Below are 144,179 nucleotides of genomic sequence, written 5' to 3'. Positions count from 1 at the left end.
ATGACAAGTGTTTGTGTGATATTTGGTGTTGGTTACAAAAGGCCTTCGGGGTTTAGACGTCAAAGGCCTCTGCACCATCATACAGTGAATATGACATGTCTAGATGCGAATACGAATTTCATTCCAAAACAATTGTCTAGTTTCTCCATTTTGGGCATATGTGTCGGTCGGTTTGTTTCTGCCTCTACTGTTCCTTGGAGATGTTTGGTGTCAGTGGTAGCGTTGGTGATGACGATGCCGATGATGATGGTGGTGGTTGTGACGTTGCTACTGTTGCCGATTCCACAACACACCATCATTAATTTGTTGTACGGAGATTATCTATTTTTATTGTTATTAATGGCCAACAATTTATTAATGCAATAAATGTTCAAATTCATAAAAATGCTCGTTAGGTAAATAAAATCCTGTGGACTGCAAGGGGGGAAGGAAATGTCTATTATTATTTTTTTATATTGCTACTTGTATAGGTGTTGGCGTTGACAGGTTGTATGAGTGTTAGTTGAAATTATAATGATAGGTATATATTTTATATATCGAAATATAAAACATTATTTTATGCATTATTTTGTATTTTTTATTTATTTTATGTTTTATTCTGGTTCTGACTCCTCTGTTTCCAGGTTCAAGAAGGTTGCAATCTAGATCAAATTTGAGGCGGCTGCACCATCCAGATCTAAATGGTGCCAAAACCACACTTGTTTGTCCAGGAAGCTGTCGTTCTTCTGATGCTATAGGTGGTGGGTGGACTCCAAGAACTTCATTCATGTGGTGTTGGACCATTGCCTGTCACTGCTTCTGTGTGAATACTGGTAATTCCTGCTCAATAAGCATGTTGATCTAGGTACTGTATCGACAACATCCTTTTGTGACGATGTACGGACAAGATCATTGCCTCCTCGTATTAATGGTCCACTGGCGCCGCAGAGCCACCAACCGACCAATTGCTTTGTAGTAGGTCAACAAGGTATCTTTATCAGCACCCCAAGAGCTGTCGGTGAGCGACTTGAGTACCCTGTTCCTGCTTCTCACCTTAATGACTTATATAGGCTATCGAACGTAACTTCCAATATGAGCCCTCCTTGTGAAACTCTTTGTTTCACTCTACGGGTTTTGGACTTCTTGTTTCTGAATTCCACATATGACTGGCGACCACACATATAATTGCATATCTAACGGTTGGTCTTCTCCATGTCCTCGAACAGCTTTACTTCCGGGCCCAAGTCTTGGGATGTCATATTGTTTCGAATAACATCGACTCTCTTCACGGAGGGCCGAGCACACTCCTTTTCGCCTTATCACTATCGTGGTCTTCTATGAACTGCCAGATAAAAAATCGCTCGCCTCACCAAAACTTACTTCCTTCCGAGATAACCGTTTACTCTGATGTTTCAAAGCATCAGGTGGTCTAGCCAATTTTCGGTTTATGCTCGATTACTAATCTGTTGACCTGAAGGGTGAGTTCTTTCACTTTATTGTATTCAAGTGTTGTACGACGAAGCATTAGGTCGTATTTGGTCTTAATTTGGATACACGACAAGCAGATATATGGCGGGCGGCTGCAGCAATGATGATGTCTTGGAATTTCTTCTCAGCGATCGGAGGATCTGAAGGAATGAAAAACACTCGATTAGTAAAATCTCCGAAACCTTGCCAATCAGCTTTACCATGGTTCAGGAAAATTCGGCGAGGTAATGAAATCGAGTATGGTATGAATCAAGAGAAATCACGTGTTGCCAGACTATGTTCTTTCTCAGACCCGGTGCCACAATGGTGATGTCTTGCGAATTGTGGCCGTGACAACGTGGAGCTGTCAGTTTGCTCTGCCAGGGCTGTACACCTTGGGTCATTGCTTAGGACGGTATGCCAAAAGTCTGTACTGAACAGAATGGTGTAACGAGAACGCAAGTCTCCCACCCCCACTTCGAGTGCGATCCTTTCGCAATACATTGTAACTATCACAACGGTACAAGCTACAGGTATCGATCACCTTGGTTTCATGGGTGTCCGGTTCTGCGTCTGCTGTAGTGGAGACTGTGAGGTATCTCGTATTCCGACGACAATGATGACGTTGACGACAAAAATTAGGAACCCACACTGAGAAATATGCTGATATAGCATGCATCAAAATAACTCCTATCACAATAGACCTTTATTCAGCTTAGACCTGAACAGCTGCGGGAATGCACTTATCCCTTGGATCTCACCGACGTTAATTTGTGGTGGAAGCGGTTCGAACAAACGGAACAAATCCAAATTCCGAACAAACACAATTGGGACCTTCTTTGGCCAGAACCGAACTACTTATTCCTAAACATTCTAGCGATAATCACAAATTCGTAAATATTCTCTATAAAATCAGTTAATGCTTATTATGCGAACTATGTCCAGTGTTTGTACTGGAACATGTGCCTGCACACAATAACATGTTGCTATGTATTTGAATCAGATACTCTGCTTCCGGCAATAATACATAATTTTTATTAAAATTATTTACTATATATGTTAGCAATAATAAAAACAATAAACAAATCTAAAATCACAAATTCAAATCACTTGAAGCTATTCAACCAGGCAACGAAAATGTTGTGACTCAAGTTTATTTCGAAAAAAATGCGTCGTTTCATTGTTGAGAGCTGGTACAAATAAATTCATTATTAAGTGAGCGGAACATAATAAATTTTATTTTTAATAAATCCAATTAGTCTCGGACAAATTATTGACAGAATATAAATAATAATCGGCGCATAAAAAGGCAATTCCAATTCTCATACCCATACACACATACGACAGGCGTAAATTTGAATATGTTTATTTGTTTGTGAAGTTACTCATATACATACACGCATATGTATGTATGTATATTGAAATGGAGTTGAAGACAATTTTGCCGTTATTTATTAGTCATATAAGTACCAGAACAAGATAACCCCATAAACGACAACATTTGGGAGGAGTCTGTGAAAAGAAATAAAGCATCTCTACCAACGACTTGTATGACTTGTTTATTCCTCTTTTTTTTAGATTTGCTGGAATTGAAATGATAAGACTGCAAAACAAACTGAATACGGATGAATGCATTTGATCGACTACAGAGAGTATTTAATAATGTTTTATTTAATTGATCCTACAATTAAAAATAGAATATATTTATTTTGCAAAAAATTATCAAATATTTAATAGAAAGGAAATAAAATTTGGATATGAGTTGGGAATATAAACTTAAAAATATATTTTTAGTTTATACGTCCTTCGATACAAAAGTATATGTTATGTTTCATAACAACTCTTAATATGTATTATGAATTACGTCCTTACATATATGTATGTAATTGTCAACCAAATGGAAAATTTACTCTGCTACACCTCCTACTTGCACCGAAACCGTTTCCATGAATGCCCTGTGATTGTTCCGATTTTTGAGATTGTTTTTTTGTGTTTGATTGAAACTACACTCCAGAGACCAACCAATCATCCAACAAAAATATACTGGCTGATATGGTCGGTCATTCAATGTCGCATCCATCCATTGAAGTGGAAATCAAATAATTTGTGTTGGAGTATGTCCGTCCATACAAATCATGTGATTTTGGATTTTTTTTTTTTTTGTCATTCGGTTTGGTGCTGGGGGCCACAGACTTTTCGTATGTCGCCGCAATACAGTTTATTTTATTGATTTGATCCATGAAGGGATCATATTTATGAAATGAATTAACAGTAACCAGAGATTATTTTAATCAACGACAAATGAGATAATTGGAACAACGATTTATGTGGTGGAGAAACCACGAAAAGAACAATCGTTCGACATGCGAACACAACAAGAAAGAATTATGAGTTGAAACATTACACAATGACCTCTCCAACAAGACTCGGGGGATTTTTGGATGACATTTTTGAAGTGAGAGACAGTAGGAGTAGCCAAACAAGTGTCTACATAGCAATGTGTGATGAAGTAAAAGAGTATGAAGATGAGGAGTTCCCCATAATACACAACATAAATGACACATTTGAAAAAGATAATATTCTGTAACGATCACTTATGGGATAGTTAAGAACTATAAAAAAAGAATGTGTTATGAAGTAGATTATTTTGAAAAATATAATATTGTTATACCTTCCATCATAAAATGAAGTGTAAATAAAATTTGGCAGTCAGTTGGCAACACCTCGAAATATTCTTCGGAGCGCCTTAAAGTGTATATATTCTTGATCAGGATAAAATTCTATGTCGATTTAGCCATGCCCGTTCGTCTATTTGCCTGTGGAAGCCATGATAAAGATCGCAATATTTAAGAAAGAATATTGAATATTGAAGCACAATGGCAAATTATTGCCCACTCCCTACAAACAGTAACAAAAGTAACAATTGGGTATCAAAGACCACCATCACCAAACCTATGGTACAATCGGGAGTGTCGTATTGCTTCTGATGTGAAAAAACGCAGCGTATAGGGCAACACTGAAGACAGTAGCAACACGTAATGTGACGAAGAATTATCTGGAGAAAAGGAGAAACGTATTTAAGACAAATGAAAAACGTGATCGTGAGCAAATCGAGATGTACAGGAGTCATAATGAAGTCTGGAAATTTTACCAACAAGTAAAACACCAAACCGAAGGCCTTGTAGCAGACAAATCCTACTGTAGAGATGCAGAAGAAAACCTGGTGACATATACAGATAGCGTTTTCAAGATCTGTAAAGAGCATTTTGCAAAGCTTCTGGTATTAAATAGTGGCGGTGAAGAACCATAGACGGCATAGACTGTGTACCATCTGGCCAAGGTGATAAAGCAGCAGGTGCCAATGGGTTACCAGCCGAACTATTCAAGACCGGTGGTCAGATGCTGGCCAGGAGCATGCACCAACTGATTAGTACAATTTGGCAAGAAGAATGCATGCCCAATTGGATTGGAACCTCAGCATCCTTTGTCTCGTGCCAAGTATAGAGGATAAGGCTCCTTCCCATCGCATATAAAGTGCTATCCAGCGTGCTGTGTGAACGACTGATGCCAATGGTCAATGACATTATTGGACCATACCAATGCGGCTTCAGACCTAGCAGATCCACCATTGGCCAGATTTTCACTCTGCGCCAAATCCAGGAAAAGCTCATGCCTGCGCACGAAAAACTCATGTCTGCGTTCGGTATTTCTGCAAAATTAATACGGCTCTGCAGGATTACGTAGACGAATTTTCCTCACATTCCTAATGCACACTTAACCGACAAACCGGAAAACCGTACTTCTTCCAAGGAACAATTATACACAATCTATACTTTTGCACTTTCCTCTGTACAGCCCAGCAAATCTACGTTTTTAAGATATTTTATACATCATTACGTATAAGACATAAGCCAAAATATACAGTCACTCTTAAAATACCAAATTTATTGACCATCAGTCACTCAAAAACAAGTACGGACATGGACAGTAAAATGGCCAAGCAGGAATATTTGAATTGTTCTCCACCATCACTTGTTCGCCTATCCAATAATATAACGGCCATAAATGACAAACGATAAGCCATTCCCGGGAAGCAGCTGGCCAGGCAAACTAATGGTGGCCATGTAGTGCATATGCTCGTTCACACATATACACACACGACACATCAATTCTTGCATTCCTAGTGCATAAACTTGTAATATTTTGGAACAGGATACCGAATTCACTATAACTGCACCATTCATTGGAATGCCAGTCAGTCAGTCAAATAGAGGCTGGCAGTCCGGCAATGCAATGGCACCCCTACCAAAAATTGCCACCACTCCCTGTCATGCAATGGAGAATCCTCGCTGGGGGAAGAGCAGTAGTGGAGAGGCATTCGATCGTTTGGCCAATGTGGCCGTAATGGTGCAATATTATTAATACGTTCGCTCGTTATCAAATGGGCTCTTCATGCAAAATGGACACCACGTTACTCTGGCATTTACATTCGCATTTGTTGCACATTTTTTTGTTTGGTGCATTCGGAATTTCTGCCATTTCTTTGATGGACACATCTGCCAGACTGCAAATTGTATTCGTATCTCAAGCTCAATGGCAGTGCATACACATATACATAGCTATGTGTGTGTGAGTGCTGCTATCCAGTTGGCCGAATCATGTCTCCCGAAAAAGAATACCAAATACATCGTAATCCAATCGAATCTGTTTGGCAATTGTAAATATATCCAATAAAATTGTAATGTCCGAAAGACATATGAATTATGATTTTAGATTTACCCGGTATTGGATGATAGCATCATGAACCTCATACCGCCGCCATTGCCATGGCTGCATTATTCCGGCTGTGGTTCATCACAAAGCGGTGCAGGAGCTGCAAAATATAGTTGCACTCGCATACAAATGACGTTTCTATATGTCAGCAGAATATATACATTAAAAGGGTTCGTAAGAAAATACCAACAGATAGGAGTAGAGTTATTGATTTTTTAAGATAAAACTCAATATAGAAACGATGGACCTTTCGGATAAATTACAAATTCATACATTTATATTTTCTGACATATTATAAACATAATTTTTTCGATTCTTTTTCAAAACCTAACAATAAATAATAGCGACCATCTCTATTATACACCTGTACCATGTAGGTAGAAATACATCGATAAATGTTATGTTGTTTGGGTGTCGTTTATTCCAATATGATTTGATGACGATGATGACCGTCATTGTAACACAAAATATCGGATGAATAAATGCAGTGCAATGATACATTTTGTTAATAGGGTTTTCAAAACAAACCAACCAAAATAAAAAAAGAACGAACGAACGAAACCATTTATGACTGATCATTGTCAAGGGAAACATTGCGGCACATTTGGAACTATGAATCATAAAAATGCTGATATGAAATCTAATGGAATACAATTATATAGCAAATGGACATATCTAAAAAATATGAAGATATTTAATATTATATGTACATACATATATATTTCTTTATATTGTGACAATGAAAACATTTGTATGAGTGTTGTTTGAAAATGGCATGGATTTTCAAAAGTTTAAAGGTGCAAACATACCAATGCGTTAACAACCATTCCAATATGTAATGTTTGGACAGGTCGCACTATAGGGTTACTAACATGGAACATACTATAGCGAATAATGTTGGAAAGGTTTTAACTACCGATATAATGAACGGGATATGCTTGTCCGCCTGTCTCTAAAAATTATTAAAATTTACCCAAGTACAAGAGTACCCCACATCTTCGTTTCAAACTAACCAAAACATCGTAAATTTTTTAAAAAATATTTTTTGAACCACCAAAACTTCGTAAATTTTGAACTAACAATAAAGCATGGATTAAAAAAATATTTTGTTTCAAACTACCAGCAAGGCGTAATTTTTTTAAAAATATTTTTCAAACATCCAAAACTTTGTAAATTGTTTAAATTATTTAAAAATATTTTTTCAAACTACAAACATTTCGTAAAATTTTTAAAAATATATTTTTTGAAAATACCAAGCGGCGTAGATTTAAAAAAAATAGCAATAAAATGTTAAATTAAAAAAAAAATATTTTTTGAACTACCAACAATTCAAAAAATGAAATAAAAAAAATCGAACCAGCAAAAATTTTAACAAATATTATTTCATTCTACTATAAATTTGTAAATTTTGTAAAAAAATATTTTTTTCGAATTACTAATATTTTTTAATTTCGTAAAAAAATATTTTTATGAAACTACCAAAATTTCGTAATTTTTTTTTTTTGGAACTAAAACATTGTATTTCTTTTAGATTAAAAATATTTTTCAAACTACCGATAATGCATGGATTTTTAAAAAGTATTTTTTCGAACTATTGAAAAATTCGTAAATTTTAAAACAATATTTTTTTGAACTACCAAAATGTGTTAAGGTTTAAAAAATATTAAAAAATATATAAAAAATAATTTAAGAAAAAAATATTATTTTCTATGAAATTCATATTAAAAAAATTTTCCATATTTAAAAAAAATATTATTTCAAAAATTTTAAGAATTATTTTTCAGTTTTTTCACTATTTTAGAAAAATATTTTTTCTATATTAAACAATTTTAGTACAACAATATTGAAAAATCTTAAAAAACCAATTTTCTACATTTATTTTTTTCCACATTAAAAAATAGTTCAATATTTAAAAGAAATTTCTTCAATATTTTTAATAAATATCATTTCAATACAATTTCAATATTTCAATTTCAATATTTTTAAAAAATATTGTCAAAAAATTCCTAAATTTGTCAAAAAAAATAATATAGGGGAGAGGGGGGCACCTTTGAAGAATTTTTGCTTTCAAGCCTTATAAAATTTTTTATTTTATAATTTTTGGTTTCTTATAAATTTTAACTAATAGGTATGACATACTATAAGCTTGATAAATATATTTTATTACTGTTTTGATGGACGAACTCAAAGTGTTCAAAACTGCCCCCCCCAGGGGGGCAGCTTTGAACAGGGGTTGGCATTTTTGAACGACATGGTTTTTTACAGTGTTTATGTTCAAATATGTATGTATTTTATTCATACATATCAGAAATGCATTAATTCATTAATATATATATATATATATATATAAAATGTTCAAAATTTAAAAAATTTAGATCAAAAGTTATTAAACATAAAATGACTTAAAAACAAAAATTAATATGGTGAAAAATACAGTTAATTTCGTAATCTTATTTGCCCATTTGAAATTTTGATAAATCGAAGCGAAAAGTTAAAAAAATCCTTTTTTTACCCGAGTTTAATGGACATGTTCCCATGGCATTTTACGGAAATTTAAAATAACTTTTTTTGTAATAAATATATATGAAAGAAATTACATTAGTTATGTTTGAAATGATTGTTGGAATGCAAAAAATTTGCTTGGCGAAGGAAAACAATCACAGAATTCTTCCTGCGCCCTTACAACCAAATGAATAAAAGTTTACAATGACACCGAGAAAACATGGTCACCCATGCACAATTTTTCGACAACTGAAAAATCAAGTCAAAGGGGTTTACGCATATAGAGAACAAGATTGCCATATACAAAAATGTGGTTGCGGGTCGGAAAAATATTAAACCAAGATTTTATGAGCGCTGTTCAAAGGTGCCCCACGTTCAAAGGTGTCCCCCTCTCCCCTATATATATATATATATATTTTTAGAAATTATAAAATGTTCAATATTTTTAAAATTTGTTTTTCCAATATTTAAAGAAATATTTTTCAATATTAAAAAAATATTTTTTTATTTTTTTTAATACTTTTTTAATATTTTTTAATATTTTTACAAAACCCACGGCTAAGAATAGTTTCCTGCAATAAATTTAAAATTATTTAAAAAATCCACTCCAAAGGATAGGTCCCTACAAAATATTTTTTTAAATTCAGTTTAAAGGACAACATTCTGAAAAAATATTTAAAAAAATCGACGGCTTCTGAAAAAATTCTTAAAAACAATCACGGCTTTTGAAAAATCAACGCCTGAGGATAGGATTCGAAAAAAAAATATTTTTAAAAAATCCACGCCTAAGGATAGACCCTTGAATGTTTTTAAGACCACGAGTTGGAATTTTGGCACGTATGTTTTCTTATTGGATATCAAATCTGACTAATATTGATCCCCGTTTTGGTATTACCCCTTATAACGGTAGCCCCACTTTTTTATACCATAATATACCCTCCACCATAGTATGGAAGGTATATTAGTTTTGTTTTTTTTTCGTTTCTAACGCATCGATATAATCATTTCCGACCCTATAAAGTATATATTCTTGATCAGCGTAAAATTCTATGGCGATCTAAACGAATTGAGATAGATCGCCAAAATTTAGCTTAGAGTCGTCTTTTGTCTGCAGGCAGGTCAACGTTTAGGCATAGCTCCCATATAAGGATACCCCCCAATTTTCGCGTTTTTCAACTAAATTCGCTGAAATTTGGTACTTTGACTTCTTATTGGGCAGCAAATCTCTCCACAAAAATTATAAATATGGGCCCATTTTTTTGAATAGCACCCATATAAGGTTACCCCGAATTTTGCGGTATTTTTGGGTGTTTTGACCGTATTTTTCGAGCAATGCGCTGAAATTTGGTACTTTGAAATTTGGTATTGGGTTCCCTACTAAAAATTATAAACATAGGTCAATTTTTTCGGAAATTGGTTCCCCAATTTTCGGTATTTTGTGGTTCTTGGACGCGTTTTATAACTGAATTCGCTGAAATTTCGTACATTCGTTTATTATTGGGTACTAAATATCTCCGCAAAAAAATAATAATATTGATCAACTTTTTCTGGTAGTCCCCATATAACGGTACACCCAAATTTTCGGTATTTTGGGGGTTCTGATTGTATTTTCCCACCGAATTGGCTGTAATTGAGTACTTCGAGTTCTTATTGGGTAGCAAAACGTTCCACTAAAAATTATAAATATAGGTCAATTTTTTCGGGTAGCCCCCATATAAGGGTACCCCCCAATTTTCGGTATTTTGGAGTTCTTGAATGCGTTTTTTAACCAATTTTTTTGTAGTCGTATATGATAACAAACCTCCCTCCCAAAAATTATTAATATTCACCCCCTTTTATGACCCCCTTTTTTATTTATATTAAAATAGTTATCTGATTTGTTCCGCGTTTTGGTTTGGGTTCTAAGACTATGTTGTAATCATTCTACCTGCGGAGGATATCGAGATAAAAAATTAGAACGTGAGGTTCGTGAAGGATCCTTTGGCCCGCTCTAAAGGCCACAACTATGACCTGAACATCACGACATGACTATAATTTTCGAAGATGGTCAGATGATATTCGAAATGTTTATTTTTAGTGTGTTTTTTCAAGCCATAATATGTGTATGTGTGTGTATATGAAGCTGTCCTAAACTGTGGAATAATATTGGTAATGCTTGGCAAAACAACATGTATAAATCGGCATAGAATCTTATTTGATCAAGAATATAAATACTTTATTTAGTCTCCTGTCAAAATTTCGAAATGTTGAAATGGCAACACCGCACTATAGGTCAAATGACCGGTTTTTCTGCAAAATTGAAAAAAAATCAAAGTGCCGTTCTAAAATAGTGACACGTGATATTTATTAGTGCTAAATATAAAGTACCGTTACACAGCTGGCCGTGCAAGTCGCTCAATACAATTTATTGTATAAATATGCTTATATTTCAGTGGGGCTTAGTCAACTTTGAGTGCGTACTATTTCGATTGTGTTTACAATAATTAATTAGTGTAAAATGGAAAATGTAGATACAAGTGAGCATATTTATATTAAATCAAAACATTTTTATGTTTGCGACACTATACTTGAAAATAACCCTTTAGTCTATGAAGACTTTAAAAAGTTAAAGTAATTTGATAGATTGACTTTCTGAAAGCTTTTAAAAAGAAATGACCCAATATGACCTCTTTGAAATTTTGCACACAAATTAAGCGATAAGTTATGAGTTAATTTAAATTTATTTCATGTTGCGATTTTTTGCGTTTTGAGAGTAATGCCTCTTTTATCTTGGCAACCTCCGTATAAAAAAATCGAACTTTTTGAAATATGGCGAAAAGAAGGTAACAAAAAGAAAAAAACCTGTTGCTGTTTTCAAACATGTAGTGAGCAAAATTGATGACAATATTTCGGATGAAAGAGAGCAATTTTTAAAGCAAATAGTACATTTATTTTGCTTAAAATTAGCACAAAATTTGGAAAAATGTCACAGAAAGTTTAATGTTTTCAAAGACACCCAGTAAGGAAAGATAAAAAGTCAGACTGGGCCGACTGATAATGTGTACAATATCCTGTTGATAGAAGAGATATACCATCTTCGGATGACAATTAACATAGAATCGGGTAAAAAGCAAATGTGATCTACATAGATACTTGAGCCAATAAAAACCATACACATGATATTCTGAAATCTATAAGAAAATTACATGCCAATCGCATAAATATTGAATGTTTGGTGCACCATTTACCTAAAATCTCAACATGGACCGATTTCAAGGAAAACTTCATAGATGCCAAACTGGACTGAATTCAGTACGCTGTGCAAAATTTCGTTTAAATCGGACCATTATTGGGAGTTTGGTGCACCATTTACATAAAATCGGACGAAACTATATATGTGTGCTGTATATAAATCTGGACCGATTTCAACGAAACTTCACAGATGTCAAACTCGACTAAATTCCGTACGCTGTGCAAAAATTTGTCCCAATCGGGCAAACATTTTCAGTTTGGTGCACCATTTACCTAAAATCGGACGAAACTATATATGGGAGCTATATCTTAATCAGAACCGATTCCAACAAAACTTCGCATACATCAATCTGGACATAATTCAATACTCTGTATACAATTTTGTCTCAATCGGACCAATATTGCCAGTATGGTGCTCTATTTAAATGAAATCGGACGAAACTATATATGGGAGCTATATCTAAAACTGAACCGATTTCAACAAAACTTGGCACATATCAATCTAGACCTAATTCAGTTCTCTGTGGAAAATGTTGTCTCAATCGGACCAATATTGGCAGTATGGTTCTCTGTTTACATAAAATCGGACGAAACTATATATGGGAGCTATATCTAAATCTGAACCGATTTCAACAAAACTTGACACATATCATTCTAGACCTAATTCAATACTGTGTGCAAAATTTTGTCTACATAAAATCGGACGAAAATATATATGGGAGCTATATCCAAATCTGAACCGATTTCTTCCAAATGCAACGATAACGATTCAAGTAAAAAAAAACAGTTGGGCCAAATTTCATGACGAATACTATGATTTTGTTGCCGCTATTAATTTTGCACAGAAAAAGTGGTAATTTGACCTATAGTGCACCGTAAGGTGGAGGGTATAAAAACATGATTTTAATTTCGATTTACGACCCAATCGCCTGCATAGATCGTAAAATAATTCACATACTACCGCTATGAAGTTCTTTTGGCCCAATACAATTTGTACTAGGAAGCATAGTCTTTCATAATCGAAAATAATTTCTTACCTTCAAAAATAACACTCCAAAATGCAGATCAAAATATATATTGTCAAATCAAGTCATATGAATTCTGCATCGTTAGCTAATATCAATACCTAAATATTTCAAAATAACCCCTAATTTGAAGTGGTGCAAAAACAATATTGTCGATTCGTTTACAAATAATGAACGTTTGTGTTGTTTTACTTTATGTTTCGAATAAAAACATGTCCTTGCTTACAAACGAAATCCCGCACCAGGGAGTTCAAATACAATTCGCAATTGAGTAAAACCATAAATTTGTGCGGTTATGTGGCCACACATTCACCCACACCCCCTCCTCCACACACACACACACATATTATTGACGGCACTTCGATTAGGGTTTATTGAAATGTAAATTTTGTGCTGATTTGATGTTTTCTTTTAACCAGCCAATTTGACGCCTTTTTGCCCTCACAAAATGTTTTTTTTTTTTTTTGTATTTTATGTGACTTGAATGGTTAAAAAGGTTCAGAGTCTCATGATTATGAGTTTATGAAATGGAAAAGCAGAAAGAAGCCTCAAAGGTGTGATTTTGTCTTTGCACACTTGAATGCCAGTAGTTTGGAATGCCTTACTTCATTCAATTGGTTTCGATTTGATTTGGTTACGACCCAGGGAATAATGAAAGGTATTCGAATAATTCGATGATTTCTTTTATTGTAGCAAATTGTTGAATGGTGTTGTGTGTAGATGTGTGCGGGTATTTTATTTTATATGGGAAGGGTTAAATTGGAATTGTTAATAAAAAAGTGCAAATTATGTTTTTGTCTGCTAACCAACATATTTCCCAAATGGATTGTAGCATTTGGAAAATATGCTGTTGTAAGCAGTCTCAATATTGTGGCGTGTCGTACTAAATAGGATTTCCAATTATACCATCCATATATTAAATTTCTCATTCCTTTTGAAACATCTCGAAATATTCTCTGAAGGCTACATAAATATTCTTGATCAGAGTAAAATTCTAAGCTCGATTTAAATTTTTCCGCCTGTTTGTAGAAATTACGATATAGATCGCAATATTTAATACATATTGGAAATCACACTTTCCAAATTCATCCGCTGAAGTATGGAAGTTTGAATTCTAAGTGGGGGTACAAATAAATGTCAGTATCCCTGTGGTTGAAGGTATACAAATTTGTATCCATCGGAACTCGAAACTTTTTACACCCGTTCGGTTAAAAATGTACAGAGTTGTGGAATATGATCCACATAAAAATAAGCATTTTTGATTGAACACAAAAATATGTATTTTTGGATATAGTGAGTACAGGGTTACCCAAAATCGTCACTGTTGGACGGGCTAAATTGCTTATATATTTGTACAGTTTTCCAATATGTTTACTTCGAAATTCTTAACGAATTTTTATACTATTTTTAGTTATTGCATACAAAACTTTTTCTTTGGAAACCCCGAACTTTCTTTATGTGTATTTGTTGATATTATACATGTATGTATGTAAATAACGGGTATATTTGTTTCATTATTTTTTGTTTTTTTCTGGGTCTTTTCTGTGTCAAGGGCCCTGAACTTTAATTTCATTTTTATTTGTTTGGTTTTATTTTTTATTGCTGTTAGATTTCCCCAAAACATCGTTGTCGTTGACTCTTTTCTTTTTTTTTTCTTTTTTTTGGTGTCAGTTACTTTTGTAATGATATTATGCTGACATTGGCAATATTTAATTTTATGACCCCAAACATCCTGTCGATACGACAGGACGTTGGAGTTGGATTTGTTAAAATATTCACACATATTTACCTCTAAACACTTGTAAATGTTTTGTTATTGTGTGAGTGGTGGTGGTGGTGGTTGTTTTTGATTTTATGACGACGAGTTTGGAATCCTTTTAGGATTCAATCGCATTTGACATGGTTAAATTTGCATAAAAATAAACATAAAATGTATCCTTTTTTCGTTGTAACTTTTACTTTTATATAAAAACAAAAAAAACAAAACAGTTTTACGATGGAATCATTTGTATGATAAACAATTTATGGGTTATTTGTTTGCTTTATTTTTTTCTTCTTTTACACTTTTCAAGTAGAAAGGCTTATTGTTAATTTGGTGTCAATTTTATAATGACCATTTTGCAATAAAAATTTACGAATAACTTTGGGAGAATAAATTTAAAATTGTATTGTGTAAACAAATATTATGTTCACATATTTGATTAAATGTTAATATAACTCAGTATTGCCTGTAAAACAGTTAATAAAATTTAATAGAATTTGTGATATAGCAATTATCATTGATCTACGCGGAGACTTGAAAAAATAAAAAATACTAGATAATATCGATAATATCGGTCGTATAAGGTGTTAACGTGTTAAAAATTACATGAAATAAACTGGATTAGCATTTATCTACTAAAATAAAAAATACTTAACAAATTTTAATGCAATATTTGTGCTTTTATATTTTGCTTATCATTTGAATTTTGTAGCATTTACGTAATTTTGTCCCCACAATATGCTTAGAACGAATGTTAAAATATCCTGTTATTTGTATACCCTTCACCATAAGGTGGAGTAAATATACATTCCGGTGATTTTTCGAACGTAAAATAACAAAAATAGTTATTGGAGACCCTTTTAGTGCTAGATTTAGCACTTTTTGAACTCGTTTAGCATCAAAAAATTGATCTAGCACCTAGCACTTTTTTAGCATTTTTACAAAATGTTGGTTTCAATGCAAAAAATCCCGTTTTTTGATTTCATATTGAATTTTCGCTATGTTTCACGCGATGAATTTGATTGATGTGCCGTGCATTCCATTCTATGATATTGTCTGTTGGTAGATTGTTTATTTGGGAAAATGAAAAACCAAATTAAGTTGTACATTTTATGAGAGCGATGTAAAAATAATGAACATGAATTATGTTGGAACTTTCTGAAAACAAGTTTTTTATTCAGCGGGAATCCCGAATACCAAGTTATAACCACTTTAGATTACCGAAAAGTCGAGCGTACCCATTTATATTGGGATAGTACCAGAATAAGGACCAAAATAGAAAAATTCCGGCAAACATATTTTTTTATATTAAAGTCGCTGTTGGGAATGAGATTATAAACCCTTAAAAGTACACAAATGGGACGAAAATTGATAATTGTCTTCGTATTTGTACGCAATGTGAAATTACAGTTATTTACCTTAACCAAATTTGGACATTATTAGTATTTATATTTTAGTAGGAAGATTTCAAACCCCATCAAAACAAAAAATAGAAAAAATTTAGTAAATTCGGTTGCGTGTCCGACGTCCCCAAAATGTCGAATATGGGGAGGGTACCGCTCTGTGGGGGGTACCCCTACATATGGACCCATATTAATAATTTTTCATAAGGAGATTTTTTACTCAACAAAATTTAAACAATCAAATTAAAATCAATGCAATTGAAGAGTGCTACCCTTAAAAGTAGCCCAATATTGATAAGTTCTAGTAAGAAGACTATATAATCAGGTAGAACACAATATACAAATATACAGCAATTTAGATTGAACATGTGAAAAATCGTTAAGTTCGACCCGGCCGAACTTTGGATACCCTCCACCATAGATATACTGACAGGTACTATAAATAAACTATACCGACATTTGATAACTATTTTAATATAAACAAGTGAAAAGGCGTTAAGTTCGGCCGGGCCGGTTACCCCTAAAAAAGGGTGAATATTAATAATTTTTGGTGGGGAGATTTGTAACCATATACGACTACAAAATACCAAATTGCAGCGAATTCGGTTGAAAAACGCGCTAAAGAACCTCAAAATATCGAAAATTGGGGATACCGTTATATGGGGGCTAACCGAAAAAATTGACCCATATTTATAATTTTTTTTGTGGGAAGATTTGCTACCCAATAAGAACTCAAATTACTAAATTACAGCCAATTCGGTCAAAACCACCCAAAACCTGGAAATTGGGATGTACCCTTATATGGGGGCAACCAGAAAAAGTGGACCTATATTTATAATTTTAAGTGAGGAAATTTGGTACCCAATAGGAACTCAATGTACCAAATTTCAGCGAATTCGGTTGAAAACCGCACTCATGAACCCTAAAATACCTACAATAAAAATGTGCCTAAAAGCTAAATTTAGCTAAGCTAAATTCGGAAATATATCATTTTATAATGTAACTGAAATTTCATCTTTGGTATAGGTACATTTTAATGTTTATAGTAAAACACAGGACATGACTATATTTAGTTTCTTTTTTTCCCATTTAAAAAATTTCAAATTTTTTACTAAACCCGACGTAGAAAATTCTGTTAGAGAAACAGGAAATGACACAAAAAAATAGTAAATATACCTTCAAGTTGATGTGCAAATTATAAAAATCCACCTTTCCATTCCGACAAAAAATAAAATGCATTCAAACTACTTTTTTAAGTTCATTTTCACAATGGACAGACCACATTTTTAACACGACACAGACCACAGTTATGGACCAATCTTTACGAAATTTTGCATGTAGGATGAAATTTTGCATGTAGGATGGGTTCTGGCCACTGAAGATCCCTGTTGCTTTTAGTAATGAAGGTTAATATTTAGGGGATGAAATAGACCAAATACTTAATTTTTGTCAGTTTTTCTGGTCTGGGCCCTGACTTTTGTATTCTATAGCGTATATACTTACCCTTGAAGGACATAGACAGGTGCTTACGTATTCAAATATTATTTAGTAACCCATTAGCACACTAGAGGGCGAAAATATAGCGCTAATCGCTTTCTAAATATTAGTAATATTTGTTGACCTCTAGTCGGTCAAAATATATCGCGAAATATTGTCCAAGTTCACAGGAAGATAGATTTTGGTAGTTGGGTAGGGTATTATATGGTCGGCACCGTCCGACTATACTGCTCCGCTCACTTGTTAAATTTAAATATTTCTTTTTAAAGTTCGAAAATCTAATACATTACAAAAATTAAAATAGTGACAGTTGGTGTTGCTAACAGATGTTTACCATCAGCCTATGGTTTGCGTAGTTTCGATGGAGTAGGATACCTCGTTCGCTTCAAGTGAGATTTACAACTCTTCAACATTTTGACCCTTTGTGGTGGAGCTACTAAAAGGAGTAAGTCTTCAAACATTAGTCATATTTGGCTAAAGAATTAGGTCTTCACATAAATTTTGCCAACCAATTTGTGGGAGAGAAACCAGAAAAAGGAAACGATTTTATCTAACTTGAAATTTCCATGTAAAAATAACATGAGAAGTACAAAAACCCTACATAACATTATTGGCACCCGCAAATTAAACTGTCTCGTATGTGATCTCCGTCAAAAAATTTGTTTCGTCTTTCTTGAGACTAATAATTATAATCTGTGACAAAATGAAAACAAAAAGCGGAGTTCTTCTGAGTTAACAGAAGTTTCATTGCAGGGCGAAAACAACCAAGACCACGTGGTGTCACCTGGGGTAGCTACTTTCATCAATCCGTTGAAATAGTGAGCTGATATGTGCCGCAAGTTTGAGAAGTATAAAAACTGGTTTGAGGCGTCGGGTTAGTTGCCCATACTCGGAAAATCCCTCCTACTATGAAAATACAATGCAAAAGAAAACCAAACCCCCTAATTATGACGACCCCTTCGAATCTGCACTTGGAATGTGCGAACATTGTACAGAGATTTTAATGCAAAAATCGGAAAATTCAGCCTACATAAAGAAACATCCGACAACGGCATGAGATTAATTGATTTCGCGGCAGCAATAAACATGGTAGTTAGCAGCATCAGATACAAGCATATCGATATACACAACGCCACCGATATCGATATACAACGCATATCGATATACACAACGTCTCCTGATCAAGCAAGGAGAAATCAAATGATCATGTTGTGATAGGCGGAAGGCATTTATCCAGTGTTTTAGACGTTCGATCGATCCGAAAAGCGAATATCGATTTGGATCATTAACTTGTTGCTGCCAAGGTTCGCACCCGTCTAAATGTAGCAGCGAAGGTGTGATCTAATGTATCCGCTCAACTTACCCACCTGCTTGACGTAGGACTCCTTGTCCCGATAATAATATAGAAGCACAATTCCAAATAATTTCCACCTACCTACAAACTGCAGTAAAAGCAACACTTGGATACCAAAGACCACCATCAAGAAACCCGTGGTACGATCAGGAGTGGAGTAGGGCAACCCTGCAGAGTGGAGAAACGTATTTTAAGAACAAAGAAGAAAGATCAAGAAAAACGTGATCGTGAGTAAATCGAGATGTGCAGGAGTCAGAATGAAGTCCGGCAATTTTACCAAGGAGTAAAACACCAAATCGAAGGCTTTTGTGCAGGCACATCCTCCTGTAGATATGAAGAGGGAAACCTGGTGACATATACATGCAACGTGTTGAGGATTTAGAAGTAGCATTTTGCAAAGCTTCTTGTATCAGATAGTAACGGATACCCTAGAGCCAATAAGAGATGACGGCATAGATTGGTCAGAATAGCATTTAATCCACTGAAGTATAATAAAGCAGCATGTGTCGATGGATTACCAGCCGAGCTATTCAAGGCCGGTGGTCAGACGCTTATACGATAGCCAAACCCACTCAGAGGTGTTAAAGTCATATCTGCATTTGACATTCCTGCAAAATTATTACGGCTATGTAGGATAAACTTAAGTGGCACAAGGTCTGGTAGATTCAAAAAAGGTGACAGTTTGTCGTGTGACCTGTTTAACATCCAGCTGAAAAATGTCATACGCAAATGTGGACAGAAATGACACTCTGTAACCAAAAACCACATGTTACTCTCCTACGCGGACGACATCGACATAATGGGTCAAACATTGCGAGCGGTAACCATATTTGAACGAATTGAGAAGGAGTCTGCCAAAGTGGGACTGCCAGTAAATTGCGAGATGACTAAGCTAATGATATCAACGCGCAAGACGTCTAGTAGACTCGGACCAACTGTGGAACTTGAAAACTACAGCTTCGAGGTATTGAACGATTTTATATATCTCGGTACCGCCATAAATAAAACTAATAACATCTGCTTTGAAGTCCGGAGGAGAATAGTGTTGGCCAACAGATGCTACTATGGTCTGAGTAAGCAACTCAAAAACAAGGCCACCGGACATCGACATAGTCAGACGGATCGAGCTGGATGAGGATTCCCCGACTAAAAAGGCATATAAAAGCGAGCTAAGTGATGTTTCACGAAGAAGGGGAAGGCCACGAATCCGATGGAAAGATGAAGTAGAAGACAACATCTTGGAACATAGTCTTTTAAAGTGGATGAGGTGCGCACAATACAGAGGCGATTGGAAATCATTTTTAAGCTCGACTTATGGAACAACAAGGACCGTATTTAAGAGTGGTTTACATCTACGATTTTCTCAATTTTAAACTTTTTGTATCAATTATATGGCAAAGACTGGGGTAGCTTCGGCTACGGGCACATTCTGCAATGGCGTTTTAGATATATCTTGTTTTCTTTTGTCTGTTACAAACATATGTTCACACACCACAAGACCAATAACCTGTACCACAAGGTGATGTAGTATTTAAAAAATAATAGTCTCTTTTTGTCATCATCCAATGTTGATTAGACAAAAGTGATAATCGTACTGAGTTCCAACATTGATTTAAGCATCATGCTAATACCACGCCCAGTACTACCTAATTTAAATATTTTTTTAATTAAATAGTTTTTCTTTTGCATTTTCTGATTTTGTGGGTAAGAAATCCAATATTATTGAAATAGTTTCTCATCCATCTCTATATTTATGTCCTCACGCAACGTGCCAAATTATGCCATTATCGATTTCTTTAACAATATTTTAATCAATGAATTAATAACTAATTAAGTTAATGGCGTGTTGTTTATTCAACAAACAAAAAAAAACAATACAAAACACACGATAGGCGATTTTGGTTTTTATTACTGGTATTTGTTTACATACATGTCTGATGAGAAAGAAATCTATCAGAGTATTACATGACGACGCGACGTGCGACAGACACACCAACGTATATAATTTAAGTATATAAATAAACCCATCATCACCAAATCTCATTTTGCTGTCTTCACATTCACATATTTTTTGACTAAATGAGTACTCGAAGCCATAAACCATCAAATCAAAAGTGATCGATGATGAGTGAAATCTAATTAAACCCACGCCAGTGTGTTTTGTATAGGGACTGGGCCATTACCAACAACAACAGCATCAACCAGTCATCCACCTAAGTGTGCTAACAGCCAATGAACAAACTACCGAAGAGGTTTCAAGTTACAAAGTCAAGATAAATATCAACACATCACATCACACGGTACGTGAGCGTGGTTGCCCACAACAACAACAATAACGAAATGAAACGCCAGCAAACAAAAGTAACCACAAAGTTGTAGTTTTTGTCCACAACAATTGCTGATGTTCTGCGTGCAAACATTAAAATGATATAAATATGGTGACAGTGGTTCCAGAAGAGATTTTTGCAGGGCGGTGATTTTTTTACAATTATTATTTTCTTACAGTTATGGTTATATCTCGACTTTGAAATTTAGATTTTTTATCAAAATTTAGAATACGGGTAAGGAAGTATCCTAAACCAGTGCATTGAAAATTTTATAAGTTTCTTATTCTTGGGTAACATATAGCGCAGCAAATTCTTTAAAACACTGTGCAATAATTTCCCCCCTCAATAATAGTGGCTTTGCAACATGTTTTGCAGCTATTGAGCGTAGATTGTGGTTGATTTACCAGCTCCGTGTACCACGACGACGACGATGAGTCTCTGCAAGCGTGCGTCTATTTGCATTTCTATTGATGTTGTTATTGCTATGGGTTTACAAACAATGCAACACCATGCATCAAATGTGCCTCCATCCTACTCAAGTGTCAAAAAGATGAATGCGTGTATGTTGAGGTTACATCCATCCAACCTCTCCCCAACTGAAAATGTGTGTGTGTGTGTGTGTGTGTGTGCGTGTCTTTTCAACAAGGGTGTTAATTTATCTCATTTAAATCTTAAAATTGTTGTTAGTGAAATTTCAGATTTTAGAACAAGCAATGAAACAGTTTGAAAAGATTTCAGAATTGTGTGACAAGATTGAAAAGATAACTAATAATGATGATTTACAATGTTTGATTAATTATGGTAAATAAAAGTAATTTAAGAGCAGCGTGTTTTAATTATTTCGAAAAGATCACCCTTGATATGCTATGATGTGGATTGTGAATGAAGGGTTATACACATTTAAAAGGAACCAGTAAGGAAAGTATTAAAGTCGGACGGAGCCGACTATATGATACCCTTTACCACTTTGGATATATTCAAGAGATGTATCCTAAAAGGCTTCGCATTTTTTGAATAACCATTGACATAAAATTGGACTAAATTAAATGTGTATAGATGTGAACCGACGTTATCCATCGTAGGGTTACTGCGATCAATAACCAGATACATTTGTACCTTTTTATACCCTCCACCATAGTATGGAGGGTATATTAAGTTTGTGTTTCCGTTTATAACTCATCGAAATAATCATTTCCGACCATATAAAGGATATATATTGCCGATCAGCGCAAAAGGGACAACATTGTGTAAACTGATTTAAATCAAATCAAGTGGACACTAGTTCATTATTTGGAGGACAATTAACATGAAGTCAGTCGAAAATATATATAGGAACGATCTTTGCCTCAGAACCAATTTCTACGAAACGTAATATTCTAAGCTCAATTTAATACCTTAACTTAACTCATATTAGGCTATACTATCTTAAGAATGTAGTGTAAAATTCTGTGTCAATCGAAAAAGCATGGGGAGTTTGGTGCAAGATTCACGTAAAATCGGACAAAAATATATTGAGAGCTATATCTAAATCTGAACCAATTTCATCCAAACTTACTTATCAGGCGTTACTGTAGACCCATTTCGGTATGTTACGCATGGAAGCTATATCAAACTTTGAACCAATTTCAATAAAACTTGGCACACGTTAGGCTATCCTAACTTCGGTATGTTGTGAAAAATTTCGTGTCATTCGGCCTAAATTTGACTCTTTGGTGCACAATTCACTAAAAATGGGACTAGAATATATATGGAAGCTATATCTAAATCTGAATGGATTCCAAAAAAACTTGGCACATTTTAAATTGTCCTAACTTCAGTACGTTGTGCCAAATTTCGTGTCATTCGGCCTAAATTTGACTCTTTGATGCAGTAGTTGCTAAAAATCGGACGAAAATATATATGGGAACCGATTCCAATGAAACTTAGCACAACTTAGGCTATCCCAATTTTAATCCGTTGTGAAACATTTCGTGCCAATCGGCCTAAATTTTGCACTTTGGTGCACCATTTTCCAAAAATCGGACGAAAATATATATGGGAGCTATATCTAAATCTGAACCGATTTCAATAAAATTTGGCACACGTTAGACTGTCCTAAGTTCAGTACGTTGTGCAAAATTTGAATTTTTGGTGCACTATTTGCTAAAAATCGGACGAAAATATATATCTATATCTAAATCTGAACCGATTTCAATGAAACTTGGCACATCTTAGGCTGTCCAAATTTCAGTCCTTCGTGCCAATCGGCCTAAGTTTGATCTTTGATGCACCATTTTCTAAAAATCGGACGAAATTATATATGGGACCGAATCCTTGGACCGAATAAGTGACCTATGCCAAATTTCATCCAATTCGGATCATTAATGCGACCTGTATTTTGTTTACAATTTAACATGGACAGACAGACGGACGGACATGCATAAATCGACTCAGAAAGTGATTCCATACATATTCTCAAAAGGAACCAAAGGTCTATCTCGTTTCCTTTTGCCTGTTACAAACATATGCACAAAGACATAATACCCTGTACCACAGTGTGGTAAAGGGTATAAAAAATATTATTATAGTCGTGCCGGTCAACTTTGATAATTTCTCCGATTTTATCGACATTCTCGGCCCATAAAATAATGATTTTATTTTTTCCCAACCTAATATATTAAATATTCTGACCTAACCCCGTTTTAATTGAACAAGCTACCTGTTGATCAAAAATATATACACTTTATGGGGCTCCGAAGAATTTTTCGAGGTATTGCAAACGGAATGGCAAATTTAAAATACACCCCATTTTATGATGGAATGTATAACAATACAATGTTTTTCAAAATAGTGTACTTCATATTACATTATTTGTTTAATAGTTCCTAACTACCACATACGAGATCGTTACAGCATATTATCATGTTCAAATGTGTCATTAAGGTTTTGTATTTTGAACAATTCCTTTTCTCCTCTAATTTTTCTTCACCATACATTATTAGATAGACACTTGTTTGGCTACTCCTACTGTCTGACATTTCAAACATGTCATCCACAAATCCCCCGAGTCTAGTTGAAGAGGTCATTGTGTAATGTTTCAACTTAGAATTCCTTCATGTTCTGTTCGCATGTCGAACGATTGTTCTTTTCGTGGCTTCCGCCACATAAATCGTTGTTCCAATTATCTTATTTGTCTCTGATTAAAATAATCTCTGGTTACTGTTAATTTATTTATTTCATAAATTTGATCCCTTCATGGATCAAATCAATAAAATAAACGGTATTGCGGCGACATACGACAAGTCTATGGTCCCAGCACCAAACTGACTGTGGGGGTATTACCACAATGACAAAAAATTTTCAAAACCTCATGATTTGTATGGACGGATATACTCCAACACAAATGATTTGAGTTCCACTTTAATGGATGGATGCGACATTGAATGACCGACCATATCAGCCAGTATATTTGTTGGATGATTGGTTGGTCTCTGGAGTGTAGTTTCAATCAAACATAAAAAAACAATCTCAACAACCCGGAACAATCACAGGGCATTCATGAAAACGATTTTGGTGCAAGTAGCAGGTGCAGTTGAGTAAATATTTCATTCGGCTGGCAATTACATACATGTAAGGACATAATTTATATAACATTCTTATATGCTATGTTCGTAGATAGCATATAATTTTATGTCGAAGAAATACAATATTAAGATTATTTCTGTTTAAAATATCACTTCAACTCAAAATATATTCCCAAATCATTTTCAAATTTTATCTCCTTACTATTACAGTTTTTTTTTTCGGCAAAACAAATTGATACTATTTTTTTTTAATTATAGGATCAATTAAATTAAACCATATTATGTTGTGTCTTTTGTAGATCAAATGCATGCGTCCGTATACAGTTTGTTATGTAGTCTTATGATTTCAATTCCAGTAATTTTGAACATACATTGTGCATCCTATGGTGTTTGATATTGAAAAGGGAACATATCGATCCACTTTTTGGAATAGCCCCATATAACAGTATTCCCAAATATTCGTCATTTTGATTAGATGAAGACTGTATTATGCATTTTAGCTGCCATGAAACGAGACATGAATTTGGCTGCGGATTTATGATTAACAGAAGAATAAAAGACCTCGACTCCATATTCACTCCAGTAGATAAGCGCATTGTTATAGAAACATTACGCAATGCGAGAAAGAATTATCAAAAGAAAGAACAAGAAAAATATGAGCGTGAGCAAATCGAGATGTACAGAAGTCAGAATGTAGTCCGAAAATTTTACCAACGAGTAAAACGCATCCTCCTGTAAGGATGAAGAAGGAAACATGGTGACAGATACAAACAGCATGTTGAGGATCTGGAAGGAGCATTTTGAAAAGCTTCTGTTTTTAAATAGTAACGGTGAAGAAGATACCCCAAATCCAAATAGAGATGATAATATAGATTGAATACCACCTAACCAAAATGAGCTCAGAATAGCAATTAGTTTATTGAAGAATAATAAAGCAACAGGTGCCGATGGATTTCCAGCCGAACTATTCAAGACCGGTGGTCAGACTTCGATCAGGAGCATGCATCAACTGATTAGTAAAATTTGGCTAAAGGAATGCATGTCCAATAATTGGAATTGTAGCATCCTGTGTCCCGCACACAAAAAGGGAGACAAGACGAAAAGTGCCAACTATAGAGGAATATGTCTCCTTCCCATCGCATACAAAGTGCTATTCAGCGTACTGTGTGAACGACTGAAGCTAATGGTCAATGACTTTTTTGAAAATTATCTATGCCGCTTCAGACCTCGCAAATAAAACATAGACAAGATTTTCATACTGCGCCAAATCCCGAAAAATACATCGACACATTACACCTTTTTGTCGACTGCAAAGTCGTGTTCGATAGCTCAATCCGCTCAGAGGTGTTTAATGCCATGTCTGCGTTCGGCATTCCTGCAAAATTAATACGGTTATACAGGATAACTTTAACTGCAGCAGCAGTTAAAGTCGGAAAGCACTTCTCGGAGCCCTTCAATACCGAACGAGGATTCAGACAAGGTTACAGTTTGTCGTGACACCTTTTTAACATTATCATATGCAAATGTGAACAGAAATGGCACCCTGTAAACCAAACAGCATATGTTACTGGCTTACGCCGATGACATCGACATAATGTCGAACGATGCGCCACCTTTGAACAAATTGAGAAGGAGTCTATCAAAGTGGGACTGGCAGTATATGAAAAAAGGACCAAGCTGATTGTATCAACGCGCAAGACGTCCAGTAGGCTCGAACCAACTGTGGGACTTGAAAACTACGACTTCGAAGTAGTGAACGACTTTAAATACGTCGGTATCGCCATAAATAAAACTAATGACATCAATTTTGAAATTCGGATGAGAATAATGTTGGACAACAAGTGCTGCTATGGTCTAAGTAAGCAATTCACTCTACAAGCCGCTGCGCAAGCAGTTGGGGCAGCTCTTGGATGTGTTTGAGAGAAAAATTCTCCGAAAAATCTATGAGCCAATCTACGTAGACGGTGAATATCGCCGTCGAATGAACCATGTGTTGTACCTTTTATTCTGGGACATAGACATAGTCAGACGTATCGAGCAGCAACGACTACGTTGGCTAGGTCATGTTGTGAGAATGGATTAGGATGCCCCAGCACAAAAGGCATATAAAAGAGCTGCGCAAAATAACGAGGCGCCCTGGAAAATCTTCTTTAAGCTCGGCTTATGGAACAAATGTTCTGCCACAAGTCAGTTAAGTAAGTATGTAAAAACCGACCTACCAAGAATGGTCGATAGTTGGAACAGTAGGTGAAGATATTTTAATTTGTTTCGGTGGATTTGTTAAAAGCACACATGGAGTAATCAAATGTCCGTAGTAAATTGAACAAATTAAAAATGAATTAGTTTATCATTGATATGGCGTCTAACTGTGGAGAAGTTGCATTTGAACAGACGATATATTATTAGGAAGTTGTCTCGCTTAGGTTCCGAATTCGATATTTATTACATTTGCAATATAGCTCCAGTTATCCAGATATGAGGACTTTGGATTTGTATATCGAGATTCATTACGTTATAAACTTTTTGGACATAGTACCAAGAGATGGTCATACCTCAGATGTCTCCGTTTAAAGCCAGATCATATTAAGTGTGTGGTTTATACCTGCAAAATACCAATCTTAACGATTTTTTTACTTGTTATTCGAAGCGGCGAAAATATGTAAGAATTTCATTTCACCTTCTTATAATCAGCATTCTCATATTTTCCTCAATTTCAAGCTTTTTGGTATATCGATCACAAATCTCCTTGCAAAGTAGCTGTTGTTTCACCGGTCGCGTGCCAGTTAACCTAACCTTGCCATCAAAAATATCAACTTACATATTTTGAATACAATATTTCTTGAAACCAAAACAAAAATAAGCCATATTACTTTAACACTCATAGTTCAATATAATACCCATTACTCCCTCCCACTACCAAACAATTCCCACATGGAAGAACAATTCGTTACAGTTGACTTCCTTGTTGGGTTTTCACAAAACACATTCCTGGATTGCTCACTTAACACATCTATTACTTACGTCTATTTATTTATTGTGTGTGTTTGAGTTTATAATCACGGCCAAGTAATACGATAATTAAATGAAGATTTGGCAACCGAACGACACACCAAACGACGACCCATCATTTCGTAGATATGCACAAATCATTGTGAGGGGTATACAGAGGGCAGAATGATGCGTTCGCCGAGTGACAGAATGAGCAGTGCTCTCTTACGCCCCTTCAAACCCGCGTTGGCAAGGACACGTGTACGACAAGCGTCATTGGTATTAAGACTCAATTTGGCTCTTATCAAAGCAAACAAATCAAAATCTGGTTTCGCTCAACGTTGCCATAGAAATTGTGGGCAGTTTGAAGCGCGACAAAATCTGCTTCCCAATACTGGCAAGCCAACCAGCCAGTCAGCCAACCAGCGGTATATGACACTTGAAACATTCAGATTTTCATAGATTCCGATATGGCTAAGGGTAGGGTGGGATAGGACTGACATCCAATGTATGAATGATGTATGGATGTTTTGGTTGTTGTTGTTGCTGGTGCTCGTGTGTGTTTGCTTAATATGACATTTCCAAAAAGATACAAAGATAGTAGAAACACAAACGCACACACTCACCATAACATGAGTTGAGGATTTTGAATACAGTGTGCAGCCAGCCAGTCAGCCCTTTATTCACGCTCTCGTTATCAAAAATAAATCAGATTTATTTTGCCCTTTTTGTTCTAGTTGATGGTTTTAGTCGGGGGAGGACAGTAGGGCTGAATCTAAACAACAACATCGAAATTTGATTATGCACCGACAAAACGATGGGAATTCATTCCGTTGAGTGTTATCTCTAAAAGGATGAAATTAAATAAGTTTTCAAAATAAAATTACACATAGAGAAAATTTCATGTAAATAGAAGTTCTTTGTGGTTATTGAAAGGGTTGTAAGGTTCACAGTGAATTTAAATGTTCTGTTCCCATATTGCAATAATCTACAATTTTTTCCATATCATATATGAATAGTACACACATTATTCGTTATTCGCTCCGATCTGATTTATAAAATTCAAATGTGTTTGCACAAACTCCCATAGAACGGTACCATACGATTTTTGGTATTGTGAAGACGTTAGCCGCATTTTTTTTAAACGGTGGGTTTGTAATTTGGTATAAAGGATTCAGGGGTGTATATATAGGCCCATGTTTTTATAAAAACACCACATAAAAGTTCCGCTTCTTTTATCATATATGAAACATTGTTATCCTAATAAATAGACAGTTTAACAGTCTGTTTCTATTGGATTTGAAGCGAACGAATTTCAGCGGCTTACGATCAACCATCTTTGATTTGAAAACCCTATTGAAATTAATTCCTACGTTCTCAACATAACCTCATTTAATGAAATATATGATTTTCCCCATTTGCGATCACGTATGCAGAGAAATGAGGTGCATTTCATAATTTTCATAACTTCCACTTTTTCTCAGTGTCTGCAAAACATATTCATATTGATATGTGTGTGTGTGTGTGTGTGTGCATGTATGTCATTGGAGTATAAACATCGATGTCAAATTGGAATGGAATTGTTTTGTTTCATTTTATTTAATGTCATATTCATTTGATTTGATGTGATTTTATCATAAAATACCGTACAGACGTACAGACCCACACACATACACACAACTCCAAAATATATTTTTGATGAGAATAACTTTGGCTTGCGTTGTTCGTTTTGTTTGTTTTTGTTTTGCTATTCACTTTTGACAATGTCATACAACGATTATCACCAGCAATAGGGCCGCAAATCAATATGAATGTCGGTGACATTATGACAAATCAATCATTTAAATGTAATCAAGTCCAATGCGAATTACAATTAATGGTCTATATGGAAATGTTTCCCCGAAACTAGAGAGAAGGGATGGGGGGCAGATAGTTGGACCTGCAGGTGGAGATATTTTAATTTGTTTCGGTGGATTTATTAAAAGCACACATGGAGTAATCAAATCAAATGTCGGTAGTAAATTGAACAAATTAAAAATGAATTAGTTTATCAGTGATATGACGTCCAACTGTGGAGCAGTGGGCATGTGAATAGGTGATCCGAATCCGATATTTAAGTAGACTTGCTATATAACTGCAGTTATCTAGATATGGAGACTTTCGTTTTGTATACTCTCGAGTAGTGGTGTACCCCAGGGGTCTGTACTTGGGCCTCTATTGTTTGTTATGTATGTTAATGATTTGCTAAGTTGTATTAGTAGTAGGAGCTGTATGTCATTTGCATTTGCTGATGACTTGCAGATTTTGTTTAAAGGAGAATATGTGTTTTTAGATGTTTTGCAGTCCTCTATACATTTTAATATCAATGTGTTAGTAACGTGGTTATCTGCAAACGGACTCTCAATTAATACACGAAAGAGTAAAGCTATGTTTTTTGGGAATTTGCAAGAGAATTCAGTAAATGTTTCCATTTATAATAATTCTATAAATGTTGTAAGCTCTATGAAATGTCTTGGTTTGTTTCTTGATAGTAGTTTGGTGTTTGATGTGCATGTTAATTCTTTGGTGTCCAAGGTAAACTTTATTTTAAGAAGTTGTACTCTTTGGATATGGCTCCACCTAAGAGCATTAGAATTCAATTGGCCCATGCATTGATTATGCCAAATTTTTTGTATTGTATTGAGATTTTTGGGGGTTGTTGTGGATATGTATTACGTAAAATTAAACTCTTGTTCCATAGGGTTATGCGATATGTATATTGTGTTAAACGTCGTGATCACATTTCTCCTTACGTTAAAGAGTTCCTCGGTTATACCTTTGAAAGTTTTGTGAGTTTAAGGTCAATGTTGTTGTTCTATAAGGTATTTAAGTTGCAGACTCCTTCCTCTGTAGTTGATTTGTTTATGTTTTCTAGATCTGTTAGAAACATACAAATAATTGTTCCGCGTTTGTGTCCTTTATTGGAAAAAGCCTTTTTTGTACGAATTGCTAGAATTTTTAACACCTTACCGCCTTCTCTTAAAACTTTTAACTCTTCCTTAAAATGTTATCGAACTCATTTATACGATTACTTCAACCTCAATTCATCTTAAATTCATGGGTTTTGCTTATTTGTTTGTGTTTTTATTGCATAACTGATTTCAACATTTAAATAAATATAACTATAATAAATTATATTTTTTTTATTGATAATTGTGATATAATAATAAGATATTTGAACCTGTAAATTGAATTTAGTGGTTGAGAGTAGATATAATATTGAAGTCCTTTGCCCTATGTGATAGGTCGCTACATCAAATAATGGAATAATAATAATAAAAATGTTTTTGAAGTACAATGGTTCTGAACCCCTCCAACTGAATAGACGTTAAGTTATCATTAAGCTAATACACTGTTAGTTTTAAGCTTTTGGAGTAGTTTATTTTTTGTTGTTTTTTGAATCGCTTTTGGCCCTTTGGGCTAGATTCTCGTTTATAAAATAAATTGAAATTGAAATGATATCATAACTCATTATGATAAAGTACCACACAATTGAGCTATCAAATCGTATAGTTATATTGAAAACAATTTTCCGGATATAGTGACTGGGAGGATAATTATAGTGAATGTTTCTGCAATAATGTTATTTACACTAGGATCCTGTTATAGTGTATCACATCCAATCTAAAACCTTTTAATAGCCGAAAATAGGCTATAAAGTATATAGTTATAAAGTCGATATACCTCAGATGTTTTCGATGTTGTTTCCTACTGGGAGCGACAATTTATTGCCAATTCTCATGAGATTTGTGGTTAAAACCTCCAAAATACCGAACATCGGTGGGGAACTTTAAATGGGGACTATCTCATTTTAAATTAAACTCTGAGAAAATTAAACAACAAATGACAGACGAACATATTAGAATAATATCCTTACTATAGTGTGACGAAGGGTATAAAAATGGGCTAGGAACTTCGACATACTTGAAATTAATATATGGCGGACCCTTTATATAAGAAAATATTTTAAAATATATACCTATATCAAAATTTTTCTGCAAATTATATTTTCAAACTTCATTTAATTTATTTAACACAAGAAAGACTGGGATTTTGTATATACCTATAAATATAACTATAATATAAATTCAATAAATGGTTACTTTTTGTCGATTATATAGGCTCCCAAGCCAGATGAACACTACTAAAAAAGATTAGAGTTATAAAGGTCCTATGGCAGTTAGCTAAAATAAATATCGAAAAATTTATTTTAAATAGGAATACCATTAATTGGCTTAATATCATTGTTCTGAACGAATTATATGACTATATAAAGGGCTTAATTCAAGAACCCTGAATGCAAAATAACAGTTACTTCGATGGAAAATGTGGCAAAAATATGTTTTTCCGTCTCAAAAAAAACAGAATCAAAATTACAAACAATTCAATGGAGAAGTGCGATTAAAAACCCTAAAAGTACCCAAAGTGGCGAGGGACCTTTATATGGGAACTATGTCAAAATAAAAACCTATATTGCAATTATGTTTATCACCATCCAAAAATTTGGGAGGCTTTTTTTTGAGAATATGCATAGAATCACTTTCTGAGTCGATTTACGCATGTCCGTCTGTCTGTCCGTCCATGTATTTTTGTGAACAAAGTATAGGTCGCATTTATGATCCGATTTGGATGAAATTTAGCATAGGTCACTTGTTTGGCCCAAGGACGAACCCTATTGAAATTGGGAAAAATCGATTCAGATTTAGATATAGCTCCCATATATTTTCGTCCGATTTAATGTAAAAGGTGCAATAAAGTCCCTTTATATCCTCGATTTGCACGAAATTTGGCACAGCGTAATGAGTTAGGTCTAGAATGATGTGTGCTAAGTTTCCTGAAAATCGGTCCAGATTTAGATATAGCTTCCATATATATTTTCGTCCGATTTAATGTAAATGGTGCACCAAAGTCCCCATATATCTTTCGATTTGGCACAGCGTATTGAATTGAGTCTAGAATGATGTGTGCTAAGTTTCGTGAAAATCGGTTCAGATTTAGATATAGCTCCCTTATATATTTTCCTCCGATTTTATGCTATATATTTTGTCCGATATAAGGTAATTGGTGGGAACGGGTGTGACATTGTTACTGACTATTTTCAATATTTTGGGATATTTAATTTATAATATCAATTCGCAAAGGGTGATTTAAGTAGATATATTTAGTTGTTACAATCCGACATAAAAGGAAATTTAATAATATTTTATGTAAAAAAGATATGGCTCGAATATCAACGTAACGGGTGTGACTTTAAGTTTTCATTAAATCTTGAACAGCAGCTTTGTGTATTGCATACTGTAAAATTTTTGTATGGTCCGTTAACAAAATATTTTTTTCGTGGATTGTGGATAGTATACTGTTTATTATAAACTTTATTCCAAATCATTTCCATTATTATTTAGTTTGATATAAATATATTAATAAGTAACGGGTGTGACATGCAAATGTAACGGGTGTGACACAGTCTCAATCTTGATGTGTAATAAGTAAAACCATATAGCTTCCTTATATTATAGATTGATTTTAAGTAATTGACGCACCAAGGAACCAATATATGGCTGATAGGAACAATACGTACTGAAATTAGTATAACCTAAACTGTGACAAGTTTTGTTGAAATATTTAGTTTTGGAAATAGCTTCCATATATATATTCGTCCGATTTTAAGTAAATTGTGCATCAAACTCCTCATGTTTGTCAAATTGACATCAAATTTTGCACTTGAGCATAGAATAACGTAGTTGCGTTTTCTAGAAGTGCAGACATAGCCCAACGGATGATCTATTGATATTTGTTTGAAGTCGATTTCCATACTTTTGTCGCATTGTAATAAACGAATGACATGTTTATGGATAAATCTAGGTCGTTTCACATTTAGATAAATTTCACATATTTTATTTCATCCAATTTCATGATAATAGTCCTGTTTAATATACCCATAGTGGAGAATGGTATCATAAAGTCGGTCCAGTCCGACTTTACTACTTTTCTTACTGATTTTCTATTTAGTTCGATCTTTTTTCAACTCAAACCGAAATTTTTGCATTCTATTTTTGAATTCCAAAGCTGAAATAATGATATTGATATTTTGAAATTAATTAAAAGTTGTCCTCGATTTTTGTGTAACGGGTGTGACAGATCTTATGATGCAACTACTAGCTTAAATATTAAAATGAAACTGAAACTTTTTTATCCATTTTATACAGTACAACTGTGACCTAACATGCGCAAAATATATTATATAAATATCCACATAAAATGCATAAAATTATACTTTTTATATATTTACCGTAACGGGTGTGACAAACGGGACCTTCGTGATACAAAGACGTTTACAGGCAATATATATTTCCAATAAGTTACGAGTTTGCACTAAACAATACTTAAATATGTTTACTTTAATGTGGCCAAAAGTCAAATGTCGTAAAAGGAAAAAATATGCCGAAAAATACTGTTGCCAGTTTGTCAATAAATTAGTGCAGCCAACAATTTCATGATACACCATGGAAAAGTATTCTTACGAAAAAAAACTGGTCCTAAATTTTATCAACTCTTCATTGATATTAAAAATTATATTGTTCGTGATATCAGTTATGGTATTATTTTTGCTAAAATCTATTATTAATTTTTATCTGAGCTGGGGTCAGTTTACGTGGAATCACCCTAATCTTTCAATTCACTTGGCCTGCATATCAAAACTCGAACGAAAAACAGAGCTAAATTCTTAATAAAAATACTACAAATAGCTTCCAATTTAAATTGCTCATCATTTAATTTTGCTCCACTCCTCCGACTCTCACGGAGACTCTCAGTTTCATTTGTAACATCAGTGATTTTTGTCTTTGTCATGATAGAGCCACAACTGTCATATTTTTTGCCCGAGAATCCGGTCCTTCCGTTTCAATAGTATTTCGCCTCACATTATCACGAATATGCATCCTGTACATTTTGCTACTGCAACTGCTTCTGGTGTCCTGGTGCTCGCGTCTCCTCTCCCATCCGCGCTGCATCTCTCATACGTCCGTCCTGTTCCGTTCATCGTTCGTTCGTTCATTTGCCTGGAGTTTTCACTTTATTGACGTCTGTTTGCTTACTTTACATTGTATCAATATTCTGCAGCCATTTTTTGCTGTTAATTAATCTTCATTTGTGTTTATTGTAATAATTCTTTCTACGAGCGTTTCTTTCATTAATAGACCACATCATAATTTATGACGAATGTTTATTTTTTTCTGTTGATTATTTTTTTCTGTTAGCTTTGTGGCGAGAGACAGAGACAGAGAAAACGAACACCGAATATGAGAGAGGTGGGGGGGAAAGGATTCCCGCAATCACACACACTCACACAAACATCGGTACAGAAAAAAATGCTGTTTGTTGGTCATTACACAGACAGAGGACTTTAGTTTCCATCCTCCCGCTAATTGTTGCCGCTAAATGAATTAAAAACCGTATTAAAAAACAATTAAAGTACAAATTTTCAATTAAAGCGCAAGAATAGCGCGCGATGAGTGGGAGAATGGAAAGCAGTGCGCTATGGTCGGTTGACCGTGAAAATGTTTAAACCAAAAGTTAAATGAAGAAAATATTGCCATGCAATTATTTAAATCGATGTCCAAACATAAATTTGCAAATAATTGAACTGCAATCATTTATATTTAAGATTATAGACAGTCATTGATTTCATCTATCTATAATACATTAGAAAAGAAATATGGGGAGTTTTATTGATTTTTTTGAAGGGCTGAAGGTTTCTTGAAGCGTATCGCGGTGAACATTATAATACAATGATTTTGATTTAGATGCCTTGTACATAGCTGCACGTTGGTTTTGGCTGTCCAAAATTCACTTCTTTGGTACTTTTTCTCCGATCCCCTCTCAAATATTTCGTTTAAGCGCACGTCGGAAACCACACACAAGGACTTCAGTTTTTAATGCTCTAAATATATGGAACAAAAACATTGAGGCAGGTAAGAGATTAAAGATATTTGCACTTTTGACTTTCCTGCACGAAAATAATTTCAAGTGTGGTTTGTGCAGGTAAATCAAATTTACTGTAGTTAATTGTTAACATTTAGGTATTTGCTCTTTTATACCAAATACCTACATTTAGACCAAAACTCATTCCTCGAATACCAATGAACTGTTCTCTTTCGTTTCTCGTCTCAAAGTGGAAATTGACCCGAGCCATACAAAAAACAGAGTAGGGTGTCCTTTTTTCCGGAAATAATAAATTATATTTCTTTTTAATAAATTTGTTTTTTTTTTAATTTTAATTTTACTCTAACATATAATTCGAACATTACAAGTAGCCGATCACATTTGTATTATACCCAATCGTAATAACCCAAAACAAAAATCAAAATAAAATCACAGTCACTTGGGAAATATGCCACAAAAAATCCTGATTGACATTGGATGGATGCATCCATGCTCGCGAAGCGCGTTAATTGCCATCACAATTCGTGGCAAAAATGACTTTGTGCGGTTTACATTTCTTTGTGGCATTGTAATTGAAATGGCAGGAGGTCAATGCGACTGGCGATTGCCCATGAAAAATATATAGAAATGCCCATATTCAGTAACAATGACTACTGTGTGGCCAAAGGATGTATGACACATGTTCGTTCGTATGTACGAATGTATGTATGTATTGACTCATCGACGTTGTTCAATCAACAGCCAACGGATATTATAATAATATTTACGGTCGAAAGCGTCAATGTTGCCCACTAGAAAAGCATTTTAAAACAAAGTAAAATAATAACAAAAAACAATCAAAGCTCGGTACGCACATACATACACACCTTTTTTCGATATGTAACTGGGTGGACGGGCGTATGTGTCCCTCTGTATGTCTGAGTACGTTAGTATATGGTGAAAAAATTAACATAACAATGTTGACTCATTAACATAAATTGATGCAATCCAACATATAAACAATTACACATAAAGACCAACACTATGTACCACAGTAGCAACACCAGCAGCAGCACATTCCAACCAACATACCAGCGAGTGCCCACTTCATACCTTATCTTACCCTGCGATGCTTCCTTTTATCTATCTATTTATTCATGGGGCAGAATCGATCGAATCGAACGCGATGGAATCTGCAGCTAAAAAAAGGAAAAAAACAAAATCAAACCTTCAAGGAATTCGCATTCTGTGGAAATAATTTCCACACATGTATGCGGTTGTAAAAGCCATTGAACACAACAACAACAACACCACCAATAATAATGAATGCCATGCCATGTCGCAACTATAAAAATATTTCGTTAAAAAATGAAATTTGAAAACCCAGAAACAGTAACAGCAACAACAACACAACGAAACCAGAGCAAGTAAAACAATTGCCACCTCGGCTCATTGTAAACCGCTGAGGAGGAGGACGAGGACGAGGAGGAGCAGCGGCAGAAAAGACAATTAAAGTTTAATAATAACATGATTACCTCTAAGGCCGCAACCCGCATTCCATTATATGGAATGCCCAAAAGAATAACCAGCCGAATGGCCCAGGTCAACAGAGTCCTGTGGCCTCGACAACTAGCCGCATACTTGATAGCTCCAAGAAAAGGATGTGTCGTTGTGTTCTTTTCAGTGTGTGTGTGTGTGCGTCCCAGCTCCTTTTTGACTTTTGTCATTATGTTGTCTGTTGAGAATTACTGTCACCTTAACCAAGAATCCGTTTCGGGAATATGAATGCACACACACACACTCACTCGTGCCTGCCAACACTTCGATCCAGACACGGACATCATCGTCAAGCATGATCCTTGAAGCAAAGGAGTTCCTATGACAGTTGACTGTCGGTATGTTTGGTATCTTTCGGCATTTCCGTTGAAACAATACTTAAGGAGTTTATGTGCTGTAAGCTCAGCTTTGCTGGCGTTGGAAAATCGGGTTATGGCTTCTCGCTCATCAGTACGAACGAACGAACCAATAGCAGTGGCAACAGGACAGCCAACGACATCATCGTTGCCATTCTCTGTGTGTCCATTTCCCATTTTTTGGGGGAAACATAATTACAATAACAAAGGCACTCCTTACATTCACTTAAGTTCAAAATTAATAAAAGTCGAAAGGAGAAGATGAATAATCGTTCTTTTGGTCATTCCGTCCCGCATTCTCCACAGCTACGTCAAGAAGCTCATTAAAGATGTCGCTGCATGCCAGGCAGCCGGTTTCTTTTTTGTTTTTTGTTCAAACAAATTAATCATTAAAGGACATTATGTCTGGCGAAAATTGTCGCCACTTGAAGTCAATTTAATTTCAGCTAACTACGCTGACAAAGTATTCTGAAGCACTGCAATTCAGAATATTGTCTCTTTTCAGTTTGAAGTAATATTGCTAGCTGGGAGAGAAAATCCAAAAAAAAAAAAAACGAAAAAAGACAACAACAAAATCCTACTTCTAAAAATTCATTTTATCAGTGAATCCCGCGTTTATGAAATTTATATAGATTATGAAATTTGTGTTAACATTGAACTTGAAAAGATGCCTTAAGGGAAATGCAAAAACTTTTTAAATGTGGTGTTAGTTATATTAAACCCTAATTAATTAATGAAATTAAAAAAACTCGGTAACAAGGCCTATTAATAAGGTCATCCAGGGAGACCAGCTGTATATCAGCTGCCTCTCAAGTTTGCTGTCAAATTCCATTATTGTGAATTGATTTCCATTATGAAAACGTAAGCAACATCCAAATATTTGGCATTAGACTTGAGACAGCTGCCTTTCGCTTGCTGGGTGACCTGATTACTAGAAATTGATCTGCAATAAACATAACAATATCGAGTTATTTGGAATCAATATATCGAACTACGCGGGAAATATTTTCATCACTTCTATACATAACTTGTAAGATATGTTTTTTCCTTTTTCTAAGGGAATTAAGATCCCGCTCGGTCGCAAGATGAACCTTTATAACGTTCTTAATGTATTTGGGTTCGACATTTGTGGGTGAATATACTCATAAAGGGATTTTAATGATTTCTTTTTTATTTACCAATCGTGATAGTCATAAAATTGAAATCGAAAAAATACTTGAATGTGCGCGTCAAGATAACACAGTGGTTGCATTTCTAAAGCTTGTTTTACAAAAAGAAATTGGAACGCATTTGACATTTTAAAGACTTGGACTTTGTGGGATATGTTTTACTTTTGTTTTACCATATGAAACTTATCATCATTTGCGACCCTTGATCCGCGTAAAATTCTATATAATCTGTTGTAATCACTCTAGCCTAGATTGAGATAGATCGACAACATTTTGGCCAGAGTTGTCTTTTGTCTGCAGGCTGTTCAAGTTCGAAAATGAGCTATTTCCAACCACGTCTAGACATAGCCCCCATATAAGGGCACCCCGCAATTTTCGATATTTTGGGATTCATGAGTTCGCTTTTCAAACGAATTCACTTAAATTTGGTACTATTGTTTCTTATTGGGTACCAAGTTTCCCCACTAAAGATTATAAATATCAGTCCACTTTTTCTGGTAGCCCCCATATAACGGTACCCCAAAATTCAAGATTATAGAAGTATTTATTAAAATATTTTGTACATACAATACATTTTAAAATTGTTTTTGGCACATTATGTACCGAATTTAAACTTACGTCATTTTTATTATTTTCTGTATCCACTGTGCAAAGGGGGTGCTTAGAAATATATGTTACAGTATTATTTAAAATGTAATTTTGTTTATGTTCCGACAATAAACTATTTTCATTGTTTTTGTACGTTATAACACACATATGTATGTGCCTATGTAAGTAGACACCTCTAATGTAAGTAAGGTATGTCATTCAGCTGCCAACAAGTCTGCCTTTCTAAACAGTTGATATTCCCTGTGCGGTTTTAGCCCAAAATTTGCATGCTAAGTGTTTGCCAATGTAGAAGTACTTTTTTCATTCTCCCTAAACGTTGAGCAGAGACAACACAGTCGCACAAACATATTTACACCTGAAGATATACATACATACATAATGTAATTACTCAGCTATTATCTATGTACTTCTCCACGCATAGTTTCCTTGGTTTCTCTCTAATAAAAGTCGTGCATAACTTTACTCTCTCTCTCTCTTTTGAAGAATTTCATTTGGACTCTCTTTTTTTCGGTCTTCGATCAAGTTGACTGTGAATGTTTTACAGCTATTACTATAACACCTACATTTTTACGTCCCACAAGCCACAGTAAATATTCCCTGTTGTTATTGTACAACACGAATAGTTTGAAGTGCGTGCTAATTTCTGCTGGCCTCCCCGATGCCACCCCCATGCCTAAAAAAATTAACATAATTCTGGAACCTTGTCGACTATTGATTTAGTAATTTTACCGTTAAATCGTATTTCCCATAAATTGCTGATCACGAGATCACAATCGAATTATTCGTAAAATTAAAGGTACACATTTCTTTTATTACAATTGAGTTTTGACATTTTCGAGACTTGTTAATATATAAATTATACAGACGAATCTGTCTTTATGGAAATTACAACAATTCAATTTTATTATGAGACATTTTCAATGTTTTTTCGGCGGTGGGAAAATTATTGAAAATATTTAAAATATCTGATAAAACAAAAATTAATTCAATATTGTATTTATATACAGTTCTTCAAGCCAAATTGAACACTGCTTAGTTCTCTACATTACATCACTTACGCAGTATCCATCAACGTAGTATACCTATATACATTTTTTCCACTTTTATATTTTTTTGAATTTGGGATTATTTTAAATTAAATAATATTTACAAAACAATAAATTATAAGAAAATCTATATATATAAAAGAGCTTAGTGTTAAGTGAGTGAGTGAGTGAGTGAGTGAGTGACTGACAGATCATCGCCCAGACGAAACGGCTAAAGCTAGAAGCTTGAAATTTTGAGTGTGGGTTGGTGTTGGTGTGTAGGCGTGAGATAAGGCTGGGTTTTTGGAAATTCGAACTAGAAGGGTACGAAAAGTACTAAAATGTACCAAATATGGTACCCTTTGTATTAGGCGAACGGGAAGAGCTAGAATTCTGAAATTTGGAATGTGGGTCACTGATGAAAAGTTAGGAAGATGTACAAAAGCGTTTTTGGAAATTCCTACTAGAACGGTACGAAAAGTACTAAAAAGTACTAAATGTGATACCATTTGTATTTGGCGAACCGGTAGAGCTAGAACTCTGAAATTTGGATTGGTGGTCGCTGAGTGTAGGATAGATGTACCAACGGGTTTTTGGAAATTCGAAATAGAAGGGTACGAAAAGTACTAAAATGTACTTAATTTTGTACAATTTCGTAGCATGTGAATTGATAGAGCTAAAAACTTGAAATTTGGAATGCGACTTAGGGATGAGATGTAGAGTCTATTTAAGGAGATGGTTTTGAAAGCGTGTACTCATGTGTACGAAAAGTACTATATGATACTATATTTGGTACAAATTTAATTTGGAGATACAAATCGAGCTGGAATTTCAAAATGTAGGAATTTAACATTGCCGTCGGAGTGTATGATTGGGAATGTACGTAGTTTTGGAATTTTTTTACTCAGTTTCAGTAATTTATATTCATGGGTACTAAATGGTACTAAATTTGGTACAATTTGAATTTTATGCGAACCACTAGAGCTAGAATCATGAAATTTGGAGTCAGGATTACTGTTGGGGTGTAAGATCGAGATATGTAGGAAGTTTTAAAAATTTTTACTAAGGTGTACTAAATTTGGTACTTTTTGAATTGTGGGTGAACCGATAGAGTTGGAATCCTAAATCATGGATTTAGGATCACTCTGGGGGTGAAAGTTTGGGTTAAGTGGGACGTTTTGGAAATTCGTACTACTGTATACTAAATTTGTACAATTTGAATTGTGAGTGAACCGAAAGAGTTGTAATCCTGAAACTTGGATTTAGCATCTCTGTTTGGGTTAAGTGTGAAGTTTTCGAAATTCGTACTACTGTGTACCAAATATCGTACAATTTGAACTGTAGGGGAACCGATAGAGTTGGAATCCTGAAACTTGGATTTAGGATCACTGTGGGGGTGTAGGATTGGGGTATGTAGGAAGTTTTGGAAATTGGTTCTACTATGTACTAAATTTGGTACAATTTGAATTGTGGGTGAACCGATAGAGCTGGAATCCTGAAACTTGGAGTTAGGATCACTGTGGTGTTGTAGGATTGGGTTCGGTGGGATGTTTTGGAAATTGGTACTACTGTGTACTAAATGTGGTACAATTTGAATTGTGGGCGAACCGATAGTATTGGAATCCTTATACTTGGATTTAGGATCACTGTGGGGTTGTAGGTTTGGGGTAAGTAGGAGGTTTTGGAAATTCGTACTACTGTGTACTAAATTTGGTACAATTTGAATTGTGAGTGAACAGATAGAGTTGTAATCCTGAAACTTGGATTTGGGGTCACTGTGGGGTTGTAGGGTTAGGGTATGTAAGAGATTTTGAAAATTCATACTACTGTGTACTAAATTTGGTACAATTTGAATTGTGAGTAAACCGATAGCGTTGGAATTCTGAAACTTGGAATTAGGATCACTGTGGAGTGTAGGTTTTGGTTAAGTAGGAAGTTTTGGAAATTCGTACTACAGTGTACTAAATTTGGTACAAATTGAATTGTGGATGAACCGATAGAGCTGGAATTCTGAAACGTGGATTTAGGATAACTGTGGGGGTGTGGGTTTAGTAAGAAGTATTGGAAATTCGTACTACTTTGTACTAAATTTGGTACATTTAAATTTGAATTTGGAATCATTATGGGAGTGTAGGATCGGGATATGCAGGAAGTTTTGTTGGAAGTAGAAGGGTACGAAAAGTACTAACATGTACCAAATATGGTACCCTATTTATTAGCGAACGGGAATAGCTGGAATTCTGAAATTTGGAATGTTGGTCACTGATGGAAAGTTAGAAAGATGTGCAAAAGGGTTTTTGGAAATTCGACCTATAAGTGTACTAAACTTTACTGAATTTAGTTCCTATTGTATATATAATGAACATATATAGCTGGAATCTTGACATTTTAAATGGAATACAGGTTGAGAAGTGGTGTTTATGTACAGAAATGGTTTATGACATTCGTACTTATGTGTATAAAAAGTGTAAATGGTACTACATTTCGTACTATTTACATTCAGTTGAGTGTGTATGAGTGTGATGGAATCTTGATAATCGGGATTAGCTGTAAAAAATTGTACTTATTTGTACGAAAAGTACTAAATGGTACTAAATTTGGTGGAAGTTGGGTTTAGGTGAACAGATAGAGCTGAAGTCTTCAAATTGGGAATTAAAATGACTGTTGGAGTGTAGGACTGAGGTAGATTATGAAATTCGTAGTTGTTGGTACGAAAGGTACTAAATTTAGAACAATTTGGATTTTGCTTGAAAGGATAGAACTGAAAACCTGAAATTTGGAATTAAGATTTCTGTTGAAGAGAGACATCTTTGGAAACTCGTATTTATGTGTACTAAAAGTACTAAACGGCACAAGATGGATTTGGATGAACGGAGAGAGCTAGAAACCCATAATTTGGACTAATGGTTGATGTTTGAATATAGAATTTAGATATGGAAGCATATTACCTATGTGTACTAAATAGTACTATATTTGGTACAATTTAATTACTTGTGAACGGATAGAGCTGGACTCCCAACTTTTTTAATTAAAATTATTGTTGGAGTGTAGGGTTTGGGAAATTTTTAATTATAGAAACATAAAGTATTAAATGGCACCGAAAAGCTTACAAATGTGTGAACGGATAGGGCTGCATTCTGAAATTTTGAATTTATATTACTGTTTGAGTGCAGAATTGAGATATGTTGGAAATTTTTCGTCATTATGTGCACTAAATGGCAAAAAAATTTGGTACAATTTTGATTCGAGTTAACGGATAGAGATAGTAAACGTAAATTTGGAATTAAAATTACAAGATTAAGGAAGTATTGGAATTTCGTACTTATGGTACTAAATATGGTACAATTCGTTTTGTGTGAGCGGGAATCCTAATATTTGGACTTAAAAATAAGGTTGGAGTGTAGGATGAGGTAGAGGAGGTAGTTTTAAAAATACGTAATTATGTGTACTAAATGGTGATACGTTTAGTACAATTTAGATTTGAGTGAATGGATAGAGATGGATGGATTTGAAAATAAAATTACTTTTATAGCAAAGGATTGAGACAGTGTTGGAAATTCGAACTCATGAGTACGAAAAGTACTAAATATGCTACAATTTGGATCTATGTGAAAAGGGCTGTTATCCTGAAATTAATGAATAAAATTAATGTTTCAGTGGGAAATTGAGGCAGTTTTAGAAACTCATACGTATAAATGGTACAATTTGGATGTTGGTGAACGAATAGAGCTGGAATCTTTAAATGTGGACCTAAGGCTGTTATTGGAGTGCATGACTGAGGTATTTCTGGAAATTTGTACTTTGGGTACGACAACCAAAAAATTTGGTACAATTTGGACTTTGGTGAACGGGTAGAACTCGAATCCTGAAAGTTGCAACTTAAGTTACTCTGGGAGTGTAGGAAAAGTACTGAATGGTACCAAATATGGTACAGTTTAGTGAACAGATAGAGCTGAAATTCTTAAATTTGGACTTACGATTAAAAGCAGGTTTGGAATATTGAGATTGGTTTGGTATATGGGTACGAAAAGTGCGGAATGGTTTCACACAGAGCTGGAATTCTTAAATTTGGACTATTTGAAAGAAAAACACTAAAGTCAATAAATTTGGAACAGTTTGGACTTTGGTGGAAGTAAAAATACTTTTAGAGTATAGGATTGATGTAGTTTTAGACATTCTTACCTATGAGTATGAGAATTACTAAATGGTACTAAATTTGAAACAATTTGGATTTGGTTGAACCTTGAGATTTGGAACTTAGATTACTGTTGAAGTGTAGTATTGAGCTTTGGAGACAACTTTGGAAACTCGTATTTATGTGTACCAATAGTAAATAGAATAGAAAATTCACTAAATTTGGAATAATTTGAATTTGGGTAACGGAGAGAGCTGGAAACCTAAAATTTAGAATGTTGGTCATTGACAGAGAGTTTGACAGAAGGACAAAAGCGTTTTTGGTACTAAATTTAGTGAAGGTGACGGTATAGAGGTAGTCTTGAAAATGTATACTTATGTGTTCGAAAAGTTCTAAATGGAATTACATGTGAAACCTGTACATGCTAAAGTGTGAATTTCGGAAAATAGTGCTTATGTGTATGAAGAGTACTTAATGGTAATAAACTTGATATTAAATGTAGGAATAGAGGTGGAATTCAGAACTATAGTACAATTAATTATACGGTATTCATGATTTCCATATGAAATATTTTTTTATTCCATTTCCGCATACGAAGTAGCGGGTACTTTGCTAGTAATGATAATAAAACAACATGTCTGAAATATTTAAAAGAAATTCTCCCCTGTCAATCCGTTCATCTCAGGAGTTCATAAAAATATACGTTACAATGCAAAATTACAGTTATCGAGAGTTGACTGTATGTAACATGTATGTATGCGTGATCTAATGTTATCATATTTGCTTTGTTAATGTGTTCGCACATTATTACGCATTTAGAAGTTCAAGTATCTAGCATTCGACGGGCGTGCGTACTTTTTATTTCTATTTGTCTATTTGCGTTTACAATGTAAAACGCACAATTGTTTCTATTGCTATGCCAACATATAACGGGACCATTGGGTTTTACCTTTTTGGCTATGACTGGTTGTCATAAACGGTTGGTATGGTACAATACTGTCAATCATATGAAGAGTGTACGCATACACGTACGAACGTAAACATCTTATGGAAATATTCGAAGGGGTCGATTGAAAAAATTTAAACATTTTTCTAATCAGTGTTGTTAAAGAGACATTTCTTGAGTATAGAGTATATACAGGGAACAACTATTCTCGGGACTTTTGGATACCGATAAGTCGTTAAAAACGATTTCGACTGTATGTAGTCTCAAAAACATTTATATTATATAAATATCTCTATCGAATATAGCAGACTCTAAAATTATGTCAATGAGCGTAGATCATGCCATATTCGATCTGCAAATTTTAAACAGCTGACATAAAGTTCCAGACATTTTTACACAATTCTGTTCAGCGGCATTAAACGCTCATAACTTGTACATTCCGACGATGAGGTTTGACATTGCTGGAGTTTCCGTATTCTCTTATAAAGAAAAATCGTTGTTTTGAGTGAGAATTTCAATTTACTAACACCTATTGTATTCATTATCCACATGTTAATTATAGAGAAGTTCGGCTGTACCTCCCCACATATTTCAATAGTCAACTAGGGACATTTACATATTTTGGCATTACATATTAATTGAATAACACGCTTTTATGGTAAGCATGTAGTTTACAATCAAAAAACAAGTAATTTGCTTTACTCGGATTTTTTGTTATCGCTCGTATTATTTGAATATACTTATCGTCATCGTTGTTGTTGTTGTTGTTGTTGTTGTTGTTCTTGTTATGATTTTCATTGGAACCAGTTCGCCAGAATAATCCAAATGCGAATTTGGTGAATTGTATTCAAAAGATTCATAGAATATCATTTAGTCGTGTAATCAGCATTGTCTGTATGTACAGATGCGTGGAGAATATAAATTTGTCCCAATGTGGATGGCAAGAATGGTGATTTGTAAAATTCAATATTGAGCGAAGCAGACAATTTGTCGCAGAATACGAAAGAACTATTCCAGTACAAAGAGTTTAGTAAAAATTGGAACGCGGTACTTTCTATTTATTCGTCTTGTTGTAAAAGCGAAAAAATGTGCCCAATGAGGAGAGATGCAATCTCTCAATTCCCTCAATAGGTGTGGCTTATACTTCGGAATACGCCATTTTAAAATCTCCAAATATTTTGTATGCATAAAAGGTAGGGTCTTGAGGCCACTTTAATTTGTTTCTCAATTATGTTCACAAGGGCTATTTTTGCAGCAAATTCGGCGTTCTTCTATTCAAGAAGTCTAACATATATCGCTATCCCGTTGTTAAAAAATTGCGGTATGTTTATATAACTCTGATCATTTGATTATTGGTAATTTTAAAAGTTTAAATTTCAGAAACACATTTAAACCCAACCATACAAAATAATATTCTGACTTAATAACGTTATTAACTTCTATTTGGCAAATTAATTGCAGTAGCAACATATGTGGGATATATTATCAGGGCTTCACATGCTTCGACTGGCATGACATCGTTGCAAGCTTTGCCACCAAATGGCAAACTTGTTGCTCTAAATGGTGTTTCTTTTCGTTATTGTCAATGGCTATTTCGTGCCGTTGCTTTGGCAATACAGCCGACCCCACTTTCAGCCTCTTGCAACCAATGCGATTTCTATTTTCAAATCATGAAATTCATCTAAACTGAGATCTGAAAAATTAAAAAATAAAACAAAACAAACAAAAAACTCAAAACTCCTTTTTCAGTAATCGAGTACAGACCTTGACACAAAATAATTGTGTTGTTTCTGTTGCTGCCGCGGCTGCTTCAAAATGTGGTGCTAACACACACACACAGCCATACACCAGGTCTGCTGTGCAGTTTCGAACCTTAAAAAACAATAAAAAATTCACCAGCATATAGCGTCAGCTTGTAAGAAAAGCCGAAATAAAGATCATAACCAACAACAACAAAAGCAACAATAATATCATATCAGTTTGTGTCCGACATTCGGTTAGAAGCTGACAAAAAACTCGTCTAAGTTCAGTTTGTTTGATTTTTGCCCAAACAAACAATCGTGAGAACCCTCTAATGTTTGCCTGGTAGCCTTTGTGGGCTGGACCATCGGCAGGGTGGGAAGGACGGCAGCAGGGAAGTCACCGCATTTGCACAAAAAAATCGACTGGCTTTTTGTGAGCATTTGTTCGGTGCACTCTTCTGTGTTCGAGGTGTGTTTGTGTAATTTCTGAACGTAATTCAGACTTTAGACGAAAATAGGAATGCAGCAAAGCAAAGAAAAACTTGAGGTTTTTTCTCATTCAAAAGGCCAGCTGTAGAGTAGCAGCACATAAAGGCAGGGCCCACCGACCGGCCGACCCGTAGACAACCAGTCAGGCGTAATTAAAGTGGGCACCATTGATTCCGTTAAGCTTCCCTTTTTGAAGCCGCAAATTGTTGTCCGCCTGGACAGCCTTTAACGACAGTTGCCCGCCGTCTCAAACGTACTTGTCTTTGATTTGTAAGCTTGTCGTCGTTTTCGTCGCGCTTACTCTTGTCGTCGTCGTCATCATCATCATCATTTGTGTATCATGTCAGACTGAATGCTGTCTCCATCTACAGCTATCTATGATGCTTGTTTGTAATGTTAACTGGCTGGCTAGATGGCTGACTGGCTGTTTGGCTAAATACATAAATAAGTGTTGTGTTCTTTATTGTCAATGTCATTTTCGGCGTTATTGCAGCGAGTACTTTGACACTTTACTTAAATGCCAAACGGGTCGGCACAATAATAAAAACAGCAGCCAGCAACGCTCGATGGCCACTGGTGGTGGAACCAAAAGCCAGAGCAAACGTATCAAGATTTGTTTCGGTTTTTTTTTCATTTTCATTTTCGATTTCTTTGAACGGTGTTTATTTACCTGATTTTCGGTCGGACAGGTAGAATATTTTACAAATGTAGAGGTGTGGAGGGGTAAGGGTGCAATGCAGCAACTGTGTGAATGTTTCTAATTGTGTATTGAACTAAAAAGGAAAACAAATCACAGATTATTAGAGATGTGGGGCTTTGTAAATTGTTGATATTTATTCTTTTTTTCAGTATTTTAACTGTTATTACGAAAACAGAAAACAGGTAATATGTATGGTTAGCGTGTTTAGATTTTACTTCTAGATCGACTTGATTTGTTGGTCAAAAATTGTCAATCAACTGATATTTGCTTACTTTCGCCACAATATCTATGGTGTTTTGTTAACAAGCATATGGAAATTGTTATAACCACCAGTCTTAGGGCTAATGATGGCATACACACTTTGATATGATGAAAAATTCGTCGTTGAATTATTTATTTTAACCCCAAATTCGTTTTAGATATTTCGAATGAAATTACATAATTAAATCAAATTTTAGGATTGCGAATATGGGCCCAGTCCTTCTGGTACCTTCGTCTCAAAATATTCAATTTTTTTAAAAATTTGTAAATTTCATATGAAGCGTATTGAATATTTTATTTGTTCCACTATGTCAGAAATCACGATTTTAAATGTATTTGTGAAAAAATGGGTGGGACACACCCCCTGCATGTTGGGTATATTGGGGACGTTTGGTTCGGTTTTAAACTAAATTGGCTGTAATTTGATATTTTGGGTTCTAATTGTATAGAACATCTCCCTACCAAAAAGATCATTATTGGACTTGTTTTTCGGGTAGCCGCCATATAACGGTATACCCCATTACTCAACATGTTTTTTCAACCAAGTTGGCTATAATTTTATATTTTCGATTCCCATTTATTGAAATGACTGATGTCAAAAGAAGGGACGGATCGAAACTATTTGAAGTATTTTTAAAAAATATCTGTGACCGGTTGAACCATCAGACCCGTAGCTCAAAACTAGGATAGATTCTTCAAAATCCAGTGTACAAAATACTTCATATATAGGTACTTCTAAATGTTTTCTCATTTCTGGAAAGTCTATCCCATTTGGGTCAAAAAAATAAATAAATTCCAAGCTCTAATACATATTATCTTTCCTTCATTTACTGTCGATTTCGTGCGTACTCTTTTATATAATTTTATTTTAGCATGACATAAAACTAGGATTTTCTACAAACCATCACATATATATATATATATATATATATATATATATATATAGATTCTGTAACACTTTGTTATATTTTTAGTTTTGACCCACAAAAAAACGATAAAACTATAAAAAGCTATTAAAAAAATATATCAAAAACAAACATTAACATAGTGTATTTTTATATAGTAAAATATACAAAATTTATATTTAGCAAAATTTATTGCAAAGAATATATTATTAAAAACACGTTTTTAATTTTACGAAAATGTAAATATTAACAGCTGTTTGTACATACAAAGAGTTGCCAACAGTAACAACTTTTTTAATTTTTTCTTATCAATATGCTATGTATTGAATGCCATCAAAAATTTTTTAAAAATGTAATGTTGAAAAATTGATTTTTTCCTCTAAAATTTGAAATTGATTGAATGTCGCAATTTTTTACCAAACCCACCCTGTTTCCGAAGATAGGGCTTCTTTCATAGACTCAGTGCAACAGTTGACTATATACGTAATGAATCTCAGCAATCATAGACCAGAAATAATATCATATACCAGAAATAGAAAACAAACCCATGATATGGAGAAAACGTATATCCCATAGTTCGTATATCGTAGGAAAGAATAATATTAGTGGCTAAAATATTAAACATTGTAATTCCACAAATAAAATATTCTATTACTTCACCGTCTCCAGAAATGTTATACCTAGTTTCTTTGTTACCTATTTTCAGTCATCATATTCTCCGTCTTTTTCAAGATTATAATTCGAATTAAGTCCCATGTTTGATCGTAGCACTTTTAAGCCTATTCATTTGACTGGAAGATGCAGTCCCGATAATTGGTCCGGAGATCAGAAATTAAATTTACGTTGTCATTTAAGAACCTAACTATGCATTCATACTAATTTCCGGTGTTTGGTTGTTGGATTTAGTTGAAAGATATATAACCATAAACGCATAAAACGCAGCTATTAACCGTCCAAACGTACCTAACGATTTTGAATACAAACCTGCATATCATTCCCAAATAAAATATATGGGCAATATTGCCAATTTTTTAATATAGCTGAAGCGGAGGTTCACGCCTTTATAACTCGGGAATTACTTAAGTATATGAATAAAAGTGAATAGTTTTGGGTTAATTGATCTGTCGTTGCAAACTGTTCATGATATTGACCTCTAAACTTTATTTTGGTGGAAGCTGTGTCTACTTTAATGTAAAAAAATGTGTAAAAACACGTTGAGGCGAACCAGTTTTTTTATGTTCTCTATCGATTTGTGACTAAGCCCCTCATTGCACGGTCTTCGTGTCAAAATAAAACTAGAAGCCAACAAAATGGGGACTACGCCCCTTATGTATCATTTTTCAAAATTTTAACAGCATCTACCTTTAAATGATGCTGACATTTTGAAGCTCGATTTTGAGTGTTTTTTTAATTTTACTTCTAGCTTTAATACGCAAACAGGAACTTATAAAAATCGATTATAAGATTATTGTAGTCGCGAATCTGCGTAATTTGATATGTATTTTGTGTATGTAGTATGCACAGCTTCAGAGTAATACTCATCCGAAGGTGCGAATTTTGTGCGATCAAATTTCTAAAAAACCTATTTTTCGGGCCAAATTTTTAGATCTGTCAACTGAATGATATGGGTACCCGCGATCAATAAGGTTTTTTACGTTGCGGATGATATAAAATCTTCTTCGTGAAAATCCATCTACTAGAACGGCGGGAACTGGGCTTCCAAAAACACGAAATTTGACAAAAAATGTTTTTGAAAATATCGCGAATTTATTTGCGTTTTCTGTGTATCATTTCCGCTTCAATAAATGACCTCATACGGATTTTGATCTTTTTCGAAAAGAGAACTTTAAAAACTTCAGCCGTAAGAGAGATGTACGCAATTTATCTCAAAAATATATTTTGCTGGCACATCCATGGTTCTTAATGGACCACATTGAAATGGTATAGATCGATGTATTTTTTTAGTGTGCACACCGAAATCGGATGCGCATTAATGGCATATGGAGTTTTCGGCAATTATTCGCGTTTTACGATTTTTTGGTTACTTCAATGTAATGTGCGGCACATCTTAGCCGTCAAATGAAATTTCGCAAAATATATATGGATTGGAAGATAAACTTCAGTACTTCCTGGAAACCGCATGCGCATCAAATGATTTTGAGAATTACGCGATTTACACGCAATTTAAAATGTATATTTCATAATATTATTTTATTTTTAGATTTATTCCTATTTATAGAATTCTAAAATTTATCGCAAGGGTCTTGATATAATCCGCAAGGCGTATACTTATACACAAAAAGTGATTATTTTCATATATGGTAATTTTTCGGCGAAATTCGGGTAAAATAAAAGAATAACCCCAACATTATTTTCTGAAATTTCTTGTATAAAATTAAAAAAAATAAATATGATGACATTATTTTTTCGAACCAAAAACCAATTGTTTTCCTCAATATCTTGTTTTGTTGTCGCTGTGATTTACAAACCTCTACACGGACTTGTGTGATTTTGATATCATTTGATTCATCGTGGTGTTTAGATTATGTAGATATTTTTAAATTAATTTTTAGGTGTGTGTATGTCATTAATATAATGAAAATATTGATGTAATCTGCTATATTTTTTCTATTTTTCTCATATTTCGCGAATATGTGCAACTTTATCGTGATTATTTTAATATATTCATATTCTTATTTTACGGAGGAAGATATATATCAACGTTTTTGGTCAATATAATAAACGGCGTAATTTTAAGATTTTTTTCTTATGCCCAAAATTAAAACCCCGATAACTTTTGCGCGCATCAACCAAAAATTTGATCGCGAACGGTTTCGGAATCAGAACAGTTTTCTCTATATGTGTCCGAAAAATCATTGATGTGCCACAAAAAAAAAGACAAAAAAGACGATTTTTTGTGGGTTTGTCTTAAAGAAATAAACCATTCAGATTCGTTGTACAACGTCATAACTGATAAATAATAAAAAAAAAATACTATCCCTTGTTTTGAGTGTTTCGTATTTTATAGGTATGTACTTATATTCGGTTCTATTTTGCATGTATTGTGTACACAAATTGAAAAAAAGTTCTTACATTTTTTGTTTGTTTGTTAGATGATATCAATGAGAAGCATTGTTATGACGACATCTTTTACGATACTGGAAGAGCGTGTGTATCTGTGTGTGCCTTTGCTATAATTGTTGAGTTGTTAAACGACTAACATCAATGCTCACTATCACCTTCCTACCCCTTACCGCCTACCTATCCCTTTCAGCTACTATACTCAACTAGCAGTCGAGCTACCAGATAGCTGGCTGCGTTAATTGAAGTAATTTACAAACTTAACAGCATTTAGCATTCGCACAATTAATTGTTTCTAATAAATTTGTTCGTCGTCGTTGGTGAATTCCCATCGAGTGCTGCCCATACTCTGCTGTTCTGTTCAACGCTGTGCTGTGCTATGCAAACAAACGAAAGTTGTTTGTTTGTCTGATTTCTTGCTCTCTTTCTCAGTGATAAACAACAACAACAGCTACCTCATGAATACGAATCATTTGCTCGAAGATAGTAACGAGGCATTTTTGATCTTCCTCAACAATGACGAACCACAAACCAACAAAACGAAGTGGCATCTTGTATTGTGGGGTAGTGTGCTCTTTCTCTCTGAAAATATACATGATGTTCTTTCTCATCTTCTCTTATGTAGATTGAGTGTCTTCTAATCATTGGTAGGTCTCGAAGGCACAAAGGTTGGGCTGTGATGGCAGAAGAAAAGCTTTTTTGTTTGGCAAAAAAATTCGCACAAACACTTCTGCACAGTAATTTACAAATGTAGCAGCACCGCCACCATCACCATTCTTCCACTTACTACATTGTTGTAGATCAGCAGAATTCTGGTCATCATCGGCAACGTCTCTGCCACAAGGCAATCGGTGGCAATTGGCGACGGCGTCAGACAGTGTTTCTGTATATGCATTGCAAACTATTCTACTTCATGTGGCAGCCACTTAGCACTCTGAGTAACTTGTTCTGCAACCACTGTAGTAAGTCCTCCACTATACACTCGGTTCGGTTGTGAGAATGTTTATTTGATGACGATCGTGTCCTAATTTTGAATTCACGTTGTATCGCATTATTTCCACACCACTCTTGGGAGTCGGTCGGCGGACGAAGCCAGCGACGCATTGACTCTCATGCAAAATGTGCGTGTGTGTGTGCAGTAGTAACGCAAAAAGTATCTAACAATGTGCGTTTTACTTAATTTATTTGGATGGTAATGGCGATGATGATGGTGGCGGCGGCGACGATTTTTTAATTCTGCACAGCACTATACCAAACGCAGTAACTAAAGCAGAAACACACACACAGTCAAACACATGTAAACATACATAGGCACCTATGTTCGTTGTATGTACAACAGTGATAGGCTTTTGTAAGCTCTTGAAGTTTATCTTTCTATTTTCGATCCGAACATGACAATGTTCTGCTCTCCCTTTCAACAGAACAAAGCGGGGTGAGTGTGTGTCGGTGTGCGCTTTATTCTCTATCTATCTCTCCCGTTCGTTCGATTTTGTTTTCTTCTCAGTAATGTTTGCAAAATGTTCTAAGTTTGTGCCATTCACCCCCTGCCCCCGTGGTGGCTCTTTTTCCAAATCAAATTATTATTGCTATTCTTTTTTTGTTGTTGTTTTGCTTTTGTGTTTCGCTTTTTGTTGTTTTTTTTTTTTTTTTTGCACAACAACATATATTTTGTAGATCTTTTGTGTTGTTCGTGTTTGTCATTGTTGTTGTTGCAACGGCGTATATGTTGTTTATTAAATAATTTGCAATTTGTTGTTGGCGCTGCTGGCTGGCTGGCTGTGTTGCGCCAGCAGCTGCTGCTGTTGTAGTTGTTGATGTAGTGATGGTGATGATGATGATGACGACGACGACGATTATGATGATGTTGGTGGCGATGATGCCGTTGTCGTTAGTATGGCATTTGTTGTTGTAGTTGGCTTGTTTGGTTTGGTTAGGTTGAATTGTTTTGTTGCTATTTTTTAGTTAGTCGTCGTAATCAAGAACTTTATTTGGCCGCCTGAAGATTGCGTTCAGTTCTTTTCTAATCGGCGTGCGGTGTAATTCTATTGAGTAATCGTTTGTTAGTGGTGCAGATTGTGCGCTATTTCGTTGATCACGGTTTCTTATATTTTGTTTGCTTTTTTTTTGTTCTCCTCATTTGCAATAAATGCATTTTTGCAACCATCGATCAACACAAACTGAATACGAAACTAAAAATATAAAATAAATTAAACATTACACCTTACATGTTGTAAATGATTTGAAAGCTTGAACCTTGCTCAACTGTGCCCTCATCCATCATTAATTTTTGCAGACAGTCAATGTGAAATACATACCTACGAATATCTATCTCAAGGATTATATCTTAAGTGTTGTGATTGGCTGGTTACCCCAAGCGGGAACAGGAAAGAGAACGAGACAGAGAGAAACACAGTGTACTTTTGTTGTTTTTTCTATATCTCTAATAAATCATTCAATTGAATTGTTTACAAAAAACAATGATAACAGCAATTTCGAATTCGATAACAAATTGAAATCAAATAAATATCTGCAAACTGAATGTAAGTTAATGAAAGTGAAATTCATACGTAATCTAACAAATTTCGTATAGAAGGATGAAAATTCCAAACCCAATTAATGTGTTGATAACAAATTAGTGTTTGCGTAAAATGAACAGGCAATTCTCAAAGTGCCTGGATTTATATTTATCAGTTAGTCCAATAGCTATGCTCATTTAAGTGAACTGCATGCCATGCCGAGCCATGCCAATAGAGAGTGTCAATAGTGCATTTTAGTTTACATGAATAAGACTGAGAAAAATGCAAAGCAATAAATCATCTCAGTTCAAAAAGAAGGAAAATTTCAAACTCACAAACGAAGCTAAAAATTTCTGATAATCCATCTCAGATTGCAAACGAATCTTATAATCAATCCATTAAAAATGAAATAATTAAGGCATTCATTTACTGGGATACTTTTAGTTATCAATTAATAGGTCATGTAGTGCAAATCTATGTGTATACATACACACAAATTTATATATGAAAAAATATGTTATGGTGATGAAATACTCTAAGGATAATGTTCGTGACTATAGACCACTTAAATTACGCAAAAACAAAATTCCAAAAATTGTATAAAGTGAATTACAAAAATACATAGAAATTCTACTTCGATTTTAATAAGTAAAACATATTTACTTAGTCAGGGACTTTAATTAACAATCAGTAGATCATCTTATTTGAGACCTTATTGTGTCAATTAATACAAAATATAACCACGCTATTTTTAATATTATTCTGATAATTTTGAATGTTTTCTGTTATTGCTGTTTGTGTACAAAAATTACATAATTTCTTGGAATTTTCAAAAGCAATTGTTATTGCAAATTTATTTAAATATATGTATGTACAAAGATAGTTGCAAAAATTATATGCAACAAACTGTTCATATGTTATAATATACTTGAATTTCGATACGTTTATATTATTTGGCACTTAATTTAGGTAGACTTGATATTTTAATTTATATCCTTCAAAATTTGAGGGATATTTGTACGACAATTCATTTATATCACATAATTTGTAAAAACCTGAAATATAAAAGTTTTTAATATTTGTGGTTACGCACGATAACTCTCGAGGAATTACCGATTTAATCTAAACTTTGCACATTGTAAAATTTCTTCTTTTACGCATCCAACCATCCAACCCTCCACCAAATGTCAAGATCTCGTCTTTTTCTCTATTTTTTACTTTTTACTTTCATAGTCCATGTGCTACTTGAATATTGGCTAGGCCTAATTGGAAATGGCAGTGTATTCCATAATATGCTATTGACTTTTAAACCATTGTATGAGTCAAATTGGGTCGCACCCGTAAACATAGGTATACAACATTGGATACTGCTATATGTGGTTCGTGGGGTGGTCTTTGGGGGATGGAGAATGAATTTATATATAAATTTGAATTATATATCGCTGGCTTAACGTCAAGAGGCTATAAGTCTACTTTTTGACTACTTTCAAGATCCCCACTATATGGAATATTCATATATTTTAAGTTGTGCATAACACTGTGATGGTGGAAGAAAACTCCTAGCTGGGTTTTGAATTATTAGCTAAGGTTTGAGTTTAAACCCATTTTCACGTGAACAACTCGAAGTGTTGATTTCCACTCTTCGGCAATATTTTACCCCTTAATAAGATCTACAAATGTATCTATGAGATAAAATAAAAAACATCATACTCAAAATGGCACATCATAAGCTATCAGACAAAAATGAAAATGTGTCACAAAGTAATTATCGGACTAATCCCGATCCCACCTTCATGCAATTATCGGCTTAGGCGACAGCTTATATTGACATTATTGAACTTAGGTTTCGACTTCATAAAGAAAATCTATACAAATTTCGTATCTAAAAGTTACAAATACAATTTATTCCAAAAATTGAGTTACACAAGTGTCAACCGACGCCTTGATATGTTCTCTGTGCAGAATTTTGGGACCGTAATACATAAAAAATACGATTTCATGCTATTTTGATTTTAAATACCGCAAATATGAAATATTTATGGCTTATATTAAATGCGCCATTTTGAATTCATTTTAATTGATTTTCAAAATTTTTTTCACATTTGTAATCAGTGGTCATAGCTCTACAAAATGTTTTCAAAAATAATTTGAATAATTTAACTTTTAAAAATTTGACCGCCGTTTTCGGTTCATATTGCGTAATCAACGCCGTCGAAATCTTTATATCTGATATTCATTATCTCATAAACCCACTGCTCTAATTATGGCCAAAAAAATTGGATCTCTGGGCCATAGTGGAATGGTGCAAAAAATCTTATAGAAATATATGTGTACATGTCATTATTATTTTTGACAATTAAATCTTTATTTATTTATGTTTTGGTAAATAAATGTGAAATGTGAAGTAGCTTTTCCGTTTTTTTTAATATCAACTTAAAAGAACTTCGCAATATAATAAATGGTTCGATTTATTGAATGGGCCTGACAATACAGTGAACGCCCGGTAGAAAGAATGATATATTGTCAGGTCCATTCGTTATATCGCGAAGTTTTCTTAAGGTGCAATTTTACTTAAAAACAAAAATGTTAATACACATTTCAATGAATTTCTAACATAAAATACAATATTTAACATAATAACTGTAATATGCTTACATATATTTTTTTTTTTTGTTTATTGCGATAGTCCGTGTAACATTTTGCTGTTACGTTATATCCCCGATTCGTTAAACTGAGTATTCGCTATACCGAGCTTCGACTGTACATAGTTCTTTATTCTTCATACATGCAAAAGAAATCGAGAAATTTGTTCTTATAAGCGGGGTTTTCTTATATGAATTTATTTTGTACAATAAACTGTTTTCTTATATGGGCGAAACATTTTCGTATGTCCGTGTTTTTCTTATATAAGATGTTCTTATATCCGAGGTCTACATTTTAACATGCACAGACGGACGGACATGGGACTGATAACAATTGAATTTGTTAAATTATCCATTTTACATATTTTGTAACTAAGTAAATATCGAAGCTGCTCTCTATATGGTCCCTCCTTTATTACGCTTTTATGTTATCGTGGACAAGATCCAGTTAATATTTGAACACTTTTTTTTGCGAAATATTCTAGAAATGGGCAGTCTATTTCTTAGACTAAAACACACACCAATGCAAAGGATGCCAATTGTACTGCTCACCGACGTAATAAGTGTCATTTACTGAATGTTTCCCTTGTTTAACCTCCTACTTATTAGATCAATGGCACACATAATGATTAGAAGAGAAAGAATCCACAACAACAAAAAATATAGAAATTATATAAAAACCGACAACGTTGTATTTCCCTTGCATTTTTGGTCATTGTTTTTATTATATATGTATGTAGGTATATTAAAAAAAAATTAATAACCAGCGGGGGGAAGCATAGGGACATATCCGACGAACTTTTTGACGAGAGGGCAAAATGGAATTCATATTTTTTACTTACAAACGACGATTTATTTATTGTACAAATCGTGCACAAACAACAAAAAATTACAAATACCAGCACACCCTACCAACAACAACAACAATAATAATATCGTATTCAAACACTCAAAATGCAAAAAAAGAACGAACATGGAAGTGTTTTATTTTCGGCTGTGGGAGGAGATGCGGAGGTATGCAACCTTTATCGAGCAATAGGAACCACATCACATCATCATCATTGCCATCAGCCAGCAAACGCGGAGTGAACAGCAGCAATAGCAACAACAACAACAACAACGGCAGCAGCAACAGCAGGCAGTGTATGTGAGTGACGACAATAACGACGACAAATTAAATTTGCACAAGTGTGTAAAAAAGAACAAGAGCTACTAGCTAGCCCTAAACCATCGAATACACACCGACTCAGATTCACATTGCAATTGCGAATCTTTAAGTTTGGACAGAAATATATGTTCGGCTTCGTCCGTTCGAACGAGCGCATACACATGCGAAGTGGACTATCGAAAACTTGTAAAATGAAGTCATAATTATAGCTGACCGCTGCCACCAACACCAGCCCCAAACTCACATCATTAGCTAGCTAGCTAGCTATAGCTCAAGCGATCATCATTGCCAAAAAAAAAATGAAATACAAAAAACCGAAAACAACAATCGTGCAAAATAGCAAAACAAAGTTATAACTAATTTTGACAAGAGCGACGGCGACAGCAGTTGTTGGCGCTGGTACTGCGACACTGGCAGCGATGATGACTGACTGTGACGCTACTACGGCCGCGACAAACGAAAAATGCCAAAAATAAAAAAGTCGCAAATTTACAATAACAACAAGACCAACAGCGAATAAAGACCGTACAAAAACAAAACCGAAGCAAACGAAATGAACACCAAAAAATAAGTATGCGCTTATGGGTCGTAAAGCTGACCTTCAAACATCCACATTTGCAAAACACTAAAACGCCAACAACAACAATAGCACCAACAACATTATAAAAAAAGAGCACACAAAATACATTTTGAACGAATTAATAAAACAAAATAAAATCCGAAAATGAAAAAAAACGACAACAGCGAAAAATAAAATTGCACAAAGTTGGGTTTTTTATGGGCTTGCTTCGCCCATTTTAAAGTTTTGTGTTTTTATTTTCGCGCGCCTTCACTTCTATGTTTGTTTGTGTGTGCGAGTGTTTTTTTTTTGCTCAGTTCAGTTGGTTGGGTGTAATTTCAAATACAAAAAAAAATAAAATTTTTTTGGGCACCAATAAATTTTACGAGTTACTAAAAAGCGAGAACTGTACTGAATACAGCTGATAATAGTGACGGGGATGACAGAATGGTTCTGACGGCGGCATCATCTAACAGTCAGCCACTATCCTGTTTTCAAAATTCATAGAAAACCCTTTCACCCACACATGAGCATACATACATAAGTATGGGTGTATGCATCGGTGTTGTGTATGTACACTTGGAATGATCTCATTTGCTGCGAATGTCTTGAGAATTATCACCAAATTCCAGATGTTTTTTGTTATCTAGAAATTTCGTTTTATTGTTTTAAAATTACAATATGTTGGGTATGGAATAAAAAACACCAACCTATATAGGGAATAATATAAGTATGTGATTATGCGTCTGATCACTCGTTTATAAATGAATACATAATATGTAGTACTTTTAGCTCTACACATAATGTCATCGTAATAAAGAAGTTCGACTATACCGGTAGACCACGGATATTAGAACATCTTATTTAGGAAAAGAATTCTCGAATTCTTTGGATGTTCTTATATCCGTGGTCTACTGTACTTGTATTTGTGTACTCCAACTACTTGCCAAAATGACATAGAATATCATAAAAAATACTAAAGAAGTTTTATTTAATTTTTTTCCAATTCAATCTTACAAAATCTTGAAATCCTTCCTTTCTTTTATTGGGCTTTTTCTACCTTCTACAAAATTCGAGTAGAAGCAGTACCTGTTGTTAATCCTGTAGACTGTGTAGTAAATATGAATTGTTTATGTCGAAAGTGGTTTAAGTTCACTTTAGGTTATGATACAAATCTTGATTTTTTAGAAAGTTTACAAAACATATTACGTTATATATTCTATCATGTTTAAGGGCACGAAACAAAAAACAAAATCAATAACCCTTAACAATATGAATCAAATCAAACCCAAACATTTAAATATTGTAATACAGTATAAACTTGATAATCCGGACCTCGACAATCCGGATTATTCGGTAATCCGGACTGCATTTCACAACCCATTGCGTATCCTATAATCCGGATTGATTGACCTATTTGACTCAAAAATCCGGATTGTAAAGATACGTTACTTTTTATTTTAATAAAAAAATCGTTGCAAATTTAATTGAAAATGGTACCTATTATATATTCAAAGTTCATATTTTTGAAATGAATAATTTTCATTTTTAATAAAAACATAAAAATAATTAAATTATCACCAAATTAATATAAATTTAAACCAATTAATAAAACTCATAATCCAAATCTCGGTAATCCGGATTCAATTATCCGGATTAGCGAGTTTTTACTGTATAAGAATAAATTGACTTAAACCACTTTCAAAATAAACGACTCACATGTTGATATGTGGAATTATTTTTTATTATAAAAAATGTTCGGTAAAAAGTATATCGGATATTAACCGTAATATCAGTTAAGAGATGATACATAACCTTGCTAAAAAAATGCATAGTGATATGTTGCCAATCTATTTATGTATATTTATTAGAGTCAGAACCATTTTTAGGTGAAGTGAGTAAAAAACTTGGCCGGAGTACAGAGTTAAATATTAAACCATTTCAGAGCGTTGCATGGCTATTTTAAAATCTAGAAACTTCTGTGGAATTATATGTACTTTTGAGCCCTGATCTTTGATAGTCTGAAAATTTTAAACTTCATGGCGTTCACAATTTCGAACATCTCTCTATAACAAGCTATCGTTCCACAATGCATTATGTGTCTATGCCCTTGTTTTTTTTTTTAGCTCTTTTAATAACTTGAGACACATACGTATATATTTCACAATCTATTAAATCATAAAATCTTCCTTCAGTTCATTGCCCACGCATAAAATATATTTAGGTATGACATGTCCAAGTCATTATTAGAATTGTAACTTCTAATGAAAAACAATACAAACAAACAAAAAACTGCATAGAATATTCAAGTAATACGGAAGACTATCAACACAATTCAAGGACATTCACATGAATTCTAATGATCGTCCTCCATGCAAGCGGAAGTGCCGTTTCACCGTTTCGTATATCTAATTTTGCCATTCCATATTTAAAGTGGCTCATAAACCATGCCATGATCTTGGCTTTAGACATTTTGGCAAGCAACGTCATCTTAACGCATTCTAACTCAGCATGCTGCATGCATAATATGTGTGTGTGAGTGTATTCTGCTAATCGTACCTACATATATACCAACGAACTATGCCAGCCACACTATGCTCAAATGTTTGAAAATCGCACATGGGAGATGTTGTGAGAGGCAGACGCCTCTGGTTCACACAACGCAACGCAAATTTGCAAAGTCTCTGATTGTTCGGACTCTCTTCTCAGTGACAGTGACAGTTGTGGTGCAGTTATTTGCTGAGCACTGTTTGCTGCTAATATTGGTTTGAATTTGGCCATTGTGTATTCTTTGAATTTGCTCACTTTTGTTGGATACTGCAGCGTTTGAAGACGGTGGTGTCTTCACTCATTGTCATCATCATCATTATCGTCATGAACACCAACAAACAGCACGATGAGCATTAGCCGTAGCAGCGGCAACACCACCAACCAACCACCCGACCAACCAACCATCCATCCAACAAACCACATGGTGGTGGTCTCTGTTGTCGACGACGTCCGCACTATTATCGTTGTTTGTCGACTGTCGTAAACGAACCGATGTTATCATTAACGCCAATTTTTCATTTGCTCTCCGTAAAAATTAAGCTCGCCAAAAAACGACTGTGCGCTCGGCGTCGAAGCGTGCGTGTGTGTGCCCCATAGTTGACGGTGTGTACGAATATTTACTGATTGTATTGTTGTACTTTTCGGTGATCGGTATCAAGGTTTTTTTTGGCAATTTGCTTCGTAGCTTTTGTCAGTTGGTGGGTCGTGTCGTTGTGACACTACGTCAGAATTGCGAGCTTCTCTACATTCTCTCACACATCAACACGTAGCCCCCATACGAGCAGTAGGTTTGGACTACATATCGAATTGGTATATACGAGTGGTATCTTTTGCAAAGCCAAATAAAAAGAGAGTCTGAGTGAGAGAGGGAGAGAGATTCGCTCTTTTCAATAATAAATAATATTATTACTTTGGCGTTGTCTTCTTTTGATCGGTGTGGTGTTTATTTTCTAGCGAGTTTGCTGGCAGTGTGCCTGCCTCGTCGTCGATTTCGTGTGAGCGCCGTATTCTATTTGCAAAATCATTCGTACACACTTACATAGATACACACGCATACGCACATGCAAACCAACAAACGCAAATCTTTAAGTGGCTCTTACTAGAGGAGTATCTATCTCTTTGGCATGGGAATGTGGGGATGGGTACGCAAACTACTACTTCCACAAACACAAACAATTGCGCCCATATCATCTTATATAGGGTATGTATCGATGTGTGCGCCGCTACATCACAAATCTATGTTTTGCACACATGCCCGCGCGAATTGTGTTATAGGACACACAAATACATACCGATCAATGTACATATGTATGTAGTATGTAAAACTATATGTTCGACGTTTTGTTGTTTCTTCTTTCAAATAGGAAATTCGTAAAATATTTCTTATTGAGGCAGACCCACTCGTACGGCACACCATCAGCAGCAACAACAACGACAACAATAACAACAAATATTTACCAAAAAACGGCAACGTGAGCGCAAAATATGATCGCGCCGTTTGCCAAATGAAGTGGTAGTGGTGGTGGTGGTGCTGCTGCTGCTGCTCCGCTGGTGGTGCTGCCGTCGATGTTCTCGCTCTCAAACACTTGGCGAATTTGTAGTAGTTGGCGGCGGCGGTTCGCAACATTAAGTTGATCATAAAAGCATTAGTTACATATTTGTAATATAGCGCTAAACATAAGAAAATACAATTCGGAAATTCGGTAAAATTTTTTGCAAAGCAACAAAAACAACAAAGCGAAGGAAAGAAGAAAAAATTCAAAAAATCGAAATATGATAAATAAATTAAAATAACAAATTATTTCCATAGAAAGTAAACAGCAAAGCTGAAATTAAGCAATTGCTGCATTGAAAGTTAGAATTGAGAAATTGCTGCTGTTATTGTTTATAAATAATTCATTGCCGAGGCAAAGTCAAATGCAAGTGTGCCGTACAAGTCAACTAATTAATTAGCAAATTGTGTCATATCAAATAAAATATATTTTTTGTAGTTAGTTAGCAACAACAACAACAATAAAACAAATTATGAAACATAAGCAATTACAATAAAACGAAAATCAAATTAAATAGAATAATCTTCAAGTGCCTTATAATAACCACAACCAACCAACCAACATACATACCTACTTGTGAACCTGTCCATCTACAAATCTGTGCAAACATATGGATATATGATATAACAACACCACACTATACACTTCCCCCCATACAAATCAAATACAATTGATTTACAAATTAAAAGAAACGCAAAAATTCCAAAATAACACAGAAAAGTAAACAACAACAGAAAGTATCTGCAAAACAAAACATTTTTTTGTGAAAATGTGCCGTTTAAAATTTATGGTGTAAACGTTTTAGAGGAGTTTTGAGTTTGAAAAATTGGTGTACCATTTCCTTGAATCATCAGTGCAAAATTGGTTTAAAAATTTATTTTTTGTTAACAAATCTCTGTGTGTGCCTGTGTTCGGTGTGACCAGCGCCTACGAATTGGCAGTCAAAATTTTGAAAACAAAAATCCAAAAATCGACGTCAACTGACAACTTCCCATCTACAAAAAAAAAAAAAAAAAAACAACAACAACCCCACCATCATTGGATTATATATATTTTGATTTCTCTCTACCCATTGGTTTGGATTAAAATCTATAAAAATTACGGCCCTAAATTTGGATTATCTTTTTCAATTATATCTCAACCAAAGCAGGTGAGTAGTATTGATAAACAACAAACACACGAACCTTGTCCACACCACTTACATAATACGCAATTACGCTAATTCGAATGTAAATATTGTGTGCTGAGAGTATTGTGATAATAATAGTAATATGTATATCGACGCCTCCGAACCATAGTATGCTAAGTCGACTTAGCATGTTTTAAAGTTCTTAACGTTTTTAGATACTGCGGTCCTTAATTTAAATTCACTGAAATTTTGGTAATCATCGGCCAATCCAAACCAAAGTTATAAGCGAAAAAGCACTTAGCATGGCACGTACGATTACAGAAACTTCCATACTTTGAAAGCTTCTACTGAAAAACTCACTTTTCTCACTATGGTTCGGAGGCGTCGATATATATTTAAAAAATATTATTACAGTCAGAGGAATTGTTCTTTATAAAGCATAAGAGGAAATTCCCACACTAAATGATCGTTCTATAAAAACTGTAAAGTACAGTCGCACTTCTTTATAACAATCCATTCAACGCCCGGTATAACGAATGATCTATTGTCAAGCCTATTTGTTTAGCTAAAATTCGTTTTATCGAAAAATGTTTTAGGATTCAATTAAAAAAAAAATAAACTAGACGGGTAATTTCTAAAAAGTAGAATACTCCGAGGATAGTTTTTTTTTTTTTTTTTTTTTTTTTGAGAGACAGCAATGTTTATTGTTAAGGCCTGAAAACAGACTGTGGAAATTTGGGGATAGGACAATTATATATAAATTTAATAAAACTAAACATTTTCAATTCCAAAACAAATATCTGAATTTTGGGAATAAACAGCATTTTCTCTCATTTTTTTTCTGCAAAAAAAATTCGATGTTGGTATTTCACCTACCAACAAACCCAAACATATTTTTGTCATAAATAAGGTTCAATGTCGTCAAGATCGATTATTTTACAAATCGGGATATGGAGCCACAAGCTGGCGGATTTTCATTTTCTAGTGCCGTTAATGGAATTCTCTAAAGTTTATATGACCCATAGTAATATTGACGCATCATTTTCGACTAGAGATACGTAGTCGAACGTAGAAGTCGACTTCTACACCTTTCAATGTTTGCCTCTGACCAAAAATTAGATTTCTGGACTTTTCGATTTTTGCCTTTGTCTAAAAAATCGACTTTTCTATCTTTCGATTTTGTTAAACCCATGCAAAATTAATTGTTTATATGAATTATTTTCAACAAATAAAATAAAGTTTTGAAATGTGTAATATTTGGGCAATTTGGGCTTTGAAATAATAAAGCAAGTATTTATAAAGAAATTCGAAAAAGATTGACTTTCGATTTTCTTTATAAAAAGTCAACTTTGCGATTTCCTCAAAAAGCAAACGTCGACTTTTTGGTTTTTCTATACAAAACCCGATTAATCGATTACTCGAAAACCGATTTACTTATCCCTATTTTCGACTCCTCACAGCGTCTTTCCAGTTCGCTAAAACACGTGTCCCATAGCGAATCATTTTCGTGTTAAAAAATCATATATCGATTTCTAGCATATTCAATTTTAATTCCCACGAACTTTTTAGATTGAATATCAACACCATTACATAAAACTTATTCGAAATGTTTATTCGCAAACCAGCATATTGAATTTTACGACGAGCAAAAAAGACGTCTTTAATATATTTTGACTGTAAAATCTGTACAAATCAACGCAGTAATGTCAAAAACATTTTGTCATTTAAACTAAAATCATAATTAGCACTTTTAATAACACAAGAAATCACACAGCAACAACAACAAGAACAACAACATACAAGTGTTACTCGCATGCACATGACAAATGCATCAGAGTGCCAATTAACAGTCGAGTGTACGTCCAAACACACACACACCCAATCAGTACTGCCCACACACACATAAAAAAAAAACAAAAACAAATTTTACGACTTTTCTATGAAACAAAATTTATTCGGTTTATTTTTATAAAATTTCCAAATGATCATTTTGTGGAAAATATTTTACACAGAGGCAATTTTTATAAAGAGATTTTTTTTCAAATAAAATTAACTATAGAATATTGGTAATACTCCCTATCTAAATGCAACTGCCTTTAAAGGGAAAACATAAATGTCAACAATCATGTCTGAAATTTTTTGTTTGGTTTATTTATTAACTGGATTTTCTTCAGTAATTAGTAAAACAATATACTCTCGATATTTCGAAACTCGAATTATTTTCAAGGAGAGAGACAAATTAATATTAAATCCATAACTCTAAGTTTTATATTTCATAAAAAATTATTAATTAATTAATATTTTTTTATGATTCACAATTAAATGTTGCGCTTGAATAGAAACCAATATTAGCAAATCACTGATGTCAATAACTATTGACTTTTTGTGTGGCTGGACACACACCAATACCCGTATCTTGTATTGGCTTGTTTTAATTCAATTTCATTCCTCCGTTCGCGTTCCTCTGTTAGTATTTCGCTTTTCCTCTTTTCTTGTTATGTTGATGTCGTCGTCGTCTTGTGGCAAAGCGTAATTTGTGCTAATAAATTATTTAAACTTTCCTCACTGAGGTTGCAGTGAAATGCCAATTACATCACGCATTTGTCGCATTTCATCATCAAAAGAGACATACCGCAGGCGAGCAGGATAATAATCTTTATCGCATTTTAACATCAAAATGGGAATTATTAATTAATTGTGATGCTGCAAAAACAACGTATGCACATACATACATGCATTGTATTTACTTACTTTGGACAATTAAGAATAAATTCCAGGGCAATATGTTAACAACTGACCTCTCATGCACATCATACACAACATATCTATGTTACACATCATTTAAGGGGACCCCCCCCCCCATTCTCGGGGTCAAAAATTTTTTTGATTTAATTCGATTCTACACTAATACAAGAATGTCTCTACAAAATTTCAAGTGAAAATCTCAAGAACTCTTGAAGATATAACCGATTTATTGTGTCAGCATCAAGTGACGGCTAAAGGGATTCTCAAACTTTAAACGCGTTTTTCTCTTTTGCGAATGGCGGGCACGATAACTCAAAAACTAATAACCCAATCGATTTCAAATTTTTACACGTTTCTCTGTGTGTGTATAGCTATCGTATGAACTAGGATAAAGCCAATCGGTGAAGATCTTCCTTATTTTTTAACTTGGTTTTTGGTCAAAATTCGGCGATTTTTCAAAAATATTTTTTCAAAGGTCCGCCATTTTGTTAATTTTAGAGCGAAGTCAATAATCCTAGTTCATACGAGAGCCAGACATGTACTCTTTCTAACACCGTTGGAATTTTCGGATTCCGATGATCCAGTGAGGAGTTATCATGCCCGCCATCAAAAATAAGGACTTTTCTTTAATTACAAAAAACAACAACAAAACAATAACAAAATTTTTTTGTAAATTTTTTTTCTTCTTTTTTAAATCTTCAAATATATATGTGCAAAGATGCAAACCTTAACAAGCATTGGTATTGATTTACCAGCCCATTGAAAATCTTGAAAAATTAAAATCGAGAATGGGTGGGGTTCCCTTAAGATGTCTTGTGAATGGGAAATTCAGAGTTAAATGGAATATGCATTTTCTGAATCGATGGAAATTGATTTATCGAGTATGTATTCAATATTCAAATTTCATAGAAGTAATTGTAGAGTAGAGTATGGTTATAGCGAACTAGTAAGGACCAAGCAAATTAGTTCGTTCGGTGAGGCAAAACCCAAGCTTAACAGAAAAAAATTATATATTGAGTTAGGAATTGGTGGACTTTGTGTACTTTTTGACAATTGCTTATCTTTTTCTTTAACGAACCTTACATTATTTTGTAAAGGTTGCCAGCGTTAGAGTCAAAATTAATTTTTGTGAGGATTCGATAAACCCAAATCAAAATTTATTAAAACTAAATGTGGGGTCCGAATAAATAGTTCGTTATAAAAATGTTCGTAGTTCGCATATTAAGTAAAGATTTGTATGAAAAATATGTCTTAAAACTTCGGGACCAGAAAATGTGTGTACTCGAGTTTTATTTTCTTGCATTTCGCAATGCAAGAAAAATATGATAAACGCTTGGTGCCAAGTCCGGACTGTATGGAGGATGCATTAAAACTTCCCAACCAAGCTTCCAAGTCACTGTAGATGTGTGTGGCCTAGCGTTGTCCTGGTGGAACACGTCACCTCTGCTGTTGGCCAATTCTGGCCCGTTCTGGTCAATTGCTATCTTCAAACGGTCCAGTTGTTGACAGTAGAGATTAGAATTTATCGTTGGGCCATATGAAAGCAACTCATAATAAATAAGCCCCTTCCAGTGGACCGTTAGTCCTGCTTTGGCCACCGTTTGAGGTGCTTCACCGCTCATCTCCAGTCACCATCCGTTCAAGAAATGGATCTATCTCATTCCGTTTGGGCGTTTGGCTTCGCAAATGGAAATTCGATCTATTTTTTTTTTTTTTTTGTTAATTGGTGTGGCACCCAAACATCGAGCTTCTGCAGTCACCATCCGTTCAAGAAATGGGTCTATCTCATTCCGTTTGGCCGTTTGGCTTCGCAGATGGAAATTCGATCTATTTCTGTTAATTGGTGTGGCGCCCAAACATCGAGCTTCTTTTTAAATCCAGCTTTGTGTAAATGGTTTAAAACAGTTTTATGGTAGATTTTTAGCTCCTGGGCGATGTTACGACTGCTAACATGCCATTCAACTTCGATCATTTCTCCGATTTTACCACAGCCATCTACCGAAAAAAATAATGAATTTCTTTTTCCCCAGCCTAATAATATCACTTTGTATTAAATCAGATACCCCTGTATCTGATTTAACCTGGCTGTATATAAAATTAAAATTATTTAAAAATTTAACATTTTTTGTGGTAACAAAAGGAGTGGAACAATAATGCCCATCCTGACACATGTTTGATAAAAATTACATTGCAATTACATGCAAAGTTTGGATCAAATCAAATTTATTTTTCAGCATTATTTTCAACACTTTTTGGAGTATGAACCAGACAGGGTGGACCGGTTCACCATATCTTCGTTTATGTTTAGAAAAAATATAACCATGTCCAAAATATTAATAAAAACGGTTATGTATTCGCTTCGAGATTTCTAGTGTGCTCAACAACTAGCAAGACGGACGGACATCAAAGACCCAAAATGGCGTGAAATGGATCTGTTCAAAAGACACTGGGGGACTAAACCCAATATATCGATCAGGCACATTACCATTACATTACAGGGCATATACCCTCTTTAGATTTTAGGCTAAGGGCATTCAAATTATACGAACCTTAGATATCGTATCTCTATTCTGATGGTTTGGAGCCTAAATTTGGAATAATCCATATATGCACCCATTAGCGTGTTTTTGCACCTATTAGACACTATTAATATACATATCGCTCGACCAAGGTAAAAATTGCATTCCTTCATAGTTGAATATCGCAGGAGAGTTACTTCACCTTTTTCATCCACGAAGAAATAATTTGATAGCAATACCCATTCATACTACTACGTACATACACCAAAATGAGTTGTGGAAAATTTGAACTTCCTATCATCATTCATATGTATGTATGGGCAAAGATAACGACAGGCATGGTTAAATAACTAAAGCGATTTAAATTATGTTTACATTACAATGGTTAAGTGTTCTATCGTATTTTATCACCGTATGACGTAAGAAAATCTACACCATTTCCATTGCGGAAAATAGCTTTTCACGCATTGGAAAATTAAGTTGTTCTCTTTAAAAAGATTTAAGTTGAATTTTAAATTCAATGTCTAACACAACCAAAAATTTCTAGCGAATTTGCCATTGTGACCTAATTTCTGTTTTCGATCTCATAATAATCTGAATATGTGTATGTGGGTTTGTGTCTGCATGTGTGCGTGTAAATTTATGTGTCAATGTTGATGTCTGTCTGCTAACTTTTGAATTGCTGAAAATGTTGACAAAATTTTTGAAAAAAAAAAAATATAATTTGTATTACTTACGTTAAGTGTTTATGGTTTGTGTTTTTGTTTTTGTTTTCTTTCTTTTGTTTCTGCAACAATACTTATATCTCTACATATGTATGTGGGCTGTTTTAAATAAATATCTCTGACAACGACCGCCTTCCTCTCCTACTATGCCTTTTGGGTACTGCTTACTCAAAGTCATTCGGTCGCAATCTATTTGGGCTTGTTCACGTAACCCAAAAACAACAACAAAAAAAGAACAGCCACATCGAATATTCGAATAATTCGATATTCGTAAATTTTTGCCAGAAACACATGTAACCATTAATGTGGCCCTACATGTATGGGCAGATAGATATACATACATACAACACACAACCGCCAGTATTTAAATTTTGAAAGCACACACACTCACATACATTTAATTTGATGACTAAAATAAAATTGGTGGTTACAATAGGTTAGGTTGAGCTAATTAAAACGAAACATTGTTCAACAAAAAGGACTTCATATATCACATTTAGACATGGTGAGATATTCACAATGGAAAATAAGGATATCAAGGGCCTCATACATTAAGATCGCAATTTCTTAGAAGCCCGATTTTTGAACTTTGATATATATTTTATTTCAAAATGGCCAACATGTTCATACCTACCTTCGTATGGTTGGATAGACATGTACCCACAAACATGCATACATATGTGTGTCTGTATCTAATTGAGAAATTGGAATTTTTCTTAAGTACAAAATATCAAAGTTTTAACACTGCAGCTGTCGCCAATATTTGAACATAATTTTTAGACAATTTAGATAGCACCTAATCGGAATAGGGTGGGGAGGGGTCTTACCTTAACCCAAAGTACCAACATCTTATGTGTGTGTGTGTGTGTGTGTGAGTGTGCTAGTTACGAAAGAAGAATGTAAACTGAAGAACAGCAATGATGATGGTGATGATGAAAAATAAAACAAAAACACAACATAAACAATGCAAACAAAAAAGGTGGGCGATTTTTGTTCATTCAAATGTTGCCAAAAATGAATAACAACAACAACAACAAGGCCGACAGGAGCAACAACAAAAACAATTCACCCGACGAAAAATACCGCATTGACTTAAACGAGTATTGATGGTGCAGTAGGTAGGCACTTGCGAGGTACGAGTACTTGCCTAACTTTTCAGTACTTTTGGCTTATTTTTGTTTTTCATACTGTTGCTGCTGCTGTTGTTGTTTTTGTTGTTCTGTTCTATAGGATATTTGCACAGTTGGCTTTTAAGTACACAATAATATAAATACGTACGTAATGGTGTACATGTATGTGTGTATCGACAAGTTGCGCAAAATTTATTATATTTGCGTTGTTAAATATTGTAGGAAATTTCAATAGAATTCTATACAAATATTACTACATTCCCGATTGTGGTGCAGGACCTGTACGACAAAGTCCATAGAATTTTTATTATGGTGGAGTAGATTATGGATATATGATTATGGATATAATTCCGTGCATTTTGTAACTTACCTCGTAATTATGTAAAGAGCAACGCTGCTCCATGCTCAATTACCATAGACAACTCTGAAATTATCCCTTCTTTTGGCATCAAAAATTCCTATTTTTTTTCAATAAGTAGCGCAGAGATTATATTTGTAACACATCGAAATATTTGTCGAACATATTTAGACACGTTCGTCTGCCTTTTAAAATTACGATACAGATTGCTTTACAATTTTGGATATATTGCAATATATTGTAGGATGTTTTTTGGTATATCCCCATACTACGATTCCGTCCCAATTTTTGAGTGCAAGAGGTGTTATTTGGCATTGCAGGTTCATGGAAGGTAAAAAAATGTGTGGAAAATATTTTCAATATAGGTCCATGTTTTGACTACTTTCTATGTAAAAGTCCAGCCGTATTTAAAAACATGCCTAAGTTCTTTCGAAGATAGGATAGGATACATATGCTTGCTTTTCAATAGCTTATGACTGAACTCTATATTTGCCTAACAAACAAACAATCTCAAATATTTCGAGGTGTTACAAGCGAAAGGGCACATCCTGCCTTCTTATGGTGGAAACATAAAACCCACCAAATTGTTAACGAAAATTCCCCTTTAAATCTGGCAACTATAGAATTGTCAGCCACCCATAACATTGGTATCCCGCAGATGTTTTTTTTAATTTTGTCGAAACTTCAAGCCAAAATTTTGATAGACGACAAATATTTGTTCCTCATTTTCACTTTTTTATCAAAAGTTCATATTAACAAAAACAACTTCTGTAAAAACCAACAACAACAACAATAATACAAAATCTATCATACGTAAACAGTAAAACTTTTATATATTTGTGTGTTTGTTTTTTCATATATGTATATCTTTCGTATCTTGGTCGAGTTATGACAATAAATGGACACACAAAAGTTAATTTTAATAAATTAAGAAATATGTAGTCGTTTTTCCAAGCTTCAACGATTCCAAATTTGTATTGTGCAAATTCAATGGCGATAATTCTAAATTAATTTAATTTTTAACAACTTCTCTCTAAAATTGTCGACAAGAAATTCACCCTAATGTACATATCATGTATTTTTTACTTGTATACAATGATTAGATGGCAATTATAAAACATTTTTTTTATTTTTTGGCAAAAATTAAATATACATATATACACAAATAAATAAAAACGACAATAGCAAAAATACACTCGCACACACACACACACACACCCATAAATATATGTATATTTTTGTGTATTTTGATAGGTAGGTAGCTGCGAAAATGTTTTACATATAAACATACGTCAAGCATTCGCTAAAAATAACAAAACACAAAAAAGCAAAACTTAACGAAGAATAGATGAAAACAACAACAAAAACAACTACTACAAATAGAACCAGAAAACATTCGCAAACATTTGTTACAATTTGAAAAGGGTGTGTGTGAATCCCGTTTTTTTTTTCTTTTTGATTTTTTTGTCCGGCAATGTATTTGTGCCCCAAAGCCATTTTGCTAGTAAAAAAACAACACCAACTTTTGCACACATCTAGATTCGCTTATGTGTGATTAAATGGAAATACCATGGGAACAATACTTAATTCTTGGTGATATTCAAAAGCACACCAACAAAAATTAAAAAAAAATAGCAACAACAACAAAGAAATAATAAAATTGGTTTTGTAAACATTACTTATTTATATTTAGAACTAAATATTTGTTCATAATGTAAGTATGTAGCAATGTGTTTTATACAAAAAAGTTGAGAGATGTTTTAAAAAATGAGAATGAAATGAACTAGCCCTGGTTCAAAGGCTATATTTTTATTTATTTCCACATATATTTCGGAAGATGTTTAACTTCTCATAAATTTTGAATTTGCCGAGTTCCCTTTGAGCAGAACCTTTTTCCATCGGTACGTTCCTTGGGGGTTGAAACTTTTCACCTTGAAGTTAAGACGATTTGTTTTGCAAATCGAGAGCATCAACTTCTCATTCTCATCAACATCACGAAAGAAAGTCGGTGTTGCCGATAGATGTATACCTTCAGTCTGTGGTTTGCGGAGGTTTTCGAAATTTCACACAGGTTTTATTATTAGCTTTATATTTAGATATATTTTTTATCAAATAGGTTTAGTTCAAATCGAATAAAATAAAATAAGAATAAATAAAATTAATTTGTGGCACAGTTTTGAACATTTTGTGGGCGAGGTACCAGAATAATTGGACCGGACAGGCGGCCAGACGGACAGACAGGGAGGCAGACGGACATTTGTAAATCGGCTCCAAATTGTCTGAAACAGATTTGTCCAAAGAAACATGGGGCCTAATACCATTATTTCGATGAGGCACATCTGTCACTACAAGAAAAATCTGTTTCGCAGAAGTGATGATCTGGTGTGTGGACAAATGTTGAACATTGATACAATGGTCGCAAATTCATTGATTTTTCACTCTTAAAATAAATGTTTATAAGACATCAGGCATATCAGAAAATCAGGAATTGGAACTTCAAAATATCCATATTCCAAATATGTCCCAAACTTATCCAAATATATTTCTGAACTTCTAATATACATATATCTATAACTTGGCACATTATATAAATAGCTTGTTAATTACAATACAGCTAATAAATAGTTTATTGTAATTCAAGTCCAGGGAATACGCCCTTTCTAACGAGCGCCTAACAAGTGTATGTCATTAATAAAAATGAACTGTGTCGACACGCAAATCACACCATCAACAATGCAACGTCACCTCCATCAAATGCACCACCCACTCCACCACTACCATTTCTTGCAAACAACCCGCTAAATAAACAACAACAACAACAATTCCTAAGCGACAATCATCAAATGGAAGCCCTAAGACAAAAATAACAGCGTATGGTAGGTAAACAACACTTGTACGATTAGTTTATATTTCTTCTTGGTGTTCTCCTTCTTCGTCTTCGTCTTCGACGTCGTCTTCATCTTCTCAATAAATACTTAATTCCAAATGTGCGAGTGCTGTTGATGGCAGCGATAACATGCACCCACTAATGTGCCCACCTTACTTAAACGCCTTATTTGCTGGCACCTAACACCAGCCCTCTACCCCCCTTCGGTGTGCTACATTGCAATTTATGTCGGACACTAGAATTTATTTGTGCACACTCTGGCTGGCCTGCAGCACATGGACGCATACACACACGCTCACCTACAATATGCTTACATACGTACGTACAAGGCACATTTTGTTGTCGGCAACACGCATCGGTTCTGCGTGAATGCATCATGCGTTGTTCGTGGTGTTTTTTTGTTGTTGTTGAATGCAATGTAGCGGTAGTAGTAATATAGCAGCAACAACAACGAGGAAAAACAAATGAAACAAATCATACTAAAGAAACTGTGCCACTGGGCGTAGGTGTTAACAGTTCTTTTGCAAATGCTCAATTGCAATGAACAACAAGAACAACAGCAACAACAAAGCAAATTCACTTGTTTGCAACAACACTTTAATATGTGATTTGTACGTACATCATGTGAACGTATGTGTGTGTATGTTCATATCCAACAAAATGTCAGTATTTTTGGATTGCATTTTTTTTAGAATTTGCCGTTAGTGTTTAGATAGACCACCAATAGGAAAAATGTGTAAATATGACAAATAATTTTCCGTTGCAGATGTATGTAAAAGGACACACGAAGTGCTGGCCAATTTCAAGTAAACTCGACAAAGTATCTTCCATGTAGGGATCGTGTAAAATCGAAACCAAACTGTCGTATGAAATTAACTATCAGACGCAATTTTAACATGGAGTGTCCAACACTCAGTAAAGCATGAAGTATTCTCACTAAAATTTGGCTTAGCCTAATTAACTGTACTCCATTTCACTATCATTTCGATTTTCCCTTCAATTAAAATCCTTCATGTTTTCGACATTTCGCAGTTGAATTTTCTTTTATTTCTTAATGTACTTTTACATTATTTTAAATAGATTTACAACCCACGAAAGTGAGTAAATATCATACTTAAATTTCCATCACAAGGACAATTATTATTCGAGTAATAATTCTCCTTGTTGTTGAACTCCCCCTCTTTCTATCATTTCTGCGAAAAACGTATCAATATTTTTTCAAAAAAAAAAAAAAAAAAACTCAAACAATAAATTATGTAATACATTCCGACATCATCATCGCATTTGTAGGAATTTTTTCCAATTTTCAATTTGTGCTTATGACGGCTATTTAGCACCTCGACAATAGCTGGTAGTGGTGGCAACAATAAATTCTAAAAATGAAAAGGTTTTTTTTTTTTGTTTTGTTGTTGGTATTGGCTTTGGCTACAGCTACTATTGTGTGCCCATATTTCTTGCTAACTGTAAAGATTACAAATTACTACAAATAAGGTACAACAGAAACCAATCAAACACACCTACATATTGCACAGTGTTCTAAAAATTGTAACATTTTCAAATAACACAGTCTGTTGGCGACCTGTCATATTGCACAGAGATCATGACATTTTAAAGACAATCATGGTACAACAACTCCATGAAAATTTGTTCTTGTAACTAAAACTATTATTTACATCATTTGACTAAAAAATGTAAACAAACATACAATTATCAACAAATTTTATTTATTTTAAAAACGTAACATTTTCGAAACCTCAAAATAAAATTTCAAATATTAATGAAAGTCTATAAACTTTTTATTTCTATCGCTTCCACATTTTTCCTCTTTTTGAGTCATTGCCAGTTTTATGTGTAACACACATATGAAAATGCTAAAAATTCGGAATTATTCTACGAAGAAAGATTTACTGCTCCAAACTTTCCCAGCAAGCAGGTCGCCCTGCTTGCTATTTGTCGAGACATGGCTTGTAGTTGGAGCCATAGGGCATAGTTATGAGTTGGTTGTGTCCTCAGCTAAGCTATTACACTCATCTTTAAAGGTAAGGTAGGCGGGCGCTAAATAAGTGCATGATAAATTTAGAAGTAAGTTAGGTTTAAACCTTCTAACCTGCAATATAGGTAATATTTGAATTAATAAAATAGCCCTAGGCTAAAAACGTAAAATGGAAATGCCAGTAGGCAGATCGACCAAATTGAATACAGCAATACATTTAATAAAGAACTATTTCGAATTTTATAGTACGCATACATTGTACCGGATTTCGTTAACCCAGTGGGTTTCAATTGTCAATTCCATTGTATACATTTCAAATAAATCCTCATAGAGTAGGTTAACCCGGTAAAAAGTTCTAATGTAAATGCCGTTTTATGCGCACCAAATTTTCCTGTTGGGTAATTTTTAAAAGCATAATTTGTCATATTCATATTATTTCCGTTACAGAACCTATAAGTTTATAAGTTTTGCAACTTTTTATTCGAAAAACGTTCCTGAACACACAAAATGCCAACTTATGTTGATTTTGAAGTATTGCCATCTAATTTTGGCTTATTTACTAGATTTGCGTTCCCGAACTCTGAGAGCAATTTAGAGATGTTACCCATTTACTAGTACTGGAACAGACCAATTGAGACGAGTATAATGTTGGAATCTAATCAGCTGGGTTTTGCTGGAAGACAATCGAAATATTGAAAATTCATATTCATTTTTTCCATGACACTTACACCCCATTGTGCAATACCTTTCAAACAAAAAAATCCAATCTTTACAATTCTTGGCGTTAATTTTTTTCTTTTTTTACGTGGAATTCTTATAACTGTACATATGTACGTACGCATTATTACACAAAATATGTACTTGTATACTTGTAATACTTAGATAAATGCGGTGTGTGTACCAACATAATTGACAGTTATATGCGAAGCAAATAAAAACACCAACAACAATACCTTCATACGAATATAATAGATTTTAATAAGAATCTATTACAAATAAAAACATTCGTATGCGTGTGTGTGTGTGTGTGTGCAAATGTACAAACATTCTTGTCGTAGTTGGCAAATTTATGAACAAATAACAAATCATTCATAAATGACATCATTTCTATGGTCTTCTTTGAAGAACAACTACAACAACAAAATGAAGAACGTTCATTTCTATTGTCCGCACATTTGTGCGTGCAAGTTAAATGTAAAGGAATGCGTCATAAGCAATGAAAAAAGTATTAAATTCTATACATAAAAATACTAAAAAAAAAATAGTTTAATTAATGCATAGGATAAGTAAGCTATACTTAACGCGTATTTTTCTAAAACCCTACACCACACTGTGAATATGTCTCTCTGTTCATATGTCGGTAACGGGCAAAAGGAAACAAGATAGTTCTATAGTTACATTCTTGGATATATCAAGAATCAATTGAGTCGTTTATTTTCAAAGTGGTTTAAGTCAATTTTAGGTTCTAATACAAATCTAGATATATCAAATACCACGAATCAATTGAGTATATAATTGAAGATTTAAAAGAGAAGAAAAATAATTTACGTTTATTTTCAAAGTGGTTTAAGTCAATTTTAGGTTCTAATACAAATCTAGGTTTTCTAGAGAAGTTTACAAACCATATTACGTTGAATATTCGGTCCTGTTCCAGGGCACAGAGCCAGAAACAAAATTAATACCACTTAAGGGAACATCGCGTTCGTAGAAAAAAAACCCCCGACCAAAGAGCAAAACTGCGAGATTATTTTTGTGATTATTTTTGTCCACTTGTACTTTCTCAGACCAACGATTTCATTTGTCTCTCATAAAAACTTGAGGAATTTCATCGAAAAGAATTCCCGATTTTGGCTGCTGCGACGAAACATTGTGACAGACACATTTTCAATTTAATTAGTTATCTGTAGACTTTGCCCAAAGGTAATTTGGGGGTTTCCTGGACAAGGATTTTTGTTTTTATGTCCCTTCCCCAAAAATATCCATCGATACATCCCATCAGGATATAGGATGTAATTAAAATATATTGCATTTTTAAACTATTTATCTATACACAAATGTGTAATATTATTAAGTTTCGAAAATGCATAACGAAATGTAAATAGTGAAATAAGCACGTTGAAATTTTGTTCATTATCGAATGTATTCTGCCGCCGCTGCTGCTGCAATGCAATCAAAATGCAACTTTTAATTGCTTGTCGCCGCGGCGCTATACTCTGTACTTTGTATTTATAACGCAGCGCCGGTCTCGCGCTCGCTCGTGCCTTATAAAATGCTATCAATTTTTTTGTTTTGTTCGCCTCTTTCGTTAAATGTTTTTCTTGTTGTTTTCGATTGTTGTTTTTTCTTCTTCTTTTTGCTGTGTGTGAGTGCGCTATAATCAGCGAACGATTTGCAAAGTGATGCGAAGAAAAATTGCAACGAGAACAAAAGTGCACTGAAACTAAAGCGGAGGCAGGCAGCTCACTGGCTGGCTGGCTGGCAGGCAGACAGTGAGACAGGCATGGTGGGAATCGCTTGGTTATTATTTGGATGATAAGTTTGTTCTTGGTGTTTTGCATTTTGCCGGTTGTTGTTGTCTGTCATTCGTGTGTGAAACGATGCAGCAGTCGTCCTCTTCGTAGCAACAAAAACAAAACAAAAAAGCCCCACATGAGTGGCCTATTCGCACACTTAGTGTGCCATTGATTGACTGGCTGGCTAACCGACTGGCTGACTGACTTGCATAGGAGGCAAGGAGTGAATGCGGAGCGGAGCAGTACTGTGCTGTGCAGTGTCGGCTGTGTTGACTTTGCTTTTGCAAGAAGATAATGAGAACAACACAAACTAACAGACAATCAGCTGCGCTCTACACTTTCGCTTTCAACCATTCGTCGACGTTGGACTGAAAGTGAAATTTGTTTAAACTGAAATTAATTATTCTCTGAGCATTGATTGCTGTTCACATTGCAAATAAAAATAAATATTTTATTTTTTTTTTTTTTGGATTCGACACGTTCTTGGTATGCACACACAAACAAATGCCATATACATGTGTGTGTGTGGGTGTTTTTCCTTTTTAGTCCAGTTTTTTGGTAATTGTTTAGAATTGGCATGCATGTCCATTCGGTCGTCTGTCCGTTCGCTCGCCCCGTCTCGACGACCATTAGTTCAATTATTTGTTCAGCAATGAAGAATACATGAGGCTCGTTTATTATTAATTGGTTGGTGGGATACCTTTCGCCATGGTAACATCTGTACATCCCATTTTGATGGTGCCCACTTACATGCTTTCACTCTCTGTGTATCTCGCTAGCTAGCTCGCCCGCTCGCTCGTTCTGTCAGTCGGTCGGTGGGTCGTACGTTCGTTCGCTCTCCCACTCTCTTAGATAATATATATACTTACGTTGACTCTCGCTGTGTTACGCTTCAATATTATTGTATTTGTTGTTGTTGCACTTGCTGTTGTTTTTGTTTTCATTTGTTTTTGCAGATAACTGTTGCTTACGTAAATGAACTGTTGTTTTATTTTAGGCTGTCAAAATTTTCTTGTTTTACTTGTTGCGCAATTTCAAATGATTATCATCATCTAGCCAAAATACAATGACTGTCATAGGTGTGTGTGAGTGTATGTAAACATATTTACATGATTAGACATTAATATGTTCTCTTTATTCCAAAATTAAAAGTGATTGAGGTGTTAAAGGAACCTAATACGCTTTTAAACCACAGATATTACCCGCTTTACAAATATGGATAGCAATTTTCAAATGGATTTTATTAAATATATGTCAGAATATTAAATTTTGGGAGGGAGAATTTAATATCCTTTAAAGGTGACGCATGGCGTATGAATTACTTGAATATAATTCATTACGATAATCATACGCCGTAGTATGCATACAATTTCTTGAAATGTTCATATCCTATACACATTTGAAAGGGTCGAGGCGATTATAAATTGTCAGTTTCCACCATGGGTGAGAATTGAAATTCAAACTGAACAATACAAAATTTTACAAAAGGTAGAGGTTCAGTACGTGTTTGGAAGGTCGTCCTGTTTTTGGGATGTTCGGTTTACATTGATGTTTATTATGTAGACTTGGTGTCGTGGTAAGCTGTCAAGTTAATTGATCTGTTCCTTCAGCATATTTTTAAGGGCAATACATTACGAAAATAATTAACAATAATTTTTTTATCTATTATCATTTTAACAACATTTGGTTAAAAAGTTGTTTTGAAAAAAAATGTTAAAGTTCCTATAGCTCTTAAAAAAACAACCTTTAAATATCTTGGTATATTCATAGAAGCCTATTGATCTTGAATGTATAAATCTCCGCCCATACTTTATTCATGGAAGCCAATAATATTCTTGGGCAATCACATTCCTTTTTTATTTCAAGGTACACCAAAGCCCTTGCCCTTGAATTCTGCATAATTTATTCTGCCCTAATTTATTCTGCATAAATAATGACAGACACACACACATGCCAACATAAATGATTGTAAACAAAATAGTCCATAATGAGCTTGTGTGTATGTATGTAGATTGCATAGCCAGTTAAAAAAATCCAACTCAACGCAAAGATTGACGTATTAACTAACCACAACACAATGACAAAAATAAAGCAAATTATAAATTTGCCTACAAACCGAAAAAAAAATTAATATATTTTTTTATAATATTTGCCCAGACTTACATTGGCCATGTGACGGTGTCGTAGACCACAGTCCACGGGGAAACATGTGGCCATGTCGACGTGCTTCCATTTCACCATCAACTCCTGCAATCGATTCAAAAAATGTTCTGACAATGTATTTTTTTTCATTTGTAGATGTTGTTGTATTCCATCTAACAAATGTTGTGTTTTATTGGTTAAATATGTTTGTTTAGACAATGTACGTATGTTGTTTGTTATTGTTGCTTTTGGTTTCGGTGTTTTCGTTGTTTTTTAATTAAACATATGGCAGCAACAAAAACTCAGCGGTCACAGCCGCTCCGCAACAATATCAGCCATAACCGTATCAATAAACCTGTAAAATGTAACAATCAATTAACTTTAAAATAATTGAGAATGTGTTGCCAGGTTGTTGTTGTTGTTGGTGTTGCTGTTATTACCATTGTTGTTCGTGGTGTTCTTATTGTTGTAATAACGCCAACACAATCTGTACAATCTGTATATTGAACGAACAGTGGAGCAGCATGAAAATTCAACACTGTCGGCTGCGTAATTAAGTTACACACGTTCGTGTGCATGTGTATGTGAGTGTGTGTATGTTGGTGCCGTTATGGTGATGTATATTACAGTGTCTATGGATTTTACAACAAGTGTAATATTTTGCTTTGTTTGTTTTATTTTTTCACACCCAGCAGTTCATTGAACTCTGACAGTGATAACAACAAAATGTCTAGCACTTGTAAAACTAATACATGTGCACGTGTGTGTGTTTGTTGTACCGCCAGCTAGAAGATATATATTTATGTGGCTAGCAACAACAACAACATCAACTACACGTTGTAACATAGCTATGTGAAAGCAAATAAAAAAATATACTTTGTTGGGTATAGAACAACAACAATAAAAACCTAACCGAACAATTTTGTACATTACATTCATCAATAAAATGATTCGTACATACATACGTACTCACATTTTAACACATGATAATTTAATAATTACTAGAAAATTCTATTATTAAATTAATAATAAAAATATTTCCTAAAATTAAATTGAATTATTTTGTAGTTGTAAACAGTTATAAGTCACAGAATGTACACTCTCCTCGAACAGCATACATTTGGTTATCTTAAGCCCAACCGATCATGCTTAAATTCTATAGCTACATATGCTAACTCCTTTCTCATAATTCCCGTTCTCATCATCATGAAAATCCATACCTCTGTGCTCATTTTGACAATCGAGATGTGACAATCTCTTAGAATACGATTCAAATAGTAAAATCCATAGGAAACAATATATGAGACATTTATTTTGAATTCCATTTTAGGTTCTGATACACATCTTTTCCAGTAAAGTTTACAAAACATATAACGATTTATATAAAAATATTCCAGTATGTACGTTAACTTTTGGTCATTACTGTAACTGCGTCATAGTAAAATTATTACAACAAATAGAATTGTTCGCACGTAGACAAATACGCCAACATTGTAAATATAACGTAAATAAATATCGGCAAAAGCCAAAAAGTCGAAAAACATATGATTAAAACAAACAAACTAACTAACAAACAAACGCGGACAATTGTGTAACTCTTAAATGTAAAAATAAGCATCACAACAGCATCATTCACGTGCTTCGCACTATCCGTGGTCGTTGTCATCCGTTTGATTTGACAGTGACAACTGTTTGGACAACAAAAACATTATACAATACACCACACACACACATACATATGTATGTACAGGTACGATACGATAGATAGATAGACAGACAGCATAGAACGAATGGAAGAGGCTGGACCATATGTACACGGTTGGCAATTGGAATGATTGTGGGTGGTGGATGGTGATCATTGCCTGTCTGTTGTTTCTAAATATTTTCCATAAAGACATTCGATTATCAGCAAATGTTACAAACAAACTCTTCTATTTGTGTATGTTGTGTGTTGTGACGCCATGTAACGAAAAATAGAATTCAAAGTCACGGTCGTCCTCGTATATATATTTTTCGCCGGGGTGAAAGGGAAGAAACCAAAAATATTTGCTTAGCGCTCTTTTGTTTTTTGTTTTTTCTTTTTGGCAAAACATTAGTCAAGAATTCTTATCGCCGCCTCACTCTAAGCAATGTTGTTATCGTTAAGTGCTTGTAAATTTCATCAATGTATTAGTGGGCTAAAGTAAATACCCATATATATGTGTATGTATGTTTGTGTGTATATCTAAACTGGAATGCTTAGATACCTATACATTGCTTGCTATGGGTGGGTGTGTTAGTATTTCGTTTTTTAGTTTGGATTTGATTTGTATTTTTTTTCACTTTTAATGAACGATAAGAGTTTGGGGTTCATCGCTCACAAGTTGAAGGTCAATTTGACCAAAATATGGAATGTCTCTAAGGGAATAAAACTACGTTGTTGTTGTTTTAAGAGATATGGCAATATCTATACACTTACATTGGTTACATAACTGCAGATCTTTGATAATGATATGAAACAAAATTGCCTAGTCATGTGCGAGTACATATGTCGTATATATTGGTTTGTATTTTCTCGATATTAGTTAGAGGATTTTTTTTTTGAATTTCCCATTTTTTGAAAAACTTTATTCTAGACTGTAATTAAAATTTCAAATATTTTCAAGGGTGTAATGATTGATTGGATCATCTAAGAAATTGAATAATTTTTTAATATATTCTGAAATTTTTTTCTAAGGTTTACTAATATTTTTCAATGTAATGTCCATGTCATTGGACGCAAAATAGGTTTTTATTTTTATTTTACACATTTTCATTGTGGTTGTCCTTCCTGCCTTTCTTGCAGTATAATTCATATCATCTGATTACATTTTCCAAGAAAGGAAAAAAACCTTATTCGTTTGTGTATTTTTACCCAAATCGGTGTTTGATTTCATGCCTTCAAACACTTGAACCAGAACTGCTTTTGATTATTTACATACATTTACTAGCGATACGTTAACAACAACAACGAAAAAATGGAAACATACTTTGAAGTGACCTTGCTGGTAGTTAAGTTATCAATATACATTAACGTGAAAAATAAAATGAGTATTCCGGACAATTAGTGTTCATATTTTCTTAGAATTGGTTTATACTTCTTTTTTCAAATTAACAGAACAATAATCGAAGCAGTATTGTCGGAAGTAGCCGACCTAGCGATACCCTACAAAACTAAATGTGAAATTGAAATTTGAATTTGAAAATTTAATTGAAAAATGGATTTCCTTCCTTGTCTGGAATTTAGAGATTTGAGAAATGTCATTACCATTACAGTTAATACAAGTTTATTCGTCATATCTCGATTTTTTAAAACTATGTATTCGTTATACCGAGCCTTGACTGTATCACATATTGACGCCCTATAGACACTAGAGTCTAGAGTGATAATAGAAAAATTAACTATACTAGAACAGAACTAGTTTAGCCCTGTACATATGTATTTGTTTGCATATTATTGATGTTATTCAAGTCAACATAGTGGAGAAGAGTTTCTCAATTTCACGCAGATCTAACATGTCCATGTGCTCCTCCTCCTTCTGTAACATTTCGTGATGTTATAAAAATGAAAAATTAACGATTTTTTCCATTTAATAGGCTATTCAATTAATATCTCATTTAAATAAATATCTTAAAGAATACTTTCTTTTCCCCTGATTGTGTGTAATTTTCATTTACTTAAAATTATTACATCTATAAATAGATGTATTTATGCGTGTGTGTGTGTTTGTTTTTGTATACTATGTCAACTTGACTGTTCTACGTGCCATTAGCCACATAGTGCACAACATGTACTATATTTATATTCGTGAATGTTCCCACAAAAGAAATTTTATATTATTATTATTTTTTTTTTTGCAAATGAATTTTCTATTCATTTCAAAAAAATTCCAAACCCCACTTGAATTATCATTGCAATTGTGGTAATTTTCGAATATTATTAGTTGTTGTTGTTGTTCATGTACTTGCAGTTCTTGTCTAATCTGGACAATTATTAAAGAACTTTGATCGCAAAAATATGTATATATAATTCTATTGTTACACTTCAACAGAATGATGAGCACATTCCATCAAACAAAGCTACACTCCAACACACCCCTTATCCCCCCGATTAGTAAATCAGTTTGCCTTTTAGCTAATATTTGTTAGTGTTCTAATCGAGATAACAACGATTCAATGTAGTTGGTACGTTTCATGTGTGTGTTTGTGTGTGAGAGAGTGTTTGTTTACTAAGAACGCGTAATAAATTCTCGCTATTTAAAACTTTAGAATAGCTGCGGAAAACGTTTACGGCATTCAAATGTTTGTATGTGTAAGTGTTTGTGTGTGTGTGTGGGGTAAATATAATCGAAAGCGAAAGTAATTCATGATAAGAAAGTGCAGTAGAAAAATGCGAGCGTAAACAACAGCATTGATGTTGTTGTTGTTGTTGGGGTTTTTTATTGTTTACGCTTAATTTTCTGTTCCACCATTCAGTTGGTGGAACAACCAAGCAAATATTTACAACATCCACTGACACGACAATTTCAGTAATAAATATCATCGCAGATTTACTTAGTAGTTTAACGGTAGTGGAATCGATTCATAGCATGGGTAGTAGGATCTTTATTCATTAGTTGGGCATAGTATACAACCTAATTAATCCATATAATCGAGAAATATTGGTAAAATTGCTATCGACAAGTCCATCCGACTATTTTACTTACAAATTTCACTAAATTGCAAACAAATTTCAGGTCGCATTTATATTTATCAGGTTAAGATCTTGCACAACGTACTGAAGTTAGGAAAGCCTAAAGTGTGTCAATTTTTATTGAAATCGGCTCAGATTAAGATGTATATTTTCTATATATGTTCTTCTGTTTTTTTAGTAAATGGTGCACCAAAGGGCCAATAATAGGCCGATTGACACGAAATTTTACACAGCGGAATGAAGTTAGGATATCCTAATGAGTGTCAAGTTTTATTGAAATCGGTACAGATTTAAATATAGCTTTTCGGAATTAGCTACAATATTTTGAATAACATATCGAAATGGGACAAAATTAACTACTGGTATGTTTAGATGAAAATGGTTCAAATTTAGATTAAGCTCCCATATATATCTTCGTCCGATTTTTGTTAATTGAGCATCAAGTACTCAATGTGTCTCCGATTGCGACGAAAGTTTAAACAAGGTATTTTATTGAGCCCTTAACCTTTGTTTTTTTTTTTAATTGGTGCAGATGCAAATATGACACAAGGCGTTATTTTCAGTTTCTCTCGCATAAGTTAGGCAACAACTTTTGCTAATTTTTGGACTAAAATTGATATTTGTGGAACAAAACTACTAATTTGATTCCGAAATGTTGTTTTAATTGAATTTAATTAAATATTTTAATTCTAATAAGAAACACTTTGTGAACCGGTCATATGACTAATGGCCAGTCATACCTGTTGTCAAATCAAAAAAATTATGAATAATTTGATAACTTTATATATATATATATATATATATTGTTTTTTTTTCGTCAATTAATACATTTCTTTTTACGACTGATGTTGGATTGCGTGTGAACAAATTGTTTATGTCAATCTTTTGAGACTTTTCAATGCATAAAATTAAAATATGGGGAAAATAATTAGAATTATTGTAGCTTACTTGTTGTTGTTTGTTAACGGTGTTCTATTGTCTTACATTTCCCGCATATGATGGGGATTATGAAACCAATAAAGGCTAAGACGATGTTGTTGTTTTTGTTGTTGTTATTCTTAATGTTATTATTTGTCAATAAACATGTAGATTTAAGTAATCAAATTTGAATTTCGACCCACCCTTCATGCACAGATACATTCTGCATACGCACACACACGCGCACACAGAATTGCACACAATATCATATTAAAATTTGCATAAATTTGTTGTTTGTGTGCTCACAGGTGGAAAACTACCGTAGGCCTTTTCTTCAATGCAAATTAAAATATTTAAGTAAAGCCCGACAAATGCAAGTCAAAATATAGAATATTTTTTGTTTATAGAATTTCAAAGGATTACAAAACATTTGCCACTTATGAGGAGTATTTGAAGTTTTACTAAAAGTCTACAGATGTGAATTTCACAACTATGGCCAATTGTTGGCAGATGTGGTCGTTTTCTCAATTCGAATGTAGGCCCTCTTTGTTGCCGTCTCATTCCGGCGAATCGGCTCTTATAGAACAAAGAAAGTGTTCAATGTCCTGAGCATATTTATAACATAGATTCAAATAAGCTTTTAACACATTTCAAATTGAATGGAACAATGTCCAGGCATACACATGCACACACGCACTCACACACACACACACTCAACGGATGATATTGTTTATGGCCACGTGTGTTTAATTATAACATGTTACAGTTGTTGTCGTTGGTGTTGTTGTCATGTTTCAGATGGCCTATTGCATCAGAATGGTTGTGGGATGAGAAGGCGAGGGGAGGAGCGGGGCGGGGAGGTGCATTTGCATTCATTAATAATGAAGTATGCTACACTTGTAAGGAATATATATATATATATGTATATTGGCATGTGTGTGTTTGTGGGTGTGAGCTGCAGTCATTATTTGCTTATATTAACTGTTTTGATTTGAAATTATCAGAATGAAATTGAAATCAAACTACATTAGCACATAACGCACACACAAATGCTAATGCACTGATTCAACACACACTTCCACACACACACACACACTCGTGCACATTTATGGTCATGAAATTCCAATAAAATTGTAAATTTTAATTTATAACGATAGGTATCATCATTAAATTCAATACAAACTAATTTACAGACATTGCAGTAAACCAAATGTGCGTAAACATATGGTCCTTCAAGCACACACCAACACACGTGTGCCAGCACACAATCAGGCGTATAGTATGTCATAAAAATTGAAAATACAGTGGTATATTAATAAATTGTTTAAACAAATATTGACAATGAATAATAATCGATGGTAGTATTCAAATGCTAGAGCATTCGTTTACTCACAATAAATGAAAAACAATGGATCAGCTGTTTGTTGGAGACATGTGAATATGTGGGCACTGCAATAAATTTCTCGAAATACGAAGCACAAGATAATTGTAATATTCGTATTTTTTTAATTCAATTATAAAATCATACTATCTTAGGGTTTCGAAATAGTTAGTAGTTTCAGTTTAGGTACTTATTTATTTCTTGTTATCATTTATGCATTGCTTCTAAATTTGTTAAAAATTTCCATTTACTACTAGTGCCTATTTTAATATGGAGTCACTGTGTATGTTTTACAATAGCCATGTTCCTGTACCTTTTCTAATTAGTAAAACAAAATCGATCGGAGAGTTCATGCGTCTGGCTTGTGAGCACGTTAACTCTCGAAGGGATTAACCGATAACATTTGAACTTTGCACATAGTAATATTTCTTCCAAACTTAAATCAAGTTCGAAGATGGGGAATTTCGGTCCATTGCTTCTGGTACCTCCCACACAAAATGGTAAAAGCTTTGAAAATTAATTTTTAAATATAATGCCAACGGACTTATCATATGGATTAATTTGAATATTCACAAGTTTTATGTTAAGCGAATGAAATGTATTTTACCAAATAGGTTCTGGAACGTAGCTATCAGTATTGATTCTTCAGCAACTGATTGTACCCATTTTGAAATATGAAAGAAACCTGGCAAATAAAGAATTTACTATTTACGCTCCTAGGATTGTGTGAGTTCGACATTCAAAAACTTCTGGCATTTAGTTCGGTGAAGGGTTGTTCTAAAAATGAAATTTTGTAAATATGAATGAAGTGGATTAGCCCCCAATGAATATTTCCAAAACAAAAGAAATATCTCGATATAATTATTGGTTATATCACATGGAACTTGACAATTATTTTTTTTTTTCAAAATTTATTAAATTAGGTTTGTATTGAAATAAACATTTGTTGTTGAAAACTTCGAAACTTAAAACTTAATTTTAAAAACACATCCTAATACACAAATCATAAACAAATTATTTCGTAAAGTTGCATTTTTTATTTCATTCATTTATTGTCATTATATAAAAATTTATCACCTTCTAATGAGCATATTTTTTCACAACGCACAGACCAGGATGTTGCCCCATCTGAAAATGTGGTCAATTCCTGTTGTGCAGGACAAAAAAGAAAAAAAAACAAAACTCTATTTAATTAATTTTCCCATATTACGACACCAGTACCTCGGTTCGTTCGTTGGTTAATAAATCCATATGGAGATTCGCCAACTAGAATTTTAATTATTTTATGCCGCTTATCAATTTAATGTCTAAATTACATAATTAGCTAGCTGGCTGTTGGTTCGGCTCGGTTTGGTTTGGTTTGATACTAATGTGGTTTTTTTTTTTGCATTGTGTTTTTATAGGTTCAACGCTGACCTAGGAGCTATGGACCAGCAATTCTGTCTACGCTGGAACAATCATCCGACAAATTTAACCGGTGTCCTCACCTCCCTGCTGCAACGAGAAGCACTTTGTGATGTTACTCTGGCCTGCGAAGGTGAAACAGTAAAGGTGTGTTTTTATTAATTAAATAATTTAGTATGTATGTGGGTGATTCTGTATTAAATACACTGTATGAGAACTCCTTGAACACTCCAACATATATATTTCGCTGTTACAAGAATCGCTTATGATGTTGTGTATACGGGAATTTCCTTTCATTATAAGCTTTCATTTCGAGAGATATGTCAGATACAGAAACTTAATAATAGTAATCAATCAAGCTACATATGGTAATATTCATTTCAACCTTAAATCAAGTTCGAAGATGAAACCAATCGGCCCACCCATACGAGGTTCATAGAACAAATTACATTTTAAATTATTAATTTAAAATAAAATTAAAAAAAAACACAAAGAAAGGGCAATTTGCATTGCAGTGCTCCAACATTATGCAGATCCTTCTTAACATTAAACAAAAAATAAATATTATCATTTTCTGTTTTCAGGCTCATCAAGCCATACTATCAGCATGCAGTCCATATTTCGAAACAATATTCCTGCAAAATCACCATCCACACCCAATAATCTACTTGAAGGATGTCAGATACTCAGAGATGCGTTCCCTGCTGGATTTCATGTACAAGGGCGAAGTCAATGTCGGCCAAAGTTCATTACCGATGTTCCTCAAAACAGCCGAAAGCCTGCAGGTGTGTATCCGTTGCATTTGGTTGCTAGTTGAAATAGTTCTTCCATTTTTATTATTAATTTCATTCATTTTCGCTTTGGCTTCCAGGTGCGCGGTCTCACAGATAACAATAACTTAAATTATCCTTCCGAACTTGACAAACACCGCGATGCAGACATTTCATCGCCCACTGGACGAACATCATATGGTGCGGGAGGCGCCAGCGGTCCAGGTTTGGGTATGCGCGGTGAACGCGAATCACGTGATCGAGGTCGCGGAGAAATGCGCGACGACCTGCATTCACATCGCAGCAGCAGTAGTCTTAGTGAACGTAGTTCGGCGACAGCAGCCGCTGTGGCTGCAGCCGTTGCCGCAGCAAGTGGAAATGCCAGTTTACAATCTGCCGCAGCAACACTTGGCCTAACTGGCGGCGAACGATCTCCTAGTGTTGGCAGTGCCAGTGCAGCAGCTGCAGCAGTCGCAGCTGTTGTTGCTGCCGCAGCCGGTCGAAGTGCCAGTGCCGATGTCTTAAATAGTCGCGCTGACGCCGGCAGTGATCGCGGTAGCGATCGCGGCAATGACAACAGTGTTTGTGGTGGTAGTGTAGATCGTGGTGGTGTTGACGAACGTCGCGATGATCTGGGACAAATAGATTACAGCAATCAGAGTAAGAGAGACCGCGACAGAGAGGTGTCAACCACACCAGAACATATTATTAGTAATAAAAGAAGACGTAAGAACTCATCTAACTGTGATAATTTGTTGACCTCGACCCCAAATGTGAATGTACAGGACAGGCATTACGCTCAAGACTCTCAGGTAAGTGAAGTGAAACAACATAAATAGTTTATTGAAATAGAGGATAATCGCAAGTATTTCAAAAATAACAACGGCTACTTCTAACACTATGAAAAAAAAAACAAAGAATGTTAAATATTATAGAATAGTGGTATAGATGCCTAGTTCCATCATTCGACATCGAATTATATATTTTAAAAATTTGAATCGGGCTTTTCGCCTTCGGATTTATGTAGAGTTTATAAATAAAGCTTTCAAAGCTTTCATTCTTCACACACAATAAATTTGTGTTCAAAACTAAAAATATTATTCGCAAGGATTGAATCCGAATAATGGATTTTCAAGTTATACTATGAATCTCCATTAAACAATAGAGTGTATTATTGTATATTTATTATCGTTTTACAGCCTTCATGTCTTTGTCTTTGGGATTTACACACGGTTCCTTTTGAGAATATACATAGAAACACTTTCTAACATTTATGCATATATATATATATAATTTAATTATATTTATAATTAACAAATTACCGAACGTGTAACAGGTACATCAATTACCAACTATTTCTCGTGTATACTTTTAGGCACCCTCCAATTTTAAATCAAGTCCCGTGCCAAAATCATCGACTGGCGGTGGTGGTGGCGGCAACACATCAGAAACAGAGGACTCAGGAGGGCGTCGAGATTCTCCCCTATCAGCTGGTGCTCTCAGCGGAGGCGGCAATGTCAATGCATCGTCTGGCGGCATGGGTCTAAATCAATCGCTGAGTATTAAACAAGAATTAATGGACGCCCAACAACAGCAGCAACGCGAACACCATGTCTCATTGCCCCCAGAATATTTGCCGGTAAGATATTACATTTAAATCGATCTGAAGTCGAAAAAGACGAATTTAAACGAAAAGGGAAATATCGACCCTTTTCGCTCAAAGTCGAAAAAACACGATTACGAGTATTTGCCTATTTTCTTCTCATTTATTTTGCTTTATTTTGTTAAGGTTTTTTCTTTGGACCGGTACGATGGTTCCAATTGTTGTTGTTTTATTATTAGTTTTATTATTATTATTTTGAAAAAAATACATTGCCAAATTATTTCTGTGTTTTAGATTCGTTTCGTTAGAGTTATTTCAGTCCATTGTAAAATTGCAATGTCTGGCCTAGTTGCGTACAAAAATGCTTTAAACCTTAAAAGTGCACAAAACAAATTGTTTTCATCCTTTAAAAAAATCCATTGAGTTGACGATGGCATAGAAATTGTGGCCCGAAGAGGAGTAAACAAAACAAAATAAAATTCTCTGCATTTTATCTTTTTGGAAGGACGATGGATTATTGAGATTATGTTGTTAAGAATGAATATTTCGTAAATATCGGCCGTGAAAAAGAAAAAATCTAAACAATTTAAAGAGTTCTTGCTGGGAATGTCCATGTGTATGGGTGCCTGCCTGCCTGCCTGTCTGCAGCTGTGACAGCAACAGACCAACAGACGGGCCAACGCATGTCATTTGGTACACACAGCTCATCACACAGTTTTCCTTTCTTTGAAATTCTCAAAACCAAGACAAAAAAATACACAGAACGTATTATCCATTTCATTTGCTTTTGAGTTTAATTTTTTGTTTGTCTTCTTTTTGTTTCTTGCGTTCTTTTTTATGCGAATCTGTCCGTTTGACACATAGACTACCATTAATCTCGATAATCCTCGACAAACAAAATCAGGCAATAGTAATCAGAAGCAAATCAGCTTGGCCGAAACATTTTCTAAACAGTTGCAGCACGAATACGAACAATTTCACAAACAGCAACAACAACAGGAACAAGGAAGAATTCAGAAAGACCAACAGCAGCAGCAGCAACAACAACAGCAGCAGCACAACAGTATGATCTTCCAACATGCTGTCGAGGTTCAACTGCAAAGATTGCAACAACAAACCCAGCAACATATACAGAATACTTGGCAGCAGAATGTGGCCGACATTGAAATGGCTGCCTCGTCGACCATTCAACGTCTGCTGCAGCAACAACAGCAGCAGCAACAACACTCTTTTTTATCCAATGCATGTGAGGCATCCACTTCACGCAATGCATCGGGCAATACAAATCTTGCCTTGAGCCGGGCCACACCCAGTCTAGCGCCGCCGCCCCCAGCCGCGGCAACGTCTCGCAAAAATGGCCGCTTCCGTACGAACTGGCTGTTTCTGTACGACTGGCTGCAATATGACGAACACTCAAACACGATGTACTGCAAATTCTGTCGCAAGTGGTCAAGTGAATTGCCGGACATCCGGACGTCATTCGTCGAAGGCAACTCGAATTTCCGTCTTGAAATTGTCAATCATCACAACAAATGCAAATCACATCGCATGTGCTACGAGCGAGAGAAACAGGAGTGCAACACGCAACAAAAGGATGTTGTCAAAACAACATCGTTGCTGGCAGCCGAATTGACGAAACCCGAAACAAAACAAGCCGGACACACAACGGACACAGCGAAACCGCCAGAGATCATAACCATAAATGTTGGCGACGATAGTTCCTAGTCGGCGATGTCTTAGCCGCAAAACGAAACAAATCCCTTCTGGTGAACTCTCAGGTCAAATGCGAATAACTCCACCGTCAACAAATAGTTTATGTGTCGTCGTCATCGTCAACTCACCATTTATTCCACATTGTTTTGAAATTTCAATGTACATTTTTGTATGTTTTAAGTTTTAGTTCTTAGCGATTTTGTACGTGTTTAAGGTTTGAAGCATTTCTTTGTAAATAAATTCCGAACAAGTTACTCAATGAGTAAGGCGCATGTTTCTAAGAAAATTTCGATTTTGTTTTTCTTTTCACTCCCCCTCTCTCTATCTCTGCCCTGCCCCCATAGCCCGGAGCATTGAAGCACTCCGAAGATATGGCATCATTGCTATCAAGTCACTCCATGCAAGCGGCTGACTCACGCGAGGATCACAACGATGCAAAACAGATGCCCTTCGACCAGTCCGACAACATTGATGGTAAGTCCTTTTTCATTGATCTACAAATTTTCTTTTTGATCTAGTTTGCGTTTAGTCTAAATTGTTTGATCGACACCTCTTTCTAGATTTATTTTGTAATATTATTGTATAAAAAAAACAGAAAACAACAACGACCCCAAATACTCGTATAACAACTATTATGTCATTATTTACCCTTTCTCAGCAAACATACCAACCTTAATATAATTACATGTATACATATAAATATCAATATATACATAATAATAATACACATAGAAATTAGTTAATTAGTAGTATCCTCCTATTTGCCTTTCTTTATTTTTTTCTTTAAAGTAGTTCCTGTTATTTATTTTTTTATTAATTTTTTTTGTTATATTTACTCCTATCCTATTACTCGCCTTCCAATTCGAACCAAAAATACAACAAAAAAAAAATACATTGTTCTTCAATACAAATGAGGTGTGTTAATAGACGGACACAATGCTGTCAATGTCAAAGTTAACAATTTGAAATATATTTGTTATGTAAGTAGATATGTTGTTTGTAACTAGATCTTTCTAAAATTTAAATACATATACCAATCTGATTGTGAGATGAGGTTCCAAGGTTCAGCCTTCCATTTTGACATATTCATAAATAAACGAAAATCCGAATCATCACATTTTCCGATATATGTCTTCATATTCAATACATTTTTGTTGTTTTTATTACTTTAACAATTATAGCCTTTTTAAAATTCGAGTATACAGAAACTGTCGGAAAATAGCCGAAATAACCAATAATGTTTGATTCCCTCACAGTTGTGACTTCTTCAATCTAACGAGATGCGTGGCTAGACCACGTAAGATGAGAAAATAGATAGTTGCATTAATACTCGAATAAATGGGATACTCCTAAAAGTAGGCTACATTAAATTATATTGAAATTTGTTTGTTTTGACAGCAGCTCCTTCAACACATTTCATTTGTAAATTGAACCAACAATGTAATACACCCAATAATACTATAAGCTACAGAAAAATAATTTCCAAAATTTCGGTTTGGTAATAACAAAACAAAAAAAACTCCTTGTAAATCACTTCCAAAATTATAATTTTCAAGAATTGGTTTTCAGTTTATCTACACTTACCTAAATGATAGAATTCCTCAATTGATTAATTAATTAACTTGGTACCCCTCTCAAAAATCAGTTTAGATTTTTTTGATATTTTGTTTGCATGTCGCAGATCCTTTTTTTAATTTTCAAAACTACTATCCCCTGGAATATATACTTTACATACATATATACTAAATATATATTTTATTATTTGCCTATTTTATCTAGTGTTAGTGCTAAATTTAGTGAAGGGAATAGAAATCTCCTCATATCATTGATTCTATAATCAATTGTAATAAAATGTAAAATATTGTTTGTAATTTTTATACGCTTGCGTATGTATGTATGTATAAATAGCATATCCTCCCATATACATACGTATAATTTGCACAATGTTTTTGGGTTCTTAATTTCAAATTTGTTCTTTCTTAAATCTGCTACTAGTCAAATGCTATAAAAACTACAAGCAATCAAAAATTTTAAATCATAAATTAAAATTTTGAAACAGAAATACATATGAGGAAGCACACAAACAAGCAAACAAAACTATCAAACTAAAAACACTTTTATGATATGGAGATTTGCCTTTAGAGGACAATTAGAACCGAAACAAAATTCTATTTCAGACACTTTACTTTGCCCTTCTATTATTGACTTTGAAAGCAACAGATCAACACCTCTCCTACCAAATTAGCGAATATTCAAAAATAAAACATCAATTCAAATTGTTAGTCAGATTAAACAACAAATACATAAAGCATCAGCAAACAAGCATACCTACCTGCCTATTATATAATCCAAATATTGATAATTTCAAATTGTTGATTTCAAATTAACGAAAATAACAATATTTATATAATACCAGGACATAGAAAATATACCAGACATTCACACACATGTAGTCAATATGGCTTGAATTCGTTAACTTAGGTACATACTTTTATATATACCTACTATACATATATCTAGTGTGATCGTTTGTTCGTTCGTTGCATGCTGCATGTCGAGTAGCCATACATTGTTTTTATATACTACTTCCTCTCACTTTATATCTCTATTACTCCCTATTTACCTCTCTATATATATGTACCCAAATGCATTTCTCATACTCCTCACAACTTTACTGCAGTTTATTTCAAGTTTTGAGCAATTTTCATTTTCCAAATTTTATTTTCTATATTTCATTTACGTATGTACCGACCTACAAAACTATACATGTCTGTCCTGTAAAACACTTCCTTTCACACTGTTTTTTTTCATTTTAATTACGAAATTTTTGTGTATTAGTATTGATTAACATTTATATTGTTTTGTTTTATTATTTATAAGTTTTTTTTCTTCTTTTTAATTTCGTGTTTATATTATTTTAACATCCATCTGAAAACATCAACTAAATAACTTCTTAACGACTGCGTATAAGCGCAAAAAAGAAAACAAATACTGAAAACTAGATACAAAACAAGTAGGAGACCATAAAGCCCTGCCCCAAAATAAAATAACAACAACAAAATACATTTATATTCCAAATTCTTTTTCATCTCAATTACAAAACAACAAACAAACAAAAAAATGCCTCCGTTTTATGTTACTCCCTAAATGATATATTCTCTATATACATATAGGTATTTTATAAGTACATAATAATATTTACGTTACGTCATCAACAATTGGCTATAATTATCGAACATCCACTATATAACAAAATCATGTCCTACATATATAAGGTGATCATCCAGAAATGTCCACTGTAATGAGATTCTCTAACCAATGATTAAATAAAATTTATTTCGTGGTTTAATGCGAATTATGTTGTCATTAAGGGTTTTATCCACGGCATATCTTGGTTCTATCCGTGTCCTCTTCTTATTCATATTGCCTAATATCTCAAAAAAAAATAAATATTCAGATTATTGCATTGATTAAAAATGGCAACAAAACTTAAAACTCTTACTGAGTCAATTTTATCAGTAAGAGTTTTTAAATAATCAGTACATAACTGCCAAAATGTCTCTCTGAACTTACTCTCATTTATTAAACGTTTAAACTATAAGTCAATAATCAGTAACAATTTGTTACACACTTTTGGGATATCAAACCTAATATTCTTCGATTTTTTTCCAGTAGTTCGTTGTCACAGTTTTTAGATAGGCTGAATTGTTTCCAATTTCCCATTTCTTACTGCCTTATTGGTTTTTTATGCTCAACTGAAAAGATAAATAAAAGAAAGAGTTAAGGGGGAAACACATAAGAGAACTTCAGGCTTGTCATGTTAAGTCGGCTTCTATTAATAGTTGTGTCTAGGTACTTTTCCAATAACATTTAATATTTTAATAATAATAATGTTTTATTCTCTTTTGCAATAATTTTATTAAAGAATAAAATTCATAAAATTATTTTTTTTATTTTTATTTTGGTCGAAGTTTAAAATTAACGACTGATTGATATACATCGAATTGTGGAAGATAAATCTAAATTTGCTAACATTCAGAAATTTTCCATAGAACAGTCTCAACATTCAGTAAATTTTCAAATATCGAATCAACAGTCACAGCTATTGTAAGAAATAAAGAAGAACGGCTTCTGTGAAAAAATCAAGCTTAACTCTGATATTCCTTAATAAATTGACATTTTATACAAAGTCAACTTAACAGTCCAGGCTTGAATCCTCGTATGTGTTTCCCCCTTTATTGTTTTTTCATTCATTATTACAGTTGATGAATGATATTTGAGGCCCAAATACATAGCACTTTGACTTGTTAAGATGGCCTTGTTAATTGTTTTGTATATCCAATGGATTAATCTAGATTAAAATTTTAGCACACCAATTTCGATTTTCGATATTTACTAAATTTGAAAGTTAATTCCAAAATGTTACAAGACCTCCGAAATCCAATCAAGTCAAATAAAATCCTTTGTGCCTTTCAAACATGACTGGATATATTGTGTTCTTGTTGTGGAAATTCGCCAACTGGATATGATCACATATGATAGGCATGGAACTCTGAACCATAATCACTGCTTTCATTGATTAATTTTCATGCTATGTCAGACACATCGTGAATAACCCAACAAACAATAATAATTCATTAAAAAATCATTGTCGTTAGTTTGGTAAAGTGTAATTAACATTTTTTTTAGAAAAGATAACAAAATTTACTAAACTATTTTTACATATATACAAATGTAATAAAACAGAATAACTAAAAAGGAGACTGGCGGAATAAATCCAACAGGACAAAAAATTGTGTAAATAATTCCAGTTCTTAGTGTAAATTTCCTCAATTTGAAATCAAACAAACTGTCTAAACGTGTTAACATCCAGCTAAAACTCGCTGTACTTTTCCATTTCTCAAAAACATCCATATTTGATGTTCTCCAACTATCCTAAAATATATTTACACGAGGAGTTTTTGTAAACCTAGGAATATACAATATATAGTTCGACTAAATAATTTCAAAATTACAAAGTTGCGTAGGTCATAAATATGTATGTATTTCCAAAGCTGTTGGAAATAAAACATTTTGAAATATTTTTTAGTATTACTTCAAATACATCGGTTGTGTGTATTCGATTCCAAATTCCGCAAAATTCGATGGCAAATGTCCTAATTGCAATTTTTTGGTAATTATCGATCAAAGCTTGCTTCTCAAAATAGGATTCGATAATTAGGTTAAATATATGCCTTGAAAACTACTACGCTTTGAATTAACACACATCGTTGTTATATTCTGTTATAGACGTAAAAGCCAAACAACTTCATTGACATTTTCACCAACCAACACTACCAACATCATCACCCCCTATTCTAGATCCGAATCTACACTACTACATACATAACCTTAATTATATTTTCCTCTACTTTTTGTCTTTAATGTTGCAACTTATGAATAAAAAATGTTAAAAAAAAAACCAATACAAACAATTAAAAAACGAATAAAATAACGTATTGACATTTTAGTAAATATTAACTGGATTTAAATGTGCTCTTATGTTCTATTAAATATTTATAAGTATTTGTGGTTTTATTTTTCTACAAAAAAAACAAAAACAATCAAAATTCTCTACTAAACGTTACTCTCAGCTGTGTTTTATTATTATTTATTTAAAAGCTAAACGAACAAAAAAACAAAGATTATTTATTTTTGATAATCAGTGATGGCCCTGAGCTCACAGCGATGGCCAACAATTCGTTGAAACCAATTCAAAATAATACATTTTGACATGACATGAAAAAGGAAGTGTGTGGATCTGCTAACTGAGGCTTATGTATTTTTTCCTTTACCTGTTTTATATATACTCTTTTTTTTCTTACTTCACATCTAACGTTTGTTTTTTCTTTGTACTAACTTTTATTGTGTCGTCCTTTCTTTTTTCTTTTCCTTCGATAAACAACAAGTACAAAAGCAAAAAATTAAAAAAAAAAAACAAATTATACCTAAACAGAAGACAATCTCTTTTATTGCCGCACATAATATTTTGTTTGTTCGTTTTTTTTTTTTTTTTTCAATTAAAAAAATATTGAAAATTGAATATTGCCAGCCAACACCATATTACCCTGCCCAGCTAAATTTTTGTTATTTCCACATACATGTATGTATGCAAAATTGGTATATTTGTTTATATGTATGTGTGTGTATATGTGTAAATTTGTATGGGTATGGGCATGTGTGTGTGTGTCTGTGTTTAAGTTTGTTTTCCTTCTATGAGATTTAATACAATTTTTGAGACTTTTCCTCCCAATCTGTAAAGATCTCAAAATATCATGTTTTTTTTCTTGAAAATTGAAAGAAGTTTTATTTTGTGTTATTTATCTGGCCACCAATGGCCATAAGCAGTTGATACTTACTCTGCAGCAACATACTCTTACTTACATAATTAAATGTAAATTTTGCCAAATACTTGTTATCTAAAAAAAATAAAATGAAGCAATTAAGTGGAAAATAAATAACCAAAAAAAAAATAAAATAAAAGAGAGAGAATAAAAAACAAGGAACATGTTGCAACATTGAAACATAAAAAAGTAATACTTGTCAATCATTGTATCGAAATGTGTAGGAGATGAATAAAAGCGTTGCACAACAACATAATGAGGACTGAATAATTACAGAGAGAGACAGAGAGCTCCCATTTGATTACCAACCCCCTCCACAACAAAGACAATAAAAACCAAGAAAAGAATAATCTAAATACATACATATGTAATTACAAACTCGTACACTCCCCCCGCAAAGAAATAAGAAGAAACCGAAAAAATTACATACACTCACCACTACAATTCAGTTCAAATTTGAGTTCTTGTTTATGTTTTATTTATTTATTGATTTATTTTGAAGCTGAATTTTTGTTACATTTCAAGCATCATTAATTTTTGTTCCATTTATTTATTTTTTATTATTATTGTTATCTTTATATAAATATCCTTGTTTCTGTATATTCTTATAGTTATGATTATAATTGTTAATTTGCGCTCTGGCTTTAATTTAATTTAAGTTGACTCTTACACACAATACTTTGTTTTGTTAAAAGAAAAAAAAAGAACAACAACAACATAATTTTGATTTATTTTTCATTTTCAATAATATATCCCGGCAGTCAATACCAATTACCCTGCCTCCCCCCATGTGGCCCCAACCTCATCGAGTTGCGTTAATCTTAGTTTATCGGTTTAATTTCATTTTTTTAATGTTCTAATTTAAATAGAAAATTCATACACACTAGTTGAATTTATGCTATACCCTACATACCTAATACCATATATAACAAACAAACCAAAAAAAAACTAAACAATTATATATTTGCAAAAATACATACGAGGTAGATGTGATGATACAACACAAGTTTACAAGTTCAATTCATTTATTAGTTCAACAAAAACAATACAAATATTTATTACTTCGGGTTCCATTTCCAGTTTATATCTATCGAAACGTGGAAACGTTTGGATTCGAGTGAGTTATGGCCACATCCTTGGCTTTTAAAATGGGGTTGCATTGATTTTCAATTGGGTGATTAAAGTTAATCACGCGGTTTTTTATAAATTGAATTTAGTTCTATAATAACAATAGTTCGGTATGTGATGGGAACCAAATCGTTATAACTCTTTTTATATCACCATACCACAATTGTCAAATTCCTTAAATATATTATTGAATTTTCAATTGATTAATAAAAGAAATCAGCCGTCACGTGTTTATCAATTTATTTTCAATTACAGCTGGAAAACGTTTATCTTTATTTGGTCTTAGCATCACAGCGTATTGAAAACTATTCTAATATTGCAATTATTATTCCAAAATTAAAAGTGAAACTACTACAAATGTCATTTCATTCACTCTGACCTTGTAGACTTGTGTATGTTTAAACCTCATCAGCCAATCGTAAACAAAAACCAAAACATCAACATCAACGCCAACAACCAAAAAAAAAAAACAGAATTTAAAAAATATATAAAAAAAACTGTAGTTGACTGTTGTTAGTATTTTTATTATTTTTGAGTTTGCATTTAAACAATATAATTAATAATCTAGATGCATTTCTTTGTTAAATCCTATAATTTAGAACCTATTTAATTTACAAAATAATTTTCCTGCGAAACACTGTGACTATATAAATATACATACATATATAAAATTGGTCAACTCCACACACACATACACACACACACGAAAACACGTATACGTACAATTGACGTTAATTTACATATACACCCACCCACCCACACTGAGTATGACGCCCCTTAAGTTAACTAATTATTTCATACTTCCGACACGGAGCTTGACTACTGGATAGCTGTCGCAAGAATGCCTGAGAGTCATTGGCGGCGGCATGGCTGCCTGCACATTTCAGGATATTGAAATAATTACATGCTTTTTAGTTGCAACCGAATATCAACCAACCAACCAACCTACACACAAACGTTATCCAAAGAAAACATGAACAAAACAAACAAAAAACCCCCGAATCGGACCTCACCTGCTTTTCTTCCCCTAGTAAAAATATGTATTTGGTTATTCTTCCCGTGAAAGCAAAATCATAATTTACATACATCTCTATACATCCTATTGTCGCAATTGACATATCTACCTACCCAACCCAACTACCTAACTAGTTTTTCTTGGATAATAACACGAGAATATGCATAATACCAAAATGTTTACAGGTGAAATAATTGAGGGTGGTGGTGATGGCCTAAGGGGAGGTGGAGGAGGAGGGGGCGTCGTCACAGAAGCCGGCCACGGAGAAATGGGAGCAGTAGGCGAAGACGGTGATGACATGGAGAAAGGCTGCGGCAGTGCTGCTGCTGCCACTGACACGCAGCATCATAACATGCACAGTGTGCAGCGTACAGGAAAAATTGATGACGTTGGAGATAACGATGGTGGTGGTGGCGGCGACGATGACGATGACAGCAATGGAATCCTCCCAGCAGATGCCCGAGCTCACCATCAGCAACAACAGCACTGTCGGCGAATTCTCTCCAGACACGATGGCGATGACCATTACGCCGATGTCACAGAAGTGGCAGTGGATGTCGACAATGACGAGATCAACATGAACAACAACACCTACAACTGTCAGTATAAAAGCGATGACTTAAGCCTAACGAAAATCCGATGTCATCAGCGAGAGGTGTACGGCCACCATCAGGAGGCATCACATTTGGAGCACGCATCGCAACAGCCGTCGACGTCACATCGCCACATGCATCATCATCATCACCACTCACACCATCATTCGCTTCATGAAAGTCATGTGGCGCACCAGCAGCATGTTGCAGCGGCACCCCAAAGCGTCATCAACTTGGGCCGGTGTGGTTCATCCTCGCTGGACACACTGGTGGCAGCCGAAGCAGCTGCGGCAGCACTCTCGCCCACTGCGTCTAGCACCTCGTCGGCCTCGTTGCAACACCAGCAGCACATGTACGCTTTGCAACAGCATCACCATCACGGCCAGGAGCAGCAGCAGTCGGGTTTGCACCATCATCACCACCATGCCCAGCAACACGGCAGTGGCGCCCAACACGTTGCCAACTATCATCACGGTCACCATCCGAAACTGCATCCCTGCACGAATACCTCAATGGTCTCGTCGACAGCAATACCATCGGCCGCCCACGACAGCGAGCACCTCACCAACACATCCTCATCGACGTCATCGGCATCGTCTGCTGCAGCTGCAGCGGCAGCTGCGGCCGCTGCCAACAGGCGCGATCACAACATCGATTACTCGCTACTGTTCGTGCAGTTGTCGGGCACGCTGCCAACGCTGTACCGTTGTGTCAGTTGCAACAAGATCGTTTCGAATCGTTGGCACCACGCCAACATTCACAGGCCCCAGAGTCATGAGTGTCCTGTCTGCGGACAGAAATTCACGCGTCGAGATAACATGAAAGCCCATTGTAAAATTAAGCATGCCGACATAAAAGATCGTTTCTTCAGTCATTATGTACATATGTGATCAATTTTATATGTAGTCAAGTAAACAGTCAACGTTTTTCGTCGTCTCTCTCCAAAAATCTATATATCTTTCTATCTCTCTCTCTCTCTAACTACATATATACTTACATATATATCTAACTCGTTCTGACTTTAAGAATTACCTTCTTCGAATCAGCCAGAATTTAATCAATTAATAATAATAACAATAATAATAGTAATCTCTCTATAGTCAAGAAAAGATAGCAATAATTATAATAATAATAGTAGAAAATAGTAATCTTACCTAACAGCCATAATAACACTATTCGAAAATTAAATTATAAATTAAAAAAAAAAAAAGAAATAAACTACTTTCGTATATACTCGATTTCTCTACTACTACAACAACAACAACAAATAACTAAATAACCAAGCAACTCTTATCCAACGGAAAAAGTCAAATATCCGACACACTTACCGATTTAACAAAAATAGGCAACAGCAGATTCACAAATATTTAATCATATATTTTTCTCTTTCTATCTATATCTCTCTCGCTCACTCACTCACTCTTCTCTCTTCCTTAACTTAAATTAAATTAAATCAGTAGCCGTTAACTTAATGAAAATGAAAAATAAACCAAAACAAAATAGAAAATGCAAAAGAAATCCGCTTAAGTAAATCAAATTAAAACTGAATAGTATTGTAAAAATTAGAGACAAGTAGAAGATAAAACGAAACAAAACCAAATAATTTTTATTTTTTAACAAAAAAACAAACAAACAAAAGTATTATGTGAAGACACGGAGAAGGAAAAAGAAAATGCCAGCAAATATACTCTCAAAAAATAACAAGAAAATAAATAAATAACGGAAACCGAAACCGAACAAGTTTTGTATAGGCTGCTAAAACCGTCTCTTAACTTTAGTTAAAACAAGTGCAAAAGAAATAAAAATCGCGAAATCAAAGAATTTTCAAATGAAACTGAGATTGTGTTAAATTTATATACGTAATAAACAGTAAATGGAACAAAAAAAGAAGTAACCATATTAAAAATAATTACGATGATGGTGATGACGATGATCCGCATACTGCCGATGCGGTTGCGGATCGTTAATCGATTTAAGGATGTACTTTAAAAGTATTATGCTAGAAATTCCAATTTATTTTAAATTATTTTAACATGTCTTGTAGTTAAATTAACTAAATTAGTTTATTTGTTATTTATTGTACTTGTGTATTAATTTCTGCCATATATGCGTACATACACAGACATACCTATATAGTTTATTGATTTTTAGCCAATTATTTGTATTTTAGCCTAAGTTAGAAATGTTGACGAAATTTTTGGATGATTCTAAAATTTAAATATTCTGAAAATGCCTCTAACCACAAAATAAACAAACGAACCAAAGACAGAGAAGAAAGAAAGCTGTTCTTCTTCTACTTCGATATTAAACAATTTAAGCGTCAGTTAATCGCTTTCATCAAGACTTTATTTGAACCCTAATAAACAATCTAACACACGTACACACACACTAACGCATACATACAAATTCGCAACAGACTCCACAGCATTAGGATCTTACATATATACATTGTATACTTAAGAATCTACTAACCGGGCATACTTAGAGTGTGCCGTGTTTATACAGGCATATTTGAAATATACGTAATCAAATGGGACCTTATGTTTTTTAGTTCAATTCAAATCGAATTCATTTCCATTCTAACCGAAATACATACATATTTACATGTAACAATATACAAGCTCAAAAGATAAAAAAAAACGAAGCAAACTTATATATACACACACATATAAAGTATTACTAGAGATATTTACTAATGTACTTACCCAACTACCTACCAAACTACTTACCTATCAACATTACCACTTGCTAAGTACTTAATGACATAGGACTAGTGATTTTTTGCTTACCAATTACCAAGAGAATAATAAATAGGTCTACATTTACGCTTCTATTTAAATAAAGATTATGAAAAGAAGAAGAAAAAAAAAACAAAAACCCACACACATACATACATAACTGCTAATCTCACGAGGAGTTATTCTCTCCGTTTCGCTATAATCTCTATCTCTCTCTCTCCCTCTATTTTCCTCTGGGAAAAACAATTTAATGACATGTAGGTGACATTTTAGAAGCAATATATGTACAAATATAAACAATATATAGTCTATATAAATATATTAAAAAAAAAAACAATATTCATTAAATTAATAGATGACCTATTGAAGTAGTACTATTTTTAAAATCTACATACACACAGACACACTATAATTAGAAATTTACATAGTCTAATCAGAACAAAAGAAAAGAAAAACAATTGGGCCCTTTGACCTTGAAATAACCAACCAACCAACCATCAAAAACATGAACAACAAATACTTTAATAACGAGTACAAACACCACAAGCTTAACTTCCGGTATTAAGATATTGAGCAAAAGAGTGAGATTGTTTTAGGCATACACACACACACACACCCAATGGTATTTATTTCAATTCAATCCTCGATTCCAATATCGGGTGGCTCTGATTTATAATTATCTATATCGGTTTTCGTTCGTTCGTTCATCCCTTGCTCCCCCACTCCTCCCACCCCCTTCTCTCACACACTCACACTGAAACCGAAACGAAGTACTTAACCTTGGACTTCTTGACAACGAATTTATACCATTTTCAGAATATTTAGATTTTTTGTTTTTATGATTTTTGACAAGGATCTTCTTCGATTATCCCGTATGAGAAAAAGAACGTAACCCACCTTATTTGAACAAATAAAAAGCAAAAACGAAAAACAAGAATATAACAACAGCAAATTATTTAAGCGACACTGCAAACACTGAGGAAAACAATTTTGTAAAGAATTTCTTAGAAGTTCTAATTTTATTGAAGTGGTAAAAAAAAAAATGGAAACCGTAATTGTGTTTTTAGGGAAGTTAACAAAGTTAAGCTCAATATTATTATTATTAATCAAATTAATATGAAAAATCAAAAACAAATCACCAAAAAACAAGTCACACATATTTATATATAACAAAAAACAAAACAAACAAATATATATAAATACAAATTGCAACATTAAATAAATGTATTTAAAGAAAAAAAAAATAAATACAAAGAGTATATGCTAAACAAAACAAAATATTTAAAACAACATCTTTTAAACAATTAAAAATAAAACTTCTTTCAATTTCAAAAATGAAAAAAAGCAAAAAAAAAATTAACAAAATAAAAATTGTGTTTTAATTCTTCCACACACACGCCTACCTCGTCATGTCTCATGTATGTTTTTTTTTTTTTTTTTTTTTTTTTTGTTTTAAAAATATGTTCAATATTATTATTTCCTAAAATTATACTTTCTTCCACCCACTATCTACATAAAAATTGAAAAAGAAAACAAATGAGAGTTGAAATCTCAAAACGGTAAGTTTTTGTGTATATGAATGTTAAGTATGTATTTGTTAATAAATAAATCAATAAATTTACAATGTTGCTGCATATAACGTTTTCCACTTTTTGATTTAAGGAAACAAAAAGTATAATAAATAAAAAAATCTTTTTCAGTACAAATTCAAAACAAATAAATTTACAGGAATTGGCCGTTAATCTCCAAAAAATTGTTATTAATTTTTTTTTTCAAATTTTTAAGAATTTTTTTAGTTTCGATGTAATTGATTGCGAAATCTTCTTAGGAGGAGGGGTGTTGAAAATTATTGAATTTAGTTCGCTGATAATGCAGTATGTTTTTTTCAGACACTATGTGCTCAAATAATTGTATATTATGGTTGAACATACGCACATATATGGCAATAAGTTTATAGAGTTTTTTTTTTGTCAAATAATGGGTCATCAATTGAACCGTCCAAGAAGAAATCCCTTTTATAAAAACCCCTCTGTTTGTCATACACATACAATCTATCCTTTAAATTCACATTTAATATCTACTTCTCTACCACATTTCACATTTTCCGCTCTTCTGTGCTCTCTACTTCTCTATGTCTCTGCGAAAACATGTCTTTCATTTCGTTACTCCTAAGTGTCTTTAATTGGGTTATGTTCCAGCGAATGATTTTTATTTTTTGTTTTTTTTTTTCGATTTAACACTTCTCCCCTTGTACATTGTATTTATTAAACGATAATCAAAAAAAAAAAAATGCCCGAAAATCGAAAAAAAAATAATAATATTGTAATGGTTTGGGTTTAATTCAAATAATTTAATTATGTTAATCAAATAATAATACAAGAACAACAACAACAACCAAATTACATCTCATGTAATCTGTCAAATTTACTTATTTACTATTAACTTGGTACGAATTTTCTACATAACTACATATTTACATACAAACATATCTAGTATCGACCATTTTTTGTTGTTTTTCAATCGTTTAACAATACTTTGGTTAAAATAGATCATATAACGTTTAATAAAATAAAACCAAAAACAACAAAAAACAAAACAACCCCGAAACTAAGAACATTTTATGGAGATGGTTTAAATCTGTATTAAATTACTTTTGTAAATAACTATAACTCTTAAGATTTACAACTATATTCTATTCAACTTATCGTTATACGAATATTTTTTACATGTCTAGAGTACATATACATATATATATATCTAAATGGTCCTAGAAAAATCTATATAATATACCCATTGAAGATACCCGTTTTTTGGGTGTAACAGAATGTGTTGCGATCGAAGGCTGAATCACAAAGAGGTCAATTTATTGACCTCTGTCAAGTACTAACCTCACTTTCTATCATCTCACTCATTTATTTTTTGATAATTCAACTCAAACCGTTTGAGTGAGAGTGAGAACGAACAAACTGCTGCGACCATATCGATGCAAGATTTACAAGCTTTTCAAATCGGTGTTTGTAGGACCTAAACGACACTGTCTCACTACTCGGTACCATCCAATAGTGTTAAGCATTAGCATTTAAGATTTTCCTCTTACCTAACTCTACTACATTAACGTTTTGTTTCTTGAGAATCACCAACAAAAACAATGTTTTCTCTTCTTTTTTATTCTCTGCGTGTGCAAATTGTTCGCAAACTGTACAAAACAAACTCTGTACAAAACAAACAATTGTGTCTGTCACACCTCTGTAAAACCATCTGTATTGGTCTGATAATCGCCACGAATTGTTCGGACCAAAAGGCTCCAAGGCCTGGCATATGAGGCTGACATTTGAGCGTCTGTCCGGCGGCTGCAATCTACATCGCTGCAAGTTGTGTGGCAAGGTCGTGACACATATACGCAATCATTATCACGTCCATTTTCCGGGAAGATTTGAGTGTCCGCTGTGCCGAGCCACATACACGCGCAGCGACAACCTGAGGACGCACTGCAAATTTAAACATCCGATGTACAATCCGGATACGAGAAAGTTTGAGAATATGATGTCGGGTGCGGCCGCCACAGCGACACAATCGCCCACGCCTACACAGTTGGCTGCGGCGTCACAGGCTGCCATGGCAGCGGCTGCTGCAGCGGCAGCCTTTAATGCCGCCCAACAGCAGCAGAGAGAACAACAGCAAAGAGAACACCACCAGCAGCAATTACAGCAGCATGCCCACAATTTGACTCAGCAGACACAGCAGCTGTTGCAGCAACAAATTCAACACCAGCAGCAGCAGCAACAACAACAACAGCAGCAAGCTGTTCAAATGATTTCACAAACAGTGGGTCACCAACAGCCACAGCCGCACAATGCCACAAATGAATGATACGGATCTTTTTTCACCTGGAATTATGGTAATATCCTAGGGAATTCATATGCACCACCTGCACCACCACTACCAGCCTCATCAACTACACAACAAATAACAGCATCAGCAACGTCCGGTTCGATTGCAGCAACCAATCCATTTGCTTGGAATGCCGAAGACACATTACATTCACAGTCGCAACGATTACACCTGGACAGCAATAGTTTCACGTCGACGCAGCAAACATCGCTGCAAAGTTTATACTACAACCATTACATGGGCAACAACAATTCGATTCCATTGCCAACAAATCCATATTTGGGCTATTCCAAACGATTGCATACCATCTCCGGAAATCGCAAAGAAAAAGAGGCAACATTTCACCAGCAGATCCCTGTGCACTCGCTAATTGACAGTGACGATAACGATGGCGATGGTGACGGCGAAGACGACGAAGAAGGGGAATCTGATCAGGGAAACTCCACACCAACAACACTCTCCACACAGATATTATCGGCAAAGCTAACTTCCAGCACGAAGTCCCCAACTATGAATGGTACTGCCCAGAAGAAGGACATACCGAGAGAACAAACCTCGCGTACGAATAGTAACGAGGAGAAATCTGGAACATCGACTCGTGACAATGGTTTAACCGAAATCCACAACAACAAGTCGACGAATTATGCAAGCGACAATTTCATATCGAAACGCCAAATGGCAAATGATTGAGGATCAGTGATGCGTCGTAAAGTACCAAGTCAATTCGGAATATCCTTCGTCAACTAAACTCCCAAGTTGCCAAAACCAAGATAACAAAAACAAAAATAACAATTGATTAATGTTTCTTTAACTAATTACACTAAAAAAACACACTCAAGACCAACAACAACTATCCATCCACAGGAAATCACATTCTCCCGCGCCTACTTGTCCGGTACAAAAAAAGAGCGTTCGTTATCGTTATAGCTGTTATTACCGAGTGAATCGATGTCAAATGGTTTCATGTTGATTGTGGTGAAGATGCTGGACTATGGACGAATGTTAAATTTATAACGGTTTCTTAAGGTACACCAATTGTAACTACCAGAATGTAAATGTTTATGTTGCCAAAAAAACCAATACAAAAAGAAAACAAACAAAGGAAAACAATAACAACAACAATACATATGTATTTAATAATAACAATAACAACACAATAACAATTACAATTAGTAATATCAAAGAAACCAACACAATGTTATTTAAAATCAACCAACCAACCAATCAATCAATATCTATGTATGTACTATGTATCCACCATCTTTCAAACTCTATCTAAGTGTGTATCTATCTACCATTCTAATACTATGACGATGTATGCATTTAATGTTACAAAATTTAACTATTTGTAAACATATAAGGAAACAACACTAAAACTATTTAAATTGATCAAAAAAACAAAAACAAAGAGAAAAGAAAGAGGATAATTACGAAAGTGTGCATTTGGATTCCAGAACAATACATGTAAATTCAATAGTTTCAGTTTAGAAGTACCCCTAAATATTCCCGTCTTTGAGATTCTTCGTCTTGGCAGAGAAATGTCGCAATTGATATTCGTTAGAAAACACTCGCACAAAACTACAAATAACACAAACATACACATACCAGAAGAATCTTCTAAGTAAATGTTTGCCAAAAAAAAAAAAAGAAAAACAATAATAGTAATAAATAATGAGATTTATTTGTCTTGTGCTTAGAAAATAAGTTTAGTTTCGCACTCCCCATCTCCCATCTCCACATCTTCATCATGTATATGGAAATTTTCGAAACAATGCATCAGTGTGTGTAAATAATCTTAGGATTGCTGATACTGACAACAACTACATTAGGAAACATCAGCAGGATGTGTTTTGTTTTCGTTTAGGATTTAGGATAATTCAGCTTAAGAATTGTTGTTAACATTCTAGTTCTTCGAAAGAAACAAAAAATATGAAATATAATAGAAACGAAAAACAGCCCCACCATCCCCCCTCTGTTTCTGTCTAGTATAGCACATAGATCCCAACTAATTGTAACCCCTCCCCTCGTATTTACAATATATATGTATAGAAAACGTTTGTTCATTATTTTTTACTTTACTTTACTACTTATACTATTTGAGATAAATTATTATTAAAAAATAATAATACAAGTTTTTTTACTACTAAACAAAAACAAAATGTACAAAATATTTTTAATTAACAAAACATTTGTTATTTGTAAGCATATTACTATATACACACATACACACACATATGTTTATAGTTTTGTTATTTATTAACATTAAATATAATTTAATGTGTTTTGAAGTGACATGAGAACAATCATACATCCTGCTACTACAACTACTACCGCCACCACCACTACTACTATTACTACTAAATTGTATGGCCGCCGTCTCCCTATGGATGGATATATCAATCCAGACCTTGATATCGTTTCACTTGTCATCATACATTGCCCTTGATACAATTTTCTATTTTCCTTTTCTTTATTCTATTTTTCGTGATATGTTATTTATATCTAGCCTTTATATGTTTGTTCATGAATCTTGTCTCCTTCAATGCAAGGATAGTAGATTGCCCATTAAAAAAAATTGTCAGGATTTTTCTCAGCTTCTCGTTGGCTGCCCTTTTTATATTTACAAGAAAGTCGTAGTATCTTCGATTCTGAGAACAACAAAATTTGCAGGTGCCAGTACGGTGTACACAATTACTGTGTTCGATCCGGTTGACGCACAAGCAGCAATGTGTGACCTGGTTCATTATCATATTCCAAAATAAAGTTATATGCTAGATAGCAAAAAGGGATATTGCTAGGCGAATTTTGCCGTTAATAATCATAGGATCCATTGGCCAGAAATAATAATTTTCAATACTGTCTTTGGCCGAAATTAAATAAATAATATGGCACAAAAAATCGAATAGAAAAACAATAACAATTACGGTCTTATCAGCACAAGTAAAACTCCTTGCAGGTTCGGATTTGAATAGAGTTTGTGCAATTCTCTCAGTTTGAAATTGTGCCAACATGAAGCAAATATAATTATTTTGTTATAACAATTATTCAATGTCAATTTATTGAATCTCTTTTCCTCCCCTTTTCCCCTCACAGTGCAGAAAGTTAAACCGTTATTGATTTGCTTCTGTTTTCGAAATAATTCATATAAAGCGATTTGAACCACAGTAATCCCTTCCTCCCTCCTCCAACATTGCAATGTCTTTGCTGCAAAATAACATGCCTTGGAGCATTAAACAATATTTCGAAAATATTTTGCCAAATTACAATAATATTCATCCATCCATCCCTTAATCTTCGTTCACATACATATTATATAGTCGTCGGTGTCAACTATTCTACTCCCACTTCGCCCAGCCCCAACCCTTTAGTAGTGATGTGTATTAGATCTATTTACAAACTATAATATATATAGTATATGTCTACATATTATATAATATTACTAATCATCAATATATGTTATAGATGTATTTTTAATTTACAAACAAACAACAACAAATAATTGATTGTTAGACTTTTCAAGCTACGATTTTAGTAGTTATTTTAAGCTAAACAACAACAAAAAAGAAACACAAAAACAAAATAATAATTTGGTGCACAACAATGATGAACTGAAAACTCGAAATAAAAAATGCAAACATTATTTCGCGTTTTCTTATTCTATTTGATGAAGAATGTGATAATTATGGTAAACAGAAAATGTAGAGACAAACAAAAAAAAATGTTAAAAACAATGAAATCAAGGTGCTAAATCCAAAAAAAAAACAAAAACAAAACAAAAATAAATAAAAACTAAACAGAACAACAATTACAATGACTAAGACGGATGGAAAATAGAATAACGAAGCATAGCTATGTAATTAACTTCCAAAAATGTGGAACACTATATATGTATACATAATGTAGGTACATCCTGGGTCCAGCTGGGTGTACACTAACTGTCAGACAGGCAAGTGAACAAAAATTGTGGAAAACAAAAGAAAAACCGTATGTGCAATAAAAAACTAGTTTTCTTTTTGAAATAATAAGTAAACGCGTAGGGACAGAAAACAAACTACACTAAAAACAAGCAGCATAAATTAATTTTATTTTAACTTTTATGTTTTAATTTATTTTTGTAAAAAAAAACAAAAGAAGAAAGATGCAAAACTAAATGATGACCTTACCTTAGATTTACCGATTATAATTAATGACTAATGTTCTTTTGTTTGTTGGTTGTTAAACTATTTGTTTCACTTCTCAACGTGTCTGTTGTAATCAATAACACACACATATGTGCAATTTTTTTTCCTTCTTTCTATTTAGCCACTAAGCAACAACAAAATTAAAATTAACAATAGAAACCAATAATTAAAACTGTAGATGTATATATGTGTGTGTGCAACAAAAAGTCCTTTCGGATAATAAATATCGATGCGTGTAAATAAAGTTTTGTAAAAATAATTTGGAGTTAATTAATGTGAATTTTGTTTACATGATCGAATTTGATTGAAATTTGTTTTGTATTTTTGACAACTACTATGTTTTTTTTATTTTATTTTTCTAAACAAGACTTTAATACCTGATTTTAATATTAAATAAAAATTGTTCATACACCCACACACAAATAAAACAAACAAGGGAAGTAACTTCCCATTCTGATATTCTTCTTCTTTGTTTTGTTATTAACAAAAACTACACTCACACACACACACACACATTTATAATTAATGCATTAAACAAAACGCAAAACACTAATTTAAGCGAGATATTAACTTTTAACTTTATTATTATTATTATTTTAGTTTAGTAACACAAAAATGGCATAAACAATTTTTTGTACTGTTATTAATTTATATATAAATATACTTTTTTATAACAGAGAAAAACACAATACTGAAATTATTTTTTTTTATAAACATAAATTAAGTTTTATTTATACGAAAACAATTAATGAATTATCAATAAGTTATTTTCACATTTCACAAATTTAAACCCGAAAAGAAAACGAAATCAAAATTAAATAAAAATATGTAAAGAAATAAAATGAAATTAAATTACTAGCAACAAATAAAACGTGCAAGCATTTGTTATTCACAGATACAGATACAGCGCAGCCGGGCTATCAAATATATGCCCAACTGGTGGTATGAAAGTATTGAAGAAGAACGTTTAAAAAAAAAAAAAAAAACTCGTTAAGACAGAACTAAACTAAAACTTATGTAACGTCCAAAAAATGTTCTCAACACATAAAATTAAACACACATTTTCAGAAAGAAACAAAAACAAAATGGAATGATATAAACATTTTACACAAAAATATTTACACTCTGAAATATTTATGAAAATACCAATACCAACAACAACAACAAATAAATGATTTTAACTCTTGGAAATAAATCAACAATGAAAGATGTTATTTCTGTGGTCTATTTATTCGCTCTGTTTATTTTTATTGTCTATTTGTCGAAAACGTCAGGCATTAGGCGGTCATTGATTCTCGTCAATTGTGCTTCCAACATGGGGTTACTATCGTCGTCGTCGCCATTATCATTGATTGATTCATCTGACATACTCTAGATTTATTCCTATATAAATATTGAAAAAAAAAATAAATCAGACAAATTAATAACTAAACACCAAAAACAATTTATCTCGGCCCAATTTCCTGTAATTTTATTTGTTTTTCTTTTGTTTGTATTACTCTTTTAGTTTATTTATTTTTTTTTATTTAAATATTATTTATATCGAATAGTGACATAATAATAGTACAAACAAAACAATTTGGTTAAATGGTAAGCGAAAATACATACATACATACAAACATTCATTGAATTTATAAATATTTATATATACATTTAATTTGATATAGTATATACGATTAGAAGAGTTTCGCACATATGTTACACCCAAAAATTTTAACTATTTTTAAAAATTCTAATTTTGACTGTTCCACGGACTATGTGCGAATACATTGTAAAAAATAAAAAAGAAAGATATGTCTCATAATATTGCATCATTACATACAAACCACATACTCGTATATTATTATTATTGTAACTAATATATGTCGTTAGCTATGCGAATTTACGCATAACTAATTTCCATTATCAAGGACGATGAGAATAAATTAATTATATATATATACATATATATATATTTGTTTTAAATGTATATGCAGATATAAACGGAGGCATTTTTAATTATATTTTGTTTTATTGTTGTTTATTTGATAATTAGATGGAAGTTCATTATAGTGGACAAACAACTGTTTGAGATAACATTTGTTCTTTGATTTGATAAAAAAAAACCAAGTATATTGAACTGATAGTCGTTTGAGTATCCTTCAAAAATATACATATATAACAGTTTATCTTGACAATCTAACAAACCCATTGAAGTGATGGTAAATATTGCATGTCACCTATATTGTAATGGACTTCCAACTTGTATTTTTTTAATAACTTAAGTCATAAGAAATATATTTGAGAATATATATATATTTTTTTGAGAAAACTACTTACATTTGAGTAACTACATTGCACGCCGGAATGTAAGTAATTCCAAAAAAATCCACCACACAAAATCATTTCTGTCTCAACTTTAAAATGTCACTAGAGTCGCCACTATTTTTTTATATTAGAAATACCACATGCATTACAAAATATTTTCAATTATATTTAAAATGGAAATAAATGGTTGATATATAATTTAAATGTAAAAGGGTCAGGAATTCATAAAATTTAAATGTAATAAATAAAATTTAGAAGTCAGTAAGAAGCATTTGTAGTGAAGTGCTGAGGCGCGAAATTTGTATTTTTATATTTTTTTTTCTTGAAGAAAACTTTTTTAATTTAATTTATTATCTTGAATAAATGTTTCACAGCTATTGATAGCTGTACCTGTGAAACATTTATGTCCGTTTTTAAACAATCCTCATAAATCGATGTTTTATGATGTGCTCGATTCAAAGACCCTGTGAAAAAAACTCTAAGGAAATTATGAAAACTAAACCATTCGAATTCGACCAAAGCGCTTAAAAGTGAGTTATATGTTGAAATAAGAAAATAGATTTCAAAATGTCCGATATTGTCCGCATAGCTAAACTTTCGTGGATTTTCATCACAGAACGAGATCTTGTGATAAAGGTTACATATTTTATTCATATATTCTGAAACATAGTAATAGTTATGTAAGTTAATATTCAGTAAAGGCGTTGGATAAATTATTTTTAATTTAGATACATACATATAAGGGATATGAACAGATGAGGCTTGTAATAATGTCATGTAATTACTTCTCTTTTAAATAGTTGATTGTTATATTATCTCACAACGCTTTATTATATTGTATTTAAGGTTAAGGGTTTGATATTTAATATAGCTTTAATGAAGGTTAGTTATGCTACCCTAAGTTCAATTTTCCAAGTGAACATTTTATTTGTCACGTTAGGTTCAATAATTTTTCTAAATATTTCTTGTATTCGTTATTACCACACAAATTCTCTCGCTCTCTCGCTCTCTCTCTCTACCTCTCCCTATATTTCTTAATACTTTTTTTGTCTCTTACTCACACATACACACTCTTTCAATCTCTCCCCATCTACTACATATATATTATTGATATCTATATTTTTTATACGAAATATTGAAATATTTCTCTTCGAATTATTAAGTATTTAATATTTTACACGTAAATAGCTTTCAAAACCGCTTTCAAATAAGCTACAGTTTTATTTAGTTGTTGTTTCGTTTTATCTTTTTCAATATTGAATTTAAGTTAATAACATATTTTTAGTGAATTTTTTGTGTGTTATTTGAACTCTTTTTAGTTTACCTTGTTTCCCCTCTCCTATGTCTTTTGTTGTTTTCACCACCCACTTTATCAATAGCGAAAGCAACTCGAAGGGAAACAAGTCAAATAAATACATATAGTATTGAAAACAACTGCAGTAAACAATAATATTATAAAATATATATACATATATACAGTATTACATACATAAGACCTATTTTCACTATGTTTATTTCTTTGGGCTGACCAACTTTCCCCCCTGTGTGGTGTGTGTTCTCTTTTTTCATTGGTTACAGCACCCCGTGGACGTATGTCAAGAACCTCATATCGAAGGTCGTCGTTTTCGAGGGCCTCATCTTTGTCCGACTCACCACCACCACATCCGGCAACGACGTATGGCCTACATCTAAATGCAGCTATCAAAAACGAATATCTACTGGAGAATTTAATGCGAGGCGCCAATGGAGGACATCATCAAAACGACCAGGCACATCATCAAAGTCTCAATCAGCTGCACACCCTTGGCTCGGCTACAGGAAATATGGGAGGCTCCGGACACAATATGCACCATCAGATGTCGTATCACAACATGTTCACGCCGTCCCGTGATCCCGGCACCATGTGGCGCTGTCGTTCGTGCGGCAAAGAGGTGACAAATCGCTGGCATCATTTCCACTCGCACACAGCCCAGCGTTCCAATTGTCCCTATTGTCCGGCCACATACAGCCGCATCGACACGCTGCGCTCACATTTAAGGGTAAAACACTCGGATCGACTCATCAAGCTGGATACCTCGATATAAGCAGTTTGTTGTCATCGTTTAACCAACAAACACCCTATCTCTCTCTGTCCGGGGGAATCCCTAATGCTAGCTATAACGTATAAACTACATACATACATATAATATTTTTTCTTCTTTATAATGTTTTTTGTTTTTTTTTTTTAACACAACTATATATGTATGTAACATTAACAAAAAAACAACAACAACCAAAATAATGCTATAAACACATGTGACGTCACAACAGAAACCTATTAGAAATCCAACTACTTGAGATTAGGTTAAAGTAAAAAAAAAACAACAACAACAATTGGGTTATTATTTTAGATGCCAAACAGAAGCAAATATGGATATTTCATCGTAACTATAAAAAAATAATAATACAAAGAAAAACAAAACACAAAAGTTTACTTAAAACCCAAGAATGCGTTGTCGATGTGTGCCCAACCCAAATCGGCTTCAAAATATAATACTACATGTATACCTACCACCCCACACCCACATATATATAGATATAATATACATTTTGATGCTATTGGCTAAATACTACTAAGATTAGTTATAACAAAAAAAAAAAACAATGTACTAACATTAATTATAATCGTTTAGATATGATATTCATTTCTGTTTTTGTTTTTATTTTTACTTTTTTTCGTAATATTTAATTGCTGTGAGAAAATATGTTTTTTTTTCTATGTAAATTTGTTGTTTTCGTAAATTGTAACTTCGAAAGATAAAAAAAATTAACACATTATTTAAGAGTTTTGTATAGATTTCTTGTAACATTGAAAATTTAAACTGGCCATTTTTTTTTTAATTTGAAATTACAACGATTTAGTCCTGTCCACTTTGCATTTACGCTTGTTTCGTTTAAAACGAACCGCAACTAGAATAATACCAAATATTTTTTTTTGTAATAAAATAAAAGACACCTATATTCACAATAATAATTACAATATAACCAAAAAAATTGGCCCCAATATTTGAACTTCCAAGAAGAAAAACAAAAACCCATAGACAAGATCAATAATTAAAGAAGAGAAAAGTAAAAGAAGAAGTCATTTTCGAAAAATGCGACTAAATGTTGATAGAGATTCAGAGGGTTTGGCGTTTTCGGAAACATTCTGTTTCTGGTAAAAATACATACAAAGAACTTTATGATATGTTTAGACGTACCATTTAAATTGCAAATTTCCTTTAAATATATAAAATAAACGAGGCATTGCAGATTTTTAGTCTACGGAAATGCAAACCCTGCTCCTTAAGAAATGGAATGTTCGAAATATAATTATTTTTCTTGTCTATGTGTGGCCACAATTTCTTCCATACCCCGCAATACAATAAAGCAACGTCCAAAGTAAACACAAACACACACACACAAACAACAAATAGTTTTAATAATAAAATTAAAAACTAAAAAAAAAAATAATAATAATCTCCCTTGTAAAAACACAATACAATCAAATAATATACACTCGTGCATAAATGCTAATACATACACACACACATATATATTTTTTCATGAATGTAAAATTTGAAACAACAAAACGCTACCACCACCCCCCTAAATCTTTGTAATTTTATTGTCTTCTCTATGTTTTCGTCCCAAGCAAATCTATACAAATTGGAAGGTTTCAAAACTAATCAAATCGAAAATTAACCCCCATAGATATATATATACATACATATATATACATAAATATTCGTATAGCTATGTGTACGGTTTCTTCAAAGAAAATATCTTTAAAAAATAAATTAACGCAAATAAATAATAAAAACGACAACTACAAATTAAAACAAACAAAAAAAAACAACAACAATGATATATAAAACTCAAAACAAAAAAAAACGAATGACTAAAAGAAAAACCAAAACCAATAAATAAATACACACGCATACATACGCATGATAAGCCAACCAAACAACTAACGCTCCATATAAATTATTCGTGATACACACACACACACATGCGCGCACCATTCAATATCAAATTTGCATTGCATTTTCCAACTGAAATAACCAGAATTGGCTTTTTTCTCTAAATTTTCCCTGTTTTTTTCTTGTCAAATAACTTGGGCTGTGTGTATGTGTGGGTGTGTGCGTATGCGTGTCTTAGCAATGAAACTTCTCTATAAACTATTTAACATTAAGTAAAAATAATAATAATGGTTGACCAAGATGCACATCTAGATTCCCTAGAAGCAGAAACAGAAGAAGACGGACGAAGACGACGATGATGAGAATGAATGAATGGTTTCTTTGTTACCTCCTTGTAATAGAATTATTTTAGCATTGTTTGTTAAGTTTTAGATACCTTGTTTTATACAATTTTATTTTGTAGCTTTTATTACGGTTTTTGTTCAATGTCAAACACTCGATGAGAAATCACTAAAACAAAAACAGAATAAGAAAATTTAAATGAAAAAAAAAAATGAATAAAAAAACAAACACACACACAAATCATTTTTACATTGTTAAGTTTTGTTCTTTGTGTTAACTTAAAGTTAAAAGAATTAAACCAATTCAACTACAAACAAATATCAATATACCTCAAATGCATTTCAGTTTTAATGTTTTACTATAAGTTTAAACAAAAAAAATATTATATTATATTAAAAACCAACAACAACAAAACTTTAGTTTTAGTTTGAATTTATTAAAAACAAAAACAAACAATTCAAGAAAAAAATGTGCAACTCTGCATCCTAAACAATACATTTTTTGTTTGTATCTTATACAAATTTAGTTGTCTACCATTTAGATTTTAATATTAGTTTTTTTTTGTGCCCTTCAACGTAAATTTATTTCGAATTCATTATATGACACGGACGGTGTTAGTTGCTAGTTATGAAAAATAATAAAAACGGTTCCATTAAATTTATTTAACTTCGGACAATTGAATGCAAATAATAATTTATTTGCATTTTTTTAAATAAACTTTAAAATTTTAAATGTTCAGAGTTTTGGTAATTTCCTAAAAAATATTAATTTGCTCAAAAAAAAAATAGTAACGGGCATGTCATTCATTTAGAACGCTATAATTTAGTTTTAAAACTTTTACATATTTTCAATTCAATGATATCAGAGTTCTGCTTTGAAACACATTCATTGCCAAATGAAAAAAGATTTCAGCACCGTATCGTGTCGTATTTAGTAACCAATTTTTACAAATCAAAAAAAAAAATTACTCAATTTCCTCACATTTGTGTTCCCGAAAGTAAAATTCGAAAGCAAATTGGCATTTTTGAATATATTTGAAAATTTCTATTTCTACTCTATACATAGTTTTGCAGTTTTTCACAAACAAACAAAACATTTACACCATACAAAAACACCATTAGAAAATGAATTTTCTATTCCGCAATGACCTCAACGGTTCAGTTACCCCTCTTCTTTTTTATTGCAAAAGTACACATTAAATATCAACGAATATCTGAACAAATGTTCCCTCTCCCTCTATACCATACCACCTCGTTTTTTAAGCATTTAACGTATTCTCAAACTGCCATTTTGCTTTGAGTTAATATAGTTTTCTATATCCCATTTCGTTTATAAAGGAATTGTCTTTGTGTTTTTTTATTTAATTAATAAATTTTGGTTTTTTTTTTCGATTTCAATTTCCTCAATTGTAATGGCGTACTCGCTTTATAAGGTTTCCTATTTTCTTTTCGATTTAAGATTCGATTTAAATACAAGATTTGTTATTTTTAAAATACCGCTGACAGATAACTGATTGTCAAAAAGCAAACTATTCACAAACATCTAAACAAAAAATAAAAATTATTTTTGAACATTTTGTGATACTCAAAATTGAAAGTTTGGTTTTAAATTCTATAGAAATAAATTAATATTTTTGTAAAGTATTTGTGATATTTTCAAAAACAAAACCATTAAAAAAAATAAATACACCATTTAATGTTATTTATTGATTTGCATTTTCTTATTAGATTTTCGTTATTTTATTTTTCAAAATTGTTATGTTTCGGCCCCTTAACATTTTAAGTTTGTTAAAAAAAAACAAAAAAAAAAAAATTACAAAATGTTTAAAAGTGTAAAAATAAATTAGAGTTGCAAAGTGTGTAAAATCATTTGTTCATTTGTTCACAAATACAAATAACACAATTGCAAATATTTGCTGCTCAATCACCTTTTTTTAAATTAGTTTTAATGACTTACAAACATATATTTGTTTTTAATTTTAGTTGTATATATATATTTTTTTTTTTATTTTTAGTTACAATGTACGTTTAGTTACTAGAAATTGAAATTCAACAACAACAACATATATGTACCAAAAAACTCTAATAAATATGAATGAAAACAAAAAAAACAATCAAAGCTTGAATATTTTTATAATTTTCAAAATAACACAATGGTGTGAAGCCATTGGAATATTACAAACTCTCAGCACTTTTATATATACATAAATAAATATTCTTTAAGAAGTCCTTGCTGGCCATGCATAATTATATACAAAATAACTAAAACTAGACAAAATCATTGTGTCTGGCTCTGATCCTGTTCCCAGCGGCGCACCACAGGCCGAGATTAAACGACAAATGCTGCACACCACCACCACAACCAAACTGCATATATCTATCACGTACGAACCTATTCATACCCACATGCATCCACATTACATTCTAATTCACATCTAAATATTTCCAATTACAAATTTTACATACTAGATCTTAATCCAAAAGCAAAAGCAACAAATACAAACAAACAAAGAAAATAAAAGAAAAGAAAAAAAAAACAAGAAATAATAATTTAGCTTTTTTTAAAATAAAAAATAGACTTTGTAAAATAAAAATCGTTTTTTAACTACACTTTCTTACTTTTATTTATTATTATTATTACTATTATTATCTACATTAAAATTTATAACGAAAAAAGAAAAACAATTTTAATAAATTAATTAAGAATTAACTGGTAAATACATAAATGCATTCCCCCTCCAAGTCTACCCACTCTCCTCGTCAGAAACGAAACGAAAAGTAAAACAAAAGCTCAATGTATGTAGCTGATAACGTACATTTTATTTTAAATAAAACAACAACTAAAACAACTTAAACGAAATGAAAAACAAAATAATAAAATAAAAACAAAAACAAAAACAATACAAATAAACGTAAAGAACAATTTTAAAAATAAAATTCTTCTGATCGATTCAAATGATTAGTTTCTTTTCTGCGAATATCTTTGAAATGTCATTTAAAAAGAAATATATTCAAAGGGATATTACCCTCAATGTTGGAAGCACAATTACATAGATTCATACAAATGATTCAGGTGTGGGCATGGCTTTCTAATATTTCAGATAAGACATCGATACGACGACTAGTAAGTATGAAAGTGTACAGTAAGTATGAAAGGTAAAAACAAAGTAAGTATGTATAATTTAGACAAAGAAATCGTTATTCCTTCGAACTGATCGCCTGAATTGAACTGAAATTGTAAAAGCTTTTATTTTTATTAGAATTTCATTAATTATGGTTCTGCCATAATATATTGGTCTATATATTTAGCGTTCAGGCTTTGCAGGGAAATCGGATCTAGACCTCAAGATTCTATAGACCAAATTCGTTTCAGACAATTTGAAGTCGATTACGAAATCTACACGTACGTCCTGTGGGTGTAATATTCCATCCAAACTTTTACCAAATTCGGATATAGAGAAAAGTGACTTAGTGAGGGCTGTAAAAAATATTTTTTGAAGTATCTCATTGAAATTTCATATTATGCCAGTATTTCAATTATTTATTTTTTATATTTTATAAATTTTATTTATTTTTTTTTATAAATTTTATAAAACAAGACGACGTTTGCAGGATTAACAAGTACATATGATTTATAAGACATTAGGTAGTTGTTAAAAAAAAATACATTGATTATGTATTTTGAATACGAAAAACATGAAATCAAATACGATTCGGTTGGGAAGAACTTTTTATATCCTCCCATACATAGCGAGCATTCAATATATTTTTTTAGACAATTTCATTGTAAATTGTCTGATGTGACAAAATTACATGTACTCAGGTTGTAAAAAACTAGGCTTGGAACATCAGCGTACCGTACGTAAAATAAGCGGAAGAATTGTATGGGGCCCATTAAAAAACAAGGACACACATTGTACATTTTTGGTAGGAGTTTTGTTTATTCACCAGGAATCTGGAATGCCAAATTACAGAGATATCGATAGGAAAATGCAACTAAAAAACTTCAAGGTACCGAATATAAGGAAGGTCAAAAATGTCGAAACTTGGGCCCAAGAAAACTTCTGCAAACGCTTTTCGATCTACGATAACCTAGAATACCAACTTATCGCCACATTGGGCGGGGAATACACAATAGATTCCATCGAAATACCAAGAACCTGTAATTCCAAAAAAAATCTTCAAAAATGCGACTAAAAGCTTCAAAATAACGAAAATAGAAAAATGTTAAAACATGGATTAAACATGCCATCCTCCAAAAACCCATAATGCTACTTACAGCCTTCCCAATTGGTAAATACAACATAAACCTTCAATTTAACGAAAATTAGGTAGTACCGTTATATGGGGACGATGCCAAAATATCGACCTATATTGACCATTTGACCCGTAATGTCAAATTACAGACCTTTTGGTTCGCTAATACCATTCAGAATTGACAAGCTCTATCTTAAATAGTGAGATCTATATCGTGATTTAACTAGGCTCACATAAAATCAACATCGAATTTTAATGTGGTCTAGAATATTTCGAAGTCGAAATGGCCAATTTAATATACATACACACAAACTTATGGTTCGTGAAATGTCATAACATTTTGTCAGTGTTAAAACCAAATTGTAGAGAAAAATTGATTGTTGGCGTGTTCGCTAATTGGGTTTAGTTCCGTAAGAAGCTTTTACATTCCATTGATGTATTTACCGTTAAAATCCTATATTCATCTTTCGTTGGTGCCCTGTAGGTTAAAATATAATCAGCTGAAATCTCAAACTTGGTAAAACTACCAATGTGCTATGAGGCAACAAATCACTAGTGGAGGGTAGACCTTACAAATATCGTTCGGATGTGTATAACGCATATAAAAGCAGATCTGCAAAATTTTGGAAGAATCGTTTCTAAATTTTAACGGATCATTACGAAAAATAATAGGGTAACTATTGGACCATAACGATGGCCTGTACTGTGTTTTCAAATAATAATGGACAAACAGACACACAAAATAGTTGTGTAGGGTGCAATAACCGGTGATTTTTAGTGGTAAACATAACACTGTGATACAAAACAAAACAAAAAATCTTTTCAGGGGTTCTAATGTACCAATTCTGTTTAGTTGGAGTCCCTGAACCACGAATATACCTTTGGTTTTTCTGGGTCACTTCGAAAATTAGTTTTATAACGGTAAATGTAGAGAAAAACGTGGTTTCATAGATTTTCACTTTGAAACGCGTATAACTCATTTTCTTTCTAACGGATTTATATTATTTTTCTTCTCATTCGAAGAGTAGAATAGACCCATATTTTCTTTAGAGAATATGCATAGAATCAATACAAAAATGTGTATAAGTCCTCCATTTTTTAACCGATTTTTTTGATTTTTCGCATTTTCGAAAGCTTATTCAATTGCCTTCCCCGTAATATAATAAAACTTATACGGCTTGATATCATAATTTCTTCGTACAGTCCGAGGAAAAATAAATTTTGTCACTTTATGTGTATTTTTTCACATTTCACCCACTGCAACTCAGCCAATTCTCAACCGATTTACCAAGTATATACCTTGTTTGAAAGAAAAAATTCTACTCTTCGAATGAGAAGAAGAAGAATATAAATCCGTTAGAAAGAAAAGAAGTTATACGCGTTTCAAAGTGAAAATCTATGAAACCACGTTTTTCTCTACATTTACCGTTATAAAACTAATTTTCGAAGTGACCCAGAAAAACCAAAGGTATATTCGTGGTCCACGGACTCCAACTAAACAGAATTGGTACATTAGAACCCCTGAAAAAATTTCGTGTCGCACAGTGTAATTTAACATAAAATTAAATATTCGAGCTATTCTTTAAATGCTAACTCTCGAATAAAGTTACCGATTTAATACTAACTTTGCTCATCGTAATATTTCTTGTTGTACATCACTCCTTCTGTTATCCTCCACCACAAATGATCAACATTTTGCTGAAGAATAAATTTCCAATATCGTGGAACGGATAATCCGTTTGTATCCAAACTTTACACAACCTAATATTTTTACCAGAATTATTTCCTATTTGAAAGTCAATCTCTTATAATGCGAAAGCTATAACGGTTCAATTTTTCCGAATCGGTTCAATTTTTTTGTAAAAGTGTTATTCTAATGCAAAAATAATATTTTTACCAAATCCGGATCACATCTGTAAATGTAGGCCACATCTTTTGGTACCTCCACAAATGATTAAAAATTTAAAAATTGTAAACGGTTCCAAAATGAAGCCCTTTGGATCCACTCCCTCTGGCACCTCCTTCACAAATTTATACCCCCGGCAATTTATGTAGGTTACATTAAGTCGTTTTCCCGTTTGTAACTTCGAAATAATTTTTCCGACTCTATAAAGTACATATTAGGTATTCTTTTGTATTAGTATATGATTATATACACCTGTCTGTCTGTTCTTCTGCCGTAATCACTCTAAACGAAATGAGATGGATCGCCAAAATTTTGCATTGGATTGTCATTTGGGTACATTCAGGTCAAGTTCGATAATGGGCTATATCAGTCCACGTTTAGGCATGGCCCACACATAACGACAGGCGCATTTTTGGTATTTTAAATATTTCGAGATACAAAATTATATATATATATATATATATATATATATTGTTTCTCATTTAGGCACACTTTTCTCACAATTTTCGGTATTTCTTGTAAGAGGTAATTAATATTGATCCCCCTTATATAACATTGCCCTGGACTTAAACACATGTTCCAACCTACTATGAGTTATCAATCGGTCCACATTTTGGGGTTTTAAGATTTTAAGAAAAATCCGCATTAAGAATTTCTGAAATTTGTATATTGTGTGCATTATGGTTTCCAACACTTTTGGTATATCCCCTATTGATCCGGCCCATTATGCAATTTAGTATTTCCGGCCGTAAGTAGTTTCCAGTTTATATTTGGATAATATTTGGTCTGTTCCAATACTTTTTTAATACTAAAGCTAGTAAGAGGGAAACATTTCAAAATCGGTCTCAGAGTACAAAATAATTTTAAAAGTTCGGGTACGCAAATGTAGTACGCAAAATCAATATAACAGGCAATCGCACATATAACAATATAAATGGTATCAATTTAAAGGTCAACCACTCCTCTTGGATATACTAACAATTTCCCGGGTATAATATATACGCTATAGAATACAAATGTTGTCATTTTTCACAAAAAAGTCAGGGTCCATTTGACCCGCTAAATATTGACCGATCTTTATCAAAACAGATGTTTGAGCCATAATTGAGGCCTCTGGAGCGACCAGAAAATTAGACAAAAATAAAGTTGTTGGTCCACTTCATCCCGTAAATATTAACCGATCTTTACCAAAAACAATAGGGATCTTCATGGGCCAGAACCCATCCTACATGCAAAATTTCATGAATATTGGTCCATAACTGTGGCTTGTATCGTGTTTACAAATTATAATGAACAGACGGACGGACATACATGTCTAGATCGACTCAGCTAATCGAGATATGACGATCGGTATACTTAAAATAGAGGTGTGCAACGAAAAAATTCTCAGAGAACAAATGAGAGACCGCCATATGAAGTGACTTACTAAAAGAGAACGCAGAGAACGAACTTTTTTATATATGTAAACAAGGGCACCAGTTCCCATGGTTAGCCCTGTTCTAACTTAAAGGTGGGTCTAAGACGTCACAAACTTTTGGGGCTGCACAAAGCTATAATACCCTGGCAACATAGTTGGGTAGGGTATAATTAACACCAAAAAACGGCATGGCGATGTAAATTTTACCAGATGATATATTTAAACTCAAACTTTTTCAGAAATCGATTTCAAAATAACAGTAACAGGTATTAAAACCATTCCAAAAATTTTTTACTTCTCATCACAAGAAAAACTGTGCACTTTAACCTCGATTTACCGTTTCTTTGCGTTAATTGCGTGTATTATTTTTGCCACTCGATATCACGCGTGAATTTCATGGCGTATACGTCACCTTCATCCTGTTCACAAATCCAGTGATATTTTACCTTATTATACCGAAAACAGCCGAAATTAGAAAATAGTAGCAGAGGATATACAGAAAGCTGTAAGGGAAAACAAAATTACTATTGTTTACTTTAAAGACATTTAATGTCCCCCTGATCAACACATCAACAAACTTTATTTGCATCATTAATGGATGATATGGTAAACTTTTTTACTTGATATAAAGTACTATACTATTTGTTAAAGAAAAACAATGTTCTAATAAAGTTTGAAATAAATTCACAGCATATTGTATAGTATACCACATTACCCGCACATTTTCTTAATGATGTGAAAATGGATTTCTCGTGTTTATTTAAAATGTTACTGAAACTTGGTTTTCATTTTTTTCACAGTTTTGTATTTTTTTTTTAAGCTAAGACTTGAAGTAATTCATAAACGAAGATCTAGCGATTTTCAATGAATATTGCATATTACGAATCATAAAACAAGTAATAGCGAATGTTCAAAACCTTCCCTTACCTATAAATGCGATGTCTATCGTGATTTAAACAGACAAATAGACATGGACATCTTTTCAACAATCTTTTGTTCCACTAGGCTTTCTATGGTTATATAGCGCCATCTATATTTCAAAGAAGTATACTAAACATTCATCTTCGCAACCTGGTGTGAAATAGCTAAAGTATTGTTGAGTTTCGCTTAGTGATTTTTAGCTGATATAAAAAATTAATCGGTTGCAAACGGAATCGATAACTTTAAATATGTTATCAAATTAAAAATATTTACTAATGCCATGTTCTGACGGGCATCCGAACAACGTAGTTCGCTCTCAGAATTACGTACATGAGTTAACCCGTTCATACAACACTATTCTTAATTCATGTCATGAGAGTTTTTAATTTCAACCTTTTTGTTTCTTTTTTTTTACACCGAAATTGTAACATATTTGCGTGAATCACATATGGATCTAAATAGAAAATTACAGGTACCCCGGTTGGATAATGAAGCAAGGAACTTCAAAATACCGCAAATGGGGCGGTACCCTTAAATGGGGGCTATTCCAAAACATTAACCCATATATAGCATTTCCACATTAAATGAAACCTTTTACAAATTAAATGAAACCTTTTACAAATTAAATGAACCCTTTTCCAAATTAAATGAAACCTTTTCCAAATTAAATGAACCCTTTTCCAAATTAAATGAACCCTTTTGCAAATTAAATGAAACCTTTTCCAATTGAAACGAAACCTTTTACAAATAGAATGAAACCTTTTACAAATAGAATGAAACTTTTTCCAAATTAAATGAAACCTTTATTCTTATCTAAGGAAATATAATATTTGCAGTAATTTTAAACCAATATTTGAAAATTAAATCAAAGAATATTAACAACTGTAGTTGTATGGCTATGTAATTAACATAAATATTCTTTAATTCGGTGTGATTTCATTTAATATCTTTACTACATAAAACTAAATACATAAAACTAATATCTTTACTACATAAAACTAAGTAAATCGTAAATAAATATTTAAGAACAAGAATTGAATACCTGGTCCTAAATGCGAAATACATATTTGACTTAATAAATTGTTGATGATAAGGTAACTGCTTATCTTAATGAAGGGGTTCCCGACTTGCAGCTTGTGGGATTTTCAAAACCATGTCCATAACGTAGTTAGAACAATCTTGCCGAGTAAGCTTTTGAATACTTCGCTTGATTACATCAACAATGTTATGTTCCATTGAAACGTCACACAGCTCAGCTCTTGCACATAATTTTATTTTTGAAAATGCATTTTCGATTGGATTTAGCATTGGAGAATAAGGCGGTAAGAATTTAAGGTTGCATCTTTTGGATTCGATCAAATTTTTTATGTCATGTCGCTTGTGTATTTGAGCGTTATTTTCCAACTCTGGATTGATTTTCTCAAAAAAAAAAAATGTCTATACATAATTTAAATCTGTCTGCATTGATACTGGAATTAGAAACGATTGTGTGATGTACAACTCCCGCGTTGTTTATTGCTGCAATTATAGTGACATTACGACCTCTGACCGTAGGCAACACAATGTGTGCTCTTGTTCCTTGTCTTGAACGGGCTTGGGTTCTTCGTATGTGAAGATTAAATCCACACTCATCAATGAATATAAATTTTTCTCCTTGTTGGGGTATCCATTTTGTAAAGTCTTGAGCATATTTTTATCTCAAGCCTAATGTTCTGGAGTCATTCTTTCGTTCTATTTCAATAGAGGCCATCTTCAACGTAATTTTTAATTTCCGTAATCCATATTCTATGCAGCTTGTGGAAATATTTATATCATTTTCTCTCAACAGTTTAGTTTTTATGGCTTTGAGGGTAATTTCAGGTTGACTTTCTATATAGAACTCGATCAGACTTAAAACTTGTGGTGTCAACAACTTAGTTCTATTTCCTCCACGCTTATTTTCCTTCAATGTTCCACAATTTTGTTTGTATCTTCTTATAAATGTTTTTTTTATACCCTTCACCACACTGTGGTACAGGGTATTATGTCTTTGTGCATATGTTTGTAACAGGCAAAAATAATCGAGATAGACACATGGTTCCTTTTGAGAATATGCATAGAATCACTTTCTAAGTCGATTTATGCATGTCCGTCCGTCCGTCTGTCCGTCTGTCTGTCCATGTTAAATTGTAAACAAAGTACAGGCCGCATTTGTTATCCGAATTGGATGAAAATTGGCACAGGTCACTTATTCGGCCCAAGGACGAACCCTATTGAAATTGGGAAAAATCGGTTCAGATTTAGATATAGCTCCCATATATATATTTAACCGATTTAATGTAAACGGTCCCTATATATCTTTCGATTTGCACGAAATTTGGTACAGCCTAATCAGTTAGGTCTAGAATGATGTGTGCCAATTTTCGTGAAAATCGGTCCAGATTTAGATATAGCTCCCATATATAGTTTCGTCCGATTTCATGTAAATGGTGCACCAAAATCCCTATATATCCTTCGATTTGCACCAAATTTGGCATAACGTACTGAATTGAGCCTAGAATTATGTCTACCAAGTTTCGTGAAAATCGGTCCAGATTAAGATATAGCTCCCATATATAGTTTCGTCCGATTTCATGTAAATGTTGCACCAAAGTCCCTATATATCCTTCGATTTGCACGAAATTTGGCATAACGTACTGAATTGAGTCCAGAGTCATGTCTGCCAAGTTTTGAGAAAATCGGTTCAGATTTAGATATACCTCCCATATATAGTTTCGTCCGATTTAATGTAAATGGTGCCCCAAAGTCCCTATATATCTTTCGATTTGCACGAAATTTGGCATAACCTACTGCATTAAGCCTAGAGTGATATCTGCCAAGTTTCGAGAAAATCGGTCCAGATTTCTATATAGCTCCCATATATAGTTTCGTCCGATTTCATGTAAATGGTGCACCAATGTCGATATATACCTTTCGATTTGCACGAAATTTGGCATAACGTACTGAATTGAGCCTAGAGTGATGTCTGCTTTTTTCGTGAAAATCGGTCCAGATTTAGATATAACTCCCTTTTATTATAGATTGATTTTAAGTAATTGACGCACCAAGGAACCAATGAGCTGATAGGAACAAAACTTTCTGAAATTAGAACAAACTAATCTGTGACAAGTTTGTTTCAAATCGCTTAATATTTGGATAGAGCTTCCATATATATTTTCCCCCGGTTTCAGGTAAATTGGGCATCAAACTCCTCATGTTAGTCAGATTGACATCAAATTTTGAACAACTTACAAAATTTAGCATAGAATTACGTAGTTGCGTTTTCCAGAAGTACAGACATAGCCCAACGGATGACCTATTTATATTTGTTTGAAGTCGATTTACATACTTTATGGATATATCTAGGTAGATTCACATTTAAATAAATATCAACTATTCAACAGGACCATTAAAATGAACTTGGATGAACTAACCAAGTTCATGTTAATGGTCCTGTTGAATACACCCAAAGTGGTGAAGGGTATCATAAAGTCGGCCCCGTCCGACTTTACTACTTTCCTTACTGGTTCGGAATTTATTTTTATGCAGGCTGCAGGTTTGCAGCCTCGGAAATGGTTCTCCCCTCTTCATAGAATTTAAATAATAACAATTTCATGTCTTTTGTTATTTTGTTATTTAAATTATGTATAGACATTTTTTTTTTGAGAAAATCAATCCAGAGTTGGAAAATAACGCTCAAATACACAAGCGACATGACATAAAAAAATTGATCGAATCCAAAAGATGCAACCTTAAATTCTTACCGCCTTATTCTCCAATGCTAAATCCAATCGAAAATGCATTTTCAAAAATAAAAAAATTATGTCCAAGAGCTGAGCTGTGTGACGTTTCAATGGAACATAACATTGTTGATGTAATCGAGCGAATTATTCAAAAGCTTACTCGGCAAGATTGTTCTAACTACGTTATGGACATGGTTTTGAAAATCCCACAAGCTGCAAGTCGGGAACCCCTTCATTAAGATAAGCAGTTACCTTATCATCAACAATTTATTAAGTCAAATATGTATTTCGCATTTAGGACCAGGTATTCAATTCTTGTTCTTAAATATTTATTTATTAAAATTTCAAGAAATACCCCAGTTTGTATTACTATTTATTTAGTTTTATGTAGTAAAGATATTAAATTAAATCACACCGAATTAAAGAATATTTATGTTAATTACATAGCCATACAACTACAGTTGTTAATATTCTTTGATTTAATTTTCAAATATTGGTTTAAAATTACTGCAAATATTATATTTCCTTAGATAAGAATAAATGTTTCATTTAATTTGGAAAAAGTTTCATTCTATTTGTAAAAGGTTTCATTCTATTTGTAAAAGGTTTCATTTCAATTGGAAAAGGTTTCATTTAATTTGGAAAAGGGTTCATTTAATTTGGAAAAGGGTTCATTTAATTTGGAAAAGGTTTCATTTAATTTGGAAAAGGTTTCATTTAATTTGGAAAAGGGTTCATTTAATTTGTAAAAGGTTTCATTTAATGTGGAAATGCTATATTTTTGCATTCATTGTTACCCAAGAGTGCAATAAATGGAAATTTATCACAACCAATGCACAACCTACCTTTAACTTACTGATCCTCATTACCCACACATACTGGTCTACATTACCCGCCAAGTTATTTTTATTCGCAGTTTAGAGTTTTTTGAAATATAAAGCAATAACATTTTGATAGACAAATATATATAATGTCTGACCTGGGGGCCTATTCTGTAACTTTTAACAACATTCGATATTGTTTAATTTCCTTTTGTTATTGTAAAAACAACAACACAAACAAATGAAATTGTTGTAAAATAAACAATGTCGAATATTGTTAAAAAGTTACAAAATAGGCCTACTGGAATATATTTACCCAACAAATCTACTATGTTGTGAAAACAATTTGTTTTTAGTTTTTACCGATGTTACGCCCACAATATCAAAAAAGAAAATGGTGGTCCACATTACCCGAAGTTGCTCTATAAAATACATGTATATTAGAATATCGTTACATTTTTTAGATTTCCGACATGTAAAAAACTACTATTATCAGTGTTCCGTTTTTTTACTGTTGTGAACCATGTACCGGTTCACAACAGTAACTTTTAATGAGTTTGTGTTCCTATTCAAACTCAGCAATTAATTAAGCACAATTATGGGCAAGAAATATTTAATAAGGTGCGAACATCATTTGTTGTTTTTGAGCACCTAAATTGCCAAATTGGTGTTCGTTACCAATATCTAAAATAAAACATGAAAAATTTTATATGTATAGCCATGGTATAATAATAGAAGGTAACAGCAAGTGTTGTTGTACAAAAAACGATACAACAACCACATGAAAATTTGTTTTTGTAAGTTCTACTAGTGTCAACGCATTTGACAGAAAAATGTAAACAAACAAACAAATTATCATCAAATTATTTTTATTTTGAAAATGAAATATTTTCGAATCCTCAAAATAAAAATTGAAAAACATGAATGAAACTCTATCAAATTTCTATTTATTCCACATCTTTCCTATAATTGAGTCATTGCCATATATATGTGTAACACATATGAAAATGCTGGGAATAGCGAGTTATTCCTTGAAGAAAGATTTGCTTCCTCAAACTTTCCCAGCAGACAGATTGGGTAAATTGAATACAGGAGGACATTTAATAAAGAACAATTTTAAATTGCATGCGTTCCCAATTTTCCTGTTGGGTGATTTTTCAAAACATAATTTGTCAAATTCCTATTGACACTAGTATTACGTTGGAATCAAATCAGCTGGGATTTGCTGTTACCTTTTATAATTGTACCATGATGTATAGCATATCGGACTGTTTAATTATTTTTCTATGTGTCAATGTTGCCGTGTGCCAAAAAAGGACAAACTGCCGTTACTCATTTAAAAATGTAACATCTACGCCGTTTGTTACAAATTCAATGGCTCCAGACACTGTGTTCATGCACGGAAATATTTAATGGCGCCGTCGATTACATTTATAGTGCGACTGGGTTCTCTGGGATGGAAGGTGCTTGCTAAAAAATACGCAGAAAATATACTAATCCAATAGCAAATTGTAAATAAATTATAAAAAATCGTTTGTTTGCGAGGTCACTTGGGCAGAAATATGAATGATTTGATATCATAAAATTCCTGCCTCACATGTACTAGTTTGTGTTTGTGCTCTGTAATAAAAACGGTCTAAATCGAATAGACTAGTTAATCACTTTGAAGCTTTCTACGCTTTTTTGTATGCAGACGCCAAAAAAGTAAATAAAACATTATTTTTTGTCAAGTGCAGCAGCGTTTGTGCATTACTTCATCCCTACATACTTTTTAGCGCGTAAATATTGTGCACTCTGTTCGTTTTTGTATCTGAGACATTATCGACAAAAATTTGTAAGTATAACATAAACAACTGTAGCAACAACAACAACAATATACGAAGTGTGATGTTTGTGTACGAATGTGGGTTCATGTATCTTAACTTGCTTCAAATGCACCAAAAAAGACATACAGAAGTGCATCCATGTCCATTCGTACCTACATACACTCGCACAGAACTCTGACAAATGAGTAACAAACATTCGGTGCGACGGCGAATAAAGGCAGGGACGCCACTTTCGTCAAATATTCAATAATTTCTTTTGTATCAGTTAGGCAACGAAGAACAAAGCCAAGAGGCGGAATCTGAATGTCGTGCCGCCGCTTCTACTGCCAAAATGCGTTCGCCGAAGAAAACACAAATGTAAACATAAACTTTTAAATGTTTGTAAAATAATAATATATTTACGCATATAAATGTTTTTAAGGGAACTTTTATTTGAAATGTGTTTAACTCATCAAAATCATCAATTAATTGTCAGAGCATGATTGGAAGCAAGCAATTTAATTCATTAATGTGGATCCATCTACAATAGATTGGAAATAACTCTAGTAAAAATTAGACGATTTTTATTAAATTCATTCCAAAATTATACATTTAAGTAATATAGGGTAAACGCACCTAATTCCAGCATGTACCAATAGTCGGCATCTGTTTTATATAACTTCAAATAACTAAAAAATCCTGTAACTAAATATGAAAAATACTTTTAATAATCTTCAATAACACTGCAACCTATCTCTGTATAAAATTTAATCGAGCTAAGTACATTTATTCAGTCAAAATTTGGCATTTGGTCAAGGAGGTTTGTCAACCCTAGCTATAATTCATGTTTCTTAAGAAAAAATAGTGGTGAATAATAAGCACCTTTTCGATCATTTTGGCTCAAAATTGAAAAAAAATATTAAATAAGTGCTCTAAATAACGATTAATTTATAAAATATCAGTTTTGAGTGGTTTTACACAATGGAAGACATTGTTTAATCTCAAATTTTATTAACCTCTGAAATGTCTTATTTAGTCATGCCGAGAATTGGATAACAGGTTCCCAAAGTCGGCATCATGTTTTATAATTATAATATTTTAATAAATAATATTGTTTTATATATCTTTTTCCATACAACACTGATGGAAACGTCCCATAGTAATAATTGATTATTGCAAATGGCAGAAAAATCGATTAAATATGTAATTTTTCTTTAACTAAAATGTAACATAACATGCCGACAATTGGAAAAAAATGCCGACTATTGGCACAAAGGCACTATTTTACATAATTATTACTTTAATATAATTTAATACAAATTAATTAAACAAATTTTTATTCCATCGGCGAGTAAACAAAATTTCGAAACAAATGAACCTAAATACAGTATCGTGGAAAAGATGCATTTGGAATGGTAAAACGTTTAAAAAGCGAAAATTCATAAAGTGCCGACTATTGGTGCATATTAAATGACATAATTGGCTCGAAATTTTATTTTTATTTTTTGTTAAACGGCTAATGAGACATAATTATTTTGACCTTTATTTTATTAAAGGAGTATATGTTCTCACCAAAAATGATTGATGAGCAGATATAAGAGAAAATGTTCCCACTGTTTTCTGTGGAGTGCTTTGAAGTTAATATCTCAAACGCAACTAGTGTATATGTATTAAATAGATATGATAAAACGGCATTTACATTAAATCTCTTACCGGGTTAACCTACTCTATAAGGATTTATTTCAAATGTATACAATGGAATTGACAATTGAAACCCACTGGGTTAACGAAATCCGGTACAATGTAAACATATTATAAGATTTAATATCCGAAAAATAAATTTAAAAAAATCAAATTTTATCAAACTTTAGAATCTCTAATAAATGTTTGAGAACAAAAATGTGTTCAAATTCAAATTTTTATATAATTCATTGTCTGTTCTCGTACTGCGAGAGTTTACTTGTTTTTATTTGACAGAAGAAACAACTACCTACATACATAGTTGCGTTTTTGTTATTCACAACAAGTTGTACCATGATATAACCTACACTACGAGTTGTTCAATAATACGAAGTTCGGATAATTAAATAGGGTTCCATTTAAGCGATCTGAAATTCAAATACATTTACTTTTTATTAAAATATCCTTACATTAAAAGTCAAATTTTGAAAAAGTCTAAAACAATTTTGATTAATAGAAGATTTTTACAGTTTCATATTACAGGTTTATTATTAATATAAAAATTGCAAAAATTGGAATGTATAGTTTTTTTTCTTATATTGGTAAATATGTGGCCAATCGCGCATATTATTTGATTTTTAGTACATACTAATTATTTTAATGCTTTAATAATAAAGGTTAAAATCATGGCACAATGAATAGGTAGTCCATTTAGCGCAGCTGATGTCTTGATTAATTGTCAAAGTGGATAATTTCTACTTCAATTCGATGGAAAAAATTGAAAGATAATCGGTTTTGAGTTATTGCCATATTTTTAAACTTCAACCAAAAAAAGTCAATTTCATAAAAAATCTAATTGGTACTGATTCTCAACCTGAGTTAAATAAATTAAACAGATCATTGCTAACTTATTTTTTAGATGTTTACAAAAAAGTGACTATACCACATTACCAACCTATACCACATTTGCATCACCTCTGATTCGAAGCAAGGTATAAGCCATGGTCCAATTAAAAAGACGCGTAAGAGGCGAAATGATTTCACTCGAACTGTCAAAATTTGACTTAATCATGTGAAAATATAGACAAAAAATTTGATAGTTTGAGGGATTTTCTACCAAAATGACGGGTAGCTATCAAAATTTGACTTAATCGTGAAAATTTGACTTAATCGTGCGAAAATGTAAACAAAAAATTTGGCAGTTTGAGGGATTTTCTACCAAAATGACGGATAATATTCGCCTCTTACCCGACCTGTTGATTGGACCATGGTATAAGCTTCAATTTTTTTTTGTATTTAAAAAATAATGAGGTTTCTACCCCATTAAATTGACGTCGATCTGAATTGTGTAAGACGATATCGTGTTCGAGTTCATATTTAAATAACTGTATACATAATTTCAGGTTGGTTACATTTTTCCTAGTGTACTGTACTTTTCACCGGCGGTATCAAATATGACCGGCTCTGTTCTGTTGCAAGTAGTATGTCAAAAGTAGATAGCAATTAGTATTTGTTTACGTTCGCCAAGACTTTATTATTCGTCAACTAAAAAAGGTGATTTGTTCTATGCGGTGACTGCATTAGAACAAAAACTACATGGGTAGCGTTTTGTGGCGATCAAATAAAATACGACGCTTAATTATGATGGTAAGCTTGATGGTGGTAACCCACGTGCAACAACTGCTATTACAAAAAAAAAAAAATAAATAGATAACATAAATACAATGGAGACAGTGTTGTGCCAATGTTTATAACAAATTTCAGGAGACCGACATACATATTTACGTTTTGTTATTGTGATTATATAAATATAAATTATTGCTATGATCTAGGTGCATCGATTTTCGTCTACAGCAAAACATTGCAACATATCATTTACATGTGGCCAGAAACGATGAAATGATAACAAGCCACGGACTAACGACGAAGTGTTAACGAAAAGTTAAAAATCGAACAAATATCGTTGATATGAGTAGAACGCTATGATGTTTTATAAAAATAGTGAATATATTTCATATTGAATGGTAAAAGTGTTCTAGATATTAAGCTGCCATTAGCCGACAACCTTTATGTGATAATATCGCCAAAGGAGATCGGTGTATATATCTGAGTAACTATGTATATAGGTATATATAACAACTGGAATCGTACTCGACCTAGTATAGTCACCCAAAGTTCATTATTTGTCAATAATACCATACAAAAGATACCCCAGACATCTACGTCTTGGGGACATGAAGATCGTACTATGTATTGCATATTTTATAAATATATTGCCTAAGTATTATACATGAAAGACAATAACATAATGAAACAAATAGCCATTCAAAAGAACGCCTTTAAACAAGCTAAAACTAAAGTACGAACAATTTCCAAAAAAAAAAGAACAAAAACCAAAAAATGCATAGTGTCTGTGAAATGAAGGATCGATTCTCTTTTGTTTAATTTTGGGCTCTCTGTTTTTTATTTGATAGAATTTTCAGCTCTTCCATTCAATAACGTAAACATAGCATCCGTTTCTTACTCTCACTCAGATAGATATGTAGATGCCGAAATGGTCATAGTTTTTTCAAAAGTTCGTTTAGTAACATTCAGAACTTGAATTCGTTCGCAACATCAACGTGAAACTAATGCAGAGTCCCAGACGCCAAAGAGCGAATACGATCGTATAGGCATTTTTCGTTTGTACGACATCTTGTGATTCGTAAAGAGAGATATCCACTTCATTGTCCAAATAGAAGTATTATTTATAGAAACACGCAATGGAATGAAGAAATGAGATCTGTAATTTATTAAATTGTATTGACTAAAATCGAAGCAACAAATATTGTCCGATACAAACAAAAGCCGTTGTATATCCGTTTGGAAGTTGTATAATTTCATTGAGAGACGCAAAATTTGGAGATCATGTCAAAAATTCAAAGAAATGGCCAAGCAGATTCCTCCAATACGTCGTCTTCGCCAAGCAATCGACCACGAAAACGATTTAAGAAATGCTGTAGAAATTTTGTTACATTCATGTGTACACAAGTGGGTGTTGGTGCTCTCATCGTAATATATGCTATATGCGGGGCATTTTCCTTCAGGAAAATTGAAGGGGAATCCGAAGATACTAAAGAGGCCGAGGTTGCTGGATTGCGTAGTACATGTGCCGAGGAACTCTGGAATATAACCGAGACGTACAACACTCTTGATAAACCAACATGGCAGAATAGCACAGACATAATTCTACAAAACTATCAGAGACAAATTGCCACCATAATAAAACAGGGCTATGATTATAGAAAACCTGCTGATATTTGGTCGTTTCCAGCGGCACTGATGTTTTGTTTATCGGTTATAACTATGATAGGCTATGGTAATATGGTCCCACGAACCCCATGGGGTAAGGGTTTTACTGTAATTTATGCAACTTTTGGAATACCCTTGTATATTCTGTATTTCTTGAATATGGGCAAAGTTTTGGCTAGATCATTTCAGTTCCTGTATCGAAGTTTACATGAATGCACTCACGAACGTTCCATTGTAGATCATCGTTTAGAGGCTCTGGAAAATGGCAGCTTACGCAGCCTACATCGAAAGAAAATAATTGTACCATCAACAGCATGCCTATGGGTTATTATATTCTATATACTCACTGGCACAATTATGTTTGCCAATTGGGAGAAATGGTCGTTTCTAAATTCATTCTATTTTTGCATGACATCGCTATGCAAAATCGGATTCGGCGACTTTGTTCCTGGCGCTTCCTTGGTCACAGGGTCGCTTATTGCCGAAACTAGTAAAAAAGTTCAGGAAGATCCCACTATCGACCCTAATGCCGTAACAAAATTGCAAAGGTCTATTGCCGAACAGCACTCTAAACTGGCAATCAACTTTATTTACATGTTAATTGGAATGGGCCTTGTGGCCATGTGTTATAACCTTATGAGAGAAGAAGTGCGTGTAAAACTGAAGGAGCTAAAGGAAGATACCAAACTTTGTCTGGACGATACACGTAGCCGTTTCGTAGGCTGCTGTGGAGGTCGTCATCGGGACGTTTATGATGACGATGATGATGATGGAGATGATTACTATTAAAGTTGTGTGTTTTATTTCTACAACAATCATCTACGCATTAAGCATATTTTTTAAATAAATAGTCAATTAGTATAATTAACTTTTAAGTGCATACATTCATTCATTGACGTCGATGTTTTGCGTATATAGTGTGGTCCAATGTGTTGGCGTCATCAGATACTATTTTTAAGGTAAAATAAAAATTGACTGCAATATATAGAATAAAACGGTATCTTAACAAATAAATGTAAATACATTCTCATGAAATATAGATAATCAGAAATAGGAACGATTATAATTCACAAGATTTTATTTATTTTTGTTCGCTTCATTGCCAGTTTTGGTTTTAATTACTAAATGTCGTCCTTATTTACATATTATTAACAAAGGATTTTCTTTGTTGGTCGAGCAAAATCGGTATTTGATTTTGCAGGTACTCTGGAATTTGATATATGGGCATTTCCAGGAAAAGGAAATTGCCTTTAGATACGTGAAGTTACTGCAAAAATTGCTAAGAAGAAAAACTGCAAAATCAAAAATGTCGCGTGTGTGATCCCGAAAAATACTTCACAAAAAGCACAGGCCAAATTTTGAAACTGCTGGATATTTCTTAATTATGTAAAAGATATTTAAAGTTCAAAATGTTGTCGCAGAGGTTTCCCATTATTAGCAAAGTCATGTATATTTCAAGTCCCGTGAGTGACCACTATTATGTGGCTTTTATCTCAAAAAATAAAAACCGGAGGCTCACAATTTGTTTACCACTGATAATGTTCCTAAAATTCTACGAAAAAAATATTGAGGGTGAAATATAAAAATGCAAATTATGTATTTATTTTGCCTCCGAAAGTCATGTGACTGCGGAATTGCACATACAGCAAACATGAAGTCTTTTCCCAATTTTCTATTTCATTATAAAATAAGTATTATTTTAACAGCGGAAATATTCCAATATATATTATTTATTATTGCATTTTAAGGTAACCATTGAACACTTTTATCAATTGCAAAAACGTGTCACGAACTCTGAGGTAATGCTTGGTGGCAGTGCGGATCGTTTATGCACACCAAGCACATCAGCTGGCCCCTTTCGAATATTTTCTGTTGCTGGGTTCCAAAATAGGACCAACGATATAGTTTATTGTCCGCCAATCATAAGGCAACATAATCAAAATGTGGACGATTCTACGGCTGTTGTCTACTTCGGTGGGGATGTACAGGTAGGTAAAGTTATATGTCAATGCAAATAAATAAAATATTTTTGTATGGAATTATTACTTATCACTAATATTCAGCAACAATAATAATAATAATATATGAAACGTATTATAATTTTAGGATTTCCCAGAAAGTATGGAAACCAATCGGGACAGTCGGGGTTACATGAAATACAATCTAGAAAATTCCGCCATTCTATTGCGTGAAGCATTTCCACGGTCCCATATTATAGTCGTGAGACCTGTGAGGTAAATATGAAGAAACCGGAACTGGAAATAATTGTGTACCAGTTTGAAATCAATAATACATTTATTAACTTTAAGATTTGTAGAAATCTATTTTAAACCATAAATCAATATATTGTGTATATATTTAGCATCCATTACTCAAATTAATGTTTGAGTTTCGACTAGCTTCAAGTATGTGAGCCTTATGTATTTTTATTTATATTCATTTTTAGAATGGAATTTAAGACATTCAGCTGTTTTGATAATTTTGTGCGAGGAAATAATGCTGGTGTGCCGGATCACACGCCAATGAATCATGCGCTACAACATTTGGAAAAGTGAGATTCCGGTTTAATAAAATTGTAAAAAGTTTCCTATTAATTATTCAAACTTTACCCACAGATTATTACAAAACTTATCTCAACGCTTGATATCGATACCAGAAAATGAAATATTAGACCAGGCAGCCCAGGCTGCAGCCGCTGTTGCAGCTGCTGCTGCCGCCGCTGCTTTAGTCTCATCTACATTGTCAAGTGCTTCTTCCGATTCCTCATCGTCATCATCAAACGCAAGTGATAGCAGTCAAGAGATGGACATCGATATTTTACAGGTAAATAGTTTTCGTTTCTATACAGTACACCTATCATATGTTCATATTTTAAAGGTTCAAGAAAATGTAACTGTTGACGCGGACGGAGCCGTTATATTTCCAAATTCTACTGATGTAAATTCCCCATCTACAAGTGGATCCATCCGATGTTCAGATAATGGGACAAATGAGGGAGGCTCAATATTAATCAACAATCCTTGTGACACATCGCCATCTGCTTCTATTATCAATCCAGCACAACAGAATTTAGCGCAAACTGAGCAGAATCATGACAAAATGCAACATTACAACAATTTAAATAACAGTAACGATTGTTCGTCTCAACATCGACAACAGCATCAGATTCCAACACAGTTGTCCACTTCGCAACAACACTCTAATCCATTGTGGTGGCGTGAGAACCTGAATTTAGACAAGTCCAAATTAATTTTGATCGGCTTCAGCAAGGGCTGTGTCGTACTCAATCAAGTGAGTCCTTATAAGCGGTGTAAAAATCGTAACATTTGAAAGTAGCATTTACCCTATATTTATCGTATCGTATTCAT

The 144,179-nt window shown here is 33.4% G+C and overlaps 3 protein-coding genes across 5 annotated transcripts in view; all 3 read left to right on the top strand.

Moving 5' to 3' along the window:
• The first annotated feature begins 64,821 nt into the window (after nucleotides 1–64,821).
• LOC133324417 (sex determination protein fruitless) lies at nucleotides 64,822–118,776 on the top strand. 3 transcript variants are annotated; one of them, XM_061533258.1, is made up of 7 exons: nucleotides 64,822–64,943; nucleotides 90,348–90,495; nucleotides 90,933–91,133; nucleotides 91,220–91,930; nucleotides 92,494–92,757; nucleotides 94,779–94,908; nucleotides 118,249–118,776. In XM_061533258.1, the coding sequence occupies exons 2-7, from the start codon at nucleotides 90,370–90,372 to the stop codon at nucleotides 118,752–118,754; spliced, it is 1,938 nt and encodes a 645-aa protein (XP_061389242.1). In that variant the 5' UTR covers nucleotides 64,822–64,943; nucleotides 90,348–90,369; the 3' UTR covers nucleotides 118,755–118,776. The 3 variants fall into 3 exon arrangements, with proteins under 3 accessions (XP_061389242.1, XP_061389241.1, XP_061389240.1); XM_061533257.1 differs by lacking the exon at nucleotides 118,249–118,776 and adding an exon at nucleotides 109,593–110,229; XM_061533256.1 differs by lacking the exons at nucleotides 64,822–64,943; nucleotides 118,249–118,776 and adding an exon at nucleotides 103,146–104,479 and having other exon boundaries at nucleotides 90,349–90,495.
• A 20,275-nt stretch (nucleotides 118,777–139,051) lies between these two features.
• Nucleotides 139,052–144,179, top strand: part of LOC133324418 (uncharacterized) — a 6,808-nt gene continuing 1,680 nt past the window's right edge. The window contains exons 1-6 of the mRNA XM_061533259.1: nucleotides 139,052–139,167; nucleotides 142,560–142,799; nucleotides 142,918–143,045; nucleotides 143,258–143,362; nucleotides 143,427–143,634; nucleotides 143,689–144,102. Of these exons, the coding sequence (XP_061389243.1) occupies nucleotides 139,117–139,167; nucleotides 142,560–142,799; nucleotides 142,918–143,045; nucleotides 143,258–143,362; nucleotides 143,427–143,634; nucleotides 143,689–144,102 (1,146 nt within the window). The 5' untranslated portion in view covers nucleotides 139,052–139,116. The remainder of the gene's footprint in view (nucleotides 139,168–142,559; nucleotides 142,800–142,917; nucleotides 143,046–143,257; nucleotides 143,363–143,426; nucleotides 143,635–143,688; nucleotides 144,103–144,179) is intronic.
• On the top strand, nucleotides 140,426–141,608 carry LOC133324419 (TWiK family of potassium channels protein 18). The gene has a single exon (XM_061533260.1). The coding sequence runs from the start codon at nucleotides 140,428–140,430 to the stop codon at nucleotides 141,598–141,600; it is 1,173 nt and encodes a 390-aa protein (XP_061389244.1). The 5' UTR covers nucleotides 140,426–140,427; the 3' UTR covers nucleotides 141,601–141,608.

The sequence above is a fragment of the Musca vetustissima genome, unplaced genomic scaffold (assembly GCF_032173495.1).
Source record: "Musca vetustissima isolate MV318-11 ecotype Yass unplaced genomic scaffold, APGP_CSIRO_Mvet_v1 utg6130, whole genome shotgun sequence".
NCBI lineage: Eukaryota > Metazoa > Arthropoda > Insecta > Diptera > Muscidae > Musca > Musca vetustissima.
The sequence above is the reverse complement of the archived record's forward strand: the minus strand, read 5'-3'. Positions and strand labels throughout refer to the sequence as shown.

Bases quoted from the DNA above. Each gene is read 5' to 3' on its own strand.
- LOC133324419 (XM_061533260.1), top strand. From the start codon at position 140,428: ATGTCAAAAATTCAAAGAAATGGCCAAGCAGATTCCTCCAATACGTCG.
- LOC133324417 (XM_061533256.1), top strand. From the start codon at position 90,370: ATGGACCAGCAATTCTGTCTACGCTGGAACAATCATCCGACAAATTTA. The intron at 90,496-90,932 runs GTGTGTTTTTAT...TTCTGTTTTCAG, and splicing joins GCGAAGGTGAAACAGTAAAG to GCTCATCAAGCCATACTATC. The intron at 92,758-94,778 runs GTAAGATATTAC...CTGCCCCCATAG, and splicing joins TGCCCCCAGAATATTTGCCG to CCCGGAGCATTGAAGCACTC.